General features: G+C 51.8%; 5 protein-coding genes and 1 non-coding gene across 9 annotated transcripts; 5 read left to right on the plus strand and 1 right to left on the minus strand.

The window, feature by feature from the left end:
* The first annotated feature begins 9,916 nt into the window (after positions 1 to 9,916).
* Positions 9,917 to 15,795, plus strand: CDC42EP2 (CDC42 effector protein 2). Its single transcript, XM_016208315.2, has 2 exons — positions 9,917 to 9,998; positions 13,598 to 15,795. The coding sequence occupies exon 2, from the start codon at positions 13,957 to 13,959 to the stop codon at positions 14,599 to 14,601; it is 645 nt and encodes a 214-aa protein (XP_016063801.1). The 5' UTR covers positions 9,917 to 9,998; positions 13,598 to 13,956; the 3' UTR covers positions 14,602 to 15,795.
* Positions 15,796 to 19,295: 3,500 nt separating this feature from the next.
* On the plus strand, positions 19,296 to 32,234 carry DPF2 (double PHD fingers 2). 2 transcript variants are annotated; one of them, XM_016208416.2, is made up of 11 exons: positions 19,296 to 19,463; positions 24,081 to 24,241; positions 24,615 to 24,722; positions 25,029 to 25,192; positions 26,028 to 26,120; positions 26,261 to 26,339; positions 27,909 to 28,046; positions 28,176 to 28,304; positions 28,407 to 28,519; positions 29,389 to 29,470; positions 31,825 to 32,234. In XM_016208416.2, the coding sequence occupies exons 1-11, from the start codon at positions 19,432 to 19,434 to the stop codon at positions 31,899 to 31,901; spliced, it is 1,176 nt and encodes a 391-aa protein (XP_016063902.1). In that variant the 5' UTR covers positions 19,296 to 19,431; the 3' UTR covers positions 31,902 to 32,234. The 2 variants fall into 2 exon arrangements, with proteins under 2 accessions (XP_016063902.1, XP_016063903.1); XM_016208417.2 differs by lacking the exon at positions 19,296 to 19,463 and adding an exon at positions 20,007 to 20,183.
* A 3,209-nt stretch (positions 32,235 to 35,443) lies between these two features.
* Positions 35,444 to 38,486, plus strand: TIGD3 (tigger transposable element derived 3). Its single transcript, XM_016208412.2, has 2 exons — positions 35,444 to 35,524; positions 36,446 to 38,486. Exon 2 carries the CDS (start codon positions 36,462 to 36,464, stop codon positions 37,875 to 37,877), a length of 1,416 nt encoding a protein of 471 aa, XP_016063898.2. The 5' UTR covers positions 35,444 to 35,524; positions 36,446 to 36,461; the 3' UTR covers positions 37,878 to 38,486.
* Positions 38,487 to 46,906: 8,420 nt separating this feature from the next.
* On the minus strand, positions 46,907 to 51,605 carry SLC25A45 (solute carrier family 25 member 45). 3 transcript variants are annotated; one of them, XM_087822415.1, is made up of 6 exons: positions 51,569 to 51,605; positions 50,435 to 50,478; positions 50,163 to 50,234; positions 49,745 to 49,930; positions 47,312 to 47,570; positions 46,907 to 47,175 (listed from the first exon to the last, which is right to left on the minus strand). In XM_087822415.1, the coding sequence occupies exons 1-6, from the start codon at positions 51,603 to 51,605 to the stop codon at positions 46,907 to 46,909; spliced, it is 867 nt and encodes a 288-aa protein (XP_087678541.1). The 3 variants fall into 3 exon arrangements, with proteins under 3 accessions (XP_087678541.1, XP_087678542.1, XP_087678543.1); XM_087822416.1 differs by lacking the exon at positions 50,163 to 50,234; XM_087822417.1 differs by lacking the exon at positions 49,745 to 49,930.
* Positions 51,606 to 56,271: 4,666 nt separating this feature from the next.
* Positions 56,272 to 73,738, plus strand: FRMD8 (FERM domain containing 8). Its single transcript, XM_016208414.2, has 11 exons — positions 56,272 to 56,356; positions 56,650 to 56,734; positions 58,214 to 58,381; positions 61,760 to 61,861; positions 62,203 to 62,261; positions 62,376 to 62,542; positions 63,726 to 63,947; positions 66,031 to 66,154; positions 67,194 to 67,340; positions 72,547 to 72,751; positions 73,620 to 73,738. The coding sequence occupies exons 2-11, from the start codon at positions 56,650 to 56,652 to the stop codon at positions 73,736 to 73,738; spliced, it is 1,398 nt and encodes a 465-aa protein (XP_016063900.2). The 5' UTR covers positions 56,272 to 56,356.
* A 25,574-nt stretch (positions 73,739 to 99,312) lies between these two features.
* On the plus strand, positions 99,313 to 99,453 carry LOC148092107 (U4 spliceosomal RNA). The gene has a single exon (XR_015715370.1). It is a non-coding gene; the product is annotated as a U4 spliceosomal RNA (small nuclear RNA).
* Positions 99,454 to 134,375: the final 34,922 nt, after the last annotated feature.

Here is a 134,375-nt window from a genome sequence, read left to right on the forward strand (position 1 = left end):
GCTTCATTCGTTTTCTAGGCGCCTCCTCTGAAGACAAGAATTGGAGACAAGCCCCAGCTTGGGAAGTTGATTTTCTCTTCTCCCAGAATTCCCCATATGCAAAACACCTGGCGGTGATCCAAAGGGCAACGTAACTTATCAGCCTCTGGACATGGCATTTTGGAGCCCAGGTCCCTCTCCCACAACCTGATACAGTTGCCCCAGTTCAGGAATGTCATTTATATTTCCACCAAGCCCAGTGTCAGCTCAAAACCCACCCCTCCCCTCCTTGGGAAACCCTTGCCTGGGAAGATTAGCCAACAAGCCCTCAGCCATGATAAGCCTTATCACGTGAGCCCATGTGTGGCTCTTGGGAAGCCGACTCTTGGCAGTTACTTTCATGTTGCTTCTGAAGAAGCCCTGGGAATGGCAACATCTTGGTGCCTGCTTGGCAAGGTCCAGAGAGCCCCGTCTCCTTGACAGACTCAGGAGGACCCAGAGGCTGGGCGGGAAGGGGAGGACTGGCAGAGGGGAAGGAAAGAGCTGTATCCTGGGGGAGGCCTAGGCAGGGCTCGCAGGCCCTTGTGCGCAGCCTCCCAGGGAAGAAAGCTGGAGCCCGCCTGGAGCGAATGGGATCGAGAGCCGTTGCCTGGATACAAGTCGTGTGACTTGGAAATGATCCACGAAGGTCAGAGTAGGCATTTAAAACTCAAACAAAAAGAAAGCAGGGTGTGAAGCCAGAGAGCAGACAGGTCTGGGAGAGGCACGCCTCGGCTACCAGAAGGTTCCCTTGTCAGGGAGTCGGTGCCCAGCAGCTGCCAGCTGACTGCTCCTGGGCCCATCTTCAGCTGAGTCACTGGTTTCCTGACACACCATCCCTCTTACTCATGGGGCTCTTGCTCCCACCTGCCCTGGGGCATAGGACCTCTGACTGAAGTTGGGAGGGTTGAAGAAGTGAGGAGCTGGGCTTGGACTCCTGGGACCCACCTGCCTCAGATTCTTGGTAGACTTTCCCTGGTCCTGGTTGTGCCTTGTGTCCTTAAGACACGAGCCCCAAGGTGAAGCTCATGCCAGGTTGCGCCTTCCATGCCTCTAAGCCCCAGCACTGCCCAGCCCTGTCCTCTGCCTCTTCAGTCTGGTGGAGGAAACTGAGGCTGCCCTCCTTCACCCCATGGCTGCCTTTTAAGATTCAGGCTCTCTCTAGAAAGGGTAGGAGTGAGCTGCTGAGGGAAACAACAGCTGCATCTGGGGAACTGAGGTGACGGGGGGACCGGGGCTGAGGGCAGAGGTAGGGCCATGACCGCTCCTCAGGCCCTCCATTCTACAGCCTCTTCGGGCTTGGTGTTTCCTTTCCCTGACCTCGGGTCACCCAGCCCGGCTCAGCCCAGCCCTTCCTCTTCCCCTGGTGCTGGGAGTAGCCATTTGGGCTGGCTTATCATTTCTCTGTTTGCTACACATTTCCTTCCCCTGACTCCTGGGCTCCTGGCTGCGCCACCTCAGAGCCAGTCCTGGACGGAAGCATGTGGCCTCTGTCTCCAGACTTCAAGCCCTCTAACGAGACATGAAAGTCCTTCACCGACTAGGGTGGTCAGATTTTTTTTTTTTAGCATTTTAAAATTTGTTATTGAGATATAATATAAAAAGAACATAAACTTCACCATTTTAATGTGTACAGTTCAGAGGTTTCTAGTATATTCACAATATAGTGCAAACATCACCACTATGTAATTGCAGAATATTTTTATCACCCCAAAAAGAAACCCCAGACCCCTTAGCAGTCACTCGCCATTTCCTCCCACTCCATCCCTTGGGAACCACGAATCCACTTTCTGCCTCTATGCAGTTGCCTGTTCTGGGCACATCATATACACGGAATCATGCGATACTTGGTCTTCTATTCCTGAGTGGCCAGACCTATCTCTGCTCCCTCTGGGACTGTCCTGGAAGTAACAGGGCCCCAGAGGTCAGGGGCTGGCCTGCCCTTGGACCCAACTGGGCCAACAGCCAGCTCCAGATTCTCCCACCCAGACCCACCCTCCTCGGGCTTCAGGCTCCTCCCTGCCCAGAGCCTGCCTGACAGCTGAGAACCCTGCAGCTGCCCCAGCCCAGGGGCCTCTCAGAGGTCGCAGGGACAGCTGCTACCCTGTGACCCTGCTGATCTCTGATCCCTGCACACTGCTCCCTGAGAGCCCACCGGCCTGGCCTGCGGGGCCCAGCCGAGCCTGCCTCCTCTGCCCACTCCCATGTCTTCCAGGGCCCAGTCAGCAGGCCCCCCCGGAGGAGTGGGAAACAGGAGAAGCAGGGCAGCCGAGGTGGGCTCCGGGCCCCGCAGCCCCGCAGCCCCGCAGCCCCGCAGCCCCGCAGAGGCAGTGGCCATCCCATGACAAAGCAGGCAGCATTGGGAGGCGCTCTGGGCCAGAACTAGAAGGCAGGGCCATCCCTGATCCTACAGCTTCTCCGAGGCCTTCTTTCCTGCTGAGGACACAAGTCCCCTTCAAATGCTCTGCCCTTAGAATATTTTCTGTAACGGTTACCTCTGGGGATGGTGTCAAAGGGCTAGGAGTCAGGAGCTTAGAGATTTCTTTGTTATGTCCATTCTCATGTCCTGTTTGAAATCTTTTGCCATGAGCATGGATGACTTTAAAAGAAAGAAAAATAGCCCAGCCGGGCGTGGCTCAGCGGTTGAGCATCGACCTAGGATCTAGGCAATCAGGGTTCGATTTCCGGTGAGGGCACATGCCCGGGTTGTGGGCTACAACTGATCAATGACTCTCTCTCATCACTAGTGTTTCTATCTCTCCCTCTCCCTCTCCTTTCCTCTCTCTGAAATCAATAAAGATATATTTAAAAAATAAAAATAAAAGAAAGAAAAATATATATGTATATATACAACTCCCCCACCCTCCGCTCCTCAGCTCTCCATATCCTGTCATGTTTGTAACGTGCTCCCCGGGAGTCCGACTCATACGAGCTGCCGTTTGTGCGTCACAGCGAGGCCACTAACTCCAGGCTCTTCTACTCCCTGAACCCTTGTCTCCAGAACCCCCTTCTTGCTACCCCCGGCATCCTGCCATTCATTCATTTATTCACTCCTTCACTGGGCACCTGCTATGTGGCGTGCACTCTGGGGAAACAATGGTGACGGTCCAGTGGGGGGCACAGAGAGGACGGGGGTCCAGGATTTCTCCAAGGGTATGACAAGGGGACTTGGCATCGACTGGGGTCTGGAAATTCTTCCTGGAGCAGGAGACAGCACAGCTGAGAACAGGGTGCGCCGGAGGTGGCTGTCTGGGACAGAGGGAGTGGAGAGGTGGCTCGAGGCCTGAGAGGCCAGCAGGAGCACTGCCCGGGTTCATCACACTGAAGCAGTAGCAGGGGCATGTGGGCGTCAGTGGCTGTCGTGCATCCATCACAATGTGTGGTGGGGAACAGGCAGGCAGCACATCATCTTCACCCCCCAAACCCTCTGTCCCCCTTGGTGGCCTCCCCTGCCCACCTTCATCACCCAAGTCATCACCCTGGACTGGCCTGACCCCCCTTCTCCTCCCTCCATGGTTCTGGTCTGTCACCAAATTCTAATATTTCGACCTCATTATCTCCAGCTCCGGCTTTTCCACTGCGGTTCAGAGGCAAGTTCTGTCTCTCTCCTGAAGCAACTGTCCCCAAGGTGTCCCCTGCCTCCAGTCAGGCCTCCCTCCAGGTCGCCCTCTCTGAAGAAACCTTCCCAAGTGCAATTCTGCAGCCAACTCCTGGGAAGGAAATGTGAAGAGCCCTGAAGCCTCTGAGAAGGACCAAACTCACTTATCTTGAGAGAAGCACAAACTAAAACTACGCCGAGGTTCCTTTGGCTCTGTTTAGCGTTTACCTTTCCGACTCTTGAAAATCAAAAAGGCTGAGAACCAGGTGCTGGTGAGGCTGAGGAGACACAGGCTGTGTGGTCCATGCCGGGGGCCTGGCACTTGGCACTTCCCCTGACAAGACAGGCAGGCAGAGCTGACCAAAGGACACCTGCACGTGCCCTTTGACCCCCAAGCCCCCAGGACCTTATTCCACAGCTGTGCTCACACGCGCGTGAAACAGCATTTGTACAAGATGGCTCCCTGTGGTACAGCTCGTCATAGGAAAGGGCTGGGGACAACCTAAACGTCCATCAGCTGAGAACTACTTATGTCAGTTACGGTGCCCTGGAATACTACACAGTCGTCAAAAAGTAAAATTCGGGACACACTCTGTGTACTGATATGGAACAGTCATAAATATAATGTTAACTGAAAAAAGCAAGGTGCAGAACATATGACTAGCAGGGGGCCAATAAAATGTGGTTTTCGTGGCCCCTCAGAGTCACCCCCACCACCCCTCATTATGGGGCCTGCTGTCCCTCCATCCCTACAGGGCCTGCAGTGCTTTGGGGCTCTACTTGTCTAAACATTGCCATTTGCGTAAAACCGCCGGGAGGGGCTTTGCTTGCACACGCAAAGACTTTCTCTAGAAATGTTTACAAGAAATCGATAACGCTGGTCGTCTATGGGGAAGAGAACTGGTGCCTGGAGACAGAGGTAAGAGAAAGACTTTTTGCCTCTTGTGACTTCTGAATTTTGAACCACATTAAAGCATTACCATGTCAAAAAGGTAATTTAAATGGAAAAAAAAAAATACAATTCTTATCATGTTGCACCTTAATTCCCTTCCCACGGCATTGGGTAGTTTTCATGAGCTGTTGCTTACCTTTAATTATTCCTTGAAAGGCAAGATTCTCAGTAGCAAATGACGGAAGCCCAATTCCAACTAGATTAAAAAAAATTGTAATTTATTGGTCCATATAGTGGACTCTGCTTCAGGCATGGCCGGATTTAGAAGCACAGGCGATGCTACTGAGACTCACTCTCTTGGCTCTGCTTTTCTCTGAGCAGGGTTTATTCTCAGACATCGTCTTTCCTCATGGTGGCAGAACTGGTCACTGGCAGTCCTGGGTTTGTTTGCATCTTGACATTTGTAACCCTAAGAGTCCCAGGGAGTCCCCAAGCTGAAACTCAGTGATGTCATATGCCCATCCCTGCACCATCCCTATGACTCAGATTGGCTAGGCCTGAGTCTCAGGCCCACTTGTAGAGGTTGGGGGTGGGCTCAGTCACACTGGAGACTGGAAAATTGAGGGGCAGTCACCACAATAAGAAGGATGGATGGCTGTTGGGCAAGGAAAACAGCGCTCACTCACTACCCTCCTGGACTTCCCCGCTCTTCTCTGCCATGGTCTATTGGACATCTCTTGTTTCCTGATCATGCCATGCATCTATCTGCACTCCTCTTGGCCTTGGCCTCTGCCTCTGCCTGCTCCCCCTGGAATATCCTTCCATTTATCTGCCCAGCAAACTCCTACTCATCCATTAACACCCATTCAAATATCACCTCCTCCTTGAAGGCTTCCTAACTCTCCCATCTGCTTCCCCACTGCTAGCAGAACAAATATTTCCTGCTGCTGTTCTTTTTGGTTTTCATTCAATCCACAGTCATTGGCTGAGCCTCATCAATGCTGGCCTGGGATAGATAGAGGTGACACAGAGCTGGCCTCTGCCCTCAAGGACCCACATTTCTCTACAGAATATGCTGGTTATTTGTTTCACTCAGAGCAATCTGTTCCCTGAGAGCTGGGGCCCAGCCTTGTCCCTCTGTGTCTCCTCTAGTCCAGCACAGGCCTAGGCACAAGGTAGGTGTGAATATGAGTTTTCATAATGAATAATGTCAAGGTGCCTTGCAGGGGCGGGAAGTGCTGAGGAAAACCTCTGCTGACTCCACTCCCCAGGCCAAGGGACAGCAGTGTGGCTTGGGTGCTCCCAGGGGCCTCTGGGAGGAAGTACCTGGGCTGGTCCCTGCTAGAACAGAACTGTCACTACTCTGGAAACCCCCATGGCCTTGGGCCTGGGGCCAAAAATACAAATTCAAAGGAAAATCCCCCAGCAACGTCACCCAATTCCCAAGGAGGGGTCCGAGGCAGAGGCAAAGGTAGCTCCAAGGGGTTGCTCATCTTGAATCCCAGCCTCTGATGGGTCAGAGTTCTTTGAAGGGGGGTGAAGAGCAAGGAAGGCAGGGCTGGAGTTGGCAGGAGCCCAGGGGAGGAAGGAAACAAGAAACAATCAAGGAAAAATTTAACCAAGGCCTGGGGTTGGCTCGGGTCACGGAGCATTGCAGGCTGAGCTCGGGCTGGGATGGAGGAGGTTTCCTGGGGATTGTGGGGCTGGGGGTGGGGAAGGGGGAAGCTGAGGTCCCTCAAGAGATTTCATCTCTCACTGCCCTCCTAGATGCCCCTAAGATGATCACCACCCTTTCCTTGTGACCCTCTGTTCCCAGACTTGCCCCCAGACTTCTGGTGACCATGGCCCCACCTGCCTCCCAGGGCCCTAGGTTCCCAGGTAGGTGGGGCCATAGCGAACTAGCTCCAGCCTGGGGACCCTTCATCAACCGCAGCGAACCCTGGAAGAGGGGCTTTCGACTGACTCCCACGGGCCCTGGGTGGGCTGAGCTTGCTCATGCAGATGATTTCCAGGAAGAAGAGGCTGGGAGGGGAAGGAAGGGCTGAGTCAGTCCCCGGGTGGTGATTACAGGGCCCTGTTCGAGGGGGAGCAGCCGTGGGATTGGGGGAAACTCACTGGGTCTGTCCCAGGGTCAGGGAGGGGCCCCAGGCTGAGGAGAAGGAAGTTGAATACTCCATTCAGGGCGTTTCTCCGTGGCAGTCTTCTGTGCCTCTAACCTCTCTCAAATGTCCTGCAGGGTCCTGCCCCCTCAGCCACCAGGGTGTCCAGGAACCCTTCCAGCAAGAACAGCGCAGGCCCTGGCTGAGACATGAGACCCTGAGCATGGGGTACTGGCTGGGGTAGGGGGCAGTGGGTAGGGTAATTGGCCTGAGTGTCTGTTGGATCAGAAATGCAGCTGTCCCTTGGCTCAGGATCCCAGCCACCCTGCCCACACTCAGGCCCTTACATATAGTCCGAGAGGTTACGTAAAAAAAACAATTTTAGTAAATGAAATTCTGGTTTATAAATGTTCCTTAATTGCAAGGCTCCCTTGGAAGCTGGGTGTGTTCACAAAGGTCCTGTCCAGTCAGCAGATCCAGGAAGAGCTGGCAGCAGGCTCCCCAGGCTTCCCTGGGCCCCAGCCAAGGGATACAACTTCATCTGTGAATGGGGAGCGTGAACCACCCACCTGAGTGCTTGTAAAGCGCAGAACCCACTGCCAGGCACAAATCACGCCTTGGATGTGGACTGTTGGAGGGCTCTTGCTCTGGCCCATGGCAGCAGTACACAGAGCAACAAAGGGACCGAGCACTAAACGGAAACTTGTTTTAAGGTGTGCTTAGAACAGCCCCAGTGGGCTTAAAACAGTCCCTAGAGCATAGATGGCAGGTCCTCTGGCTTTGGGCCCTGGCCAGGAGCCCTGGCCTGGCAGCCAGGCTGGACAGATCACTAGTCCCTGAACAAGAGGAGTAGGGGATTGGGCCAGGCTGGTGTGGCCAAATAGGCTGCTCTCTACCCATCTCCCACTGCTCCCCAATCCCACCCTCAGAACCTCTCCAAAGAGCTCTGGGGGGGGGGGGGGGAGAGCTTTGGAGTTGGTTTTCGGCTTTCTATGGCTGTAGGTAAATGTTTTTGGTGCTCCAAGCTTCCATCCCTGCAATTTTCTGTTTTGTAATCAACTCTGAATGGAGTTTCTGACCCTTCCCAACCGATGAGCAGGGGGGTGGGGGCTGCACCTCAGCCACATTCCTACAGGTTCAGGGGGCTTCATCACTAGAATCATCCCAGGTCAGGTGGCAAGGCCAGGCAAGGAGGTTCCGAAAGGGACTGTCTTTTATTTGTGGCTACAGAACAAGTCAGCACAGAGCCAGTTCGGAACCTGGGCCCATGGCTCAGAGGCAGGGCTCAGGGCTAGTCAGAGCTGCCCCACCCCTGGAGCTGTGTTGTAGGAAGGAGGGGAGGCAGGGGTGACAGAGGCTAGGTGAGCATCCTGAGGGGGGTGGGGAGGAGGTTGAGCCTGCATGTTTTGATATTTTCAGGCCAAGCAGATTACTGCCAGTTCCCTGAGCTTTGGTTTCCATCTCTGTAAAGGGGGATAGAGCTGCTGGCTCTGCCCACCTGGCTGGGCTCTCAGGAACAGAAAGCATTTGATAAGGGGCACAGGCAGGCCTGAGTGGGTGGCTGCCTGGCAGAGCCCGCGTGCAAGTTGGGGAAGAGGTATAACTCTTACCCACTACATCACAGTTTTTCTCTGAACCACCAGGCTAATTCTGGCAGAATCTACTAATTAATGCTTCCTGGGGAGTTGAGGGAGGGGCCCTGAAGGCTCAAGGTTAAAACTCGAAACTTCCCTTTATTAGTTTTCTATTGCTGCCATAACAACCACAAACTTGGAGGCTTAAAACAACACAAATTTGTTAAGGTGCAGCTCTGTAGGCTAGAAACCCAACACGGGTCCCACTGCGCTAAGATGAGGGCATCAGCAGGCCCATGGTCCTCTGAGGCCCCAGGGGAGAGTGTTTACTTGTCTCTTCCAGCTTCTAGAGGCTGCCGACAATGCTTTGTTTGTAGCCCCTTCCTTCATCTTCAAAGGCAGCAACAGAGTGTTTCTCTGGCCATTCATCCATCGTCACAGCTCTTTCCTGGACTCTCCCTTTGTCTCCCTCTTCCCCAGGTGGAATCAACTCTGGTTGCCATGGGGTCCTTGATATTAGTCAGCTGGTTAGCAACTGTAATTTCATCAGCAACCTTAATTATCCTTGGCCATGTAACAGAACATATTCATAGGACATGGACACCTCCGTGGGGAGCATTATTCTGCCTACCACATCTCCCCATCCCTTCCTCCCTCCTGATTGGCTGACCCCACGCCCGCCTCCAGCCTCCTCTCTACTTCAGGATGGTTTGTTTTCCTGATTCTGCCTCCCTAAGCCACATTTACAGTATGGAAGCTTTTACCATCCTGGTCACACTGTACTGTCACGACTGTCACCCTCCAGAAAGCAAGGTCCCCTCACCCCATTACTATCCAGCCTTCCTTTGCCCCACTCTTCTTAGCAGTTGCCCACCGGGAAGGGTATCAGGGTGTACTGGGGACTTGGGTTTCCTCCATCTCCCTTCTTTCGACTGGAGGTCCCCATCAAGAGGGGGCTGAGTCCCCGGCAACAGGAACAGCACATGGGACTTAATAGATGCTCAACGCGTATTTGTCGAATGGTTAAATGGAGCAAGAGCACCATTTCTTTCAGTCTATTTCCAGCACCTTGTGTAGGGCCTGCTCTTCAACAAATGTTTCTAGCGCTGTACGAATGAGTGAGTGAAGGGCCGGCGCTGTAAGGAGCCTAAGTATGGACCCCATCCCTGCGCCGCCCCCTCCGAAGCCACCCAGCCTGACGGCAAATACGCGCCCAGGCCGCCGCGCTGCGCACCCTCAAGGCCCTCTTTTTCTAGGGAGCAGTACACTCCAGAAGGCTCTCGAAAGTTTGTAATATTCTAACGTAGGCGCCTTCAAGGCCTCATTCATTCCCTTAGCAGTCGCTGAACGCACTCGCGCAGGCGCCTCCCTGACCCAGCCCTCCAAGGAAGGGACGCCCAGGGACGCCCTGGGGATGCTGAAGAATTCACTCTTGCGGTGTCGCCCCCTCAGCCCTTCTAGAACCAAACATTTGGGCTCCGACAGGCACAGCCCGGAGTCCACGGAGCCCAGCCCGGGCTTCCGACGCCGCCTGGCTCGCAGCAGCTGGAGCTGGGACTGGACGCCGCAGGGCAGCCGCAGGTCCCAGGTGCTGCGGCCCAACCCGCAGCCGGGACCAGGCCCGCGGCGCCCGCGAGTGGGGCGGGCTGTGGGCGGGGCCTGTCCGGGCGGCCCGGGCATTGGTCCCGCCGGCCGGGGGCGGGGTTTCAAGGGCCGAGGTCCGCACCGTAAGTTCACAGCCGGAATCGGCTCCGGCCGCCGCGGGGTCCAGCTCCGGAGCTTTCGCCGCCCGCGGGTCCGCTGCCTGCGCGCTCCAGGTGAGTTCACGCTGGGATTCTGCGGCTTGTCCGCGGTCCTGAGGGGTCCCCCGAGAGGGCCGTCCCTGTGGCGCTCCGTCACAGCTCGCACCCCGGCTCCCATCTCACCTCCGCGCCGGTCCTTTCCCCGGAGCCTCGGGCTCCACGGTGTTTCCCACCCGCGCCTCGGTCCCAGCGGCCACACCCGAGTCCTCTCCGCCTGCTGGGCGCCGTGCATCCCGAACCCGAACTCCACCCAGTGCCCGAGCCCCACCCCACCCTACCTCACCCTCGGGGCTCAGGAGCGCCTTCTTGCAGCCCTGCGCCGCAGCCCGGGGTAGGGGTCGTATTTTTAGCGGATGGTGAGGTGTCTTCCTATCTTTAGCCACGGCCGCGAGCGTCCTGAAACGGATCCGGGCTGGGCTGGGCTGGGCTGCGCCCCGGCGGAGGGCGGGGAGGGATCGGCGCGGGAACCCGAGCTGCGGCTGAGGAGCCGGACCCGTGGGAGCCAGGGGCGGGGGCCCGCACGCCGGAGCTCTGGCTTTGAGCCGAACGGTCACTCGGACATCGCCCAGGCCGGAAAGCGCGGGGAAGGCTCCTCCCAGAGCTTGGCGACCCGGATGGCCCTTTCCCACCCTGATTGTCTGTTTGTGACACAGAATCCCCCCCACCCCCAAGAGAAGATCCCGCAGACGATCTGCAGCTGGTACGCGAACGTGCTGCTCCTTGGGGGCCGCCTGCCTGGCGCTGGAGGCGCGCTGGAGACCCCGGCGCGCGCGGGGACGCCTCGGGGACTGGCGGGGATAGAGCGAGCGAGGGCGCCACCTGGCGACTCGGGTTCGAGCGCCGCTCCGCCCCGGGACCCCGGGAGACCCGAGGCCTTCGAGGGGGATTCTGCGCAGGCTGTGCTGGGCGGATGGGAGGAGGCGGACGCCTGGGGCCCGAGACCCTTGGTGTTTGGTCTTGTTGGGAGCACTGTGTCCAGGTGCTTGAGGAAAACCCTAAGCTATTTGCCGGATAGGAAGCCGGGCTGACAGTGACATTGGTGACCTCAATTGCAGTATAGCAGTAGGGGAGTCCCAGGAGATGGATTCAAGGTCAGTCTCCCGATTTTAAGGTCAGGCTGCTCTTTGAACACCCCTGGTAGGGAGCGGTCTAGTATTCCTTGTGATGGGAGGTCATTTTCTCTGAAGGATGCCCAGAGTGGCTGGGCACCAGTGCCCACCCTTTCTCAACTAGCTGGGTGACCTCAGCAAAATTATTTAATGTCTCCAAGGTTCAGCTTCTGCCTCTGTAAAAGGCAGTAGTGACACCCACCCGTGCTGTGTCTGGGAGCATTAAAATGGAAGCTGAGCAAGGGCAGCTGGAGCCTGGGGTCTTGTGGTTGCCAAGTTTGAATTCTTGGGGCTTGATGGTTGCAATCCCCAGCTCTCCCCTGGATGGTTGATGCTCGCCCAACCCTCCTCGATAGCCTCAGTTCTCCCCACATCTGGAATTGGGCGGTATATCTGGCAATGAGTGAGACAGCTGTCAGGGACGCCCAATTTGTTGTGGAAACACTCAGGCTGTCTTGGCACCCCTGTGTAATGGGAGGGGGGGAACCTGGCCCAGGCTCTGAGCCATCCCACCAATCAGCCCCGCTCTCCCTGAGTAAAAAGGAAGGAACAGCCACCTCAGGACTTCTTGCCTGCCAAGGGGACAGATAGGATGTGTGTCAGCTTGCCCCGCCCCCCAGGCCTGGCTGGTGAACATCTGTTGGAGGGATGGGTGAGGGGACTCCAAGACCTTGAGGCACCCACCGCCTCGCCCACCCTCCCCCCAGCGCCTTCCAGGCTCAGCTGGAATTCTGCTGCTGGAGAGTCATTCCTTTGTTTCCTGTGAAGCTGCAGGTGCTCTGGGAGGGGCAAGATGTCCGGTCTCTGTGGCTCAGCGTGATTGACCCAGGGTGTCCGGTGCTGGGGTGGGTTTCCTGCGTGAGAGCCTGGGCTGAGGGGTGAAGACAGTTGGGGTTCTGCCGCTCTGCACCCTCCTTCCTGCCCCCTCCTGCCCGCCCCTCTTCCTCCCCTCACCCTGCCCCTGGCCGGGGCTGCCCCTCCCTGGCTGACTTCCCACCAGCTCAGCTCCCGCCAGCCTGCGGACAGGGCAGCGGGAGATGGTGGGCTCATGTGGGCACCCGCTGGGTGACCTTGGACATGTTCCTTTCTTTGCCTTTTGTGCTCTGATTCTACATCTGTACCCACGCGGCAGGGCCGATCCCCCGCCATGGGAACCAGAGTGAGCGCTGGCCAAGCTTCCTTTTTCAGTGAGCCCAGTCTGACGCCCCTTCAGAGCGTGTTTATTTTTTCCACATCAAAAATAGATTTTTTTTTAGTTCATAAATAATATGTGCACATAAATAATATATGCTTATTAAGAACTTGAGATTATAAAAGTATGAACAAGCAGAGTCCCCAGAAATTTTACCACCTCTAGAGAACCACCATCGACATTTTGACCTCCATCTCTTCATATTTACATATTTTATTTTATAGTAACAGGACCAAATATTAGGTAATTTTTATCAAGAACACCTTTCCTCCCACATCACTGACCCTGCATCCCATCCCTGCCCCCACCCCAGTCTAGGTAGCTCCTATGACATCCTAGTGCTGGCCTTCCACCTTAGAACTCTTCTCCGTTCTTACATCAAATATAATCCTGTGCAGACCTGTAAGTGTAGGTCCATATCCAGGGTACACAGGGAGCGGGAGGGGAGCTGGTCGAGGCTTCCAGTAAGTGGAATCTTCTATGCTACAATTTTGCATTTTGTTTCTCTCCCTCTACAATGCCTTGTGGGAATTCCTCCAATGTCTTATAGCGCCATGGGGATGGTAGGAGGGTGGCTGTGATAACTAAATGAGATGTATTTGCAAAGAACTCAGCAAAATGCCAGACACACTACAGAACCCCCCCAAAAAAGATTTGCCCCCTCATCCATCTTCCCCTTAGGTGCTAGGGTAGGAAGGGGGACAGAAACTACATTAGACTCTGCCCCAGCCCATAACGGGGAGGGTCTCTCCTAACCAGGAGGAGAAAAGAGAAACTCCGTGACCTCACTTACAGGTGGGATGTGATTGGCCAAATGGGGGATGGGGGTGTCTCAGTCACATGGCTCTGCAGGCTGAACACCTACTGTGTGTCCAGCCCTGTGCCAGGCCTAGGTGGGTGAGATAGAGGTTACAAGATCTCTGTCCTTTGTCAAGTAGGGAACTGAGACCAGTCTATGATAGCCCTAGGTGATTTGGCACTTTCCATTTCTTGGGGAGCCATTGATGTGCAACAGGGGGTGAGTCCCTGGGCATTGGTTATGAGCAGAGCTAGGGACCCAGGGCAAGAGAACAGAGCCAGGATTTTGTGTGGGACTTCGGGCCTGTCATTCAGGTTCCCAGGCCTCAGTTTCCCCTCTTGTAAGAGAGGAGCTTGGCACTGGTGATCCAGGCCCTAAGGTGCAGTGAGTCTATGACTGAGCATGTGCTTCTTCCAGCAGGGCCCCTGCACTTGGGCTCCCAGTTCTGGCACAGGGGACCCAGAAGTGAAACAGACACCTCTGACTTTTGTCCTTCTGTCCCTTGGTGTTTCAGCTCCTCAGCCCTGGACCAGGGAGACCCTTGCAAGGACAAGACCAGGGAGCACTGTTGCCTACAAGATCTCCACCTTTCTGCTGCCAATTTCAGAAGTTTTCAGCCCTTTTGGGAGAAAGTGTTTTTTGTTATCTCAACCCTCCGACTTCATCAATCATTAATTTTTCTTTTTGTAATTCCTTGGGCCAACTTTGGTCATGCTCCATACCCTACTTTTAGCCCTTTGACAAGGTTTGGTGTCTGACAAGCACCCTCTGGGTGTTTCTGGTTGAGTGGAGAGAGGAGGCAGCCGGAGGCTGTGGTCTCGGCAAGTGGACTGTCTCTAGCCTTGGCAGCCAGGCCTGGGTGGTGAGGTCACCATGTCCACCAAAGCGCCCATCTATCTGAAGCGTGGCAGCCGCAAGGGCAAGAAGGAGAAGCTTCGGGACCTACTGTCCTCGGACATGATCAGCCCACCGCTGGGGGACTTCCGCCATACCATTCATATCGGCAGTGGTGGTGGCAGTGACATGTTCGGTGACATCTCCTTCCTGCAGGGCAAGTTCCACCTCCTTCCAGGGACGGCGGTCGAAGGACCCGAGGAGGATGGCACCTTTAACCTCCCCTTCCAGTTTGCCCGAACCACCACACTAAGTGGGCGGGAGCTCCCGGATGGGCTGTCCCCTCTGCTCAAGAATGCCATCTCCCTCCCAGTCATCGGTGGGCCCCAGGCCCTCACCCTGCCCACAACCCAGGCCCCACCCAAGCCCCCTCGCCTGCACCTGGAGACCCCTCAGCCCTCCCCACAGCCTTCCCCACAGGAGGCAGGGAGTGTGGACATCTGGAGAATTCCAGACACTGGCTCAGCCCAAAATGGGCTGACCCCTGAGTCAGGGGCTGAGGAGCCCTTCCTGTCCCACGCCAGCTCCCTGCTCTCCCTGCACGTGGACCTGGGGCCTTCCATCCTGGACGACGTGCTCCAGATCATGGACCAGGACCTGGGCCACACGCAGATCCCCACATAGGACCCCAGGGGAGCCAGGCTGGAAGTCCAGGCTGGGGTGAATGCTGAGGAGCAGGGGGTAGACATGGCTTTGGCCTAGAAGTCGGGATCCCAAGTCCTGCTTGTGCGGTTACTGGCCAGAGATTTCCCACTTTGAGCCTTTGTTCTCCCTCCCACCCTCTCCCCATGGACAGAGTGTACCTCATTGCTTCCCCCTGAAACCCACGAGGACACGTGCGGAACTCAGCCCAGAGGGCCCCGAGCATGTTGGGCCCCCTGGGCTCCCACTGCCAACTGCTCCTCCTTCCCTCAGACCCCTTGGGTGAAGGCTCTGCTAAAATGGACTCCCCTTCACCTTCCTTCTGCCTCATCCCCCTCAGATGCCCTGATTGTGGGGCAGGAAAGAGTCAGGGCACCACCAGCCAGACCTTCAGTGTCATGTTCTGGACTGGGAGCATGGCATCAATGACTGAATCTCCCTCTACCCCATCCCCTTCCACATGGCCAGGGGTTCTGGTCGCAATAAAATTTGCTGCTGCTCATAGTTGTGCTCCCTCTACTCTTATCCCTGAAGACAGGCCAGTCTCTGCAACCTGGGCTGACCCTGGGGAGACCCTAGCTCCTGGCTTTGTGCAGGGTGGGCCCTGTCCTTTGGAAGATTTTACCTGATTCTGAGGGCCTGGAGCTGGGAGGGATCCAACACTGCTAATCAGCAGACTCATCTCATCAGCGCTGTTTAATGAGCACCTACAGTGTACTTGGCCTGCTCGAGGTGCTGGGGACATAAGACAGACATGATCCCTGCTTTCCTGAAGCTTACGTTCTAGGAGGAGAAAGATATTAAATTTGTAAGCAAGTATGATGATTTCCAATAGCGTTGAACACTGAACAAACAATGTGATTGGAAAAGCCTGGGGCAAGGGTACAAGGTGGTATTGGCACATTAGGGTGATCATGTGATTCTGAGCCAAACCTACGGCACTTATTAATAAGTACTTGTTCCCTGCATATATTTTTATGCTTGTCTTTACCCTCTTTAAACACAGTAAGCAGTGTTATTTTATGGCCATTATCAGATAATTCCAGTAGTATCTTAAATCTTTGTGGGTCAATTTGTTTTCTGTTGTTTGTAACAAGGGTTTCTTGTTTCTTTGTGTGCCTGATTATCTTTGACTATGGACTGAATATCATTCTGAAAAAATGTTTTTAGAAATAATTTGAAGCCTTGCATGACAGTACATTCCTTCAGAAAGGATATTGCTTGGTACCAAATATGCTTGCTTCTGCCAGGTGACTAGGGGCATTATAAGGATGGGTCCAACTTCAATTCAAGTTTAATTCAAGTTCAAGGCTTGAACTTCCCTGGACCACCCAGGTAATATGATTCTGGGCTACATGTCCATAGAAGCAGGGGTCCCACCTTAAAGTGTGTGTGTTGGTGGTGGGGTATCTGACTTCCTACCTTCGGCAGGCTCTGGGTTTTTATTTTTGGCCCTCTCCACCAAAGACTGCCAAACAACAGCTCAGTTTCACAGTTATATCTTCTAGATCAGTAAATGTCTCTAGAACAAAAATTGCTTTGAATTCTGGCCTTACGTCTCTGGATTTGAGTCTCCTAAATGTTGACTCAGTGAGTCTTCACTATATTATTAGCTTTTCAATGCTTTAAAATTTTTTTTTACTTTCTCTGATTTTTCATTTGTCTTCAGTGGGAGCATTGGAATTAAATACCTAACCAGGAGTCTGTCCCCTGGGTTTCATTTATATTTCTATCTCTCCCCACTGGGTAACAGCAATCCTATTACCCCTTATCAATTAGTATCCATCATCCCAGCCAATAGTGGTACCCCCTTTTTACTTGCCCAGTAGATGTAGAATGCAGAATGACCCACTGGCAGTCTCAGCTTGAGAAATCATATTGTGCCCCCTGGTGGAAGCATAACTCCCTTTGGTCCTTAAAGGCTCTAGATCAGCCAGAGCCAGAACCCAGAGTTGCAGGCAGAGGAAACATTTTGCAAGAGTCATTAGTTGAGATGGTAGCAAGTGGCTACACTACCTACTTCCACTTCTTGGTTCCCATCTGTAAGAGAAAACTATAAACTGGTCACTGGTTCTGAGCATTTAGAATATCTACTGTTCAGTGAGGTAGCATTTCTTAAAAGAATCCTAAAAGAACTGAAAGCCATTGATGCTGGGCTCAAAAAATGCCTTTCCAATTATACAGAAGTAGCCTACTTATTAATACTAATAGATTTCATTTTTAAAATTTTATTGAATTATACATATAGGGAAGTTCACAAATCTTGTGTTCAATTAACTTTTAAAAAGTGAACAAATCTATGTAACCACTACCAAAGTGAAGAAAAGAGACATTACTAGCATCTCAGTAGCTACCTCATGCCCCTTCTTGTCACTATCCTGTGAAGGTAACCACTCTCCTGACTTATAGCCCCACAGTGTGTCTGTTTATGTGACCTTATAGAAATGGAGTCATACAAGATGTGCTCTTTTAAAACTGGTTTCTTCTATTCACAATTAAGTTTTTGACATTGATTAATGTTATGTAGCAACAGTTTGTTCTTTTCATTGCTGTTCAATCCATTCTGCTGCTGTGGGCATTTGAGATGTTTCCAGTTTGGGGCTATTACAGTTAATGCTCTTGTGAACATTCTTGTACATGTTTTCTGGTGTACAGGTCCATGATTGGAAATGGTGGATCATAGACTATGAATGTTTAGCTTTAGTGTTAGCAATCTGTGTTAATCAGCTCGGACTACTGTAACAAAATACCATGGACTGGGTGGCTTCAACAACAGATATTTATTTCTCACAGTTCTGGAGGCTGGGAAGTCCAAGATCAAGGTGCCAGCTGATTCCATTCCTGGTGAGAGCCCTCTTCCTGCCTTGCAGACATCTGCCTTCTTGCTGTGTCCTCATATGGCCTTTCCTCATGGAGAGAGATATCTCTGTCTTCTTAAAAGGCCACTAATCCCTATCATGAGGGTCCCACCCTCATGACCTCATCTCAACCTAATTACCTCCCAGAGGCCCCACCTCCAAACACCATCACATTGGGGGTTAGGGCTTCAACATGAATTCGGGGGGGGGGTGGGGGGACAGAAACATTTAGGCCACATCACATACTTTTGACTCCTGCATTGGAGTCAACTCTGATATCCTTTGTCCCCACAATCATTTGGTTCCCAGAGGTAAAAAAACTGCACCTGCACCAGTATTATCTCTGGTTTTTCTTCCAAGCTGCTGACACCTATTCTGCAAGTTTGTACAAGGTAAATAATAATAAATATCTCACAACCCTCATCTGCTAAACACGATTTTTTTTTAATCCTCACTGGAGGATATTTTTTCCATTGCTTTTCAGAGAGACTGGAAGGGGGAGAGAGAGAGAGACTGATATGAGAGACACATTGATTAGTTGACTCCCACACGCTCCAGGAATGGAGACTGCAACCCAGGTACGTGCCCTTGGCTGGAATTGAACCCAGGACCCTTCAGTCTGGTTAGCGGGCCAACGCTCTAACCACTGAGCCAAACCAGCTAGGGCCAAACATGATTTTAAGGCACAGTGATGTTAAGATGTGCCCTGATTCTGAAATATTAAAATGGAAGGAGAGGGCAGAGAATATGTGCACTTTGGACTTGATGAAATGGGTTCATGACAAGGACCAAAGACCAACCCCTGGGGACTCTGATAGTCATAAGTGGGACAGAGGACAGAGTGTCAAGAAGATACACTGATGGAACTGACAGTGTGATAGGACAGCCAGGTGTGTGTCTCAGAAACCTGGAGCAAAGTTTGAAAAAGGGAATGGTCACTGGTGTCATGGGAGTTGACAGGCTGTTGAGGACAGAGAAGAGATCTCTACATCTATTCAAACGGAGGTCGTGGTGACTTTGTTAGGAGCTGTTTCAAGTGAACTGGTGGGAACAAAATCCCCATTAAATTAGGCAGAAAGACTTGGAAATAAGTCAACAGAGATAGGGAGTATAAACAATATTTGCTATGAAAAGGTGGAAAGAAATGGGATGATAATCGAAGGCAGGCATGCGCTTAAGGAAGGGCTTTGCTTTTTAAAAAAGGGTATTAAGCCATGTTTGTACACGAATTTGCCTGATTCCTCAGTGAAGGGGAGATGAATGGTGCAGAAAGGGAGAGTTGCAGGGGAAAGTTCTTCAGAACCTAAGCTGGAGAACAGCTGCAACAGGAAGAGGAAGCCAGGGAGAAGAGGAGGCACCAGTGAAGCTGGGGGCTGAGCTTGGTGGCGGGAAGGGGGGGTAACTTTTGTCAGACCCCAATATGTAGGCCAAAGAACTACCCGGTTCTGGGCGTTAATTTTCCTGTCCCTAAAGCGGCCACGTTTGGCGTCCCAAGGGGGCTGCACTACTCTCATCCTCCGCTACCCACCAACCCCCCGCCTATGGTGAGAACGAAGGGTTAATCGCAAGGTTAAAGGTCGGCGAGGTGGCAGGACGCATGCGCCCCACCTAGCCCGTCTCGGGGCGGGCAGTTTCTCACCAGCCTCGCCTTCCCCCGAGGCCCCGGCCCGCTCTCCGCCCCTCCTCCCGCTCCTCTAAATGGAAGGGCGGGGCTCGAGCGGGGGCTGGGGGCTGGGGGCGCGGGCCCACGTCCGTCGCGCCTGCGCGTCGGGCTCCTCGGCTCCCTGGCCCCAGCGCGCAGGCTGGAAGCTCGTTCTCCGTCGCTCGCTCTCGAGGGTGCGCGCTCGGGCGGCGCCTGCGCAGAGGGACTAGGAAACTGGGTCCCCCGTTAGGTCCCGGCGCCTGCGCGCTGTGGGCTCCGGGCCTCAGGGCCTGAGGGAGAGGAGCAGGGAAGATGGCGGCTGTGGTGGAAAATGTAGTGAAGCTGTGAGTGGCCGTTTCTTTCTGTCCTAGGCCGGGAGGTCTTATAAGGGGCCTGGGAGGAGACGGCGGTGCGGGAAGGGACGAGGCGAAGAGAGGGACGTGCCCGGGAAGGCCATATTGCTACTCCCACTAGGGAGGGCAACAGGAGACTCCAGAGAAGACGTTGCGCTTCTTTGGAAACTTGTGGAGGCCCTGAGGGGGCACACGGAGCCCCTCCCGGGCAGCCTCCCTGGGCTGTGCGGGGCTGTGCGGTCGGAGCCCTCTTTCAGGCTTACGGTTTCCAGAGTGTGGCGCCCTTGTTGCGTACGAGAGACACAGCCCGGGGTCGCTCCCGAGACGTCGCAGTCCGGAGGAGCCTGGCCGAGGGCGGTCCCGGGACCAGCTGTGTCCCCACGGAGCCGGGTCACCGACCTCTGCCCATTGGCCGTCCTCAACCGGCCCTGAAGCGACAAGCTCGGCAGCTCTGCGCGGTCAAGCACCGCGGGACTGTTTTGTTCTAAACAGCTGCGTGACGTGGGGGGTGGGGGTCTTGGGTATCACGTACCCAAAACCAAAAATATTCTCGGGAAGAATCTGTTCAAGAACAGATATAGGAGGGAAAGAACTTCAGGGGAAAGGGCCTTCGCGCCGGCCCATCCCAGCCATGAAAACACGGGAACTGGACGGAAGCTGTCCAGGGCGCCTTTGCAGCCTGGAGAGGCATCTAGGTCGGCTGTCTTCGCGGTAGGCAATCCTTGTGCCGGGCAGATTTCGAGCAAAGTTAAAGTGAATGGTTGTTGGGGAAATGGAGAATGGCCTGAGAGCTACGAGTGAAAAATGCTTTGGGACTTGATTTAACCCAGCCCCCTCCCTGAAGAGGAATCTGAATGAGTTTTGAAATGTGTTCATGCCCCGCGGCGAATAGAGCAGGCTCCTTTTACATTAGGCTTGGTGCCGGGGTGGGAAGGAAAGTTGAGAGGTGTCTAGTTGTCTAGTTAGGGCTTTTGGATTTTGACTGGATGACAAGGTAAAGGTTTGGGAACTGTTCTTAGGGACTCATAGTTTCTACGCTGTCTTTGTGGTGGGCTGAGCCTCACTCTCCCCAAGAGCCTTTTATGAGAGTACACTACTCCCCCACTGCCTGGAGCCTTTTTGAGAATGCTTTCCCACTTCCATTAAGCTAAGTGCCTTCTCCTCCTCTTGTGGCTTTTATTTTTCATTTTTTAACTTGCTTTCAGCTGGATCACCCTGCCTCTTTCAGCCGTCCTTCCTCCGAGCATTATTATCTTTCTCTGTGATCTGCCCACTCCAGTTTCCCCAGCTCTCTTCAGGCTGACATTTCCCCCAATTTAGAAATGGCGCTGTTGATCTACCACTTACATACTTATTCTTCCTGATTCAGATGTTCTTTCTTTGTTTGCTTGCCTTTCTCTTTGTTGACTCCCCCCATCCCATGGTAAGGGGAGGTTTTACACAGGTTTCGTGCTACCTGAAAAAGAAAGCTAGTACCTTGGAAATTTTACTATACCGGGGAAATGTCAGACTTGCCTAGATTTTGAGAGTTATATGTAATGAGATTTTTTTTTTTATGTTGAAAGACTTTCTTTAGGGAAATAGGGTTGCCAACCCTTTTCTGTAGTGTTAGAAGTGAGGGGTTGCCCATTTAAATAGAGCATGACTTGTTTCTCTTTAAAGAACTATAGAGATTGTGAGGTTCACCATCCACTGGTTTCTGAGTACCAGTAATGAGAAACCAACGTTCCCTTCCTTGGTTTTAGCTGCAGAGGGCTGTGGATCACAGTTAATACATTTTTGTACAGAACTTTCCCTTTAAGAAGGGGCTTGCGGGGTCAGCCTGGCTTAGCAGTTGAGCTTGAACCCATGATCCAGGAGATCGTGGTTCGATTCCCCATCAGGGCACATGGCCGGTCGGGTTTTGGACTCCATCCCCAGTAGGAGGCGAGCAGGAGGCAGGCAATCAGTGACTCTCATCATTGATGTTTCTCTCTCCCTTTCCCTTCCTCTCTCTGAAATCATTAAAGATGTATTTGGGGGGGAAAAAAGAAGCAGTAGCTTCCATTCTTCCAGTACCATTCTCACCCTGGAAAAAGATGGGTTCCCTCTGCTTTTTTGATCACGACATGCCTAGTCTTCTAGTAGCTGAGGTTATACACTGAAGTCAGGACTACTAGCTCATCTTTTGTGACTTACATCTTATTTTTAAAAATATGTTTTTATTGATTTTTAGAGAGAGGAAGGGAGAAGGAGAGAGAGAGAAACATCCATGTGAGAAACATCAGTTGGCCACCTCCTGCACACCCCCTACTGGGGATCAAGCCTCAACCCTGTCATATGGAACCTGAGACCCCTCTGTGCATGTGCATCAGATAATGCCCAGCCAGCTAAGCCACACCAGCCGGCTCTGACTTACATCTTGTCCTGGGGGAAGACTTTTCCTATTTGTAAATTCTCTATCCCTCCAAATGTGGTATCATAATTGAAATAGTCTTTAAGGTGTCTTACGAGGGTAAAATAATAGCTGTGGCTGCTGACCAGTTTTGAAACCTGAATTAGGTAATAAGATCTAGAATAAAGTTAGCTTGAAATTCCTTGCAGTAGGAAACTTAAGTTTTTAAGAGCTCTCTCTCGTTCTCTTGCTCTGTCCTCATCAGATCCTCTCTCCCCCCAACTTGTGTTTCATTCCTAGCTCTCTGACTCTCAAGACAGCTTTCGCCATCTTCTTAAATTCCGCTTAACTCACAAGAACTCTGATAAAACGTCTCTCATCCATTCCCCTCAAACTGTTCAGCCTCCTTGCTTTGACTTTGCAGCTCTCAGCCCGTCTAGCCCTTCCTTCCATTTGACTTCCAGTGTCAGTATCAATTCCCATCAGCAGAAACAAAGGAGCTGCCGCACTCAGCCTTGTTTATCCAGTTTTCCTCTGCGTTATGAGTACGTGGCTGCCTCCTAAAGGCGAGCAAATGTGAGCCTGTTCCATTCTCTCTCTCCACTCTCTCTCTCCACTCTCCAACACAAGATTTATGCCTACCTCAAATTACAGTCATTACATCTCGTTGAATCCAGCCAGGCTGTCTTGTGCTGTCACTGCCTTGTGTGTGGTGTGTGTCTTTTTCAGTTTCTGGGAACATGCTGAGCTCTGCCTACATGGTCTGTTGCGGCTGCTCAATGAAAGCCCCCCTCAGATTCCAGAACAGTTTGTTGCTGTAGCTTAAGATATGGACATAAGCAACACAGACTTATGCTGTCCAGCTTCTCATGCTAGAGATCTCCCTCTCTTAGAATATGTTGGAGCTTATCTAGTCCTATCTCCCCAGTCTATAGCAGAGGAACGAGTTTCATGTAGTTTGACTAAACGGTCACGTTTATTTGGTGACTTTTAGCCAAGCCAGGTCTTTTTACTCCCAAATCAAATAAAGCTGCACCAGACACCTTCATGGGTTACTGGAGATACTGTGAGAAAGAAATCACCTCTGCCCTCTGTTTAAGTTGATCCAATATATAAACATGAATAGTTACAGTTCAAGCTCCAGTGCTAATGTGCTTTTTAATCCCTAAGGATGAGAACAGGATTGTTTCTATGTACGTGCTTCTCAGAACCAGATAACCCCTGGCACTGTGCAGTTCCCAGCTGCTTAGAACACTTAAAAGTTTATCTCTGATTAAGATTTCAGATTGAGTCTTTTGAGTCTAAGAAGGTTCTTTCCTAATAATTTGATGGTGAGAAAATGGAGAAGGGCCTAGGATGGGCCTTTGAGCAAACAGGTTTTGTATCAGTATAATGATACTCAGTAAAGAGTAGGCTTTAAGGAAGTTCAGGCATTTTCAGATGTTTTTTGTTGACTGTAAACTTAGTATATAGAAATAATTAGTTGACCAAGTAATACATAGTTCAAAATTCAAAAGATATAAAAGAGCAAATAGGAGAAAGTGCCCTAGTCGCCTGGTTTTTCTCTGGAGGCCCGCAGTTTCTTTTCCTCTTCTTTGTTCCATAAATGGTAGCATCCTATAACACTTCTCAACGCCGAACCTTGCTTTTTCCCCTAGTTATCTTGGAGATTGTTTACTATCAGTACACGAAGAGCTTCCTTTCTTTATGGCTAAAGAGAAGTTCGTTGCATAGATATATTGTAGTTTGCTAACTATGTTTTAGTAAGTCTCCCAGACTTTGTTGAATTCTTTCCCTCTTTTATAAAAAGGAGCTAACCACTGCTTCTGAGAGTCATGAGGATTAAGAGAAATAGCATCTTTCTTTTTCCTTCTTGATCCCCTTTAGAGAAATAGCATCTTGAGTAGCACAGGGATTGGACTGATGAGTGGCACAAAATGAACATTAGTTTCTTTTCTTTGTGGGTTACACTTAAATCTGATTAGACACATGAAGAAATCATGTGTTCCTGATGGTAATTTATTTGTAAAGTACCTTTTCTCATAATGGGTTAGTGACGGGGCTTGGTGTCCCATGAGGCAGAAATGGAGGCAGATAGAACCAAGAGAACAGTCTCCCAGTCCCTTGAGCCTTCTAGAGAAGCAGATGGGAAGGGAGAGGGATATTTCAGCACTCTGTGCCCTGCCCCCACCTCCAACACATACACATACACCTGATTGTTGTCTTTACTGCAGCCTTGGGGAGCAGTACTACAAAGATGCCATGGAGCAATGCCACAATTACAATGCCCGCCTCTGTGCAGAGCGCAGCGTGCGACTGCCTTTCTTGGACTCACAGACCGGAGTAGCCCAGAGCAACTGTTATATCTGGATGGAAAAGCGACACCGTGGTCCAGGTGAGGGTCCAGGCTCAGGAGCACAAGGAGCAAGAAGCTTCCTCATTTTAGGGATGAGCCGGCTTTCCACCAATGGATGAATATGGTCTTCTCATGATTAGAAGCCCAGGAAGGAAGAAGCAGACAGGTTTATACCAGCATCTTGGTTTTCTGCAGGACTAAGGCTGTTATTGGGCTTCTGCAGAGCTATGTGTTAGCCAAGGCCCCTGAGTTTACATCTATTTTTCTTTTCCATAAACTATCCCACCCACCCCCAGCACTGCCCATATTCCTCCCTTGGTCTAGAACTTGTGGGGCCTACTCATTTAGAAAGTGTTCGACATTACTTTCTAGGACTGGGTTAGGGCTTGACTTCTCTCCCTTCCTTCCATAGGATTGGCCTCTGGGCAGCTGTACTCCTACCCTGCCCGGCGCTGGCGGAAAAAGCGGCGAGCCCACCCTCCTGAGGACCCAAGACTTTCTTTTCCATCTATTAAGCCAGGTAAGCACACTCCTTCCTGAGCAGGGACATGGCCTGCTGCACGATAAGAGGCCTGCTAGTCTCCTCTTATATACCAGGCCTAATGCTAGATCCTGAAGATACTAAACTGTGTAAGATGTGATACCTTTCTTTAAAGAGCTCAGTCTAATAGAAGAGACAGGTGAGCAGATAATTTACGGTGCCAAGTGAATTAGGGTGTCTTGGTTCCTGGGTGAACTGGCCTGTGACTGGCCTAGCATTCTGTAGACCCAGAGCGGTCTGTTTCCAGCCCTTCTGAGCCTTGCCTCATCCTGACCTTGCCTGCAGACACAGACCAGACCCTGAAGAAGGAGGGGCTGATCTCTCAGGATGGCAGTAGTTTAGAGGCTCTGTTGCGCACCGACCCCCTGGAGAAGCGAGGCGCCCCAGATCCCCGAGTTGATGATGACAGCCTGGGCGAGTTTCCTGTGACCAACAGTCGAGCACGGAAGGTATAAGATTAACACTCTGGCTAAGGAAGCTTTGATGAAAACCAGCCTCCTCTTCATCAGAAGCCACCCAGTAATCAGAATGGAAGCAAGCTGTGGACCAGGAGACAGGCCCCTGGAGATCTGGTGTTTCATTTCCTAATTAGTGCTGGGTACTGACGGGCTTCACTATTAGTCTTTCCCGCTCCTTTCCCTCTAAGTTCAGACTCTTTCTCATTCATCTGTCACAAAAGTTTTTTGGTGCCTGGGGTTACATAAATGAAATAGATCTGTTCCCTGCCAGTAGGCACATAAAACTATAAGAGCTAAAAATACTCCAGCCCAGTACTAAGTACTTTTCGATCATTTTCTCTAGTCTGTACAACTTTATGAAGTAGCTACTGTGGTCCCCATTTCACATACAGAGACACTGAAACAGTTGACAAAAATTCCCTATAAGACAACACAATTAAGCAGCAAAACTAAATCTAGTAAGTGAGGTGCTGGAAGGGAACCACTGATAAACGTGTTTCCAGGGCAGCAGATCAGAGGTAGGAGAGGGCATAGCTACTTGGGGTATCAGGGAAAGCTGTATAGAAGCATGGCATTTGATTCAGCCACTTAGAGATGGTAGGAAAGGCATTACAGGCTAAGGGAACAACATGAAGAATGGGACGAAGGAGGGAGAGCCCAAAACAGTGAAGGAGGAAGGATGGGATTATAAGGTGTTGAAGGGCAGCAGTGAGAAATGAGGCTGGACCGAAGGGGCCATGTCACAAAGGGGCCTTGCCAGTGCCATCATCGGGGAGCTTTTGGATGTACATTATTTCTGCCCATCCTAATCCTCCTATCTACTCAGCGGATCCTAGAACCGGATGACTTCCTGGATGACCTCGATGATGAGGACTATGAAGAAGATACTCCCAAGCGTCGGGGCAAGGGGAAATCCAAGGTGAGGGGCCAAGGTGCTGCCTACAGCCTGGGGCAGGGGGGCCTGTGGACTCGAGTGAGGTTAGCAGCCACTTCCAGGAGAGTTTAAACTCCTTAGGCCTAGACACCTTAGTAAGAGCATCTTTTTGCTCTTTTTGGCAGAGTAAAGGTGTGAGCAGTGCCCGTAAGAAGCTGGATGCTTCCATCTTGGAGGACCGGGACAAGCCCTATGCCTGTGACAGTGAGTGCCTCCCAAGTGGGTGGGTAGTCCTTGCCTTGGACCCAGCTCCCGCTTAGGATATGAGAGGAGGGAGGGCTGTGTTTTTGCTCAGAGTGGTAAAACAAGCCTGAACTCTTGTCCTGCTGCTGACCGGTACCCTCTGAGACCCTTGGGAGGCCCTGGATTCTGCAATCTGATGGGTGGGACCTGCATGCTCTGGGAGAGACTTCTGCTGTACCCTGGGTGGGGGTGCTCGTGAGGGGGCACACAGCAGGCAGAATCAGCCTCTTGATAGATGGCATCTAGGTCTGCTGGCCCCCCTCAAGCCAGGGCCCCAGAAGTCCAGCACCAAGTTTTTCAATGTCTGTTCTTTCTCCCCCTTTTCTCTGAACCCCACTTCTGTCCCTCCACCCTGGGAGCACCATCGCCGCTGGGGTTTCTCTCTCGTTTGCTCCGCTTTCCTGCTGCTGCTGCTCCTGTCACAAGTATATCAAGGCCTTCTTCTCATGACTTTTCTTTCTGTCTTTCAGATAGTTTCAAACAAAAGCATACCTCGAAAGCGCCCCAGAGAGGTAGCTCTCTCAACTTTTCAGACTTTTGGTTTTCCTATCCCTTTTTCCCTCCTCCCTTGTTCCTCCTGCCTTTCTCATCTCCTGTGATGCTAATTTAAAAATCTCTGGAATGACTTGGGGATAGGAGCAATGGACCTTCTGTTGTGCTCCACTCCTCACAGTCCTGGAAGCTTCCTTTTCCACTGCTTGTCTCCCACAAACTTGCTCCTAGGGCTGCTCAGGCCCACTGCATGGGGTGGCTTCAAAAGCATTGTAAGAAACCCGTTACAAACAGATCCCTTTGCTCCCCTTTCCCTAAAACAGCCTCTTGGTGGTCAGCTGATGTTCCCCACCATGCTGCCATCTCCCATCCTCTTCCCGTTCCTTTCCTGCTGGCTCCCTTGCTCTATTTGGTGTCACTGCTTAAAACTACAGGGTGCCTTGTGGAGATCTGCTTTCCTTGCTGGTTGGTGGGGTTGGGCAGGGCACAGATCGGTTGGGAGTGTTTTTGAATTTATTTGGGGGCCGGCTACCCTGCAGACTCAGTTGCTAGGTTATCCCCAAGAGACCCAGGCCCTATTCCTTTATCCACTTTGGGCAGAAGTGAGCTCTGTGTTACATATGGGGTAGCACAAGCCTACCACACTTACTAAAGGGGGAAAGTCTGGATTATTTTCTTACCTTTCTTCTCCTTTCCTGCCATATTGGAAGACTATAGAAATTCCCTTTACTGACCTGGAGCTCCCCAGTCTATTTCCAGGGCAAGTGTTGCCAGACCAGGGTTCAACCTCATAGACAACCAGTGTGGAAGAGTAGAGGTGGCCATGGGCTGGGGTTTAGTAGGGAGAAGAGCCACAGAAGCTGGAGAGCCCTGGGGCCTGATGCTCCTGGCCAAGGGGAGGCAGCCATCATGAAAGGCCTGGCCCAGAACAGCTGATTGAGATGGGGCGGTTGCCTCTGCCTCACGTGGAGCCCCAGAGCTTAGAGGGAGAGGGATGTGGCACTCTCAGATCCTAACACCTTTCTTCTCCCCACTCAGTCTGTGGGAAACGTTACAAGAACCGACCAGGCCTCAGTTACCACTATGCCCACTCCCACTTGGCGGAGGAGGAGGGCGAGGACAAGGAAGACTCGCAGCCACCCACCCCGGTTTCCCAGAGGTCCGAGGAGCAGAAATGTAAGTTGAAGTGTCAGAAGTGGGGGAAGCAGGATTCGGCCTGGTTATGAAAAACCCTCCTTTCAGGGATGTTGAGAGGCCTCGAGGCCTCCAGTGGGTATCATCAAAGTTCTTTCTTTCTCCCTGTAGCCAAGAAGGGTCCTGATGGATTGGCCCTGCCCAACAACTACTGCGACTTCTGCTTGGGGGACTCAAAGATCAATAAGAAGACAGGGCAACCCGAGGAGCTTGTATCCTGTTCTGACTGTGGACGTTCAGGTACTTCCAGCCCAGGGGCACGGGCTGCCACAGTCAACCAGGTCACCCCTTTTCTCCCCCATTTCCGCTGCCTGTTTCACTTGCTTCCCCCCCCCCCCCCAGGGCATCCGTCTTGCCTGCAGTTCACCCCTGTGATGATGGCAGCAGTGAAGACCTACCGCTGGCAGTGCATCGAGTGCAAATGCTGCAACATCTGTGGCACCTCCGAGAATGACGTGCGTTTCCCTGCCCCTCCCAGGATGATCCTCAGCTCTGTTTTTTCCACAGTTCCCTCTGAAGTGAACTTTCTTTTAAAAGGGATCAACACCCCCTCCCACATGCCCCTCTCCAGCATCCCAGGTGGAACTTTGTTTGGCAGATGTTTATTGAGTATCTATCTACATGGTGTCAGACACTGTTCTAGGCACTAAGGACACCAAGCAAGACAAACAATGTCCCTGTTTCCATGGAATTTACATTCTTGTGGGAATAAGCAATAAGCAAGGAAACGAGTGATTTTTATGATGTACCATGAAGCAAATGAAACAAGTAATGTGGCAGGGAGTAACTAGATGATTTGGATAGTCAGAGATGGCTTTTCTGAGGAGGTGATTTTGGAGTTGAGGTTTCAGATGATACAAAGGAACCAATCGAAGATTTGAGGTGGAGCATTGCCAGGAAAGGAGCAGCGAGTGCAAAGACCTAAGGTAGGCAGGCCAGGTGTATTGAGGCCAGTGTGGCTGGGTGGAGCCTTGCATTGGGAGAGCAGGTAGAAGATGAGATTGAAAGGCAGGACCACTAGGTCTCAGGGTTTAATCAGGGCAGTGATGTGGCATGTCTTATATTTTAGAAAGATAACTTTTGCTGCTCTGTGGAGAATAGATTGTAGGGGACACTGGAGACCATGAGATGAGTTATGCGGCTGTTAGGGTAGGAATGGACAGCAGTGGTTTTCTATCCAGAGATGTCCACATCTGTACTTATCTGCCACCTATCTTGGAAGTAGCAGCAGTGTCTACATAGTTCTCCATCTGCCACCAGTGGCCTAACTGAGGCCCATTAGTCATTCACCTCCTCCTTTCCTCTTCCATCTTGTCTTCTCTAGGACCAGCTGCTTTTCTGTGATGACTGCGATCGTGGCTACCACATGTACTGTCTTACCCCATCCATGTCTGAGCCTCCCGAAGGTAGGTTGCCTGGATTTCTTAGAACTATTATTAGTAACTTGGACCGTCACCTGTATAATAAATGAGTTCTCTTATCAGTGATATATCCTTCCAATTTGGGGAGTAGGCACTTTGCCTTCACTCAGTTTAGAATGCATTCCTAGGATTTCAACTTCAAGGGTATAATGTATGCACATTATCACCAGATAAATTTACAAACACAGAATATCAGCAGCTGGAGAGAAAGCAGACACCGAGCAGAGAACAATTACTGGAAGGAGTGATTTGTTTTCCTCCAGCTAGTCCAGGAAATTCACTTCATAGCTTGTCTGAAGTAATGTTTTGGTATCAGGTCTTTGAACTTGACAAATTTAAGTTCATTTCCACTCAGTCTGGAAGGGACTTGAACCTAGAGCCTGAATGGGTCACTGCAGTCCTTCAGTATGTGCTTAATAATGCTCCACATTTATGGAAGCTCTTTGAAGAAACCAGTGGTGGCACCAAAAAATGGCTACCTCTCCAGTCCTCTTCCAGCCAAATTTCTGTGCTAAACTCCTCCTTTATGGAAATTCATGAGCTTACTCAAGAGGATGTGAATGCCCCAGGAGCTATTACTGTGCACAAAGGATGTGGGCCAGCATTCTAGGCAAGAGAGAATGACTCACTGTGTGATGTAAGCAGGCTTGTAATACAAGTCAAATGGTGTCATCCCCTCTTCCCCCCCAAGAGAAGCGGACCACTAACAAAGTCTGAGTCGTTTAGCAGCTGCAGGGGAGCATTCTGCTCTTATCATCTGTCATGCCGAGTTTAGAAATCTACTTTGGGGAGAAGTAGTGAGTTCTGTGTTTGATTTTTTAACCATAAAATATAAATTTACAGATAAAATTCTACATTAACTGTAGGACTTTCCTCTTGAAGTACTGTTAGACACTAAAGTAGCGGAGAGCTGCAGGCAGCTGATGGGCCCCCCACAAAGCCATCAGATAGTGTAGGCTCTAGGTCAGGGGTTAGCAGACTGTACCCCACAGCCAAATCCAACTGCAGCTAGTTTATATAGCTTTCAAGCTAAGAATGATTTTCACTTTTTTTATTTTGAGAGTATGTTCATTAAAGCTGGAGACAGTGAAACAAAGGAAGGGCTTAGGATAGAAGAAGCAACAGGAGAGAGCCTGGGTGGTGCTCTGCTTTGACTCCCTAGAAATTTTAGAAAAGAAGTGATGACCCATAGCGGGGCTGCATGGACTCACTGAATAGTCAGAGAAAAGGGGACCTTGGAGACAGGTTTGGAGGTTAGCCTGGGATAAGCTGCCACTGCCCTTTGCTATCCTGGTTGTAAGTCTCATGGGGACCCTTAGATTTGGGGAGCGAAAAGATGCACGCCTGAGAGGGAAGAAAAGTGTGGGTTTGCTCCAGAGAGAGCCCACTGATTTTCACGTTTTTAAAGGGAGTTTTAAAAAAAGTAACCAAAACTATATGTGGCTCACACAGCCTGAAATATTTAACACACTGATTATTTACAGAAAAGGTTGACAGCCTTTTCCTGCGTGTTGTCCTTTGGGTTAGAAAGGACCTTCTTATATTTTTGAGAGTCACATATCTCTGAAGAGCTGATAAAAGCTGTGGATTTTTCCCCAGAATAATCTCCAAACACATATAAGTACAATTATGCTTATAATTTCAGGGCTAATTGTGTTTCTCAAAAAAAAAAGCATAAGAGAATCAGCCATAGTAAATATTAATAAACAAGGTATGAGCCAGTTATTTTTCGTGTATAAGGGACATTATTTCCTGTTTTTCTGTGAAACTAGACTTGGCCCTAACAAGTTGGGTCTTCATAGATCACCCCCTTTCCCTGATTGGGGAAAGCACCCAATCAGCCTTTGCTCAAGCACCTAGTGGTGATGGGGAGCCCATCTCATTTTCTGTGGTTTTCACAGAAAGTTGCCTTATGTGGAATCAAAACTGGTTTTTCTAGAGTTTCTATTCATGATTTTTATTCTAACCTTTGGAGCCATGAGAACAAAGTCTGGTTCTTCTGTAATCACAAGGCTAAAGCTGGGATGCTTTAAAAATTGTATCTTCCCAGGCTCTCCTAGAGATTCTGATTTCATAGGGCCAAGAGGATCTGGGAGTCTGTATTCTGAAATAGTTCTCCAAGTGATTATTTCTTTCATCTCCATTGAGAATTATTTTTCATGACATTTGAAGACCTAGCAGTTTCTCCTAGTTCAGGATAACTGTGAAATTTGACATGTAGAATGTCTCCCGTCCTATCTGTAGCTGATCCTGATACCAGAGGTGATTTGTGGGGATTGGAAGGACAGCAGATTAGGATTGTCTGGGACCCATCCTGACCCCATTATGCTTCTCTGTAGGAAGTTGGAGCTGCCACTTGTGTCTGGACCTGCTGAAGGAGAAAGCTTCCATCTACCAGAACCAGAACTCCTCTTGATGTGGCCAATCCCCCTGTTCCCCCCATATATCTAGGGCTGTTTCCTCCTCTCTTGTTTTTCATAACCCATCTTTCCCTTCCTCCTCTCTTTCACAAGTCCAGAGAACGTGGGGGTGGTTGTGCCAACCTTCCTTTGGCAACAGCAAGCTGAGGTGGCACTTCTGACTGCCTCTGGCCCCAGGCCCTCAGGGAGAACGTAGTAGCATACTGCCCCAGGCGTACCTGTGGGCCCAGCTTCTCATGGCTCTCCATGAAGTGCATTCACTTTGCCTGCCTTGGGCCCCGGCCCTGGTGATCACAGGGTTCAAACAGCATCCACTGGGGGGGGGGGGGGGGGGGGGATGACTACGACACAACTCATTTCTCTCAGCTTTGCCTCCACACTGGTCCCCAGGGTTTTCCCTTCCTCCAGAGGGGAGCCAGGCTGGGACCTCTTTACCAGGAGTAGCTGGGAGTGAGCAACTGAGCAAACTGAGGAAGCACTTGTAAGGAGTTTTCCATGCCCTTCCTGCTGCTGAGCCTCACCTCCTCCCTCCAGAGTGGCTCTCTGCGGCCCTCTGTTCCTGCTACCCAGGATCCTTTGCCTGAGCCAGTATGCTCTTGGTCACCCTCTGGGTTCTGCCCTGTCCCATCCCAGGGAGAATAGCAGCATCACCCTCATTCTTCCTTGTGCTCAACTGGCTCACTCTCACAAGCAGTCTCTAGTGGACTGTAGCATTCCCCACCCTTGGGATTTCCTGCCTTCTGCCTCCCTTCCTTATTCCCTTGGTTTTGTGGGGAGAGGGGAAGAAGCATCAGGGGTCCAGGCCAGCCGCTTAGGGGTCACAGGGAGATGTTGGACAATGTGCCTGTTTCTTAACTCAATGAAAAAGCCTACCTCCGAAATCCCCTTTTTGTTCTTCCTGGACCTGGGTGTTCAGCTCCTGCCCTTAACTGAATTGGGAGCCTCTGCCTCCTGCTCTGTGGATCCTGGATCACAGGGAAGCCACATAGACATCCCTTTCTTCCCTTGCACGCTCACTAGCAGCTGGTAAGGTCTTCACACCCTGATAACTCAGTTTTCTGCCTAGTGGCACTTAAGTAGTGGGAGGGACACTCCATGCCAAGACACCCTGGCATGGCCTTCCCCTTGGCTGTGGGCAGGCTCTGATTCACTGTCGCTTTGGAGTTGTCTTTTTTCTTTCTTTAGTTCCTGTATTCTAAACATTAGTACAAATAAACGTTTTTACACAGAGCCCTCTGCAGGATGGTTTATCTCCTGATTCCCTTTCTTGGTTATGAAGGCCACTTCATTCTAAAACTGTCTTAGGACTGTGGGGCGGTTTTTTTGTTGTGTTGGTTTTTTTTAATTGATTTTAGAGAGGGGAGAGAAACATCAGTGTGAGAGAGAAACATCGATTAGTTGCCTTCCATATGCACCCCGACCAAGGATCAAACCCGCAGTGCAGAAATGTGCCCTGACTGGGAATTGAATCTGTGACCCTTCTGTGCACGGGAGGACACTCAGTCAACTGAGCCACACCAGCTAGGACAGGACTGTGGTTTTTAAATGTTTTGAAATATAGCTTTTTCTCCCAAATTACAATTTTTGCTGAAGCCCAATCTGTAAAGCAGATACAGAATTGGGTATTTTAATTTCTTATGTAAAGTTAGGTTATAACAGTTCCTTGTTATGAAGAACAATAAAGTTGTTTAATATAAAATTTGTGGCTCTGGCTGGGTGACTCAAGTTGGGTGGAGCATCATTCTGTACATCAAAAATGTTGCAGGTTTGATTCCCAGTTAGGCAATACCTAAAATTGCAGGTTCAATCCCTGGTCAGGGCATGTAAAGGAGGCAGCCGATTGATGTCTCTCACATCATTTCTTTCCCTCTCTCTAAAATCAATAAAAACATCCTCGAGCAAGGATTTTTTTAAAAATACAAAATTTGTGTTAAAATCAGCTTTAGCATCCTGTTTATTTTTGTATTTTGGTTGATTTGGAGGAAATTCAGCTAAACTCATACAAAAGTGGTGACAGGTTTGTAACAGTTGACCTTGCAATTTGAGATACTTAAAATGGGGTCCAGAAGCTTATTGTGTAAATATGGAATGACGGACACAGGAAAACTAATGGTGTCACGATGGGACACATAAAGGTTTTCATATGGGTTATGAGCATGAGGAGCAGAAACACCTCAGCCATGTTTGCCTGGTGTTCATCCATTTGAGTGCAGTGTGTTTGAACTCAGCCCATAGTGCAGGACTGCAGCCTTCCTCCGCATGGTTATATGCACAAAAGTGAGTTTTCTTTCCCTGCAGCCAGCATTTTGACAGCTGCTATAGTGGATCGTATGCATCTCATTTGAGTATGTGTTTTGAAATTAAAATTGAAGATTTGAATCAATCTGTTATGAACCCTCAATGTATCTTTAGGGTTTTCTGGAACAGTCTGAAAGCCACTGTTACCTAATGGAAGGCAGTGGCCTGGGCCATTGCCTTAAGTAAGCAAGCAGGGTGCTCTGGGTTGGGAATTGTGTTTGGAAAAGAACGCAGCTTCTGTCCGTGCTTTCACCCAGAAGTAGGCCGGGAGTAGGAGGAAAGCAGTGATCCTTGGTGGTTGAGCAGTCTAAGCGGCAGGAAAGGAACGTGGAAAGAAAATGTAAAAAAATGAGAACGTTCTAGCAGGTATAAGGAAATTTGGAGAGGGTTTGCAGGTGGTGGGATTTAGGATTGGACACAGAAGGATGGGGGCAGGACTGAGGTAGGGAGGGAAGCTACGAGATCGGCAGAGGTGGGGATTCAGATCTGTGGCCTGAGCCTACCAGTCAGAGCTGTGAGGGAAGGAAGAGGCTGGAAAGCCGGTGAAGGATCAGGGAACAGGCCCAGACAGAACTGACGGTTACTAAGGAAGGGAGCGATCATTACATCTTGGGTTTAGGAAATTGAATCCTGCCAACAGGTACCAAAACTAGTAAAAATTAGTCCTTACTCGCCCCAGGCAAGTAGTTTCTCCGTAGCCGGGTTGCCACTTAGGCCAGTGCTGTCCGTGGTAACAGCTTTTGTGTAGCGTAACGCTTGCTTCCATTTTTCTGAAAACCACTTCGTGAGGAGATCCAGCCCTGTTTGGCAGATGAGGAAGCTGAGGCGAGGAAGGCCTTGGGACACCAAATCTGCTCTCGGGCCCCCACGCTGCCCCGAGGCTCGTCAGGCCCGGAGCGCAAGGTCCCGAGACGCTGGAGGCGCCGCGCGAAGATTCTCCGGGTCCTGACTCCGCCCCGTCCCCCACAGCGCGGGAAGCCCCGCCCCCCGGGGCTCGACGAACCGCCCCTTCCGCGACGTCCAATGAGACTTAGCCCGGGGGGCGGGACAGGTCGCCGCTGAGGGCCAGTCTGATTGGTCAGGGCCAGGGGGCGGGGGCGAGCCGAGCGGCGGCACAGCTGTCTTCCCAGCCGGGGGAGAGCCGGAGCGGGAGGCGCGCACGAGGTCCTGCTGTGCGCGCGCTCGCCGTCCGCGAAGCCCGTCGGCCAGCTCCGCACTCGGGCCGTGGCGCCCGTCCCACCCCTACTCTCGCGTTGCCGCCCGGACCCGGACTCGGGAACCGGGCCTGGGCAGAGTGGGAGCCGCGGGACGAGCGCCTGAGGTGGGTGCGGAGCGGGAGGCGGGAAGGCCCAGGGGGAGCTCCCGGGTCCGCCCAGGGGACGGACGCCGCGTCGAGGTGGGAAGAGACCGTCCAGGTTGAGGAGCCCGGCTCCCGGCCTGCCTAGGTCTTGGGCGCTCGTGCCGCGTCCTAATACCCCTCCCAGTCCACCACCTTCCCTGTTAGGGACACCCGCCCCTCGAGCTGCCATGGCCTCCTCACCCCTCTTGCTTTTTGTCGTCTGTGCACCGGCCCTCTAGGCCCTGTGCTCTCATTTACTCTCCAGACCGACCCTCAGTCCACCTTACCTCCTCGGGACCCAGCACCAGATTAGATTTGTTTCTTCAGCCCCATCCATCCCTCTTTGTCGTCTGTACACCTGTCACCTCAACTCTGTTCATCACTCCACTGCCAAGATCTTTATCTAAACCCAGCCCAGGTCGTCATCCCCCCTCCACCCTTCCCCGGATTCCTCCCCCAGCCCTGATTATCCCTACAGCTGGGCAGGTTTCCCTGCTCAGCCCCAGCCCCAAGTCCTCCCCATCCAAACTCTTTTGTTGTCTCTGCAGCTGTCCGCTCAGCACTATTCATCTTTTCCCCCCAATTATGCCAAACCCCAGCCCAGACTCCTCTCTCCTGACCGGTGAGCCACCGCTTCCTCAGTTGTGTCCTGGCGGCCCTCAGGATCAGTGTCCAGCTCACTGCTTACTCAGCCTAGTCCTTTCCCTTCCTCTTTCAGCCCAGCCCCCATGCCTCCTACCCAGTGTACCCTCACCCTTTCCCAGATGACCCAATTTTCCCTTGTCTCTCCCACACACTGGCCGATTTCTCTGTCCTCATAGAGTCTCTTTTCCTTACTATGTTCCTCTCCTGTGCTTCCTGCCCTCAGCCGTCTGAACCCCCTCACTGTTTTCTCCCCCACAGGTGCCCTGGAGAAGCCATGGAGCTGAGCAGCAAGAAGAAGCTTCATGCCCTATCCCTGGCTGAGAAGATCCAGGTGCTGGAACTCCTGGATGAGTCCAAGATGTCCCAGTCGGAGGTGGCCCGGCGCTTCCAGGTCTCCCAGCCCCAGATCTCACGCATCTGCAAGAATAAAGAGAAGCTATTGGCAGATTGGTGCAGCGGCACAGCCAACAGGGAGCGCAAGCGCAAGCGGGAGTCCAAGTACAGCGGCATCGATGAGGCTTTGCTCTGCTGGTACCACATTGCCCGGGGCAAGGCCTGGGATGTGACAGGGCCCATGCTGCTCCACAAAGCCAAGGAGCTGGCAGACATCATGGGCCAGGATTTTGTACCCAGCATTGGCTGGCTGGTCCGCTGGAAACGCCGAAACAATGTGGGCTTTGGGGCCCGCCATGCACTCACACCTCCATTTCCCCCTGAGCCACCTCCTCCTAGCCTCACGTCCCAGACCCAGCTGCCTCTTTCCCTTAAAGACTTCTCCCCAGAGGATGTTTTTGGCTGTGCTGAAGTGCCCTTGCTGTATCGGGCAGTGCCTGGCAGAGTGGGTACAGGTGATCAAGTGCAGGTGCTGCTGTGTGCCAACAGCAGGGGCACAGAGAAACGGCGGGTGCTGGTCAGTGGGCCCCAGGCTGCACCAAAGTGCTTCTTTGGGGTCAGCAGTGAGGCCCTGCCTGCCTCCTACCACCCTGACCTGGGCATCCCCTGGTCAGAGTGGTTGGCACAGTTTGACCGGGACATGGGGAGGCAGGGCCGACAGGTTGCTTTGCTGCTGGCTGCCCAAGTGGTGGAGAAGTTGGCAGGCCTGTCTGGACTCTGCCATGTGAGGCTCCTGCCTCTTTCTGCCACTAGCACCACACCTTCCCTACCTAGCTCTGTGATCTGGGCCTTTAAGGCCCATTACCGGCACCGTCTGTTGGGCAAGCTAGCAGCTGTCCAGAGCAAGAGGGCTGGCATGTCGCTGGCTGAGGCTGGAGCAGGCATCACAGTGCTGGACACTCTGCACATGGCCGCTGTGGCCTGGGCCAAGGTGCCTCCCCAGTTCATTGTAAGCAGCTTCATTCAGGAAGGGCTGGCTCCCTGCAAAATGCCCCTGTCCCTGGACAAAGCCTCTGAGATGCTGCCAGTCCCCTGTGGGCTGAGCCTCGAGGAGTTTTCCCGATTTGTGGACCTGGAAGGTGAGGAGCTCATTTCTGGAGTGTGCAAAGAGGAGATGGGTACTGAAGACGAGGAAGGAGCTGGTGAGGACGGCGTTGAGCCCCTGCCCACCAAATCTGATGCTCTCCGGGCCCTGGGCACACTGAGGAGGTGGTTTGAGTGCAATGGCACCTCCCCTGAGCTATTTGAAAAATTTTATGCCTGTGAGGAGGAAGTTGAGCGACTCTGCTGCCTGTGAAGGGCCCCTGTGAAGGGCCCCTGCCACTCTCCAGAGCCCCTTCCTCTCCTGTTTCCCATGGAAACGCCATCTCACAGAAGGCAGATTGGAGGCTGGTCTCTTTCCTGTGGAAATGGAGCTTTTGTGAAAGGTATAGAAGGAAGACAAATTGGGAGACCAAGTCTAAGCTCTGAATAAGTTATCCAAGCCGAGAGAAGAGGGACCCACAGGGGCCGTTAGGGGAGTGAAGATCGGGGAGGTGGTCTCTGAGCCTCTAGGGAGGCTGGGACTTGGGAAGGTAGAATTTGGGGTTTACAGACAGGCTGATGCCTTGAACTCTGTGACGAAAACCGTTCTGCTTCTGAAAATAAAGTTTATAAAGAAAAGAGGCCAGGGTGTAATTTTCAGGGGAGATGGGTAGAAACTTTCAACTCAGATTTTTTTTAACCCTTACCTGAGGATATGTTTATTGATTTTAGAGAGAGAGGAAGGGAGAGAGAGAGAAACATTGAGGTGAGAGAGGAACATTGATCGGTTGCCTTCCATACACCCCCTGATGGGGGATCAAACCCCAAACCTTTGGTGTAAGGGATGGCACTCCAAGCAACTGAGCAACCTGGCTAGGGCTCTACTCAGATTTTCAACTTGATTGCGGAGGGATGCCACCACGCAGCTGCCTGGAGCTGTCTGTGGATGACCACAGGGATCCCCTTCCAGAATTCCAGCAGGAAGAACCTCTGGGTATGGGGACTCCTCATCAGCTACCAGACAGATCCCCAGTATTGCCCCTTCTGTTGCTCTGCTAACTTTGCTGATTGTGGGAGGGGAGGTGATGGCAGGAAGGAGGGAGGCAGGCCAGAGATTTCCTAGAGAAACAGAAAGGAGCCAGAACTTTGAATAGTTGTTGGCTCTTTTTTTTCTGTCATTCATTTGATCATTTCACATCTCTTCAGCAAGGCCTGTGTGACCAGGTTGCAAAGATGATGTCCCTGCTGGGCAGTACCTTGCAGACAATGACAGTGGAGTGTGATTATGTGCAAAGTGCTGTGGCCCTGTAGAGCCTGGGAGACTCCTGGAGGAGGTGAGTGTTGAGTTGCAGCTTGAAGGAGAGACAGGAATGGGAAGGATATTCTAGGCCAAGGGGCAGCTGGTGCGGAGTCAGGCGTTCCCCCCAGAGCCACAAGGAGGCCTGGGAGCAGGCACTGTTAGCCCACCAAGCTTGGTGGTGGGGCACCCAAAGGGCTTCAGTCAGAGAAGGGCAGGTCATTTTGGGGGTTTTAGAAAACTGAGGCATGGAGGGTGGGTCAGAGATGTGAGATCTAGAGGCAGAAAGACTAGTCCAGAGATGGCGAAGGCGGAGCCAGGCTGTGGGAGTGGGATGGAGAGAGGAGGGTTTTACCTGGGAAGGATGTGGGCTTTGCACACAGGCAGACTCTGTCTGGTGAGAAGTCCGGCTCCAGGCCAAAATCCCACGTGTTCAGGCTGACCACAGGCAGTCACAAGCCAGTGTGTGCAGTTCTGTGGGGGGCATTGCAGTCAGGACTCAGGCCACCCAGGGCAGCCTGCTTATACTATACCTGCATTCATAGCCCAGGTGCCTCCTTACAGGGGCTGCGGCCCAAGTACTTCCCAGGGGCCTCTGCTGAGACACTTTCTCCACTTCTTCCACCTTAACGCAATCTTTCATTCCTAGCCCTTCTCTCTCTCTCTTCCCCTGTCCACAGCCCATACAGAGGCAGGAACCTTTTATTCAGGGGGCTCCTGACAGTGAGACAAAACTGCCCCTCCCCTGGCGCTGTTCCACTGGGGAATGGAGCACTGGGGAGGTGGTGACTCCTTCTGCCTCCTACTTGCACTGTCGCAGGAAGTGGATTGAGGCTGAGTGATACTTCCAGGGTGACTTGTCTTAATTGGCCACCTCACTGGCAGCTGGATAATGACTGCTCACTTTTAAACAGTTCTGCTGGCCTTCCTTTTCTAGCCGAAGATCTCAAATCATTGAGCCCTTCCTCACAGATTCTATTTTTCCTACCTTGTTTTTATTTAAATTGTCCTTTTTCTGAAATCATCCAAGTTCTGACATATCTTTCTAAATGTTGAAACCAAAATTATACAATCTCTAAAGGCCCAACCAAACCAACAGAGGGCACAGATTAGCTCTCTGTTCTCAGTGTCGTATTCTTGTTAGTGCAGGACCATGTAACAGCGTTTTATTGCTGACTTCTCCCCAGAAGAAGCCGCAGGTAAGCTCTCCCTTTCTTGAGTTGTTATTACATATCACACTTTGCCTGTCTGTAGGTAACTTTGGTGGCTCATTCAAGCAGTGTTTACTGAGTGCCTTGCTGTGGGACAGGCCCTGTTCCAGGACCCTAAGCTAGTGTTGAACAAGACAGAGAGGACCCCTTACTTTCTGGCGGAGGGAGATAAAGATGCAGGTACACAGGTGAGGGCAGTCATTTTAGAGAGTGATGAGGGTCAGGTGAGAATGAAACAGTGATGCCACAGAGTGACTGTGAGAGGGGAGTCAGGGAAATGACGTCAGGGCCAAGTGGTGAAAGATAAAAAGGAAACACTCATTTTCCTGAAGAAAGAGTCCTCTGGAAAGGGAACGGTAGGTAGAAATATCTAAGGTCAGAAACAGAGGAACAGGTTTAAGAAACAGAAAGACGGCCCTGTGGCTGCAAGTGAGAGAGGGCCAAGCGGAGGAGGGGGTGGAGAGGGGGGCGGGGAGGCGCACAGGGGCAACTGACAGCGTTTATATCTCATTCTCAATGAGACAGGAAGTGTTATTTTGGGGTAAAGGGAGGTTTAGACAAAGGAGGAACATGATATGTTTTATGTTTTTAAAAATCTAGTTCTAGTTGCTGTGTGAAAAACACAGGGAGGTAGCGAGCAAAAGTGGAAACCAGAAAACCAAGTTAGGAAGCTGCCGAGTTGGTGGAGCTTCTTCTGGATAGGGCATAAGGCCTGCAGGGCCGAGAGGGGTCGAAGAGGACGGTTCCCAGCAGAGTTCTTTTTAATCAGGTTCAGGCAGGCCCATGCAATTTTGCAGGTACTGCCACATGCAAAGTAAGGGGCAGCAAAAAAATTATGAACATTATTTCAGTTTCTTCACAAGCCTGTAACAAACACTCTCTGTGTTCAAGGCATACAAGGCTCCAGGGCAGCAAAGGTGAGTAAGACACAGTCCCTGTTCCTAGGTGCTCACAAACCAGGAGATAGAGTGAGGGACCGACAATACGAGCCAGTCCTGAGGATTAAACAAATTGATAGTTATCAAGTGTTTTCTACTTGCCAGGCACTGTTTTAAACACTATGCATATGTTAGACAGCATTGTCACCATCAGTCTTGAGAAGATGACTGACTGGATGCAGAGCCCAAAGGTCCCCTGCCCTGTTATATCTCTGTAGTGCACTCAAATTTCTTCCCAGCTACCTTCCAGTTGTCTTCAGCTGTGACAGTTCTTTGGGTTACCCCCCACCCCAAATATACATTATGCTTTTATACTGTCTCTTTTAATTCTTTTTATGTATGTAAAGATTTTATGCATGGTTATTTTACATTCTGTATCTGATAAACCTAACATCTGAAATGCTTGGGGGGCAAAATCTGTTGTGTGCTTTTCCTACTGATGCTTTAATTCGTGGTGGCCTTTTCCCCTGTGGGTGTGGTGATTTTTGTTGTGGGAATTTTTTTATTGGTTGCACCTAATCTCCGGGAAACGGAAGATCCTAACTTAGGGTGCTCTCCTTTAGAAAAACTGTAGTTACTTCTACCAGGCACGAGGGGGCGCTGGCACCATGTAAGTTAATTTTTGGGAGGCAGGTGTCCCAAACCTAAAGTACCATTAAGGTAAACAGGCATATGGTTGGTTCCTGGTTCACAAGGGAGCCGATCTTATTAACATTTTTTCACCACAGGGAGAGGGGCATATTTCTTTGTAGGTTCCCTTTACTGGTGGGTGGAGGTTTTCTGGTCTACGCTTTCGCTAAAAGTGTAGCCCCCTTCCGGGAACTTGACTTAATTTATGAGACTTGGGTTCAGCTGGGACTCAAGGTCTATGTAGTCCGTTCTGTGTGGTTCTTAAATCTTCAAGGTCATGGTGTTAGCGTTTGCCCCAAGGGCAGCTTTGGAGACAACCTGGTTTACACTCAGTCACTGTTGTGAAGGGGTTTAGGGGAAGTTCCCTCACTGTTTGCAAAGTTAGTAATGGTTCTTAAATTATGTTTGTTGTATTGGATCTGGAGTCTAGTTGCCTGATGATAGAAGGGCTCTACATAAAATCTAGAGCACAGACCTGACAGTCGAGAAAACCAGTTTTCTTTCATTCATTCATTCATTCACTCGTTCAAAACCGTTTATTGAGCAGCTCTGTATGCCAACTAGAGTTTTGATGATAAGCAAAAAGAGTCAAGGTCTCTGCTTCATGGAGCTCACAGTTTAGAGGAGGGACAATTATAATCAAAAAGTCACACAAATAAAGTATATAATTATAGAATGGAAGCGGGGGGGACATGAAAGCACAAGCCCATGGTTCTCAAATTGTGGCCCGCAGCATCTGGGAACTTAGTGAAACTGAAGTTCTCAGACCCTCCCCAAACCTCTTGAGTCAGAAACTCAGGTGGGACTTAGAAATCTGTATTTTGACAAGCCTTCCAGGTGAATCATAAGCCAAAGGAATCTGAGCTAAAGAGAGGAGCTGAGGAAAGTTTTTCTAAGGAAGTGATACTGAACTGAGAGCTGAAGGATGAGTGGGAGGCACACAGGCAGCGAGAACAGCATGTGCAAAGGTCCTGTGGTGGGAGGGAACCTTGTATGCTTAAGGAACCAAGAGAAGGTGAATGCCCAGGACTTTGGAGGCTGTGGAAGGAGCTTGCCCTGATTCTTCAGAGTAATGGAAAGCCATCAAGGGGGGCAAGAGGAGTAGGGTAACTTGATCAGAATTGCATTTTAAAAAGTCAAGTTATTTGTCCAGATTCGGGACAGAACCAGGGCTGTAGTGCAGGCACACCTCACTTTATTGCCCTTCACAGGTGTTGCGCTTTTTACAAATTGAAGGTACAACCCTCCACCAGCAAAGATTATGAACTGCTGAAGGCTTAGATGATGGTTAGCATTTTTTAGCAATAAGGCATTTTTAAATTAAGGTATGTGCATTGGTTTTTTTAGACACAATGCTATTGCACACGATAGACTACAGTTATGCAAACATAACTTTAATATGCACTGGGAAACCCAAACCTCATGTGACTCGCTTTATTGTGATATTCACTGTAGTGCAGTGGTCTGGAACCAAGCCCACAGCATCCCTGAGATATGCCTGGGTTAGGATTGGAAAGGAGGGAGTGAGTCCTAGGAAGCTTCAGGGGCAGGTTAACAGGAATTGGAGACACCTTTAAAGTGGGAGGAGAAGACAGCGAGAGCTTCTTTGAGATGTCTGGCCCAAGGGATTACCTGTGCCATAGAGCCTGGCAGCAGGAGCAGGTGACTTTGGGATGCTCAAGGATCTGTGACCAGAGTTGGCAGCGTGGGCCTGGAGCTCAGGACGGTGGTCAGGCTCGAGACGCCAATTAAGAGTGACTCCTCTTCATGAAACAAAACTAAAACTAAACTCAGCTGTTTAGTGAGTCCAGCAATAGTGATTTACGCCGGAATCATCCCCAGACTATCATTTCCCCCTTTACCTGCACATGTAGCCTTGGTGTCACTATACACGTATTAGTCTCCTGTAATTTCTCCTACTGTGACCACTGCTATAAAAATAAATAGATATGTTTGACAGCATGAGTTCAATGAGACACAATGTAACATGTTTGCCCAAGTTACAAGCCCTTCACATGCAACCCTCAGACTCCACCCCCGTTTTCAACCTCAAAGCAGTTCATTGACTATGTCCTAGTTCCTAGGGACCCCATCTAAATCAGTCTCAAGTATAATGAGGACCTCTAATGATATCTACTGTTCCCAAAGGAATTTATCATGCATATTATGAGATCCTGCTGACGTCAAAACGTCTAGCTTTTAAAAATATCTTCAGCCATTTCCTGCCTGACTGAGTCTGTCTTCCCACCCTCCTTTCCAACACTGTTGTGTCCCCTCCCGGGGCCTCGGAAAGAGTGAGTTGTTTTCTCACTGCTCATGCTTAACCTGCCCCCGCTGCAGCCCCGTTCTGCAGACGGCTCGCAGCTCCTGCCAGGCCAGCGGAAGGGACTGCATGGCGTGCGAGGCCTGCCACCGTCTCTGGTCCTAATGAGCTCAGCGCAGGGAGCCAGCCCCCTCCCGAGATGCCTGTGGAGAGAACCAGAGAGGGAAAACAGAAGAGCGTGCCCAGACAGTGCAAAGGCAGGCCACAAAGGCAGCTTGTGGGTGAAATTAATACCCAAAAGGATTTAATTTTAACAAAACCCAAACAGGATTTTCATATTTTTTCTTTTGCTAACTGGTGGTGTGGTGAGAGATGGCAAACTTCAGAGGACCACTCTGATCTGTCTCTTCTTTTTTTTAAAAAAAATTTTTAATATATTGATCAGTTTTTTAGAGAGAGAGGAAGGAGAGAGAGGGAAACATAGATTTGTTGTTCCACTTATTTATACATTCATTAGTTGACTCTTGTATGTGTCCTGATCAGGTATCGAACCCATGACCTTGGTGCATCAGGAGGATGCTCTAACCTACGGAGCCAGCGGGCCAGGGCCTCCTCTCCCTTCTTGTCTGGGTTATAAGAGCCACTTCCTCTTTCATGTGCACACTCTTGGCTCCCTTCGGGCCACTCACTGCCCTGAGGTGTTCCAATGACTGTCACATCCGGCCCCAAATCTCTGGGACTGTGCCCGTGCTGGACGGCCATTGGGGTGCACAAGCTGACCAGTCGGAAGGGATCTTGGAGGAAACTGAGGCACAGAAAGGACAGTGACTGGCTCAGGCAGACCCTGTTTTCCCATCTCAGGACCAGGCTTCCTGAGTCTGCAGAGTGGAGGCTGCAGCACTAAGAGTTAAGTCACTTAACTCCCAACTTTCTCACTTGAAAAGACAGCACCTTTCTGCTGTTAGGAGCAGCCAGAGCTCCGTTACGTGTGTAAAAGTCACGGGAGAGCGTCGAACAGCACAGACTTCTGGGCTCCAGCCTCAGAGATTCTGATTCAGTCAGGCCCGGGTGGGCCTGGGATTCATTTCTAACAAGCTCCAGAAGATCCCGTGCGTTGCTCCACGGACCACACTGGGACCACCCGACGACCACAGAACTCACAGGCACTTTCCTAAGTGTGAGTTAGCGTGAAGGCTGAACAGCTGCAGCAGAGAGACTCAGGATGCAGCCGTGCCCCTGGTTCCAGGCCAGTGGGGTGCCTCCTGCACCCTCAGCAGTCCTCCAGGGTCACTGGTTCAGCCAACGGTGAGGAACTGCCTTGTAAGCAAGTGATGGGCAATGTGCACGCACCACACGTTTCTCTAGCAAGATCCAGGCCCAGGCGCCATGGAGCTGCAAGGGAAGTTGGGACACAGCCTGGCACAGCGGCCACGTGCCCTGCAAGCACAATATGACGATGAAAGAAGGGAGAGCAACTTGGGGTGCCACCTGCAGTCCGTGGCCCACAATCTAGTGAGGGACAGCTCCGATAAGCATGTCAGGGCTGAGGCTGGCAGGTCTCCCTGGCTGAATTTGAACTGAGCTCTGGAGCTGGGGGCTTAGAGGCTTCCAGGTAAGCTGTGTAGCCTGGGATGAGTTACCTACTGACTGAGCCCAGGTCCCTCTGTCAACAGTGATTAGAAGCTGTGATGGTTTTTCTAGGGAGCACACAGGAAACAGCAGGGATCTAGGCCTTCAGGTCACCAGGAGGTGGGCCCAGGTTGATCTCAAACCAGATCAGGACATCAGTGGGTACAAACTATGCTAGGCTTTTTATTGCCAATCAAGTGAACCCTCAGCCAGTTTTGAATGCCCACTTTGAGATAAGTAAAGAAAACTTGTGCCATGAGTGGAGCAGGCCAGAAAGACACCCCCAACTGCTGGCACCACTCCCCTGGGGCTGAGCCCGGGGTAGGCAAACCTCTGGGGGGGGGGGGGGACAGGGAAGCCAGTGGGTGGTTGGAGTCAGGGGAGAGACCGGAAGTGCAATGCCACTTTATTCAACAGGCACTGACCGGGAAACGATCAGATGTGTGACCACTGACCTCGAGCAGCTGCCAGCTTAATGGAGAAGCTGAGAAATCAACCAACCACCATGACAAAGGTGAGGGCTGTGATTAAGGTGAGCTGGGGATCTGCAGACCCAGAGTCAGTCCGGGGCAGTGGGGAGGGGGCCAAGGAAGGCCCCCGGAGCCAGTGCTCAGCCTGGGTCTGAGAGTGGCCTAGCCAGCGGAATGATGGGATCGCCCCTTGGCGATGCCCAGTGTTGGCCAGGAGGGACCAAGCCTCCAGTCTGGGGGTGCTGAGGGGCATGGCTGCCGAGGCTGTGAAGCTGCGGAGGGGGAGGAAAGCTAGTGCCCGGGGAGCTGCCCCATCAGGAGCGGGTGGAGCTGGGCTTTGCCCTGAGGTGATAGGAGGCACTGAAGGACTCTGGGCGGCCAGGAGATGTAAAGGCTACTCTTGAGTCAGGTGGGGGGAGAGTTGAAAGGAGATGAGGTGAGAGGAAGATGACGCTGTCCTGGAATTCGGGGGGGGGGGGGGGGGCAGTTAGCACCCAGGCAGCAGAGCGGAGGCTAAGGGCTCTTGCAGGGAAAAGTCACAGGACGGGGCCAGGATGTCACCAGCAGCACTGGTAGGTTGGTTTACGAAGGAATCAAGGCAAGTGCTACCAGAGGCTGAGGAAGCCTTGGATCCTGGGCAGAGCCTAGGACCCGGCGGGGGGGCCTGCTCCCCACTGCCGCCTCTGTCTCCCCGTCCCTGTCCCCATCCCTGTCTGAATCTTCCAGGCTGGGAGGTGCCTTGACAAGGGAGGTTGAGCCTCTTGCATTGAAATCTCAACCTCGTGCTTTCAACTTGGCCTCCAGTCTGGGCAGGTGGGTGGCGGTCAGTCCCACGTGGGGAGCTGCTGGCAGTGCCTGGCCAGGCTCATCCCCACGAGTGGAGGAGGTACTCGTAGCTGAGGAAGGTGACGGCATTGACAGGAAAGGCGCGGGCACTGTTGATGGTCAGCCCCCGGAAGAAGACCCCCAGCCCTTCCTGCCGGGCACTGGTCACCATGCAGTCCAGCAGCCCCTGGTATTCCCTCTGCTCCAGCCCAGCCATCTGCATCCGGGACTTGACCACGTCCAAGGGGGTGGCTGTCACCCAGGAGGTGATGCCTGCAAAGCCCCCTGCCACCAGCACTGTGGTTGAACCTGGGGCAGAGGGAGCCCGGGGCAGGGTCAGACCGAGGAACACCCTCCCCTGCCCTTGTCTTCCCACATCCTCCAGGATGAACCAGCTCCCCGCCCCTCTCCTCTCTGCCCCCCACCCTCTCACCACTTCACTTACTGGGGTTCTGGCCATCTGGTGTGACCTGGCGACACAGCCATTCATAAGTGACAAAGTAGATTCCCAGTGTGGGGGTGTCTCTCAGTGTCAGAGCCCAGGCTCCCCGGAACAGCCCCCGGGGCCCCTCCTCCTGGAAGATGGAGGCTGCACAGTGCACAGGCCCCTGGTACCGGGGTCGAGGGCCCCCAGTCCGTGCCCTTGGTTCTGTCTGGTTTTGTAGCCGAACTTTGATGAGGTCAAAAGGGGCCAAGCAGTAGGCCTGTAGGAAAGGAAGTGTGAAGGCCCTGGCGGGGGTGGGGCTCTTTGGGGGGCTTTGAGCAGGGCCAGCTTATGTTAAGAAGAGGAAAGCAGTAGGCAGAGAGGGCAGCATCTCCCTACAGAACCTCACACTGGAAGCTGGAGATGGGCCAGGACCACCTCTTAGCATCAGGCCCCTCTCCTCAGGCAACAGCACCCAACCTACCAGGCACAGGCCTGGAGCTCGGGGACAAGCCTGGGTTGTTTTTCTAGGCCTAGGAAAATCCTCTCCAAACCCGGGACTGAGCAGTGTCTGCAGTGACTGGGTCTGAAGACAGGGGTCAGTCTGTGCCCACGCAACAGCAAAGCACTGGCGCCCCACACCAGAGTTCAGGAGGTCACCTCGTTGGTGTTGGGGGTCTCAGCTTCATAGAGTCTCCCTCCCCCACCTCCTGCAGGACACCTGAGTGGGGCAAGCGCTGGGACAGCTCTTCCTGCCTCTCACAAACCCCCAACTACTGATGTCCCAACAGAATGGCTGGCAGGGTGAGATCTGCAGGTCCCAGAACTCTTATCACCTGGCTGAGGCAAACGGGACACAGATTTGGGGTGGTGTCGGGACCCAGGCTGTGTGCTGGGAGGACATGGAGGGAGGTTGGGGGCAGGAACTAGGGTGGGTAATGGATTCACCTAGGTCAGTATCAGCTGTTCAGGTGAGGTCATAGCAGAGGTTAGCATAGCATTTGGGGGCTTATGTGTTCTGTGTGTGTTTGTTGTTTGTTTTGTGGAAGGTAAAAGAGCTCAGTCCCTCAGTCCTGGAGATGGCTGATGGCAGAGGAGGCTGGTGTTGGCTCTGGCAGTGATCTTTAGAGGGCGGCAGGCCAAGTTTGCTGGCTTCCTCCCCTGCAAGAGGGCCCTCCCTATGAGATGGAGCCCTGATGTTACCCTCTGGAGCCCACTGGCAGTGCCAACCTGAGAGCTTCTCCAGGGGGTGTGCTCCTGATCCCTAGGCTCCTGGGGGCTGAGGAGATGGCTGGACCTAAGGTAGGGTGGCAGGTAGAGGCTGATTTCCCTCCCCTTCCCATCCCATGCACAGGGGCACTGTGTGATGGGATCAGCCTTAGCCAGCCCAAAGCAACTTCTGTGCCCAGCAGAGGCTGTCAGTCCTGCCCTGTGCTAACCAGTCACTGCCTACATCTTCCTGCCGACCTCCACACTGGGCCATGCTTACTGCTCCAAGGCTGAAGCCATGGGCTCAACGGCAAACCCGGGCTCCAGTTGGTCCCTGGATCCAGTCCCATTGTGACCCCACAGTCCCCAGTACTGTCATCTGTCCCACTTTCCAAAGAGCTGGCCTGGCCGGGCCTAAGTCAGGCTACTTGGCCTGGGGCCTGTCCTCTCCCTTGTTTTCGGGGGGGGGGGGGGGGGGCAGGTCCCGGGTTTGGGAAATGTGCAGGCATGCGTCCTGCATCAGAAGGGGCGGAAGAAAAACCAGGCCCTTTTGGGGTCTCATGAATTATTAATTCACTGCAGTGAGCCAGCTGACTCTGTCCTTTGTCCTTGCTCTCTGCCCCTTGAATTCTGTCAAGAGCATCAGGGCAGATGCCAAACAGAGGGTAAGCTGGCAGGGTGTGGGGCAGAAGCAGACACACAGCCCTCTGCCTCTGTGCTCAGACCCCTCTCAGCGGGGACTCCCCTCAGTGCCTGGAGTCCCCCCTTCCCTCCACCCCACCCCTCAAAAGTGCAGGTACTTAGTGATGATAACAAAGACCAAAACCAAATGATCGGAGTTACTTAATGATTAATACGCTGGACCTCTCCCAGCGAGCTCCATGGACTGGGCCCTGTGAGGCACACAGCCACCCGGGCAAAGAGGCTGAGAGGGCAGGCACTGCTTCTCTATGGTGTCCTCTCGGCACCCTCTGCCCCACCACACCCCCACACTAAGCTCTTTGCTTTTTGCCCCCTCTGATCCTGGCCCTCCCTCCAGGCCACAGCTCAGCCAGGCCAGGTGGTTGCCAGCAGCAGGACCTGCCCGTTTCCCACAGCTCCTCACACTTGGATGGGGACAGCCATGGTCTGCAGCTGTGGGTCACCAGATGGGCCTGGGAGGGGAAGGACTGAACTGACCATCACTGCGTCCATGTGTGTGCGCATGCGTGCGTGCCTGTGCACCCCCCCTCATGCCACTCTGACCTGCAGGAACCCCCCGGTGCAGCCAGCTATGAAGACATGTGTGTAGCTGGGGGGCTGGAGGCGCCGTTCATGGTGGGAGGTGGCCGTGAGCGCCAGCAGGGCGTTGCTGTAGACCCCGAACAGGACTGAGTTGACCACGGCTATGCTGGCTATGGGGAAGCTCATCCCCTTGAAGAAGCCCAGGATCTGCAGGGAGAGGACGCCACTAGAGTGGGGGGGGAGCAGTGGGGGGGGAGCTTTGCCCTCCCAGTCCTGGCCAGGCCTCCTCTAGCGGGAAACCAGCCAGAGGTGGAGGTGGCGAGACTGGGACAGCCTCAGTACCACCCTTGAGGCGCTAAGCTCCCACCCAGCCCCTGCGTGGAGAGGAGGAAGCCCAGATGCCTCCCACCCCAAAACCCCACAGAGGCAGGCCACGCACCGACTCATGGCGGTAAGTCTTCACCATGCAGTCGACGATGCCGCGGTATGTGGTCTGGGTCTGCAGCCGCACCTGGACGGGAAGGACAGAGCGGGTGGGCAGGCCGGGCTTGGCCAGCCCAGCGCAGCCCGTGCTCTGCCCCTCTGCGCAGGATTCCTGAGGGGCAGGAGAGGCAGGAAGGAGCCTCTGGCAGCCAGGCCCTGCTCTTGGGGTATCCCAACGTTTGGTTCAGGTGACATCTTTCATTCTTTGAGTGCCTCCCCTAGACTCACCTTTACAGTGTCAAAGGGGTGTCCCAGGACCAAGCCCAGAGCTCCTGTGGTGACAAGAAGGTGCTATGAGTGAGGCCCTTCATGCCAGGCTGAGGAAGCAAATCTGCCGAGAGGAAGGGGACTGAGGCCAGGGGACAGGGCAGGGCCTTCTACCAGCCTCCAAGGAGACTCCAGCTGGCCCCCGTGGGCCCCCATCCACATGAGACACTGGGCTACGAAAGCATGGGGACAAGGGGACAACCAGAGGGAGCCCAACCCTGCCTGGAGGACACAGCTGCATAGTGGAGGAGCCAACCACAGATACAGGGTGTCTTCACTGGGAACCCACACCTAAGGGTCCTGCTGGCTTCTCTAGCCATGGGCTCTGGAAGAGTCTCCATCGCTCCTGCCTCCCTGACAGCTTTTCTCCTTCCTTCCATCAACTCACAACCACTGTCTAGTTGGGGGCCTTGGTCCAGGCCAGGCCCTGCCCTATGGGCACTCTTCCCTCCGGTCAGCCGGCAGTGCAGAGCCCGGGGTCCTTAGGGGAGTCTCGCTGGCACTAGGAAAGGAGGGTCCAGCCCCCAGCCATCTCCCCACCTCCTGGCCTTGCCCTCTGTAGCAAGGACTGGTCCTGGAGCCTTGGGAGAGGTCGCAAGTTCAGAATGTCCCTCTATTTCTCCTAAGGGAAGTGCCACCCAGAAGCTGAGCTGGCCCACAGCACAGCAGGCCTCAGGGTCTGGGCATCGGTTCATTGCTACGTAGCGCAGAGGTTCAAAGGGGAATGCAGGACAGCAGGTGAGGTCAAAGGTGAGCTTTTCTCTGAGCCCCACACGCCAGGCTTTGAGAGTGGGGCTCAGACTTGGAGAACAGGGCTCCAGATGCAGGTGCTGTGGGTGCAGCAGGGAGAGCACTCACCTTGGCTCCCCCTCTCGGCAGGTGTCAGGAAGCACGGCCTTGGGACACAGCAGCACCCTGCCACCTGTGCCACCTGTCCTTTTCCCTCAGACAACTCCCAGCAGGCCCTGGGACCGCTGGCTCTGGGCCCCCTGGGGGAACCATAGAGGGAACTCAGCTCCCTCTATGTCACCCACCCTCCCCAGGAAGTCACCCACCATTGGTGGTGATGAGATAGAAGGAAGAAAAAGTTCTCACCAGAGATCCAGCCAGCCACAAACTCCTCCACAGGCATTGTCCCGCCAGGTGGGAACTGGTGGCTCCACAGAGACTCAGTGAAAGTGTGTGAAAATGTAACCCTACCCTCTCCCTTCCAGACCCAGACTGATAACCTCCCACTAATGTTTAACCCTGGGTGGAGGTGAGCGGTGGCCCAGTGCCCAGACCTTGGACATCAGGAGAGGGGAGTGAGCCAGCTTGGGTGGCCCTGCCTGACTGGAGGACGTGTGCAGTGTGAAATCTCATGGGGCAGGGATGAGGGCCCCGGTGACCTGTCAGTCAGCGATGGCTTTGAAATGTGACCAGGACTGGCAGCCAGGCCAAGGCCCCTGGTTGGGCCCCTCCAGGCTGCTGCAGTCAGCTCGGGGTTAATTAGCCTGCTGGGGGCAAGGCCCTGCCTGCCCAGCCTGGCCCACACTCGGTTAGTCCCCACAGCCCTGCCAGATGGCAGAGGCTGAGGCTGGGAGGTGGAGCATGGCCACCAGGGGGCAGGCACGGCCCCAGCTCTTCCCCAGCCCGGGGAAACCACCCAGCTGACAGGGTGGGAACCACCCCAGGAGTGAGTCACCGGCCTGGAGCCAGGCCTTCTCCCAGAGTTGTTTACTGCTCCCCACTGAGTCATCAACCGCCTCCTATGGCCTCTTCCTGAGCCTCTCTTCCAGGGCAGAGCCGGGGATTTTGTGTGTAAAGGGTGCCGTACCTCTGCTTTGGAGTGATGAGGCTTTGACTGCCCTTTCTCTTTGGACAACTACAGCCCAAGCTGACAGGGCAGGGACCTGAATCCCTCTCCCTGGAGGATGAGGGACAAGAGGGGACAAAGAGGAGAGGGCTCTTCTTTCGAGGGCACAGAGATCGGGTGCTCAGGAACCACTGCCCATAAAAATCTGTCCTGAGTTCCCCTTTTCCCTCCTACTGCATTAATATTACCTTCAAAACAGAGCTGAATCCTCCCCCACAACCCGAGCCGCCTCCACTGCTGTGGCTCCTCCCAAAGCCACCCTCTGGTCCATCTGGACTCCTGCCCGAATGGCCCCCCTGCCTCCACCCTCGCCCCCTTCCAGCATGTTCTCCACTCAGCAGCTGGAGTGATGCAGTTAACATCTCAGTCAGACCATGTCCCTTCTGCTCCACCCCCTGCAGTGGCCCCGTCCTGCTCAGAGTCGGAACCAGAGTTCTTTCCCCAAGCTCTAGGAGCCCCCACAGCACCTCCCCCTCTTCTCTGGTATCATCTCTGGCCACCCCCTTGCCCACTTTGCTCCCCACCCTGGCCTCCTTATCTGCGTCACAAGGGCTGCTGCCTCCAGGCCTTCGCACTGGCTCCTCCCTCTTCCTGTTGGCCTCCTCTAGCTTGGGTTCTGAGGGCACCCACGAAATGAGCCCACCTGCCCCGCCCGCCCAGCATTCCTGGCCCCTCTTGCTGGCTCTACCTCTTCTTTTCTCCATCACACTCATCACTTCCTGTTGCACGCACCATGTAATTAACCTGACTGGCTGGGCCGGGATCTCTGCTGTTTTGTTTACTAGTGTAAGAAACATTGTGTGGCACAGAGTAGACACTCAACAAATATTCATTGAAATAACGAATGAGTGGACAAGTCAGGGGCAGCACCAGTGGACAGCCCAGCACCAGCCCTGGGTCTCCAGTTCTCTTCCCCCATCTCCAAAGGGCCTCTAAGAATGTAAAGGCCCAACAATATGCCTCCTGCCCCTCCAGATCCCATTGCAACTCTTAGTTTCCCATCAGATGTCCACAGACCAGTCCTGCTCGCCCTTCTCTCCCTCTGCCAAAGCAGATCCCACCCACCCCACTACTCGTGGGGGGACAGGTTCTAGGAAGCAGGGTTTCATCTCTGACATCTTTCCCCTGGAGCTGCCCGGGGCTCCCTGGGCTGCCCCCAAGACCTTCCCAAGCACTGGCCTGTCACAAAGGGCTGGGCTGCAATCCTACTTCTGCTGGTTCTCTCTAGGGTGATGTTGGGCAATCCCTTCTGTGGGCCTCAGGGTCCTTAACGCTTGCAAAAACAGTGGACCAGCCCAGTTGATTGCTGAGTCTAAGGCCTTTTGTCTCTAAAGGCCTGTGAGCTGGCCCCTCACTTCAGAATGGGCCCCACAGTCTTGTCTAATTCCACAGTACCACTCCAGTTCATGGGAGACCAGTTATCCCTCCCCAGAGCCTTACAGGACAGCTTCTCTGATTAGCTCTTCTCCCGTCCTCCAGCAACTTCCACCAGATTAACCATCTGCCTGGCAGAACACAGCTCTGACCTCCTCACTCTCCAGCTCACAACCTCCAAAACATCCTCACTGCCTGCCAAACCCACCACATACCCCTCACCCTGGTACTCACCCCACCATGGGGTGCCACCCACCGTCCCAGCTCACCTGCTGTGCTTTGATTGCCCAGGGCTTCCCTGATGTCCTAACCATGCCCCAGCAACTCCAACTCCCCGGAATGTCTTCAGGAATCTGTCCCTCCTCGCTGGACCTGGGTTCCAGCCTCCTCACCACCACCACATATGCACTGGGCCTCAGATTTGTTATTTGACCTTGTTGATCCTGTTTTCTCATCATAAGATGGAGATATATGCTCAGTGTGCTATAAGGATTAAAGCACCTAGAAGGTCTGGCACATTGTACATGCTCCACAGAGGGCAGCTACTATTACTCTTAGTTCCACTCCCAGGGTCCATGAGGGTGACCTGAGAAAACATGGGAAAGGACCTAGCACACAGTAGGTGCTCAGGAATTGAGGGCCCTTCCCTTCCTGCTTGTGGCATTTTATATTTTTTAAGGCAATCTTGTCATATAGTTGTTGTTTGTTTGTTTGAATATATCTTTTTTTATTTCAGAGAGAGGAAAGGAGAGGGTGAGAGAGAGGTAGAAACATCAATGATGAGAGAGTCATTGATCAGCTGCCTCCTGCACGCCTCCGACTGGGGATCAAGCCTGCAACCCGGGCATGTGCCCTCACCGGGAATCGAACTTCAATCTCCCGGATCCTAGGTCAATGCTCAACCGCTGAGCCATGCCTGGCCTGGCCTGTCGTATAGTTTTAAACGTGTTTCTTCTGGGTTTCTCTCTCTCTTCTCTCACTACACTCCCCAATTAAACCATAACATAGCCCTGGCTGGTGTGGCTCAATTGGTTGAGAGTCATCCCATTCACTGAAAGGTTGCCAGTTTGATTCCCAGTCAGGGCACATGCCCAGGTTGTGAGTTTGATACCCAGTTGGGGGTGCAGGGGCAACCAATAGATGTTTCTCTCTCACATCGATCTTTCTCTCTTCTTCTCCCTTCTTCTCTCTCTAAAATCAATAAAAACATTTTTAACATTTTTAAATATAAAAAAATAACATAAGCTTCCATGTCTCACCCAGGTCTCCATCCCCTACCCTAGCCCAGGCCCTGCACCCAGTAAGCACCCAACAACACTGAACTGCGTTCCCCTTCACTCCAGCAGATTTAGGGAGGCCACCAAGCCAATGTGTCCTAGTCTGAGGGTCACAGAGCTGAGAACCAGGAGGGAGATGCCTATTCCCACTGTGTGCTCTTCTCTCCAGCTCACACCTGAGCTTCCCTGAGTCATCAGTTCAGGCTGGTAAGGAGGACATTGTAATGGGCTCAACTGTGGGGCAGTGTGGGTCCTGGAGAGCAGGCTGAGAACTATTTCAGTTACTGAGGAAACTAGGCCTGGACTAGTAACTGAAGTCACCTTCCAATCCCAGGGAATCAGGGCCTGGTTAACCGCCCCCTCTACCTCCCCCCTCCCCCCTCCCTGCAAACCCCTCCTGGTTCTGCTGATCACCGAGTTCACTGTTGTCACTTGGAACAACCTCTTGTTCTTCTAGCTCAGGAAGGCACCCCACGGACCTGTTTTTCTCCGAGATCCACACCTCAGGCACTCACATGCTGGCGTTGCCAGGACATGTTGGTGACGTAACCCTGGGGACAGGTGGTTTCACACCTGCTTGTCCAGGCCCCAGTGCCTTTTCCAGCCAGGGGAATGCCTCAAGGTCTCCGAGGCTGTGTGTCTAAGAAAACAAGGACTCATGTGACTGCTCCCTGGAAAAACAAGTGTGCCCGGCTGGGTTTCTGGCATATAATTTGAAGGTCCTCGGAGGGCATCTCATTTCACAGATGAGAAAACAGACCCGGAGGGGAAGGGGCTCGTCCAGGATGAGTGAGGACAGAGACCCGGTCTCCTGACCACAGCGAAGAGCCCATCGCCCCTCACAGGCCGGGGCGCTGCAGTACAGGCCGCTGCCTGTGCCCCTTTACCCAGGGCCAGCAGTGTGAAGCCCTGACGGTCCGGCGAAGCATCTCCATTTTACAGGCGAGGGGCACAAGGCTGCCAGAGCTCACGCCCAGACCCCCGACTGCTGGAACCCTCCGCACCCTGTTACAGGCCGGCCCTGTGGCGGCCACTCGCCTTGGTCCCTCGGGCTCGTAGTGCAGCCACACCCGGGAGCGACCAGACTCGCCCGGTGTGGCCCGCAGGTCCAGAGCATGCGCAGGACCGCGAGGGGCACCTGAGCCCGCGGGCCCAGGCAGGGCGCGTGCGTGGCGGCCCCGGGCTCCCATTGGCTCCCGCGGGCCGGGAGGCGGGGCCGTGCGGCGCCGCGCGTCCTCTGCCTCTGCTTCCGCGTCGCAGCCCCGGGAGCCGGAGCGGGGAACGGGAGTCCGGGGGCTGGCGGAGCCCGGACCGGAGCCGAGGGGCAGAGCCAGGCAGCAGCCTGGGCTGAGGCGGCTGGCGCTGCGTCCCTGCGAGGTGAGAGCGCGGCCATGCCGCGCGCGGGCCCCGCTACGACGAGATTGCGCGGTGCCCTCCTGGGTTGGCCGGGGAGCCGCCCCGTCGCGACCGTCACGGCCTCACCCCTCCCACCAACCCTGACCTGAAAGTTGGCCGAGGGCCCCCCACCCCGCTAGTCTGCACACCAGTGCCTCCAGCCACCTTTGTTCACTTTCGCACATCAGCCCGGGTCCCCTCAGTGACAGCTTGTGGCACGCCCCAGCCCCCCAGCCCGGACCCCCAGTAACTGCGCTTTCTCTTTCCCTCCGCAGATGGACGGGGCAGAAGGCAGTGCTGGGCAGCCCGGCCCCGCCGAGCGGTCCCATCGAAGCAGCGTGTCTTCCGTGGGAGCCCGAGGTGGGTCCCTGTCCCCATCTCCCTGCTACACCCTCCTTGGGCCCCCAGACTTCGGGAAGTGGCCCTACCTTCTCATCTCTTTCATTAAAAAGAATCATATGTGTTAATTAAAATGAAGTATGTTGAGATGTGGAAAAGTGACCAATCAGAGGTCTTGGGCTCTGTTACTAGGCTATATAAGTTGGGTACTCTTCTTGAGTCTCCCTTTCCTCATTTGTAAAATGCGCTTGTCACACATAGCTGTGAAATTCAAAAGAAATCTTATGAATGAAAAGTGACACATTCACTTTCTTTGTTGGATTTCTTTCACACAAACACCCTTTTGAAAGCAGGGATCATTATCTTCATTTTATGGGAGGGAAATTGGGCCCTGGAGAGGTTGTCACAGGATACTGGAGCCTTCAGTGCCTCGGTTTTCCCTACCTGAAAAGTGGGTCTGAATCGCATCCTCCTGGAGATTATTTTATGATCTCTCATGAAACTAGCTTGGGGGGAAAAAGAAAGTAGCTTGAGAAAGTCTGTTGGGGAACAGGCTGGTTACCCACAAAGCACCCTCACATGTATTAATGATAAACTGTGCCCTTGCCTTTCACAGGCTTCACCCCATTTGGTTCACAGCCATTCTTTGAGGGAGGGGTATTAGCCTTGCTGTACAGGTGAGGCACTCACACTGACTTGCGGGAGCCAGCCAGCTAGCCAGGAGCCAGGCAAGGGTTGGAATCCCAGTATACTGGCCTCCAAGCTCAGTGCTCCCTCATGGTAGCTGTGGTTCCAGGGATGGATTTGAATCTGGCTGCTCTTCCAAGGGTCTCTCTTGGACTCTGGGTTCCAAATAGGAAATCCCAGAGGCTGTCACAAGGGAATGCTCAGGAATGCTCAATTTATACTTCCCCTGGCCTGACTAAGACTATCCTGAAAGGCCATGGTACTGAGTTCTGAGGCTTGAAGAGTCCTAAGGAAGCTGAGCCCTGGATCTTGCTTTGCCCTGGGGTGGCCTTGAATTCTTAGTTCTCGGCTTAGCCAGAGAGAGAGACAGCAACTTGCCCTAGGGTAATAGTGGGTCACCAGCCTGATACGCTAACTGCGGTAATCTCACGATGGATTCAGCCTATCTGCCTCAGTCCCCACCAATGGGATGTTCTCCTTCAGGGAAGAAACACAAAAGAGTCCTGGGGAGTGTTTGGGGGTGCAGTAGCCAGCCCTAATTTGAACCTTTGGGGTTTAGGGTGGGGCTAGGCCAGTCCCTGCGGCAGAGTTGCTGGGTTTCTGAGTGGTTTGAGCCTTTTGAGTAAGTCCTAACAGACAGCACTCTTCATAGGGCCCTTTGAGGATGCTGAGGCTCTGCCTCTGGAGTGTGGCCTTGTTCACCCAAGGGTGTAGAGTGGGGGCTCCAGCCCCAGTTGGGGGTGGAGGATGCCTGATGGCCATGCCTGTGCCTGGGCACTGCATCGAGCTGACCCTGCCTGGCTTCCATTGCAGCAGCTGATGTGCTGGTGTATCTGGCTGATGACACTGTGGTGCCCCTGGCTGTGGAGAACCTGCCATCCCTCAGTGCCCATGAGCTGCACCGCACCATCCGTGAGGTCCTGCAGCTCCCAGACATTGCCCTGGAGACCTTTGCACTCTGGCTAGTCTCCCCTCTGCTGGGTAAGGCTTGTCAGTGAGCCCAGGCGGGAAGATGGGAATGGTGCTGATCAGTGGAGAGGGAGAGGGCAGCTTCCAGAACCTGTGGCCACTGTACATCAGGGGAAGGTGGGACTTGTGTGTGTCCTGAGCTGTCCAGCCTTTCGAGGACCCAGAGCCCTGAGAGGATGCCTGGCTCTTCTGCCCCCACCTCCTTTCTTTCTGCTGGTGGCAGAGGAGGGCCTGAGCCTCAGCAGTCTGGAGCTTGGGGCATCGGGAGGAGCAGGGCTAAAAGACAAGGAGGGAGGTGGTCTGCATCGCTGAGCACGTGGTCTGTTCCGCAACCTGAGCTGGCATTGCGTGAGCAGAATTTTACCCGATCATGCCTCAGCCCTGTCTTGCAGATGACGAAATTGAGGTTTGGAGTGGTGGGACCAGTGAGTGGTAGGACCGAGGTCAGAACGGAAGCCTGGCTGGCCCCCAGCTGACCTCTTTGAACTGCATCTGCTCTTGAGGGCAGGGAGGAGGATGATACTGAGTCCGGAAGCCGCCACCCTTGACGATGAGACTTTTCCTGAGGGTGGGGAAGGCAGGACGAGTGGGAACTCCACTTCTCTGCTAGAAGGTCTCTAGCCCTGCCTGGTTTCTGGCCTGTGACCACCAATGTTTTGCCCTTTCAGGCTGAGGTTCCCAAGGCAGGGATGGAGTGGGAGGGAAGGTGGTGGCTCTCCAGACCCTCAGGCCTGGGAGAGGGTGCTGGGAGTTCCCTGGGCCTCCAGCCTACTGGCTTGGACAGGAAGGGGGTCGGGGAAAGGATGCCCTAACTGGTGCTAGGGCCAGGCATGTTTCCTGAGCTTAAACGTTCTCCTTCCTTGTAGAGAAGTAGGGGCAAAAGGGGGGTGACTGGTCCCTGCGGCCCCTAGTGGTTGGGGTTTGTGCCTCTACCCTGGAGGGGGGATATCAGCTGGCTTGGTGGGAGAGAGAGTGCCTGTCCCCCCCACACCCTGCCCACCCATTGGAGCTTCCTGCCCAGCTGCGCTTTCGCCCACCCTCTTCCTGCTGACTAGTCTCCTCCAGCTGCTCCCACCCAGCTCAGCTGCCCCTCTTTCACCCTCCAGGCTGTTGTTGGTTGGGTCTGTGGGCCCCTTGGTTTGTGGCTTTGAAAAGCTGGGGGTGGCGATTCCTTGTGGCCGGCCCTGCCCCAGGCTCCCTGTTCCTGTAGCTGGACAGCTTGTTTCCTCCTCCCACTTCCTCTACTCCCACTCCCTCCTCATCACATTCCTGCTCCCCCTCAGGGACATGAATGGGTTGCCTGTGTGGCCCTGCTGGCCTGGTCACCCTGGGGTACTGCCTCTTCCAGGAGGAGGGTGGCTAGAGGCCCAGCACTAAGTCAGTGCCCACTTTGTTCCCTCGCTGGGTTCAGGGAGACTGAAAAGCTACTTCAGCTTTGACTCTGCCCCTCAGGACCTTTGCCCCACCCCCACCCCGGAGTGGGTGAAGCACTCGCAGATGCCCCAGGGCTGTGAGGCAGGGAGGGGGCACTGTCTGCCTGAGCCGCCCTTCCTTTGAGCTGGATGTTTGGGTTTGGCCTTCTCAATGCTATTGTCACTATACATGGAACAGGGCTCCAGGGACAGTTGGTCTGTTTGGGTGACAGCTTCCAGGCAGAAAGGCCCCATCTGGAAGTGTGTCAGACCCTGTGGTCAGCGTAGTTCCTTTCTGACAATGGAAGTCCTCTGAGCTGCTGGGCTCCGGGTTAAGGCTGGCCAGGGCTAGGCCATAGGCAGAAGGAAGGTCACCCTTGCCTCAGGTCCACCTCCACAGTGCATCTAGGGGTCATAGCTAGTCAGTTACCTCATTCATCTCACAAGTATGTGTGGAGCCCACACTTCATTCTGTGCAGAGATTTAGATGCTGGGATTACAGTGGGGAGCAGGATCAAAGGTTTCCCTGCCCTCAGGGAACTTGTAGTCTAAAGTGTGGAGCAGGAGGCTCAGTGGGCAGAGCTCTGTTCTGGTTCAGCCACTAACCCTGGTGGCCTTGGGCAGGCACTGTCCTTCTGGGCTTCAGTGAGTCTAGATCGAGAGTGTGCTCAGAGGGTCGGGCAGAGTGGGTGGGGTTGAGGGAGCCCTTTCTGGAGGGGAGAGGGTGCTGCTGCACATGGTATGTTCCCCTCCTGGGGAATGGTGGGGCAGGGGTGGTTACACATGGGTATAGCCAAGGATCTAGGTTGGAAACGAGGGCTGTGGAGCCACTAGGAAATCTGGATCAGAGAAATGATGGGAGAAGAAGGGTGTGAAGAAGCCGAGTGCAGCCCTGGCCGGTGTGGCTCAGTTGGTTAGGCGTCGTCCCGAGCACCCAAAGCTTGTGGGTTTGATTTCTGGTCAGGGCACATGCCCAGGTTTCGGGCTTGATCCCTGGTAAGGGGCATGCAGTAGGCAGCCGATCGATATTTTGCTCTTACATCAATGTTTCCCTCTCCGTTTCTTTCTCTAAAATCAATAGAAAAAAATTAAAGTGGCTTTTACTTAAAGAAGAAGAAGCAGCAGCAGCAGCTGAATGCAGAGGTTGGGTGGAAGGGGCTGTAGGCAGGGAGGGAGGCCACTTTGGAGTCTGTGGCTGCTGTTTTGGGTTATGATGAGGGTCCAGATGGAAGTCCAGAGAACAGAGGCAAGGACCCTTGTCATCAGGTTGGCAGGACAAGGTGCCTGGCCCTTTGGTGGGAAAGGAGAAGAGGGAAGATAAGGCTCAGAAGGCAGGGGTATCTAATTGATAGCGTGGACACTACCTTTGCCCCTTCCTGCTCCCCCTGGCAGCCATCCGCATTCATCACCAGATGATCTTGAAAATGGCCTCAGACTTCTCAAAGGCTATGGACTGCAGTGTACAAGATGAAAATGCTTTGTCATTCCTGGACTGAGCCGTTGAATCCTAGGGCCAGCTGACAGTTCCGGGTTGAGGGACCAACCTGTGGTGAGGGCCCATGGTGACCCAGGGGTACAGCAGTGCTCCTGCCCTGTGGCACTCAGGCTAGTGGGGACATAGGGAGGTGATCAGATAGTGCTAACCTCTGTAAAGTCAACCAAATGGGGTACAGCCTGTGCTGAGCACTGTAGGGAACAGTCAAAGGCTGCCTCTGCTGTGTGACTTTGAACAAGCAACTTAACCTCTCTGAGCCTCTTTTTCTCTATGGATGAAATGGGGAGAGGGGTATTGCAGAGTATACCCCTAAAATGGTTCTGGACACTTAGTACCTGCTCAGCTAACATTGGCTGTGACTGCTGTCACGTTGCTGTTGGTGGGTGGCACTGGTAATTGTGTGTGCCTCAGGGCCACGTGCCTGCTCTTCCTCCCACCTGCACTGGCAGAGGCTGCATGGGCCGCTTCCCTCTCTTCCTGCAGAGGTGCAGCTGAAGCCCAAGCACCAGCCCTACAAGCTGGGCCGCCAGTGGCCAGAGCTGCTGTTGCGCTTCACTGATGCCCCGTTCGATGACGTGGCCACAGGTGAGTGTGTTCCTTTGAGCCCCCATCTCAGGGCCACCTGGGTCTGGAGCACTGACTCCCAGCCCAGCCAGGCCTCCGGTGGCAGATGGAGCTGCCCCTGCTGAGGGGCAGGGCCAGCATCTTCCCCAGGCCCCATTAGCCTCTCCTGGCAGGGAGCCCGGGGTCCCTGAGGGGAGCCTAGGAGAAGGTGGGCTGGGAGGTCAGCGAGCATGTTGAGATAAGCCACACCCCCACTCTCTGGACAACCCTGTGGCTTTCTCTGTCATGGGTGTGTGAGCCTGAGGATTGGGGACTGGCCTGTCAGGAGAGGGCTGGGCAGTGACCCCAGCCTCTCCCCCCAGATGAGCCTTCCCTGCAGTTCCGAAGGAACGTGTTTTTCCCAAAGCGACGGGAGCTCCAGGTGAGGCAGCGAACCCCAGGCAGGTCTGGTGCCCTGTGTTTAGCCTCCCCTTGTCCCTAGACCCCTGGTCACTGGTGCCCTGACTTAGCTGAGCAGCCCCTCCCTGCCTCACAGATCCACGACGAGGAGGTCCTGCGGCTGCTCTATGAGGAGGCCAAGGGCAATGTGCTGGCGGCACGGTACCCATGCGACGTGGAGGACTGCGAGGCCCTGGGCGCCCTGGTGTGCCGCGTGCAGTTCGGGCCTTTCCAGCCTGGCCAGCCTACAGCCTGCACCCTGAGGTGAAGGCCAGCATGACCTGAGGCAGGGTGGGAGAGGTGTCCCAGAATCCTACTTACAATGGTCTTAGGTCTTGCAAGGTCCCAGTCAGGAGGCCTCAGCCCCAGGGCTGGCCCTGACACCGTGTGGCCTAGAGTGAGTCACCCCCCCTCTCTGAGTCTTCTTTTCCTCATCTGCCCTGGGTTGAAGAGGCCGGGCAGGGGAGACTTGGGTGGAGGACATCTGTGAGAGGCGCCCCAGCCCAAGGAGCCCTCGCTTGTGTGTGGATGGAGGTCATCCTTGGGCTGAGGTCAGGAGGGAGCTGGGCGTGTTCATTTGTAGTCAGTCAGGAACTGTGTAGGGCACAAATGATGAAAATGCCACAGCAGCACTGAGAAGGGTGGGCAGTCCCCTGGAGACCCCTCCTGCCGCCCTGCGGTTGGGCCTCCAGGCCAGCACCAGCACCTCAGCCCGCCCTCTGGACCAGCTGCCCTTCCCCCAGCCCTGCTGGGCCCAGGCTGCTTGATCGTCCAGAAGCCCGGCAGGGCCTTTCCCTCGGTGGAAATGACAACTCAGTGATGCTTGTTTAGCATGTGCTAGCGCCCTTCCATGCGAGCAGATGTCAGTGTCCCTAGGTGACACGTGGGGAGCCAAGGCTTGGCGGGGGCGCTTGGTGCTCAAAGGCCAAGGCTCCAGCTGTGGTTTATGCAGAACGGCCAGTGTGTGGCCACATAGTCCCTGGGCTGCCCAGGGTGGGAGGGACATAGTCACGCCCAGATTCTTTCCTCTGTGTGATTGAAAATGTCTTTTCTTTCATGAACCTGAGCCGATGGATTGTAGGTTTTTTTTTTGCATCCCTATTTGGCAGAACAAAACATCAATAGTTCTGGGCCACTTGTACCGTTTTTTGGTTGTGTTCCTAGCTCAGGAATCCAAACCTTCCCTTGCTCGTGACCCAGCTGTCGCTATGAAACGCTCCAGCCGTAGACTGGTTCTGGGGCGGGTTGGGCTCTTCTGTCCGTCTCCCGCCTTCTCCTTCAGGTCCCTTGCCGGTCAGGCATGCTGCGGGGATGACAACAGTAGGGTCCCTTGGCAGCCCATGTCCACCCCCCGCCATGAGCGTGCTCGCGCTAAGGACCTTGGCACCTCTAGCCAGCCCGCAGCCATGGAGCCTCATGCTGAGCATCCGTCTTCCTTCCTCCACAGGGAGCAGCTGGACTCCTTCCTCCCTGCCCACCTGTGTAAGCGGGGCCATGGGCTCTTCGCTGCCCTCCGGGGCCGTGGGGCCAAGGCTGGGCCCAGCGAGCAGGGCCTGCTCAACGCATACCGCAAGGTGAAGGAAGAGGCCAGCGCCAGCGAGCGCGCGGCTTCCCTGAGGACCCACTACCACGCCTACCTCACCAAGTGCCACGAGCTTCCCTACTATGGGTGAGCATTCTCCTGGGCAGCCACAGCGCTGGGGTCTCCTGTCCCACGACATCCCTCACCTTTGCCAGAGTGACCTGCCAGCAAGCCTCTCTCTGCTCCAGCCAAGCTCCATCCTCATGTGAGGTGCACCTCAATGCCAGCACCTCCAGCCCCACGGGTCCAAAGCTGGACACTTGTCCTTCCCTTCCTCGTGTCACAGACCAGGACAGCCTGGACAGGTCCTCTCCTTCCACTTGCACCCGTTACTTGGCCAATAGACCTGCTGACCTTCCCTCAGCCAGTGCTCTCATGCGTGCGGTCACCCTCTAGCTGGGTATTTCTGTCTGCCTGCTGTGCACCGTCAGGTAGGCGCTGGCGACTCCACGGTGAGCAGAGATCATGATCCCTGCTTGGTAGAGCTGCCATTCTAGCGGAGAGAGACAGTAAGCAGTAGAAGTAAAGAAGAGACCGCAGGTGGGCAGGGTCCATAGCCAGGCGACGGGAGGACTGTGTGACACTCCCCTGAAGGGGTGATGTGGCTCAGGCCAGATGGCGATAACACAGGACGTGAGACATGGTCTGAGTCCAGAGGTGTTGAGGGTGGATTTGACAGAATTTGCCCGATGGATGTGCAGTGGAAGAGGTGAAGGAGAGGAGGCAGAGAGGACTCCAGGTTTCTGGCCCAGGCAACTGGAGAATGACGTTGTCATCAGCTGAGATGAGACCGTGCAGTGGAACGGGCCAGGGAAGGTTGGGGGCTTGGCTTTGGACATGTTGGTTTTGAGATGCGCACTAGATACCCAGGTGATTGTTCCGAGTAGGCATTTGGGTTTCTGGGTCTAGAGTTGGGTAGTAACTGGTGAGTCATTAGCGCATGAATGGTGCCTGAAATGGGGGACCCAAAGAGACGGCCAAGGGGGTGAGAGTGGACCAAAAGAGGACCCCAGCCAGCAAGGTGGGAAGGTCTCTACAAGCCAAGCAAAGGGAGGTACCAAGAGGGAGTGACCATCTCATGCTGCTGCTTCAAGGTCAAGTTCGACATGTCCTGTGTGGCTGATAGTTGTCCTTGGCTCCAGCCTCATGGAGGAGGCGGCAGGTGGAGGAGAGTGAGAAGAAGGTTGGAGACAGCGAGTGTAACCAACTCTCTGAAGCATCTGTGCTGTGGAGTGAGCGGTTGTGGGTGCAGGGGGACAGAAGGTTTTTAATTCAGTGACCGGCTAAGTGTGTGCGCTGAGGGATGGCCCAGTAGAGAGTGAAAGCTTCAGATGAGGGTGGGCGAGTGGCCTCCTGGTTGCTTCAGTTTCCCCAGCCCTCAAGTCTGTAGGAGTCTCCCAGGAGCAGGGACAGGCATGGGACAGGCGTGGGGCTGCAGGCAGCGATCGAGGCTGCTGTCGGTAATTGAAGGTGGCGAGCGCTTGTCTTCAGTTCAGTCCCGCTGCCCAGCGCAGGCAGTCACAGAGAGTGGGACGAACTAGGGCTCCGGCTTAACCAAGGGCGAGGGGTGAGGGGCCAGGGCAGCCGCTGGAGTGGGAGAGGATGTGGCCGGGCAGGAGCAAGGCTGGTGGCTCAGTGGGGTGGTGTCCCAAGGCCACTTCACCTCTTCCCTTCTAGTGCCAGGCCCTGCAACTGCTTCCCTGGGCAGCTCCTGCCCCCTCGTGGGCCCCAAGCAGGTGCAGCCTTGACCCCTCTCTGCTGCTGAAGGGGGTCAGTGGGCTCTCGCAGCCCTGATGTGGCCTGGCCACCTCCGGCAGCCGCAGCCTGAGTCCTCAGGCTCCTGATAGTTCCCTGAACATCACCTGCTCTGTCCACACCTGGGTTCACGCTCTTCCCTCTGCCTGTGGTGCCCCCTTCTCTTTGCCACCCAGTTTCATCTCCTGCCTGTTCAAACCCTCCTGTCCTGCATGACCAGCTGAGATGCCACCACCTCCAAGAAGCCTTCCTCTCACCCTCCCCCCCCATTCCTCCCTCCCCTGGAGCGTGTTTCCATTTAACCTTCAGTCACCCGGAAAGGGCCTGGCCAGAGCATTTGCTGGTGGGTGAACCAAAACGCTGAGTCGTCCGTTCTTGGTGCTGGACAAGCTGACACCAGCTCCCCCTCCCCTAGGTGTGCCTTCTTCCACGGCGAGGTTGACAAGCCAGCCCAGGGCTTTTTGCACCGGGGCAGACGGAAGCCAGTGACTATAGCCATCAGTCTGGAGGGTGTACATGTCATCGACAACAGGGAGAAGGTACTTCCACCTCCTCTAGGATGGGACCTGGGCATCTCAGTGGAGGAGAGTGGGGTCCTAACTTAGGCCTTCTGGGTTCCCCTGGCCTTGGGGCAGGGTGGGTAGCCTGTCTGGGAGGACTGAGGGCCCCTCCCTCCATTGGATGTCCCTGGGGCTTCACTGTCATCCTGGGAGCTTTTCTGGGTCAGCCCTGTGTGCTGGGCAAGGGGTGGCCAGGGCAGGGGCTCAGCTAGGGCAAGGAGGCTGCAGCTGGATGTAGCCTCTGGCCGGGGGGAAGCCCGTAGGGGTGGCTGTTCTGCCTTCCAATGGCTGGAGAACAGCTGCTAGTTTTCCCGACGTGCCCACTGCCAGGAGCCCTCCTGGGCTATCTGAGTCCTGCTTCTCATCCTGCGTTGGCTGCCTGTGATGAAGGTGGTGTTGGCAACTGCCCTGGGGGCAACTTCTGGTCATCTCAGAGAGGGATTCCAGCCCCTCCTGGGTGTCTGCGCTGAGGTGCTATCCAGCTGACCTTGTGGAAAACGTTTCCCCTCCCCACTTGTCTCTTCCCCCACATAACTACCCTGGCTGTTGGGCTTGACCCGCTGGTGGGAAGTGCTATGGGTTAGGGTGTCCCAGCCTCCCTGGACCCCGCCCCCTTCCAGGGTCTGATGAAAGCAGGGACTCCTGTCCTTGGGGAAACTCACACAGGAATTTATTTATTTTAAGTGTTTCTTTGTTGATTTCAGAGAGAGGAAGGGAGAGGGAGAGAGAGATACAAACATCAATGATGAGAGTCATCCATCAGCTGCCTCCTGCATGCTCCCCATTGGGGATCAAGCCCGTAACCCGGGCATGTGCCCTGACCGGGAATTGAACCGCAGTCTCCTGGATCATAGGTTGATGCTCAACCGCTGAGCCATGCCAGCTGGGCTCACATAGGAATTTAGACTCAGCCTTGGAGTTAAACATCCAGGAGTCCCCTCCTGGTGGTGCTGGGCCAGGTGAGGTAGGGGAGCAGATGTCTACCTGGGGTCCCAGCTCTGCCTTTCCCCCTGGCCAGCACGTCCTGCTGGGCCTGCGTTTCCAGGAGCTGTCCTGGGACCACACGTGCCCCGAGGAGGAGGAGGAGCCTGTCCTGTGGCTGGAGTTCGATGGGAACAGCGAGGGCATACCAGTCAACAAGCTCCTCAAGATCTACTCCAAGCAGGTTGTGGGTGCTGCCTGCCCTGGGCTGGGGGCTGGGTGGGGGTGGGGGGCAGCTTAAGGATCCCGGCCTATTGAAGGCTCCAGTCTGGCTGGCAAGGAGGTGAGAGGGCTACTGAGGGCCTGGGGACCCGGGGAGCTGACTTCTACTGATCTGGAGCCACCCTGGGGAGTTCGCTGGGTGTGGTCTGGGGCATTCACACACATCAGGTGGCAGCTGTTGGTTGAGGGCTTCCCAGTGCTGTGCGACCACCCCCACCAGCTCCTTCTGTCCTTGAGGCCCCCTGTGAGTTGGCTGCTCTCAGGTGAGGAGCAGGCAAGGAAGGGCTAAGGTCCCTCGGCACCTGTGCCGCTTTCACCTTTATTTATTGTCCAGTTCATTCAGCACCAGGTCTTCCCACCCTGCTCCCAACCTGCCCCTCTCCCCCTCATCATGGAGAGGTGGCCATCTCCCCCCACTCCCCCCACGGCCCAGTCAGGATTGTGTTCTTCTCGCCTGTCCTTTTAGCACCTCTGCAGGTAGACATTGTCCCTGGGACTCCTGTCTCTTAAAACACACATCCCATGTCCCTCCTGCCACTGCCTGGGGTCCCTAGACCCTGCAGAGCCACACAGCTCTCCACACTCTCTGTGCCTCCCTTCTGATCCCTCACCCCTTTGTAGCCAGCCTGCACCCTGCCCTCCCCCTGCTCCCTGCACTCCCCCTGCTCTAAGCCCAGCAGCCTCTGCTTTGCCTGTGCAGTGCACAAGTATCTGCCTGCCTTCTCTGTCTCAGCCTGACTGTGCTCCTGGAGACACCTCTCCTGTCCCCTGACCTCTGGCCTCTTTCCTGTCTTCCTCGCTGGCCCTCCTTTCCTGGGCCTCTCCAGGGACTTCGCTCTCTGCTCATGTACAGGAGTTCTTCCTTCTCACAACTTTGAATACTCCACTTACCCACCTTTACGCTGGGTAATTTCTACTTTACTAGTTTAGAGCTCTTTTTTAAGTAAGTGTTGTATTGAGTTATAATTTACATACAGAAAAGTACCCAAATCCTAAGTGTATAACTCAACAAATATTCCCAAAACAAACCCATGTGACACCTTTCAGATTAGGAAGTAGAACCAGGCCCTCAGGAGACCCCTCAAGCACCCTTCCAGTTCTTTCCCCCACCAAAGGACCCCCTCCATCCTGACTTGATTCACGCCAGAGTCGTCTGGCAGCAGGTTCCCCTGGTGTGTTCCTCCGTCTGGTTTCTGCCACGCAGTGTTGAGCCCCTGAGCTCATCCTTGCTGCACGGAGCAGTGGTTTGATCTTTCATGATGCTCTCTGGTATTCCAGCAGCTGAATTTGCCAGCCTTGACTTTTCTGTCCTATAGCTGATAGACACTGGGTTTCTAGTTTTGGACTGTTGCAAACATTGCTGCTTATTTTGGTTCGCACCCGGGAGCGCAGTAGCGGCATCACAGGGCATGTGCTCAGCTGTAGTGGACACTGCCAGTTTTCCAAAGCAGTCCTACTGTTTGCACTCCGCAGGGGTAGATGAGTGCTCATTGCGTCTCCTCTCCAACACCTAGTATTGTCAGTCTCTTTTTTTTTAAATAGATTTTTAGAGAGAGAGAGGAAGGGGGAGAGAGAGAGTGAAACATCGATTGGCTGCCTCCTGCATGCGCCCCAACCAGGGATCAAACCTGCAACCTGGGCATGTGCCCTGACCTGGAATCGAACTGGGGAACTGGGGACGTTTTGATGCACAGGACAACACCCAGCCAGCTGAGCCACACTGGCCAGGGCTGTCAGTCTCTTTCATTTTAGCCACTCTGATGGGTGAGTAGTGGTATCTCCTTATTATTTTCTTTTGTTTTTAGTCAACTTCATTGAGGTATAGTTTACAATAAAATGCACCCATTTTAAGAGTGAGTTTTGATAACCACCAACCACCACCACAGTCAAGCTATGAAGCAGCTTATTTGCTGTTAGTGCATCTTCCTAGAGGTGAAACGCCTGTTCACATCTTTTTTTTTAAAAGATTTTTATTCTGTTGATTTTAGAGAGAGAGGAACATCAGTGTGAGAGAAAAACACCAATCAATCAGTGCTTCCCACATGCGCCCAGACCAGGGATCAAACCTGCCACTTTTGGGTGTACAGGACAGCGCCCCGACCAGCTGAGCCACACCAGCCAGGGCTGTTCACATCTTTTGCCCATTTTTATTGGCATTATTTCTGTCACCCTCAAATCTCTTTATGGTTTTAATTGGCATTCCCTGTCACCCCCCCAGTGATGGTGCTGAGCACATTCTCTTTCTTTATTTGCCATCTGGAAAGTCCCTTTGTTGAAGTCTTTCACCAATTTTCCTTTGGAGTTGCCTTTTAAAAATTGTTCTGTAGCCCAGCCAGTGTGGCTCAGCAGTTGAGCATCGACCTATGATTCAGGAGATCGAGGTTCCTTTCCCAGTCAGGGCACATGCCTGGGTTGTGGGCTCAATCCCCAGCAGGGGGCGTGCAGGAGGCAGCCAATCAATGACTCTCATCATTGATGTTTCTCTCTCTCTCCCTTTCCCTTCCTCTCTCTGAAATCAATAAATATATATATTTTCTAAAATTGTTTTGTACATTCCTCTTATGATTTCAGACTCATCTCTTCGTCTGCTATTTGATACGTCCCCTTAGCTATCCCAAGAATTTTGCTTTCTCCAGAATGTCATATAAACACGTTTCACAGTGCCTACACATTTACCCAAGAGAAATAAAGATGTATGTCCACACAAAGACTTGTGCTGTAGTGTTCACAGCAGCTTCCTTTGTAATAACCAAAGAATTGGAAACAACACAAATGTCCGTCGGCTGGGAACTGATAGAGAAAGTCGTGGTACAGCCCTGCAGCATGCGCCCTGCATGCAGCTTTGAGACTGGCTGCTTGGGAGCGGCATCCGGGTTGCCTGGTGCGTCGCATTCCTTTTTGCTGTTGAACGGTTGCGTGTGGGTGTACTACAGGTTAGCTCTCCACGGGTTGAAGGATGCTGGGGTGTTTCTAGTTTGGGGATTTTGTGAATAAAGCTGCTGTAAACGTGCACAGGCTTTTGAGGGCCTAGGTCTTCATTTTCCTTGTATAAACGCGTGGGGGGATTGATGGGTTATGTGGTAACATAGGGCCGGCTCACTGCCCTGCACCAGACTTTTCCTAAGTAGCGCTGTTTTGGTTTCCGCCAGCAGCGGCTCAGTTCAGTCGCTCTGCGCTCTGGCCCCACACTTGGCACTGTCGTGTCAGCTTCATTTGTTTGTTTGCCACTCTAATGACTGTATAACAGCGATATGTCATTGTGGCTTTCATTTGCGTTGTCCTGATGACTAATGCTGTTGAGCATCTTTTCATGTGTTTATTTGCTATCCATATGTCTGTTTTGATGGAGTGTCTATTCCAAGTATTAGTCCTTTGTTTATTGAGTTATTTGTTTTTCTTACTGAGTTGTGAGCCTGTTACATAGTCTACATACCAGCCCCTTATCAGATGTGGGTTTTGCAAGTGTGTCCTTTTGGTCTGTCTTGACTTTTTGCTTTCTTAACAGTGTCTTTTGCAGAGTTTTTAAGCCATCGGTTCATTAATTTGTATTTTCTCTATTTATTTGGTCTTTGATTTCTTTCACTAACATTTCATAGTTTTCAGTATATAGATCTTATACATCTTTTATTAGACTTATCCCTAAGTGTTTCTTTTTCTTTTTGGTGCTATGCAGCCTTTTGAGACTGCATAGTACATGGTATGTTTTTAATAACTTCAGTATCCAGTTGTTTATTGTGATATATAAAAATACAGTTAATTTTGTTATCCACACGTCCTTATATCTTACAAGCTTGTTAAACTCACTCACTAGTTCTAGTAGCTTTTTTGTAGATTTTGGGGGATTTTCTCTGTTGACGATGAATTATATCGTCTGTGAATAGGGGCAGGTGTGCCTGACTTTCCAGCCTGCATGCCTCTTCCTTGTCTTGCCTGGTGGCAGTCACTCGGGTCTCCAGGACAGTATTGAGTCAGTGTGAGCAGACATCCTTGACTTGCTCCTGATCTTAGGGAAAAGCATTCAGTCTCGCTCTCAATGTGTGTGCTGTTAGCCGTGGGTTTTTCATAGACGCCCTTCATTAGGTTGAGGCAGTGCCCTTCTGTTCCTGGCTTGCTGAGTTTTATCTTGAATGGCTAGTAAGTTGTGCTGACTGTGGCTAAGTTTCCATGGCAGCCCCCCTGAACCTCAGGAGCATCACTCTGTGTTAGAGGAACTCAGAGGGCGTTCCTCTGTATTTGCAGCTCAGGGCCCTCTGTCCCGCCCGCCGGGCATCCCACTGCCCACTCTCCCTGGGTGGAGAAAAGGAGATGGGTACAGAGAACAGGGCACCGACACTGACACCGATACCTACACTGGCCCGCCCTTCTAGATCATGCAGGGTTTGGGCCTGGGGGAGGGGGGAAGTTGCTTTCAAGAGGCCCCAGGCTGCACTGTGGGTAGGCAGGGGCTGGGTCACAGCTGTCACCAGGGGGCCACCTCCTTGGCCTCTGAACTCACTGCCCTCGGTGGGTTCTCCTCTTGGGAGTCCCTGCTGTCCCTCACTGCAGTAAGGCACAAGGTAGGCACCCTGTGAGCACGCTGCCTGACTGTGGGACACCGCCCACGGCAGCTGTCTGTCTGGATCTGTCAGTCCCCTGACATCCCCGTCTTATTGTGCCCAGTCTGTGGTCACTGACATCTGGTCACTTCTCCTTTTATATTAGCATGTGTTATGTTTCAAATCTGTTGAGAAGGCTTCACTTTTGAAGAATGTGCCAGAGGGAGCCCCCGCCACGGCCTCACTGCTGCCTTCCTCTCCTCGCGCCCCGCAGGTTTCTCCCAGAAAGGCCTGCCTGGGCCCCATTCCTTGTCCTCTCCATACCCCCTGCCCTGCCTGCTCCGGCCCACTGCCTTCCTGCCCTGTCTTCTAACTAGAATGCTTTCTTTCCCACCCGCCTCCCAGACCTGCGACCCCTCACCCACCAGGCCTGGCCTCTAACGTCACCCCACCCACCTGCCCCACCGCTGGCCCACAGAGCACCTGCCCCCACGTCCTTTCTTGTGTGAATGGTATTTGTTCCCTCATATGCCTCCCCACCAGAGAGAGGGCAGGGGACGCCCACCTGGCTCCTCTCGCGCTGCAGGGGATGGGAAGGCTGGGCCTGGGCCCTCACACCCCTCTCCTCCCCAGGCTGAACTGATGAGCAGCCTCATCGAGTACTGTATCGAGCTGAACCAGGCCTCAGAGCCCGCCGTCCCCCAGGACAGTGCCTCCGACCCCGCCTCGGTCCCTGGCTCCTTGCCCCCTCCCACTCAGCGACCCCAGCTGCGGAGACAGGGCAGTGTGGTGTGCAGCCGGATCCAGCACCTCTCCACCATCGACTATGTGGAGGAGGGTGAGTGACCTCTTCATGGTATATACGTCTACATGCACGCATGTGCTTGCACGCGCGCCTGTGCACGTGCTTGCCACGGGAGCTCTGGGCTGAGTTAGCCTCCAGCTGGAGGGACCTGAGAGGAGGGCTGGGTGTGAGCGTCACATCTGAGCTCTGATCAGGAATTGGAAGCCTCTGGGGCCCTGGCGGGAAGAGTCCCAGTCCGTCCCTCCTCACTGCTGCGTCTGCAGATGTGCTCACGCAGGAGCATCCAGATGTGAAAAATAGAGAGAGAGGGAAGGAGGGAGAGGGGCTGAGATAGAACGTCAGCTGCCTCCTGCACTCCCCCTCCTGGTGTCAAGCCCGAAACCCAGGCGTCCCTCCTGCCCTGGCCAGGAATTGAACCAGCGACCTCTTCTTGTATGGGACGACACTCAGTCCAGTGAGCCACACCGGCTGGGCTAGAGTGCCGTTTTTATCACGTCACATCAGAGGTGCGTGATTGACATGACTATGCCTGTTGATGTTGACCTTGATCACCTGGCTTGAAATTTTGAACTTACAAGAGTTCTTTTCGCTGTATTGAGGCTCACCTTCAGCCAGTCATGTATGTTGCAGGTATTTTGTTTCTTTGAAAAGGTTTTAGCAAGAGCTCCTCAGGCACTACCGCTGGCCCAGCATCAAACACAAACCCTGATTTGCCTGTGATTGGGGGGCTGGCAACAATCCCCACCCGCCCATCCTGTCACTAGTGGAAGAGTTGGGGTGCAGGGGGATGAGGCCAGAAAGTTGGCAGGTGTGCAAAGGGGAGCTCAGCCCAAACCAGGCTTCCTGGGCCTGGGCGCCTTCTCCAGGAAGCCCTCTCAGTGTGTTCCCTCCTGCCCCACAGGCGAGCAGATCAAGCCGGTGAAGCCAAAGCGCAGCACGTCCTTCTTCAGCCGGCAGCTCTCCCTGGGCCAGGGGAGCTACACGGCGGTGCAGCCCACCGAGAGCCTAGAGCAGAGCTGAGGAAGCGGTGCCAGCAGGAGAAGGGGGGGGGGTGGGCAGGCTGTGGCCCTCAAGTTGGGGAGGAAGGCTACCTTGCAGCATGGAGCAGTGACTTCTGTGCCTGGGACAGTGCCTGGGCTGTGCAGAGCTGGCTCAGGGATCCCACACAGCCCCTCTCACAGCCTGTCTGCCCTTCCCCTGAACTCTGGGTCCGACTGCCATCTCAGGACCATCTGATCAGGCCCCAGTCTCCTCCTTTCACCCAGTGGTCACCTGTGTGTCCCCTCAAGATGGACAGTGTCCCCTGCACCTAAATCCCCACTGGTCGCTCCCATGGCAGGAGGCCAAGAAGTAGGGCTCGGAACCTGCAGGTCAAGTGTGTGTCTTTGGTCTGTTCCCTGGACTTTGGTGACCACATCCCGGCATTCCTTTGGCCTGCATCCCCACACACACTGCCAGGCAGGGCCAGCACTGTAGGGGTAGGACGGGGCCTCCCAGAGTTGAACCGTGGCAGACCCAGAAGGAGAGGCCCCACTCATGCCCCCCCTGGCTGGGTGGGACTGCAGGGAGCTGGGCAGGACCCCGCTCAGGGGGCCCTGTGCCCCTCACTCAGGCCTCTCTTGCTGGCAGGAGATACTCTGACCAGAAGGAAAGTGCCATTTTGCTAGCTTTTGGTGATGTCACTGTGCTGGAGGTGGCTGTCCTGTAACCAGCACCCACTCCACACTCAAAGAAGTTCACAAACACCCATGGGCTTTGGGTTTTAGTTTTGGTCTTTTCTCATCAGCTTTGGTTCCAAGAAGCCTGTGAACTCTGGGGCAACTAGAGAGAACCCCACCACCTCAGAGCTACTGGCTCCCCTCAGAGGTGGTGCTGTGCTTTCCCTCTGGCCTGACCCTGGGGGCTGGCCCATGCTGGGAAGTCCCACCCCAACAGCAAGTCTCCTCTTTTCTTGGTAACAAATGACATGATAGTGAATGTGGTGCTGGGTGGGGCCAGCCCAGGAGTTCCTTCCCAGCCCTTGGGCTCCTCTGTGGTGGGGCCTGGCTCTGGGTGCTTCTTGGGACTTTCCGCTGGAAAAAGGTGGCCTGCCCAGCACAGGGCTGCCTTTGTCTCCCCTTCTTGGTGGGAACTGTGGGTGAAGAAATGCGAACCGCTTGGCTCCAGATGCCAGAGCCCATCTTCTCCTCTGGTGGCTTTTGAACATACCAGGTGTTGAGGTGGGCTTGCCTTCTGGCAGCAGGGACTTCATTATTTGTCGTAATAAATAGGTGTCTCAGCCTTTTGGAATGTCCCAGCCAGAGTATACCTTGTCTCTTCTGGAGTCACCCTCACTGGCTGCCCAGCCCATCTGGCTCCCAGCCCTCGGGTCCTCCCCTCTCACTCACAGTTTTGATGCCAAGTGAATTCTTATCTGATGGGCCCAGGGGCCTGTGGGTGTGGTGGGTGTGTGAGTACACAAATTACTTGTTTTTACTCTTGTCTTTCCCTTGTTTTCTAAGCCTCCATTGTGCCTTAACCTTTCCTGCCTACCCTTTGGGACAAAGCAGCATTTTACTGAATGTCCTTTGAATATTTTGATTGTTTTGTACCACGTGAATTATTAATAATAAAATCAGTTTCCAGTAAATTTGGGATAGTTTATGGTATGAAATAATGGGAGTGTGTTAATTACAGCCTGGGAGCCGATTACAGGCTTGTAGGGGGCAGCCCTTGGGCTCCCAAGCTGAAGGCCATGGAGCAGCCAGAGTGAAGTTTCCCGACCTTGATGGTTGGTCAGGGTAAGAAGGTCCATGAGGGGCTTGGGGTTCATGGTGGGAACCAAGGTGGGAGCTCTGCGGGGAGGCAGGGAAACAGGGAGCAACAGAGGCTGGCTGGGGCCTTCCTGCCTAGTGAACCTAAGCCACTTATCACTGGGCTCCTCCCCTCACCTGGGGGGTGAGGTCCCAGGCACAGAGAACCCAGGCAGTTTGGGCGATTCTCAAGCCCTCCTTGGCTCCTCATGCCCTGGGCCAGGGCAGGGAGCAGTTTGTTTCCCACAGATGTTGTTGGGCAGGGACAGCACTGGGCCCGCCCTCTGGGGTGCTGTGGGCCCCCTGGGAAGCTGAGCCGCAGTGGTAAACACAGCTTCGCTCCTGTGGGGTGAGCATCACCTGGAGGTGGGGGAAGACCTGCGTCCAGAAAGCTGGGAGGACCGGGTTCACCTGAGAGGCCTGGGCCTGCCGATGGCACAGACACCCCCACTCTGGTGGGTGAGGGAGCACCAACAGCCTGGGGCCTGGCAGGCCTGGGGCCCTTTCTCCACGTAGGCCCCTCTGCCCTTACACCTGTGTTAGTTTCCTGTGGCTGCTGTAACAAGTGACCACAACCTTAGTGCCTTAAAACAGCACCTTCACTATCAGAGACTTCTGGACTCAGAAGTCTGAAATGAGCCTCGCTGGGCTTCGATCAAGGTGTGGGCAGGGCTGCATCCCATGTGGTCGGTCGGCGAGAATCCGTTTGTTTCCAGCTTCTAGAGGCCGCCTGCATCCCCTGGCTCATGGCCCCTTCATCTTCAAGCCAGTGAAGGTGAGGGGCTCCTCAGAGCCCTCAATCTGGCTTTCCCTCCTCCTCCTCGCATCTCTTTCTCTGACTCCTCTGCCTTCCACTCCCATGTTTAAGGACCCCTGTGATTACTGCACTGGCCGGAGGTGGAGAAGCCAGATCATCTCCCTACAGCCAGCTGATTAGCTACCTTAATTTCCCTTCACGGGCTCTGGGGATTAGGACACAGGCTTCTTCTTTTTTTCTTTTCTTTTTTTGTTTAAAATATTACAGATGTCCCTTTTTCTCCCCAATGAGGACACCGGCTTCTTGTGCCTACCACACCACCCCTTTCACTGCGGCCCTCCCTGCTTTGTGCTCTAGGCCGGCGACATTTACCTCCTTTCTGCCCACCTCTGACCAGGCCCCCTTGCACCCCCTGCACTGGTGGCCAGGTGAGCAGGAGTGGCTGCTTGTCTGTGTGCAGGCTCAGGCTGAGTGGGGGACCCCTCCCAACACCATGGAGGATCTTCTGCTCCCGGCGTACCCTTTCTGTGGCTCGCTCTGCCCTGGCTTCCTCCCCAGGACCACAGCCCAGTCTCCACCTCTGCCCAGTTGTTTCTTGGAGCATAAATTCAGAAAGTGTCTCCCCTGCCACACATACATACACCATTTTAGTCTTCAACGGGCTCTCCTCCACAGAGGGCCTCTGTGCTCTCTGTGCCTGCCCAGCACTGCAGGGAAGGAGAGGAGAGGAGAGGACACTGCCCACCCCGACCACCAAACTATATGTGCCGCCCCCCCCCCAGTTCTAGGCTCAGTTCAGCCTTCACTGCTCTGCTTGTGTGCTGGCCACAGCCAGGTGCTCCAGGCTCAGCTGGGGAGAGACGAGCTGACCCCCTAGAAACCACCCATTGTGGCCTGTAGAGGGAGCCAGCAGGTGGGGTGAGGGGCTGGGCGCTGAGGGAGGCCTCTCAGTTTGTTCTCTGCAGGCCTGCAGCCCAGGACCCCAATTCCTGGCACCCTGAGATGGCCAAAGCAGGAGGGAGCCCAACTGGGAACCAGGTCCCTCTGGGGAGCCCTGCTCTTCCTGTCAGGTGGCTGCTGAAAGGTCCCTGGGAGCCGCTTCCTGGTCTCTGGAGCACTCTGCCTGCACTGTGGTACCCAAGGCTGGGCCCTAGTTTACGAATCCCCAAGAGGTAGCACCAGCCCGAATCCAGGCTCCGAGCAGGGGATCAGCATCAGAAACTAGGATCCCACCCCCACCCGTCCCCACTCCTCCTCACACTGAGACTGAGTCACCCGGCATGAAAGGAGGGCAAGCTTCAGGGCCCTCCCCTTTGCAGGAGCCCTTCCAAGGCCCTGGAAGGGCTCAGCAGTGTGTTCAATGGTTTTGTAGAATTTGCAAAAGTAGGATTTAAAAATTGTTTTTCTTGCCCAGCCGGGCTTGGCTCAGCGGTTGAGCACCAACCTAGGATCCAGGGGATCGGGGTTCGATTCCTGGTCAGGGCACATGCCCGGGTTGTGGGTTCAATCAATGACTCTCTCATCATTGATGTTTCTCTCTCTCTCTCCCTCTCCTTTCCTCTCTCTGAAATCAATAAAGATATATTTAAAATAAATAAAAATTGTTTTTCTTAAAGAGGACTCTAAACCCAGAACATTACTGGCTCCACTTGTTTCTAGAACACACCTGCAATCTTTCACCTCTGGGCCTTTACTTGGCACTCACTCCTCAACTCCCTCCCGACCTTGGCTGCCCAGCTACCACCAGCCCACATCCCCTTCACTGTTAGACTGGACTGGCCCTTCTCTGGGAACGGACTGGTCTCCCCCGCCCCCCCCCCAACAGACCTGCTCTCCTGGAGGCCAAGACCCTTTCCTTGTTTAACTCCTCTCGCCTGCTGTGTAGCCTTAGGCAACTTATATCACCTGTCTGGGCTTCCATTTCCTCTTCTTTAAAATGGGGATGGTCCTAATACGTGCAGCTTCAGGTCTGGGGAGGAGTGACGCCTGTCTAATCTCCACACTCCCACGGTGGTGTTTTGCACACACCTATAAGCAATGGCACCTGTTTGCAGAGGCAGGGAGGTGGCTGGCAGGTGCTCCTGACTGTGGAATCAAAAGTCAGCTCTCTGAGCCCGGTTTCTTCATCTGTGAAGTGGGGACAATCGCCTCTGCTTTATGATGTTGCAGGTGACATTGAGTGACAGATATGAAAGCATCTGTGGCCTTCAGTGGCTGCATCTGGGTGTGGTTTCATCAGCTTCATTCAGTCACCCCATACGATGTTCCAGAGGCCTCACTTTCATGCTCCCTTCGTTCCCGCCTGCATCAGTTTCCTGGAGCTGCCTTAACAGAGTACTACAAATGGGGGGAGGGGGGGCTTAAAACAACAAAAATGGATTGTCTCGCAGTTCTGGAGGCCGCAACCAAGGTGTAGGCAGGGCCAAGCTCTCTCTGAGGCTGCAGGGGGCCCTCCTGCCTCTCCCGGCTTCTGGTGTTTCGCCGGCAGTCCATGGCATTCCTTGGCATGCAGCTGCGAAACCCAACCCCTGCCCTCATCGTCACATGGCTCCTCCCTGTGGGTGTCTGTCCGCACATGGCCATCTTCTCACAAGGACCCCGTCATCGTGGATTAGGGCCCCACCTACTCCACTTCATCCTCACTAACTATACCTGCAATGACCCTATTTCCAGCTACAGTCACATTCTGAGGTACTGAGGGTTAGGGCTTCAACATGGCTTTATTGGGGGGACACAATTCAACCCATAATGCCATCCTAATGGTTTGTCATCTTGGTCTTCTTTGAGGCTTTTTAAATGCATCAAAGGTCGCCTTGGCCAGGTGGGCCAGTTGGTTGGAGCGTTCTCCCATGCATCGAAAGGTTGTGGGTTCGATTCCTGGTCAGGGCACATACCTAGTTTGCGGGTTCGATACCCAGTTGGGGTGAGTGTGAGAGACATCAGTGTTTCTCTCTCTCTCTCTAAAAAAAAAAAAAAAGAGAAAAAAAACAAAAAAAAAATCCTCAGGTGAGGGAAAAAAACCATGAAATCTTTAAAAAATAAATTAAAACATAAATGCATCAAAGGGTGTTTTAAAATACCAGCTGCCCTTGGGTTGCATGGAGAAGCAGGAGTGGTCACCCCGCCAGCCTGGCTCGCTGGGCCTGGCTCAGCCAGCACCTGGCTCGGGAGGGCCCCAGCGGAGGAGGTCCTGCCGAGACTGCCGACAGGGGTCAGGGCAGTGGGACAGGGTCTTCATGGCTCCCAGACACCCCTAATACTTCAGGTAGCAGAGGTCACTGACCGGTCAACACGCAGGCCCATTATCGCTGCGGCGGGGCTGGGCTGGGTCACGCACCGCTCAGCACCTGGGAGCCACCTGGGAGCCACCTGGGAGCCACCTGGGAGCCACCTGGCTTTCTCCGTGTCCAGCCCAGCCCCGCAGTTCCGAGGAGGCAGGCAGCGTACCCGGCCTCACCGGGAACAGGCGGCAGCGCAGGCCCGGGTCACGACTTCAGGTTTAAGCAGCGAGTCTGGCGCCCGCGGTTTCCGTGCCCTGACCCGGCCGAGACCGGGAGGGCGGGAGAGTGGGCCGCGGCCTCTGCCGCAAGTTGCCGCTCCCGCGTCGGCCAGCAGGGGGCAGCCAAGCCCGCCCTTTCCCCGCCAGGTCTCCCCCCCCCCCCTCCCCCCCGGCCGCGAGCCCGCACCGCCCGCCCGGCTGCGCCGCGGGAGGAACCCGGGCGGCACGGGGGGCGCTGGGTCGGGCGGGGCGTGTCCGCATCCTCGCTGCGTGCGCCCTGGCTCCTGGCGCCCCACCTTCCTCCTGTCCACGAGGGGCGAGTCCGGCCTCCAAGAGCGCCAGCTACAGGCTTCCCCTAGGTTCCTCATTTGGGGAGGGGACCCACACCAGGATCCATGTTCTGAGAACAGGTTCTGCTTTGGAATTTTTTTTCTTGAGAAATGACAACTGAGTCAAAATATTAAAACTAGAGTTATTTGGGAGAATCCAGGATGTGGGTGAGCACACCCTGGGACTACTCATCTCCCTCCTGCTTCACCCTGAGCCCACAGGAGATCCCCTTCCCGCTGGGCAGGCCCCTCTCTGCACCTCCCTCCTCCACCCACACTGAGCCCTCCAGCTATTTTAAACTACTTGTCACAAATGTAATTTGCAAGAGGAAGGGTAATAATAGTCCCAGCTCTCCCCTAGGACCTCTGTGTCTCTTGCCCATTTGACCTTGGCATTTGGTGGAGAGGGTGGTGGTGACTGTTGACATTCTGGGCCAGTGCCAGCACAGGCCTTCCTCAGTGTCAAGGTCAGCAGCCTCAGGGAAGGAACCTTTCAGAGGGTTCCTGCTCTCCCTGTAGAAGCCCTGGTGCCATGCACACCTCACTCACGAATGCCACTCAGCTAGGCCAAGGGGAATCAGAGCAGAAAATGCTCCTTCAGAGGACAGAGCAGAAGAGGCTTGGGGACAGTCTGAGCAACTAGTGCTCCAAGGGGGGTGAATGTCTGAGGCCAACAAGGCTCAGACCAGAGGATTGACCATAGACAGGAACCCAAGAGAAGTGGGAGGCTCTGGCAGTGGGGGCTGCAGGCGGGGCCTCAAGAAGGAGAGGGTTTCTTGGGGGCTGTGGGAACCTAGGGGTGGAAGATGGTGGGGTGTCAGCACCAGTGCAGCTCCCTGCCCAGAGGAGCTGTCGCTAGGCCAGGATTCCTTGTGTGTAGGGCTTGGGGAGAGGCTGACAAGGTGGGCACAGGCCAAAAGGTGGTCTATGAAAGCTGGGACTTGCTTAGTCCAAAACAAGAGGACCTAGGAGGTCTGGGGGCCACTGTAAGGAGGCAAGGCTTGGGGGACCAGGTCCCTCATTCCACAGGCCTTCCCTCTCCTGGAAGCTGGGGAGCAAGGACACAGGTGCTTGGCATGGTGGAGGGACAGGTGGATCTGCTGAGTACTTAGGAGCAGAGGCTTCAGGACATAGGAAGGTGACCGTGAGCCAATGAAGGACCTGGCAGAAGGGCAGAGCTGGCTCCAGGCAGGAGGCCAGTTTGGGCAGGGTTCAGGGGACTTGAGGGAGGGGGTCAGTAGGGCTGGGGCACTGAAGGCCTGATGCCCAGGAGGTAGGGAGTGTATGTGGCAGGGAGTCCTGGAGATATGGATGCAGGGAACTGACACCATCAAATGTATTTCCTGGGGGCCTGGCCCTAGAAGGGGAGAGGACCCCAATTGGATCTGCCCTGAAAGTGGCCAGGAAAGGGCATGAGGGACCCAGAGTCCACAGGCCCTGCGATCCTCAGGGGAGACATGGGTCAAATATGTGAGAAGTCCTCTCCTAGTTTAGGATGCCCAGCTTCCCCTACCTCTTTTTGGCCCAGGTGGGACAAGAAAATGGAAGCGTGAAATGCTGGTGGGTTGGCCCACCTCCTCTTCTGCTTAATAAACCAGGGTCTGGGGAGTGTCCACCCTCCACACCCTCTCCCTCAAATGCCTTCTGCCAGCTTTGGTTCCCTTCTCCACCCCAGACATTCCCCGTGAGATTCTGGGCCCCCGTCCTCAGGGTGCAGCCAGTCTCCTTGTCTGCTGACCTGGGAGCCCAGGGCTGGACAGGCCCCCAGGTCAGAGCCCATCATGGAGTTTATGGGGCAGATGCTTAGGTCCACAAATAGCACAACTGGTTACTGAGACCTGGTAGTGGACAGAGTGACCTTTACAAAACATAGATCAATTTGGTCAACACATTTCCCAAGGTTCACTTTGTGCCAGGAACACACCAGGGACTGCCAGGCACAGAGATCCAGTGGAAGACAAAACAGATGGACAGCCCTTCCTGCAGGAGCTCAAGTCCTGGTGGGGTAGGGCTCTGAGGTGACCTCTGGGCAGAGGCCTGAAGGAGATGAGGGAGGGCTGGGCCAGGGGCCAGTGCATCCTGCAGGCAAAACAATACTCAGAATTAGGAAGTGGAATGAGGAAGGAAAGCAGGGCTGCAAGGGGTTAGGGGTGTGCTGTGAGGTGGCGGCCAACTGGCTGGAGCCCAGGCTGAGGCCCAGCCCCTGCCAGGGCTGGAGAGGCCGCTGGGGGCTGGGGGCTGGGGGCCCAGGTCCAGGTTGCTGTTCTGCTTGAGCTGCTGTGAGGAGGCAAGCAGACAGGAAGGGCTCCAGGCCAGCAGCCAGCACACGGTGACTGTGCAGTTTCCTGACTCAGGGCAAGACCAGGGAGGGGCCTCAAGGTTCAGAGCGGGCCTCATGGCTCACAGGGGCCTCAGGGTTCAGAGGGGGCCTCATGGCTCACAGGGGCCTCAGGGTTCAGAGGGGGCCTCATGGCTCACAGGGGCCTCAGGGTTCAGAGGGGGCCTCATGGCTCACAGGGGCCTCAGGGTTCAGAGGGGGCCTCATGGCTCACAACACCCAGCTGAGGGTCTCCTGTGAGTCGAGAGCCCAAGGTGACCTAGGCCACAGCTCTGGAAATGGACCCATGGGGGACAGGGTGGAGGTCTGGCGCACTGAGTGGCGGAGCAACACTGTCCTTGCCCTGCTCTTGGTGTGAAGCTGAAGTACCACCCTTTTCCCACCCCTCTTCTCTCCCTTTTCCAGGGGCTCCTGTAGGAAATCTGGGTCCTTTCCTGGGCTGGTGTGTGTTTGGAAACAACAGAGCTGAGGTGACTTCAGAACAAGATGGGGAGGCAGCCATGGCATGAGAAAGGACTTGGAGTCTAGGCCCTAACCCTGAAACCTGGATGTTGCCTGGGGGCCCTTTGCTGCCCCCCCTCCCCCAACCCTGAGCCCCTAAGTGAGAGTGGGCTGCCAGGAACCAGCGGCCTTTGCTCCCACCCAGGTAGGGCGGGCCCATCTCCGCCCAGCCCCACCCAGGAACCCAAGTCCTGTTTACTGCTGTTTCCTGGAACAGCTTGTTTTGATCTAGAGAAATCTGCTGACACACAGAGGCCCTGCTCTCTCCCTCTGCCAGGGTGGAGGGATCTTTAGCCTTATTTGTAGAGAAAAGGGCAGAGCACTGCGAGCCGCCTTGCCTCCCCACCCCCCAACGCAGGACAGAGATGTCCCTGTGTGGTTTTCTACCCTCATTTCATCTCTCTTCAAACACATTCCTTTCCCAAAGAAAACTAGCTGTGCCCAGTTCGGAGGCCAGGAGAGCGTCTCAACAAGGACCCTCTGAAACTGCCAAGTTGTCCTTGGAAATGTGTGACTGAGGCAGCTCCAGACACAGGGCACAAACGCGGGTCCTACTTCCTTTCACAGTGGGGAGCCCTAAGCTTGGTGGAATCCTCGAGCTTTTCGTGTTGCTAATTCCACCTACATCTACTCTTTTGAAAAATAAAATCTAAGCTAGTTAGTTTCTGGGGTGTGGGGGTGATATGTGGAGACAGACCAGAGGTGAGAGCAGCAAGCTGACACATCAGGTTGGGCCGGGGAAGCAGCCACAGCAGTGACTGCCGACTCTCAGGCGCCTTGCAAATCAATAAAGGACTGACTCCCCAGCCTGGGACAGTGACACAGCAGGGAAGGCACTTGCTTGGTATTATAAACATTTACCAGCTTTCTGGAGCATTCTAACAGGCAATTCCCTTCTTCCACGTTGTTCTTTCAAGCCAAGTCTCCCCAGCCCACCCGTGAAAATGTTGCCAGGACAAGACCTCGGAGAAGGGTGAGCTGCCGTAATCTCTCCCTGGCAGAAGAGTGTGGCTAAGTAGCCAGGGAGAACATGCCTGGGCTTGCTGCATACTCAGCCTCAGTGCCCAGTGTCACATGAGAGTCATCAGTTTTCCGAGAAGCAGGGGGAGGGGGAGGGTTCGGCAGCTGGGCCCAGCCCTGCCCGCAGATGCCATCTTGCAGAGACAAGGGGGAAAAATCTGCCCCAGTTTCCCTCTGGTTGCCAAGGAGGCCTGTTGTCAGAGGTGGTTTTGTTTGGGGTGTGGGTGGTTACCCTGGGAGGAAACTACCTGGCAGTTAGCCCGAGGCCATTCTCAGTTCTGGTTACTCTGACCACTGTCCTTTTTCCACCCTATACTTCAGGGGGCCAGAGCTGTGCCACATGGAAGGTCCCAGGCTGTGGTTCCTCCTCACTCATTGGCACAGGAGATGCCAAGGACCCTTTTCAATATCCGCACCAAGCACCCAGCACCTGCCTGGGGGAGGGGACAGGGTTCACTCCTTTGCTTGTGCCTCTGCTTTAGGAGACCCAGGTTGGGGGGCCTGCTTCCTGTGGGCGCCCCACAGGCAGTGCCCCCAGCAGGCGTCAGACGGACTCCCTGAGGTCCAAAACAGGCTGTAAACAGCCCTGGACAAATTAGTTTTTTATATTTTTATTAATTTTTTTAACCCTCCCGAGGGTATTTTTTTTCTATTGCTTTTCAGAGAGAGTGGAAGGGAGGAGAGAGAGAAACACAGACGTGAGAGAGACACATCACGAGTCCCTACGGGGCCAAGCCTGCAACGGAGGTATGTGCCCTTGATCAAAATCGAACCCAGGACCCTTCTGTCTGCCGATGCTCTAACCACTTTGCCAGACTGGCTAGAGCCAAATTAGTGTTTTTTTAAATTTAATTTTCTCCCACGCCCCAATCTAGAAATAAAATGGGTTGAATATACTCTATGGGTCTTGTTGCCCCACAATTACAGATTCTGTTTTGTGCACAAACAAGATCTTTTTGTTACTTTGCAACTGGCTTTTCCCACTTAATAATGAACAATCCCTAAGTATTCTGTCCAGGCCGGAATAGCTTTTCTTATGAAATACTTCAGACTTCCAGGCCCTGGCCACAGAGCGTAAGAGAACCACGGCGCACACCCCTCAGCTACTGTGGCGATTCGGGGCTGAGCTTTTTAACCTCCTGGCTCCCAACCATTTCTAAAATAAGATCACAGCAGGGTTTCTTTCCCGGGACCCCTCTGAGCACAGCTGCGGGCGCGGTTCTCTCGTGGCCGCCGCGGGCAGCTGGCGGGGGCGGGGGCCTTCTCCCCGCGCCGCCGACCTCGGGCCGCCCCGCCCCCACCCGCGCGCCGGGGCGCTGACGTCACCGGCGCTCACAAGGCCGGGCCGCCGCCCGCGGAGTCACGCGCTGCTGCCTCCTCAGTGACGCGTCCTCTGCAGAGATCCCTCCGCCGCCTCCTGGAATTTTCCAGACGCTTTGCCGGCCCTTCTTCCAGACTGCTTGGGGCGGAGTGACCTGAGGCGACCTCCTCAGTCTCCGTCGCCCCAGCGGGAGAGCGGCCGCGCCCCCACCTCGCTCCTCTCTGGGAAGGGTGGGACCCCCACCCCCACCTCCCCTGGAGGACCCCCCCCCCGTGGAGTCCGCCTCCCAAGTGTGTGTGACCTTGACATCGCCTCATCTCACGAAGCACAGCTGGGGGGGGGTCGCCCCGGGTGACCGAGCACCGCCCCACTTGTCTCCTTGGGCGGGGCGGACTTTTTTCCGGTGACAGTGGAGGAATCGTCCCGCTGAGTAATGCCCTGGGTGACGCGGCCGGGGCTATAAAAGCAAAAAAGTTGTGACCTGGCCACAGGAGTTAGCGGCAGGGAGGGCGGCGGGCCCAGCTGCGCGGGAGGAAGCGGGCAGTGCAGGGCCTTAGGGGCAGAGGGGGAGGATGGCCTCGCTCGACGAGGCCGGGGACGCGGGGGGCCGGGAGGGAGGGCTAAGGGGGGGCCTCGATCTGGGGGAAGCTGTCCCGGCCGCAGCCGCGGTGACAGGGCCCGCAGCACCCGAGGGCGGGCGGCAACCCCCCAGCCCAGGCTGGCGCTGCTGCCTGGGGGAGGGGGCGGCCACCTCCGCGAGGGGGGCGGCGACAGGGTCTCGCACCCTTGCTGGAGGCCAGGTGGAGCTGGCCCGCTGACGCCCTGAAGATGGCCAGGGAGGAAGGCAGTGGGTGCGGGCTGGGAGGGCGGGCCTTGACCGTGTCAGTACCAGCAGCCCCCTTTTTTTCCAGACTGAGGGTTGTGAACTCGCCTGGGGAGGAGGCCTGGTCTTGTGGAATTGAACTTAGCTTCGCCGCCGGGCTGTCGGCTCTGGCCCAGGGTGGTATGTAACTCTGGCTGGCCGGGGCCAGGCCCAGTCTGGTGGAACTCAGGCCTGGGTGTGAGGCCAGACCCCTGGTCGGCAGTGAGGGTGGTGTAAGGAGTGACTCAGGAGGTAGGTGCCACCCTGAGAGGTTCCTGGTGTGGCGCCTGCAGTGTCGGCCAGGTGGGGCTGCTGAGGCAGGATGTGTGTCTTTCGGGACAAAATTGACCCACGCTTTATTTTCCAGGTGGCAGTGCTCCCCTTGGACTTTCCTCTAGGTTCGGTGCTAACCTCTCCTGTGAGCTCACTGCCCCCTCCTCCTCCCCTTAACTCTCTCGAGGTTGTCCTTTCACTTAAAACAATGCTTCTGGTAACCTGGTAAGCCTGGGACAGTCGCTGAAAGCCCTGTTGGAGTCGGTATAGTTGGTAATCTTGGAGGAAAGGCTCTCCCTGCCGAGACTCTGGGTGGGGCGGGTTGGTGTTGCTTGCTGGTGGAGAGGGTGGGGACTGAATGTGCACCCTTGGGCGGGCCCGCAGCGATGGTACCAGCTGAAAGTTACAAAGTGCCTCATGGACCGTGGTTTGTTATAGCGTTCATCATGGCGATCAGATGGCACCAGGAGACATGGAGCCCCTGGCCTGTGAGTCGTAGCAGAGCAGGAGGGGAGACCCTGAAGGAGAGAGCTCGCCTAAATTGATGCCTGCAGATTGAATTTCCAGTCTTAGGAGGAGGAAGCTCTCCAGTGTCGTGTTTCCAGGCCTTGCTCAGGAAGCCCTGTATTCAGGAGGCCATCATTTAAAGCTTTCAGATGAGCTTCTGAGGGGGCAATCTTAAAGTCCAAATCAGATGCGTCCGGGCCACCGGCAGATGTGTTTATTTGAATTTTGATCTTGGAGCACCAACCTCCGGGCACATGAATGCCAGCAGGCACCCCTCCTTTTTTGGGTGGAGGTTTTCAGATGCTGCATCTTCTGTATTGAACCTCCTGTCATGCTAGTTCTCTGCTACGAACCTTGCTTCCAGAAGATTTTTAAGCTGTAGAACATTTTAACGTTGATGCCGCAACACAGAGTGATGCCTTGTAGATGGAGCTTGCAGATGGAGCCCAGTGACCCTCTCACCTACCCACCTACCTACCTTCTTGCCTGTGCGGTGGTCGGAGGAATTCTTAGTGTGATGATATAACTGTGGGAAATGTTCAGTTTTGAAGTGCCTTAGGCAAATGCTTGGATGAGGCAAATTGGGGTGGGGGATGATTGTATTGTGCTGCAGTCTGGGGGGGTACAAGTTGGTCACCCCCAAATTCTGTTAGAAATGGCAGGTCTAGTGTGGGCAATTTCGTTGCTGACTGAGAAGGGATTGGTTGGGTACGGGCAGTGATCTTTGATTCATCTTGCTCTGTTTTTTAACTTGAATTTTACTTGTTTAGATTTCAAAATAATCTTGGCATTTAAATGGGAGGACCCTGAGGTGAGGGTTGTAGGAGGGAGAGGGCACAGCTCCACACTGGTATTGGGAGGGGTGGGGGGTGAGGAAAGGGAAGAGGGGTGGTTAGCTATATGGCAGACGGTGGGGGGTTTAGGGAATGGGTGGAAGGGAATTCTCTAGGGGGAAAAAAGGGAGGGCAGGCTTGGTACTGGGAGGGGTGGGGTGAAAAAAAGGGAGAGGGAGGGATGGTTATATTGCAGAGGGTGGGGGTGGCAGGGAATGTGGGTTGAAGGGAATTCTCTAGAGAAAACATCAGTGGGCAGAGCTCTGGAGAATTTAATAGAGCTTGTGGACATAGAAAATGTTAGCTAATATTATTAAATTGTTCATGCTAGTTGAATTGTTGCTTGGAAGCACAGAAGTTCCTTGGGAACTTTCTAAAGCACTCAGAACTCTCGGTGCAGGGGGAAAAGCAAAATTGTTTTGCTTTGCTGAAGGTGGGGAAGGCTGAAAAGATGTAATACAACCTGTCAGTCACTTGAAAGATGGGCGTCAACCTTGCCTTAGCAGGGCATTAGCATCCTTCACTGCTTTGCAAGCTTCTTAAGTGGTTTGTCTGAAGCTGTGGAGTCTTACAAAAGACTTAAAATGCTCAAATTGTGGGCTTTTAAAATATTTAAGTTTGAGATTTTGGTGTACACTAGATTAGATGTACTCTTTTGGGTTACTCCTCTGGGTTTATAACTCATTTTTCGCTGAGATTTTGTGATTGAAAATTCTAAGCAAAGTGAAAAACTGATTTCTAGAGGATTTTGTATGTAACATTGTGCCTTATAAACACATTGCTTGCTTGTCTTTTCTTTGTGGTCAGTATTAATAACAAGTTTTTCCTTACTATTATGTTTTCATAGTCACTGTAACAAGGAAAACCAAATAACCTTTTGTGGTCACTGTAAAATTACTGTAATATTTGGTAGCAAACAATTCATGTACCAAGGTCATAGTTTATAATCCATCATGTCTTTAGTTTGAAAGTTTGTGCTTTTTAAATGATCCAGTACTAGAGGGGTGAACTATCAGCCAAAATCAGTTTGGGGAATAACAAAATGCGGTGGGGGCTTCGCTAAATGTGGTCTGATTGTAAAAATTTAGGGGAGGGTCTGAAAATGCTTTATCACTTGTTTGAGATGCATCTGTTGAATTGGTAAAGTACACCAGTGGCTATTTGTTATGTCTCTCTTCCCCTTAAATTTCACTTTAGAAATTTTAAATCCCTACTACTTTTTGCCCTTGGGATTTTTTTTTTTGTCTTCTGGGTTTTAAAAAAAAAATGTTTTAAAGTTTGTTGGCATGATAGTTCCGTTCTTAACCAGAGACTTGGGCATAACACAGTTGCTGTCCTTGCAACTGAGAAGGATTAGTAATGCATGTATGGGAAATAGGTGGGGTAAGAACAAGTACTGTTGCCTCATGTATGTGACTAATCATTTTTCTTCCTCATTACAGCCTAATAAAAGTTTGAGCTCTAAACTCATTAGAATTGTTGTATTACTATATTTTTTACCTTAATCTTTTCTGTAAATCAAGTTACCTTCATAAATTAATTTGAATGTATCTTCATATTGTAGATTTAAGCCTAAATTCACTTTTCATCGGTGCCAAATAATAGGTCATTCAGTAGAGGGTGGGACCTCAGAACTGGGCCCGATGGGCCTGGGCCTGGGCCTGCTGGGCAGCGCTGGGCTCTGCTCGCTGGGAGTGTGGAATGGAATGGCATTGAAAACTGCCCGCCGCTCAGTAAAGGGGTGTGGGGAGTACTTTGTAATATCCCGGAATTTTACCTGGTTAGATTTCCAAATGGTGTGGTCAAAAAAAGGACCTGTTTTTCTTTCCATTTGCTTAGGGGAAATGGTCTAAGAATAGAATGGACAATGTACTATGTGTTTTCCATATTTGGGTCTTTGGGAGTCTGGAATGTACCTGGCATTTGGATTTAAGCACGTAATTCTCATCTTACTCGAGTTTGGCTTAAACTTTTTCCTTTTGGTGAATGACAAGAGTTTGGGCTTAGTTGCGTGAGAGCTGTACTAAACAGTCTGACTATACAAAGGGTGTGAGTAGAAGCCGATTCTGGGCCCCACATGGGGAAGTGGCAGCATTTCCTCCTGGGAGCTAATCCTTGTATTGTGCTGTGACCCAAACCGGTGGGGAGTTCCAGAGAGCTGCCCTGGGACTGGCTGCTGCCCTCAAGTGTCTTGTTTGCCTGCCTCTTCGGTCCTGTGACCCCTCACGTGTATGCTATTGAGAAACTAGTTAAGCCAGTGTGCCCACCTATCCAGGGCTCATGGCTGTCAAGAGTGTGCCCCACCGTGGGCAGGTACAAGGGTCCTTTTCCTGCTCACCACCCCTTTCCTGTTACCCCAGAACCATCTAGGCCCCCCTTCCTATCTCTCTCCTTTTCCTTGCCTTTTATCCAATCCCCCTCCACCTGCTTCGCCCTCTTTCCAGAATGTGCTTCTCTTCTTGTTTTTTATATGATTAAATCTTGCTTCCAACCTTAAAGGGTAACTGCTATAAACACCTCTGTAAACAGTACTGTTTCTTACAACTGGCAGGCTGACAGTATCTCCACAGGGGTGTGTTTGGCATTGGGAGAGGTTTGACGTGGGGCTTGTTAATACGAGGAGCAGAAAGCAGGCAGCTGAAGGCTGTGCCGACGTCCTGGCCTTCACCCCAGCCGGATGGTTTTGGACTCAGGAGCATCCTACCTGTCTTACCCTCAGTAATCCTTGGCTCAGGTGGGATGGTCACAGGTGTTGAAGATGGTTGACAATTACTGCGTCCTCGTGCAGAGGCCTGATTTCAGCCTTGCCTCTGAACTCCCAGAGGCAGTGGGTGAAATACAGTGGACACTGAAATACAGTGGACTTGTGGCGATTAAGCAGAAGATGGTGACTGGTACAAAGTAAAAGTAATGGGACCTAAGCGTAGCAAAAGTTGAACTTGGAAGTTCTTTTAAAAAGGAAAATAGCCTGAGAGTAAGTATTGGTTGAGGCTCCTCTGTGTGCCCAGGTTGGACACACTAAGAACTGCAGGAATGGCATGTGTTACAGAGAGGAGACTGGATCATAACTGCCCTACCCCACCCCACCCTGTCGGCGCCCTGCCTTGGTCTTACTGACCATGGCATTAGGGACTCCTAGGACTGTTTATGTGGCAGCTAATCTCCATGTGCACCTAAGTCCCTAGAAGAAAGACCTCTGGCTTTGAGCAGGATTTGTCAGTGTGTGGTGCTGACATAAATGAAATGCCAAACAGGCTTATGGGTATTTGTGGTATGTTTTAAATGTTCACATTTAATGCATAAAAATACACTGATGCAGCCTGGAAATGTTAAGAGGAAGGTGGCGTCCCGGGAGGGTGGCCTCGACCTTCCTCCGCTGAGGGCACCTGCTCCACCTCCCACCTTACCGCCTGCTGGGCAGGGCACTGCTGTCTGCTGGGGCCTCCACTCTCCAGGGCCCTCAGCTCTGTACCGCCTTCACTCTCAAGTAACTCTCATGTGTGAAAAGGGTTTATTGTAAGGTTTACAAGTACGAAAATTGAAAAACAAACCTCAGTAACCTTCCGTTAAAGATTGTCATTGGTATATTTGCTTCTAGAGTTTTTCCTATGCGTAGGATGTACTTATTTTTATAAAATGGGGTTATACTGTAAATTATGTTCTGCAACTTTTTCATTTAATATATAGTGGGCATCTTTTGTCGTTTTAAAGCACCTTTTATGGTGACAATGTTCCATTGTATGGCTGTATCACTTTAAACAATCTCCTTTAGAAAACATGGTATCTTCCAGTTTTATTGGTTGTTCAGTAAAAGTAATTACATATTAAGAATATGAATACTCTTTTGTTATATTGATGCAAATATTTTTCCTAGTTTGTAGATTGCCTTTTCATTTTTTTAAATGTGTCTCACACACACACAAATTATAGTTTTTCTGCAGTTAATTTGTCATTCTTTGTGGTTTCTGCACTTGGTGTTATGTCTGGGTTTCCCCCTCCCTAAGAATATATGTTAATCTGTAATTTCTGTGGCACTCGTATGGTTTCATTTTTTTACTTTTAAACGTGATCCAACTGGATGGAGTCTATTGAGAGGTCTGTTTATGTGTTGGGGGCAGCAGGCTTGAGCCTCTGATCTTGCTTCCTCCCTCTGCTGCCTCCCTGTGGCTAGATGTTGGAGCGGCTGAGAGTCTCGTCAGCCAAGAGGCTTGTCAGTGGACAGTTCACTGGAGAACGCCTTCAAGCAGGTGGGTGTTGTCTCCTAGGGGGATCCTGGTGGTTTTTCCACCGTGGCTCCCTGTTCTCCATCCTAACTGACTTGGACCTGTGGCAGTGGGCATGGTAAGGTGTCAAAAGCAGGTGCAGAGAGAACTGGCTCTACTCCCTAACTTGGCCACTGGGCGGCTTTAGACTGGGAGCAAGTTACTGACCTCGCCGAGCCTGTTTTCCTGGTCTGTGAAGAGGGGTCACAAATATGTGTTGGGCACAGCCGCTTTTCACCGAGGCTTACAGGGACTCCCTTTCATTATTGCCCAGCCTCAGATCTAGCCACCTCCTCCTGATCCCTTTCCCCATCCTCCACCGCCTGCCTGCCTTGCTCTGGGCCTTCTGTAGTGGTCGTCAGTGTGTATATTCCAGTCTGTTCATGTTTTTAATTTTGTTTCCATTCACATTTCTCTGTAGCAACATAGTCCTAAACACATTAGAAGTGGCTTTTTCTCTGGGTTGTTAATTCTTACACAAGAATTCATAGATGGCTTGCTAGGGGTCTGAGTACTCTGGAACTGTGTATGTGTACATTTCTCTGTGGGAAGGAGAAGCTCACTGGAGGGGTGCATGACCTCAGAAGAGATCCTGAGTGGCCCTGGCCGGTTTGGCTCAGTGGTTGGAGCATCGGCCCACAGAATGAAGGGTCCTGGGTTCAATTCCTGCCGAGGGCATGTACCTCGGTTGGCCCTGGTGAGGGTACATGCAGGAGGCAACCAATCGATGTGTCTCTCACATCGATGTTTCTCTCTCTCTTTCTTCCACTGCCTCTGAAAAGCAATGGAAAAAATATCCTCCGGGTGAGGATTAAAAAAAGAAATCCTGAGTGGATGACTGCATTACTCCAGCAGCCACTGCTTATCCACAGTGTTTGTCAGTGTTACGTGGTAATCAGGGTTTTGACCATTAGACTGCTGTTCTGAGCATTTCTGTCAACTCAGCGAACATAGATTCCGGATGGTGTTGCCGGTCACTGCGCATGCGTGGCTCTAGAACCGCCGCTGGCGCTCAGGTCTCTATGGCCGGCCTCTGCCTCCGCCATCGGCGCCTCCACAGCTGCTAACAGCAAGTTCTTTGTATTTTATTGCTAGTTCCTAAAAAGCGTGTGGGAAGAGACAACATAAAATTTACCATGTTAACCATTTTAAGTATAAATTCAGTAGCGTCAAGTGCATTTACCCTGTTGTGACTATAACGAAGCTCTGAACTTGTCCTGGTAAAACTGAGACTCAGTAGCCATGAAGCTGCCCATTCCCTTCCCCGCCCCCGCCCGCACCGCCGTTCTACTTTCCTTTCTATGGGTGCGACTGCTCTAGGCACCTCTCAGTAAGTGGAATCGTACGGTATTTTGCGACCGGCCTATGTCGCTTAGCATAATATCCTAGGTGCCCCTACGTTGCAGCACGTGTCAAAAATGTCTTCCTTTGTGAAGAGCTGAGTAACGCTCCCCTGTGCGCGTGCGCCGTTCCTTCGTCACTGGACGCTCGGGCTGCGCCCACCTTTGGTTACTGTTAATGCTGCTGTGAACATGGGCGTGCAGTCCTTCATTGAGACTCTGCTTTCAGTTCTTTGGGGTACATGCCAGAGTGCAGTGCTCGGTTGCATGGTGTTTGTTTCATTTTGTGAGGAACTGCCACACTGTTTTCCATAGTAGCCGCGCCATTTTACACTCCCAAGTGTGCAAGGCTTCCGCTTCTCCTGCTCACTAATACCTGTTATTTCCTGTTGCTTTTTAAAATAGCCATCCTAATGGGCGTGAGGTGACATTTTGTTGTGGTTCTTATTTGCATTTCCCTAATGATTAGTGATGTTGAGAATTTTTTCGTACCTTTGTTGGCCATTTGTGTATCTTTGGAGAAATGTCTTTTCAAGTCCTCTGACCGTGTTTACCTATTTTTACGTTTGTTACCTGTGCTTTTGGTGTCACGTCCAAGAAATCATTGCCAAATTCAATGCTATGAGTATCTGTTGCTACTTTTAAAAGTACTTGAGTAATCATAACCTGTATTTCTGTAATTACTGGCTAGTCTAACGATTTTACCACTTGATTCACAATCTGCATTTTTCCTCTTTGACCACTTACCATATGAAACTTCCATATTGATTTTTATAATAATCATGAATTTTTTGTATAGTTGGGAAGGTAAGTGTTTGCCAGTGAGATTGTCAAACTTATTCTCGTTTATTCTTTTTATTGCTGGAGCAAAAGGTATCTATTATACAAGGACTTTTAAGAAATTAGCCTAATAATAACAATAATAAGTCAGTTGGGTTTGGATTACTTTCTTTAGTAGCTAAACATGTCTGTACTACCACAGTTATGCTAAATGCTCTTCTCCATTTAAGGCGTAGTGTGAGTCTAACCTAGGAGTGGACCTAGATCTAAGTGATTTATACTCGTAAAGTTGAAATGTCAAAGTTTTATTGAGTAAATGCTGTTTTTGCTCATTTTACTCCACGTCTGTCAATATTAGCGTCTTAAAATTATCTGCCTTAATCTGTTTCTGGACTTTTTATTCTCTAGGTTTTGTTGTTTTTAATCAAATACAATGAATTTGAATGACTCTCATTGTTCATTATGTTTTAAAACCTAGTAATTTGAAGCCATGATGCTCTTCTCAAGGCAAGAATGTCCTCTCCTTGTTGGAACTTAATTCACAGAACTGGGTTAATCTTTGGTTCATGACATAACATGCTTCCTTTTATTTACTTTCTTGATGTTTGTGATAATGTGGTAAGAATTTCTGAACCTAATATTCAGTATAAGAACTAGAACTTTAGGCAGATTCCACTGCCTGTTTCCCTGCCCCCCTCTAGGAGGGGCAGTCCTCCTCCTCAGTACTAGGTTTCTTTTACTTGCTTTCTTATCCATGTGACTAAAAAAAACCTCTTATCTAAACGTGTTTCGTAAAGTACATATTTTAATTGTAGTTGTTTTTAACTTTATAAAAAAGGTATTATGTTGTACATAATCTTCTTCTAGACTTTTTCTTATTTAGTAGAAGATTCGTGCCTTGCCCTGTGTGTAGTTCATTCGGTTTGCTGCTGGATAGAATCCATCTTGCGACTATACCACAGTTAATTCATTGACTTTTCCATCGCTTCCCTGATTCCGTTGAGTGCAAATGTACAAGTGGGTGGGTGCTGTATACAGAATTAAAACTTGACCAATAAGATTGGCACTATCCACCCCCCACCGCCAAGAGTGACCAGTGTTACCTGGTGGCTGTTTCCTTCCAGACCTTTTTCTGTTCATTTAGATCTGCATCTAAAAGATACCATAGTGTGTTTCTCTTTCTTCTCTGTATAAGTGGGGAAAATACTGTTGCATACTGTATATAATTATTGACTTGGTTTTTTTCATTTAACAGTAGGGAGACTCACATGATCTGCGTGGTATTTCTTAACATGAATGTACTATGGGTTATTTAGCCACTGTGATATTGTCAGACATTTTCAATCTTTTTGATCTTTCAAACAACACTCTGCAATCACCGTCATCCATGGTGCACAGGCATGAGTGTCTCAGGGTGGATACCAAGTGGAATTGTTGGGTCATAGGACGTGGGTGACAGTCTACCATTCTGCCCTGTTGCCCTCCCGAGGGGTGTACAAATTCCCATACCCGAGTGTGAGAGTGTCTGTTTGTTCATATCCTCTTTGACACCCTGTATAGCAAACTTTGCAGTTTCTGCCAGTTGCCTTCTTTGATTTGTCATGTATTCACAGAGATTCGGAGGCTTTAATGGGACAATGGATTCTTGGCGTCTGTGAGCTTAACATTTGTGGCCTAATGCTGATAGGAGTCACATAGTGATAAGATTCATTATAATTTTCTTGAAGTATAATGTTTTAAATTACTCATGTCGTGAGGCTGCCAAGGACAAACAACCTAAACTCTGTGTCCATGTCACACTGTGGCTTTGTCCTCTGTTTATCTTTGCATTTCAGAGACACTTCTGAAGGCACCAACATTTTGCAGATTTAGATAAGGCCATGGCCAGTGTTACTATATTGTGTACTGTTGTATGGCTGGGGCTGTGGTATGTGGTAGAGTTTATTTTAACCCCTTTATAAGTTACTGGGTTTGTATTTAAATTCAAGCACTGTGGACCCAATGTGGAAGATAAGCGCTCCTCTGTTCTTTCTCTCCAAGGTAACTACTGATGACAGCTGCTGTTCCTTCAGACATCTTTCCTCCGTGGGCGTACTAAAACGGGCCCTATTACTATCTGCTTTAAAATGAGACCGAACAGTGCGTACTGCTCTGCAGCTACTTGGCTGTTTTCCTGGCTCTGTGACGTTTAATCTTGCACATGGTGTGCAGCACTAGGCTTCGTCATTCTCTTAGAGAGCTCTTTCTACTCATTAAAAACAAGTTTGCTGTGAAACAGCATCCATGTCATACCCGCGGCAGCCTCACACTTCATGGATTTACTGCGTCTCTGATTGTATCATGCTCTCTGTGCTTGTAATCTCTTGTTTTATGAACTTAGTGTAGCCTGAGTGTACAGTGTTGATAACATCTACAGTCATGGACAGTGAGGTCCTGGCCTTCACATCCACTCAGACTCACCCAGAGCAACTCCCAATCCTGCAGGCTCCATTCCTGGTAAGTGCCCTGTATCGGTGCACCATTTTTTATCTCTTAAACCATAATTTACTGTGCCTTTTCTGTGTTTAGATATACAAATATCGTTCTATTACAGTTGCCTGCAGGATTCAGTACAGTAACGTGCTGTACAGATTTGCAGCCTAGGAGCAGTAGGGTGGACCGTATAGCCTGTGTGCGGTGGGCCAGACCGCCTAGGTGTGTGAAAGTGTCCTCTGTGATGTTCGCACAAGGAAGTCACCGAAGTTCTCAGAACGCACCCCCCCCATGTCTTTAAGCCCCACATGACTGGAATGCCTAGGGGAGGCCCAGCGGCAGGCATTCACCCCTGCTCCGCCACAGCGCTCTCCCTCCTTCCCTCCTTCCCTCCTTCCCTTGTGCTGCCGGGTCTGGAGCTGAGACTTCTGCTGCCACAGTGGAGTATGCTGGCCTTCTCCTGATGTGCCGTGGAGTTCAGTTGAGACTTCAGTTGTTGAAGCTGCTTGTCCATTCCAGAATTTGGCATAAGCTGGTGTCTGACTTGTTTAGCACAAAACAAGCCTTAGAGTCTACTTTCTGGTGTTCTTTCCTCTAACTATTCTAGGAAAACAGTTGTGACATTTGCAAAAAAGTGACATTTAATTATATCTTGTGTTGATCTGTTGAAATCTTCTCACCTATCTAAGCATTTATAGCCCTGAGTGGCAGAGTGCATGTGCGTGGGGGCACAGTCTGCTCCCCTGGCTGCCGTCTGCTCAGCATGACCCTGGCTGTTTTCTTGCTTTAGTACACTCTCCCTCTCCTCCAAGAGGCCACCAAATGCCGTGAGCACAGCTCTGAACCCTACTGTCTCTTACTCAACTCATAGGGTCATGGGAGCTTACTGTCAGGATCTGCCGCAGAGGTCTTCTCTCCCCTTTCAGCCTCGGTTGGTTGTCAGTGCACTGGTCCCCTTACTCTTCTGTCGATGTGACAACTGTGACCTGTCTGTGTGTCAAAGCAAGGTCCTGCCTCTGCCCCATGATGCACATGTTAAATCCCAACCTGTAGGAGGTACAATGACCTCTTTCTCTAACCCTGGACTCCCTTCCCACAGAGGCAACTGTTGTGGCCACTTGCTGGAGTTTCTTTCGAGAAAGCTGTGTACATGTTTAACCATAGTGGTTGTGGTACGACACATACCCTCTCTTGCACTTCGGATTATTCAGTCAACAGCATGTCTGGGTGCTCGCTGCGTATCTGTATTTATGGTTGACCTTAGCTTTTCAATGGTTGCGCCATAATCCATGTTTGAATTATCCATTCCTCTCCCAGGGGACAATTAGGTTGCTTCCAGCAATTTTTACTGTTTATGAGGCTCTACTGAGTGTCTGTTGCATGTGTTTTTATGTACATGGGCAGCTGTAACTATGGGGGAAAGTTTCCCCTCAGAGGAATTCACCGTCTTGAACGCGCTGTCTATCTGGAACCCAGTGGTTCTTGGGGGGCTGCCGAGGTGGGGCTAGCGTGGCCCCTCACTGACTGCCGTTCTGGGTGGGGGCCTGAGTCGGGGTCAGCCCACCCCTCCGTTTCTGGGCTCCCTGTGTGCTGTAGCCGAGGCGGAACTGCAGGGGCCTGGGAGCAAGACCGCGCAGCCCGCCCTCGGCGGTTTCGCTGTTTCACTGGCGCGGGCCGGAGCCCGCTCTGGGAGTAGCGTGCGTGGGCCCGGCCTTCAGTCAAACACTCTTCTGTTTCCTGATGATAATTTGCCTCTGACTTACTATTGAAATAGGATAGATTGCTTTTTCCTGTTTTCTAAGACATTGTCATGCCGAAATCTGGTGGTTTCCTTAAGGGACTTTCTTCGCAGTGGTACTGCTGGCTCAGAGGGTGTGACCCGCAAGGAGGCTTTGACCAGGCTGCCCGGTGCCCTGGCGGCTCTGCTTGGCTTTCCCGGCCCACCAGCAGCAGCTCCCGCACCCTTGGCCCTCTTTGATTTTATCTTTGCTCGTTGGAAGGCAAGAAACAGTGTTCCGGTGTTTTCATTTGCACATTTCGACTCGTGAGGCCGAATGTTCGCTTCTGGCGTTTGTCAGCTGCTTTGGGCGCTGCTTCAGTTGCCACTCCCCGGAGCTCTTTGGGTTGAGGACAGTCACCCTTATCACAAAGAGGTTTCCAGGTTTGTAGTTCGCCTTTCAAATTTGCATGTTGGGTCTTGCCCGGGGTTTACCTCTTTAACCCACCTAGCAGTTAACTTGCTGTACAGTATGAGGCACAGAGCTAATTCAGTTCTTTCAGAATGGCTAACCGAGTTTCCCAGCACCATTTACTGAATAATTGTTTCTCTGTCGATCCGAAATGCCACTGCTTGATTATGGACTAAATACTTTAATCTAATTACTAGGTTCTGTTTCTGAACTTTCTAGTCTGTACCACTGATCTGTCTTTCCTTGAGCCAACCCAATGTTTTAATTATTTTAGATTTGTAATGAAAGTATTTGAATTTTTATTGGGATTGCATTATGAATATAAACATATTACAGTACCGACTTCCCATTTAGAAACTGGCCTCCCTGTTCATTAAGGATAGGATGATTTTCCTTAAGAAATTTAGATTCAGGAATTTCAGACTGCTCTGACACAGGTTATGCACACTTATGACATTTGTTTTAGAACGGTTTTTCTGTATTGTGGTTGGGTGTGTTTTTCAATTAAAATTTCAGACGAGCTTTGCGCAATGGCAGCATCGTAGCCAATGAGGTTTATCTGAGTTGCGATTATTGCTAATAAAGGGAAAAGAAATTCAGATGATGGTAACACATGGTAAGACGTGTGTGTAGTAAATTATGCTGAACTTCAATATTAGGGCCAGTTGGAGGCAATGCAGTATCTTGCTAAAAGTGTAAACCTTTGAGCCAGATCACCCTGCTTTCACGCTGGACCCGCCTCTTACTGTGACCAGCTTTCTGCCTTAGTTTCCCCATCTTTAAGAAAGTATAATCGTATTATTTACTAAGAAGTGGGATGAGGGTTAAAGTAAGAATTGTGCTTATTTGGCACTGTTCTCTTAGGGTTTCCAAGTAAGTAACAAGTCACCTTTAATAAGTATATTATCCATGTGATTTATTCATTTTTCACACGTCTCTCACCTGTCTTCTTGGCATTGGCTGTAATTACTAATGAGCTGTGAGCATCGTAGTCTTGCTCCCGCCTGACCCGTGGGATTTGTCAGCAAATGAAGGAGGGGGGTCAAGCAGGGCCCTGGAAGGTGCACATAAGCCCCAGCAGCCTGCATCAAGTCGCTGAAGGGGTAATTGCCTTGCTGCTGGTCCTTAGGGATGACCTGCTGATAGTCATTTTAAATTTTAATATTTATGTATTTATTTTAACATGTATTTGAAAAATTACTGGTTTTCCATTTATGGTGATAATATAGTTTTCTTTTGAAATAAAGTTATTTTTCCTGTTTTTCCTTTTTTAGGTTGAAATACTCACATGCCAGAACATGCATGCTTTCGAAGTGCGCAGTTCTGTGGATGTTAACATTTTACTGTTGTGTAACCATCACCAGTGTTCATTTCCAGAACTACTTCATCATCGCAAACAGAAGCTCTACCCATGAAACAATAACTGCCCCTCCCTTCCTCCCCTAGTCCCTGGTCACCTTTATTATATTTCCTGTCTCTACGAATTTGCCTATTCTTGGTATCTCATATAAGTGAAATCATGTATTTGTCCTTTTGTGTCCGTCTTATTTCACTTAGCATAGTGTATTCAAGGTTCGTCCATAGTGTGGCATTTAACAACACTTTGTTTCTTCCTGTGACTGAACGAAGTTCCATTGTACGGATATCCCACGCTTGGTTTATCCATTCATCATCTGGAATCTGGGTGCTTCTCACTTCCTTAGCTATTATGGATAACGCTGCTTTGATCATTTGTGGGCCAATTTTTGTGTGAACGTAAGTTTTAAATTCCCTTTGGTGTCGACCTGGGAGAGGAATTGCTGGGCCATGTAATAACTGTTTAACTTTTTGAGGAACTGCCAAACCTTTCCAATGCAGCTGTACCGTTTTACATCCCTGCAGTACTCTGCGAGGCTTCCAGCTTCTCCATCCTTGCCAGCACTTGTTCTTATCTGACTTGATTACAGCCGTCATAACGGGCATGAGGGGCGATGGCTCACGTGATTTTGATTTGCTTTCCTCTGATAACTGATGCCACACGCCTTTTCATGTGCTGTGAACCATGTGTGTGTCTTCTTTGGAAAAGTGTCTATGCTGATCCTTGACCACTTTAAAACTGGGTGTTTGTCTTTTCATTATTGGGTTATTAAGAGTCTTTATATATTCTGGATACTACGCCTTCATCAGATATATCATTTGCAGATACATTTTCGCATTCAGGCGGGAGTTGGTGATTCCACTTTCACATCTTTAAAATGAATTAATTTAATGGGGGGGGGGGGCTGCTATACTCAAATGTTAGGGGGGGAGTCTCACAGTGGTGTGTGAATGATTAAAGTTTGGAGGGTGTCCCCGATGAGACCACGAGTGTCTGGAGGCAGATAAAGAAATGCGATCCTTAAATGTGAAACAGATGAGAGCGTTGCTCGGGTGCACCCCTTCACGTGTGATGTCAGCTGGCATCAACCACTAGGTATCCTGGAATCTCGGTTGCTCAGAAGTGTTTGCTTTTTAGTCAGTAATAAATGTTGAGTTTATTAAAATGTCTTTCCTGCATCTTTTGAGATGAGCCTCAGGTTTTTCTTTCATTTTCTAATGATTAATTATATTAATGGAGTATTAATTTTTTCATTAATATTAATAGAATAGTATGCTCTCCTATTGTTTCTGAAACATTCCCTGGCCTGGAGCTTTATTTTGTCGACACAGAAATGAATCAGAAGGTCCTTGTTGACTTAGGGGTGTTGTCAGGCAGGTTTTGGTAACAATATCAGGAAAAGCACAGTAGAGCGTTGGCTAAGAGCACAGCTCTGACAACTTGGCCTCTATTCCCTGCTTTGTCACTTAATAGCATGTGACTTTGGCCAAATTTCTTAAATTCTTTTTTTAAAAAATATGTCTTTATTGACTTCAGAGAGAGGAAGGGAGAGGGAGAGAAAGAGATAGGAACATCAACAATGCGAAAATCATTGATTGGCTGCCTCCTGCGTGCCCCCGACTGGGGATCAAGCCGGCAGCCCGGGCATGTGCCCTGACCGGGAATCGAACCACCATCTCCTGGATCCTAGGTCAATGCTCAACCGCTGAGCCATACCGTCTGGGTAAATTTCTTAAATTCTTTAAGGCAGTTTCCTCGGTGATAAAATGAGAACAAAAATGGTGTTAAACCTATTTCTTGGTCTGTGCAAAGCTGAAATGAGGTCACATGGTGTGGACACAGTGGAGTGAGGGGCACAGCTGCTTCCTGTCCCTGTTATGATAGAAATAGAGCCAGAGGCAGGTTCCTGGGGCTGCCGCAACTCCTTTTTGCAGGGTCAATTTCTTCCTGAGCTACTGTGCTAGTGAATATTTCTATTTTATGTTAATTTTAAAGTTATATTTTCTAAGAAAATTCTTTTTCATATATATTAGTATAAAATATCCTTTTACATTTTAATATTCTCTTTCTGAGTAGTTTTCTCACTTCGTTCTTATTCCTAGTTTCCTTTGTGTTGAGTAGAAATGCATTTTATTGACCTTTTCAAAGAAACAGCTTTAGATAAAATAAGCAGTTCTACTGCTTTCATTTTGTTATTTACTTCTTTTATTTCATTCTTCTGCTTTCCTTGGATTTTGTTGTGTTACTGTTTTTCTAGTCTTCATTTATGTTCAGACTCCCATACTTTAACAGTGGGAAGGGAAGGTGCAGCGCAGTGAGGGAGGCTGGCAAGCGGCAGTCCTGCTCCAGCCCCGCCACGCCATCACCCCTGTGACCTCGGACAAGGCCTCAGCTGCTGAGGCGTGGAGTTTCTCTATGGAGGCTGCCGATGCCACCCAAATAGAGGTACTGGCTTCTGTTGGGCCAGAGCCTAGCAGGCACCTGGGGGCATCACAAAGGGAAATAGAGAAGTACTGTTGCTTCATTCCACGGTTCCCATCTCCAGCGGTCCCTCCAACAACATTCTCCATGGCAGAGACTGAGATGGTCTCACAGACACAGGCAAACAAGATGACCAGCCCTGCCTTCATGGCGCCCCCATTAAACAAACTAACAATAAAGAGCAGCCTGAGAGTGAAGACAAAGCCCTCACCCAGAGAAGGGGACCTTTGAGCTCTCACTTTGGGGTAGGAAAACCTGTAAGGAAGAGCATTTCCAGCTGAGAGAAGGGCATGGGCAAAGCCTCTGAGCTGTGAAGGGGCCTGGCTGGGGCCCAGAAGAGTGCAAGTTGGGGCTGGTGGGGGCTGCCGTGAGGATTTAGGGTGTGACTCCAGGGCACCGGAAGGCCTCCCCATCTATATTTGGGGACAGAGTTTGTTGCCCTTATGTCCTATATGCTTTGTGGTTTCACTTCTGTATAATGTGACTAGTTATCTAAAAGCATGCTTTAAAATTTTTAAGTGTTTGGAAAATTTTATTTTTTAAACTATTGTAATCAATTTCTGATTTAACAAATGGTTGGCTACCTGAGTGAGTGACCTGTACAGTTTCGGCTTTTTCCAGCCTGTGGCTCCCTTTCTAAATTGCTCAGGTATGATATTTTTATCGATGTCCCGCGGCAGTCAGGGAAGTATTGTCGGTCATGTTCCACACTCTGGTTCAGTCCCTTCCTCTGGGTGTTTTTCGGTCCGATCCAGATCCACTCTATCCTGTAAATGAGAAGTGGGCCCACACTCCCACCACCTCTGGTTCTCCCCACACCCATGGAGGCAGCTTACAGTTTTGTTCCATGTGTTTTACTGCAGTGTTATTGGAACCTCGAGATTCCCCGCAGCACAAACCGACCTCCTCTGTGGAGGGCTCTCTGCTTGGAATTCACGTTGTCTGCTGTGGACAGGCCAGACCCGCACCTGCACCTGCACCTGCCCCCTGCCCCCTCACCGGGCTTCGTCCTGTTTGCATTTGCATTTGACTGAAGTACCTGTCAGGGGGTTACTTTCAACTGCAGAGTTTTGAAGCTATTTTTACATCTCTTTTCTGCTTTATTTCACACGGTTGTGATTGGTTATTTTGCTTTTCCACTTCAGGTTATGTGGTGGGCACAGGTCCCCATGCTGAAATAATGCCAGGGTGAGCCTGTGAGGGCCACCTGTGAGCCAGGGGGGCTGGTTCCAGCAGTTTGTGATTGTAACTCACCGTCGGAGTCTTTGGGCAAATCTCCCTTTACACCTCAAGGCTACCTTTGGTTAGCAGTCCCAACTGGCAAAAGGGAAGGGGCAGTTGCTCTGTCCTTGCTCACTGCCCCGTGCCCTCCGGATGGTTCTAAGGGGTGAGTTATGTACACTGTTGTTTCCCCCATGGCCCTGCAGACACAATTTCTTTTTACTTCTGCTCATGGACTGAGTGCGGAGTGGTTCCTTGAAGCCATTCTAACTTTCGCCCTTTTAGCCAGCGGCGGGCGTTTCCCTGTAGTGCACTCCCTGGGGTCCCCGCAGTACAAGCCTTGAGGCCTGTCACTAACATGTTACGTTAATTCTTTGCTCATCTTACAGAGTATGTTTTGACTCCCCACATTTCTGAGGCCTGTTAAGGCCAGAGCTTTGTTCCTTCATCGTCAGGTTGGGACTTAGATGGCCGTTCATGGTTCCTCTCTCCTGCTGCAATCAGTAAGTGCTGCCCTTTGTGGTGTGTGGGGGTGAAGCTGAAGGGAGGCTGTGAGGGAAGACGGGCCAGGAGGAGGGACTGGGGGGGTGAGGGAGCCGGGGTGAGAGGTGCGGGGCTAGCCTGCAGGTGTGACTCAGCCCACCTGGTAGTCCACAAGCTGTGTATGTATGACTATGTGGGTATATGACTGTGTGTGACAGTGTATGTATGACTGTGTGTGTGGCTGATCTGTGTATATATGACTGTGACGGTGTATGTATGACTGTATGTATGTGGCTGTATCTGTATGACTGTGTATATGACTGTGTGACCGTTATGTATGACTGTGTGTGTGTGTGTGTGTGTGTGTGTGTGTGTGTGAAGTGGGGCTGGCTCTGCTCACATTCATTCCTTGGAATGAGTAGAAAGGACCCAGTTCTCAGTTCCGTGTGACCCTGAGCAGAATTCATCCCTCTCTGAGCCAAAGCTTCTCCCCTGGACCTTGCTGAGGATGGACTTCTGAACTCCTCAGGGCTGACATGAGGGCCCCTCCCCAAGAGAGGAGGTGATGGGACTCCGGGACAAGGACTGCGGAGCTCGTGGGGGATGCTTCCACTGGACCCGTCGGGGCCCGCAGAGGCAGAGCCTGGGCTGGGAGCAGTGGGTGCTACGGGCAGTGGGCTGGGGCAGGTACTGGCTAAGGGTCCAGGATGGGCTTCATGAACCTTGGGCCCTGGTGACTTAGACCCGTCTTCCCTGGAACTCAGACTCCGGTGAGAGGCCAGTGGGGGCACCATGCTTTTGACTTCATGTTCAAGTAATGGCAGGTCCCAGAAAGGACTCCACAGCGAGGATGGGAGAGATCGGAGGACCACAGGCGAGGCAGGTGGACGCATTTGTGTGACCTGGATAGCCATTGGCATTCGAGCTGGGCCAGAGTGCCCAAACTGTCCCCTAGTTCTTAGGTTTCCTGTTCTGATAGAAAACCTAAGATTTTTTTATCTTTAAATAGAAAAGTAATCTGCATAGAGTGGAAAATTCAAGCCATGGAAAAGATACAAAAGGAAAGTAAAGTCCCTTTCTCTCACCCATCCCAGTCTTACTACACAGAGGTGGCCTCTCAAATTTCTTCAAATCTTTCTGGAAATTTCTGTACACATAAAAAACTTGTCACTTTCCTAGAACAGGCAGGACCATAACTTGTGGTTCAGTTTGCCCGTCTGACCTCATGGGCTCCTGCAGTTCGGACGTGCATCCAGCACAACAGGAAACCTGTGGCCCTGAAGCTGAGGGGACGAGAGTCCCCCAGCTGTACTTGGAAAGGGGTGTCAGGATAGGAAGGAGTGAGCCTGGGAGGGAGGGAGGCGCGGAGCCGCCGTAGGTGTTTCTTTTACTGGACGCAGCTCATGGCCGCGTTCAGGTTTTGCTTTTCACCTTTGAGTCTGTGAGAAAATGAGCAGGAAAAAGCAAAAGGCACTGGTGGTGGCACACCCAGCACTGCTGGGTCAGGGTTCGAGTCCCTGTGGTGTCCTTGCTTCCTTCTAGCTCCCACTCCAGGCCCTTCCTCCCCACACTATCAGGGGCACCATTGTTTCCATGGGCAGAGGTGTCAGGGTGGGGTGCCTCCCAGGAGCCTTCCTGTTCCACTCTCCCTCCTTTGCAAGTCCCTGCTGCTCGCCTTGGCTTGAGTCCCCACAGCAGGGTGTGGGAGAGTGGAACGGAAGTCCTCATCCCTCCAGACCACAGGGAGGACAGTTCAGCCTTGTGGGCTCCAGCTCCCTAGGCCCGAAAAGGCAGAGACCAGAAGTCTGACCCACTCACCCACTTGCCAGATGTCTCCCCTCTTTTCATCTGGAGCTTGGTATAAGTAGTTGGTCCTTGCAGACAAGCTGGAAGATGTTGTGCACCTGAGAGCACCCCATAAAGTAGGGCAGGTAGAAAAGCATTGGGTTCAATTTGGCAGGAGTTCAGACTAGTGGAGTACAAGGCTGGAAAAAGGGTTGGCCTCTGAAATGTCTGCTTCTTCCACATGTGGGTCGCAAGTGAGGAGATGCATTTGAAGGTTTGGATCACAAATTCAAACCCAACATGGTGTTTCTGTTTTATTTATTAACAATAATTTATGTTTTACTTACTCTGCCTGACACTGTTCTAAATGCTTTATAAATACAGGGATGGGAAAAAGTAGGTTTACAGTTGCATTGTGACATTCTTTTGAGTTAATAAAGTTATTATAATAATCATAACCTGCATGTCTTTTTCCATACAAACTGTAAAACTACTTATTCCCACCCTGTACATTAACTTAATTCTCAGGAGTAGTTTATTTCCATTCTGAAATAAGAAAAGTGAGAGGTACAGAGACTGTAAACCATGGAGCTGGAATTTGAACTCAGTCTGGCTCTGGAGTGTAAAGGATTATACCAGGCAAAGGTCTAAAGTTTTCATACTTAAAAGTCTCTTGCCCGGCCGGGCATGGCTCAGCGGTTGAGCATCAACCTAGGATCCAGGAGATCGAGGTTCGATTCACAGTCAGAGCACATGCCCGGGGTTGTGGGCTCGATCCCCAGCTGGGGGCGTGCAGAAGGCAGCCGATCAATGACGACTCTCATCATTGATGTTTCTATGTCTCTCTCTTCCTCTCTCTGCAACCAATAAAGATATATGTATATATATTTTTTAAAAAGTCCCTTTCTGAGACAGGTTTTCCCCAGTTTTGGATTTATACAGACACACCCAACACTGTGCTGAGAGTTATACATATTTCCTGCAATCTTACAAGACAGTAATTACTTTTACCCAACTTCACAGAAGAGAAGAATTGGGGTTGGAAAGGGTAAATTCTGAGTTAGAATTCAGACCAAGTTTTTTTTCAACAATCTATGACATAACTATTCTGCCTTAAGGATCCACTTGGGGTATGTCTTTCCAACACAACAACTTATTGCTGGACTAGGCCTCCGGGTTACAATGCAAGAGGGGCCGCAAGGCGGGGTTTGTTAGCTGTCCAGGTGGCTCACTGTAGTGAGGTCATCTAGTATCCCTCCTGCAGCTCCCGCCTCCTCTGCCCCTGGCCCCCCCTGAAGCCCCTGTGCCCCTTGCACACCCTTCACCAACTCTCTTGCTCTGCACCCTTTCTGTGCTTAAGGAGAGATGTCCACGTCCAGTGAAAAAACAAGGTTCCAGCCCTGGCCAGTGTGGCTGGTTCGATTCCTGCTCAGGGCACATACTCAGGTTACCGGTTAGATTCCCCAGTAGGGGGCGGGCTGGAGGCAGCCGATTGATGTTTCTCTCCCTCTCCCTTCCTCTCTCTCTAAAATCAATAAAAACATATTTTTTAAAAAAGAAAGAAAGAGCCCGGCCGGGCGTGGCTCAGCGGTTGAGCATTGACCTAGGATCCAGAAGATCAGGGTTCGATTCCCGGTCAAGGCACACGCCCGGGTTGCGGGCTAGGCAGCCGATCAAGGACCCTCCCATCATTGATGTTTCCATCTCTCTCCCCCGCTCCTTTCCTCTCTCTGAAGTCAACAAAGATATATTTAAAAAAAAGAAAAGAAAGAAAAACCAAGGTTCTGGCGGAGGGCTCATGGGTCCGAGGTCCGGACAAACAGCTGGGCTTCCGACCGGGCGCTACGCTAAGCGCCTCCCATCACCGGCCGCGCCCCACAGTCCGGCCGGGAGCCCGCTCTCCGGAGCCCCGGCGCGCCCGGGGCGGGGCCGCGCCTGCGCAGATGGCGGCGCGGCGTGGCGAGGGCCGGGGCGCGGCCTGGGGGCGGCCGTCGCGGGGCAGTGACGCAATGCGCCCCTAGCGGCGGGTGTGTTCACGCCCTCGCTCTGTAGCCTGCGGATCCCGTTTCCACGGTTACGGCGGCGCGGGGCAGTGTCACAGGTAAAACAAGGTAGAACTGAAACCTGAAGGGCTGGAGGGCGCAGGCTGCGGGGGACGGGGAAGCGGGGGCCACCCCCCGGGTTCGCAGGGGGACTGGCCCGCCGCGCGTGCCCCTCCTGCGGGCTCTAGTCAGTTATGCCCCACTGCTCCCGTAGGATGTTGCCGGGTCCTTGGGCGCCCTTCAGCCCCACGAACTGTCCTGCGCTCCCGCATCCTCCCCCTGCCTCTGCCAGCTGCTGACCTCGCTCCTCTCCGTCCTCAAGTCGCCGGCATGCAGCTGTTTGTCCGCGCCCGGGAGCTGCACACTCTTGAAGTGACCGGCCTGGAGACAGTTGCCCAGATCAAGGTAAAGATAATAGTGTAATCCTGAGCGTCCCTAACCCATCGCCCTTTGCCTGTCCTGTGGCTTCCTCACAGAGCATTCTCGACTCTCCCTTTCCTTCCTAGGCCCTCGTAGCCTCCCTGGAGGGCTTCACCACAGAGGATAAGGTCGTGCTTCTGGCAGGTTCTCCCCTGCAGGATGAAGCCACCCTGGGCCAGTGTGGGGTGGAGGCCCTGATGACCCTGGAAGTCGTTGGCCGCATGCTAGGAGGTGAGTGGTCTACAGAGGCCCCAAACTGGTGTAATTCATGATCCTTAGACTAATTTTATTTGCCCTTCACAGTGTCTAACATTTTTAAATTTAACTTACAACTTCTGAAAGTCAGCTGATTTTGTGTTAAAATTCAATGTTTGGCTTTGCTTCAAAAATTGGGGTGATCTGGTGACAGTGGGCCTGTGTTCCCACATACCAACAGTCTGCCATAGCTGAGTAGTGGCTGCCCTCTTTGCAAGGCTCTACAGTTTGCTGTGGTTCTCAAAACCATATCAGTTACCTTGTAGCATGAGGCTTGAGCTGTTGTTTCTTACAGTAAATAAAGGTCAACTCTCTTTTTGCACCTATGTCTGTCAAAAGTGGGAAAACGAAAGATGGATCGAGAGCGTCGCATGTTTCAAGAAAAGTGGGAGCGAGCATATTTCTTTGTGGAAGTAAAGAATAACCCTATGTGTTTAATATGTAACCAAATTTTGTCTGTGTCAAAAGAATACAACTTAAGGCGACATTATGAAACAAACCATAGTAAGAATTTTGACTGTTATACAGAAAAGATGCGTGATGAAAAACTTAATGAACTAAAAAAAGGTCTAAGCTGTCTACACCATTTATCATCGAATACAAACAAAATAAACGATGCTGCTGTGAAATGCAGTTATGTAATAAGTGAAAAAATTGCCCGGGCATCAAAACCTTTTACAGATGGTGAGTTTATAAAAGACTGTCTGCTAAGTGCAGTGGAAATCCTGTGTCCTGAACAGAAACAAGCATTTGCAAACATAAGTCTAACTGGAAACTCTGTTGCTCAGCGAGTAAAAGACATGGCTGAAAACTTGCAAGACAAGTTACGAGAAAAAGTGAAGTCCTTCGTGAGGTTTTCTATTGCAGTTGATGAGAGTACATATATAAATAACACAAGCCAGTTGATTATATTTATCCGGGGTGTTGATGAGAATTTTGACATCACTGAAGAACTTTTAGACATGGTACCCATGACAGACTCAACATCTGAAAATGACTTATTTTTGAAGGTTGAGAAAAGTCTCGAAAAGTTTAACGTTGACTGGTCAAAATTGGTAAGTGTGACCACAGATGGTGCTCCTGCAATGGTCTGTGATAACATCGGACTTGTTGCAAAACTTAAATCCAAGGTCAAAATGTTCTGCAGGGATGCAGAGCTTAAATCCATTCACTGTGTTATTCACCAGGAATTGTTTTGTACTAAGAAGTTAAAACTAGAACATGTCATGGATGTAGTGATTAACACAGTGAACTGGATACGCTTCCGGGGCTCCAACCACAGACAGTTCAGTGCCTTGCTTGAGGAATTGGATGCACAATACGGTAACCTCCTTTACTATACGAAGGTAAGGTGGCTTAGTCGTGGCATGGTACTGAAGAGATTTTTTGAATTGAGAAAAGAGATAGATATGTTCATGTCATCCAAGGGCAAATCCCTTCCCCAGCTCACCAGTGAAGATTGGATCAGAGACCTGGCCTTTTTGGTTGACATTACAAATCATCTAAACTCTTTGAATATTTCTCTGCAAACACGTTCACAGGTAGTTACACAAATGTATGATTCCGTTTGCTCTTTCCTAGCAAAATTGAGTCTTTGGGAAACTCATTTGGCAGTAAATAACCTGGCTCACTTTCCTACACTGAAATCAGTTTCCAGAAATGAAAGTGATGGCTTAATCTACATCCCCAGAATTGTAGAGTTGAAGATTGAATTCCAAAAAAGGTTCTCTGATTTCAAACATTATGAAAATGAACTGGCATTGTTTAGCTCACCTTTCTCGGTTAACATTGATAGTGTTAATGAGGAATTACAAATGGAAGTTATTGAGCTGCAGTGTAATACGGTACTGAAAACTAAATACGATGACATTGGAATACCAGAATTCTATAAATACCTCAGCAAGAGCTACCCTAGGTATAGAAACCATTGTGCAAAGATTCTGTCCATGTTTGGAAGCACCTATGTCTGTGAGCAGTTGTTTTCTGTTATGAAATTGAGTAAAACTAACTTTCGTTCCCAGTTAAAGGATACAGGATTGAATTCAATTCTACACATTGCAACTCGAAATATGAGACCAGACATTGACATCTTGGTGCAGAAAAGGTGTCAGGTTTCTGGTTCTAAGTCAAAGGAGTAAGAGATTATGAAAGAAGATTTTAATAATTAAAGATTTCTATTTTTCAATGTATATTTTTAAATTTTATCTTTGAAATATCCAGTATTATAAATTTTGTATGTTTTTTGTTTGCACTGTGGTTCAATAAAAACATTAAGTTTAGATGGTTTTTCCTTGGCATTTGAGTGTTTCGTACACTTGGCCTATTGTCCGTGTCTGTAACCTACTTGGCTACCCACCTAGTTTGCGACTGCTGCCTAATGGACTTAGTTACTATAACTAGTTTTTATGTTTTTCTACTGGTCTCAAGCCAGGGAAAAACTATCACTTACTGCCCTGAGCTGTAGAATGTCTGTGGATGTTTGAGCCAGGTTGTATCATTTATCAATTTCTTGCCTCTCAGCTCCATATTCACCCTTTAATGTCTGCTTTCCAATAATGGATCGGGGCCCTGTAAATATTTTTCCTTTGGCAGCAAGTATGGTATTAGGCTTTGTCAGTAGAGGGCGCTAGAGACATTGCAAAAGAATGGTGTTTTCATTTCTGGCTTGCTCCCTTGGCAGTCTCCTGCAGTGCGGGTGGCTTCTTCAGCAACAGGCTCCTACAGTGCAGAGCAGTCAGCAGTACCAGAACCAGCCACTTCCCCTGCTTCCCCTCTCAGGCAGTAATGTAATGCAGTCCTGCTCAAACATTTCCCCATGAGCAGCCTCCCTCATACCCTAGAGGACAGATTTCCAGCAAATTCTGACAGTGTGCCATTGCAGCAATGTCCCTGCTATTCCTTAGGAGTGGACTGTGCCCTGTCCAACAAGGTCAGGATTTTAGCCCTGCTGTGAGGAGCCTCTTCCTTTGAGCACCTATTTTAGCCCTCGGGGTAGTAGCTGTTCCTTATATCTGCTATTTCTTTAGAATTCTCCTTACTCTTGTTGTAGTTAACAATTCTTTATTTTATTTTTTTAAATATATTTTTAAACTTATTTCAAAGAGAGGGGGAGAGAGAGAGAAACATCAATGATGAGAGTCACTGATCGGCTGCCTTCTACACACCCCCACCAGTGATCAAACCTGCAACCCAGGCATGTGCCCCGACCCAGAATCGAACTGTGACCTCCTGGTTCATGGGTCAACGCTCAACCGCTGAGCCACTCCAGATGGGCAACAATTCTTTATTTTAAATCTTCCCTGTTCAAATTATTGTATGGTTCCTCTCCCCTGATTGGACCTTGACTGATGCAGGCCTTATTTCTTATCTGTCTTTGGGTTCTGGGCAACAAAGAAGACAGATGTCCACATAAACAGGCATCAAAAGGAGACTGTTGGCCAAGATCAATTGACATATAATAAATCTGAAAAGTCATGGGTCCATTTTGAACTACAAAAAGAGAAAACATTAACATAATGTATCCTGAAAGAGGAGATTGAAATGGAATGTATTCTTCTTGAATCTTACCATTAAATCATTAAGTATTATTGATTCATTTATTGTATGGAACTGTAGATGAAATAAATGTAAAATACATTAAATTTCCACTTCCAGCAAAGATGGGGCAACAGGGACAGGATTTACCATGCCACCTCAAACAAATAGAAAACCAGACAAAATATAAGAAACAGCAGTTTTTAAGGTGTTGATCATCAGGCACTGAAGGACTGAACTGTGAGAAGCAGGAAAAAAAAGAAGGTGAGCCCTAGAATTCTCCAAACTTGCTGGAGAAAATTTTCAAGGCACAGGGTACAGTAAGGGGGAACCCAGGCAGAGGGAGCTGGGAGACCAAAGTGGCAAAAGCTCACAGGGCAGAGAACCAGAAAGGAACTTCAAAGATCTACAGAGGGTCTCCCTTGGGTCTTCAGGTGACTCCTGATCAATGCACGAATGTATGAAAACTATCTGAAGCCAGGAAAAAAGCCACCAAAGGGATAAGAAGGAAAAATTCTCAGATCACATAGGACTGGGATCCCACTAGTGAGAGTGGAAAAGCAGCCAAAGAAAAGAGACGTTACATAAAAAGGGTTAAAGATAAGGGCGACAGCAGTGCAAGACAGAGACTGCTTCCGGGATGCAGTTTTGTAGTTTGGAAACAGTTTGTTCCTTTTGGATCTTGCTTTTCAGCTTTCTTTGGCAAGACCAGGGAAGATTTTAATCTAGAGCTAATGCTAATTTTGCCTGCTACCTGGGCAAAACCCTTCTGAGTATTTTACCTGATCCCCTGTGATTCTTAATAGTACTGGTAGAAAGAAAAAAACCTGTCAACCTACTGTTCTGTGTACAGCAAAAATATATTTCAAAAACAAAGGCAAAATACTTTTTCATACATACAAATGCTAAAGAATGTATCTCCAGCAGACCCACACTACAATAATATTAAAGGAAGTCCTTCAGATAGACGGGAAATGACATAAATTGGAAATGAGGATAGACAAACAGGAATAAAGAATACCAGAAATGACAGCTATATGGATAAGTGTAAAAGGCTTTAGAAGATAATTGACTATTTAAGGCAAAACAATGTACAGCAGGTCCTCAAATGACATCATCTTTTTTTTTTTTTAATATATCTTTATTGATTTCAGAGAGAGGAAGGGGGAGGGAGAGAGAGGGATAGAAACATCAATGATGAGAGAGTCATGGATCGGCTGCCTCCTGCACGCCCCCAACCAGGGTTCGAGCCCGTAACCCGGGCATGTGCCCTGACTGGGAATCAAACCGCCATCGCCTGGATCTTAGGTTGATGCTCAACAGCTGAGCCACGCCTGGCTGGATGACATCATCTTGTTATAATGTTAATGAGGGAAAAAAATTGATTCCTGGCCAAGGCCACTGCCCTCCTGTGACCAGGAAGCAGACCCAGTGGAGGAGTCCATGCTCCAGGACCCCACAGGAGGCCATAAAATTACATATGTAGAGTCTCTAATTGAAAACAGCCAACTCCCGGTCACTCCTGGCCATAGGTGACTTTGTCTCCCAATAACATATGGGGCTGGAAGGATCCAGGGACCTGGAAGAGCTCAGCAGAGCTCAGCGGGAAAATGGAAGAGCACTAGAACCAGAGACACCATGCAAACATGAGGCACAGGAGCCAGAGCAAGCTGCAGAAAGAAGGCCTCTGTCAGCCACACACTAGGTCCATGTACTGAGCATGGGAGCCCCCTGTTACTGAGCATGGGAAACGAGTCAGGGTCATACTGTTCTCATCTTTGAGTTGGGGCTAAGTTTGGCCTTCCCTCCTGCTTCAGCCCGTTTCCTGAACTCTCACTAAACTTCAACACCCAGACTCCTGGGGCCTGTCTCTTTCCTTGTCCTCTCTGATCCCTTGACTGTCACATCCCCTTTGCATTTCTTCTGGCCTGGTCTGTTTTGCTTTGACCTTCTTGACACAGGCCTTTCCCTTCCAGTTTCGTGGTGATCTGATGAGCCTAATATTTGGATAACTCTGAAATACCTCCCAGGAACCTCTTGTGAAACCCTGTGGTCCCTCATGGTTGTAGCATTCCACAGCATGAGAAAATCACAGTAAGCTGTCCATTTTTTAATACTTGTTAAACCAGTTTAACATGCATTTCCTATTTATTATGTACACTACAAACCAGTTCATCCAAGGCCTGAGAAGGCAGCCAGAGGGTAGCAGAGCCTCGAGGTGGAGAGTTGTGGCTTACAAGGGGCCACCTTGGCCAGAGGCCTAGACCACCTCTGTGTTTTAACTTACATGATACAATAAACACCTCCTTTTTGGGAAGAGTGGGAGTTTCAGGTGAAATAGGAGGAGGTCTGGTAGACCTAGGCCTTGACCTTGCATGCCATGCTGCCATGTCTGAGCAGGGGACTCTGACAAGTAATGATGGGATTTAGGCCTGTCTCTTGAGGGTAAAAATAAAAAACAAACATAGACCTAACCTGACTCTGCAGAGCAGCAAAACTGAAATCTAGACGGGCTATTTTCACTTCCTCACAGGGGTACCCTGAGCCAGGCCTGGCCCTCTCTGTGCCTCTGTTTCCCAGGGCTATGGAGAGGCTGGGGGGGGGGGGTGAAGGCTTTGCTTCCCTCTGGGGATCAGGTGTTCCCCTGCCCACACTGCCAGGCTGTACCACAGGCACGCGCTCCTTAGGGGGCAGTTTGCTCCTCAGAGAAACTCCCTGGGTGGAAACAAGATCTTGTGACTCAAAGCACATTCATCTGCAGCCCTCAGAGCCCTGAGCTCCACCTCTGGGCAATGCCTGGCCCTGCCTGGGTGGTGGCAGGCATACTTCCCATTCCTGCACCAAGCATGTTCCCAGCTTCTTCGACGTTCTGGAAAGACCCTTTAGGGGTACAGACCTCCTTTTTGCAGTGAAGAGGAGCTCCTTCATGGCCCCCACTCTGAGCAGTGCAGGAGCTTCACAGCCTGGACCCTTCCTGTCTCTTGGGACTGGAACTTGAGCCACTGGTTCGGCTCTCCGTAAGGCTGGAGCCAGGACACTGCTGTGGGGCCTCTGCCTGGCTCAGCCCACGCCTCTCTCTGGGCGCCTCAGTCTCACCCTTGTTAGGAATCTGCTGCGTAAAAATTATCATCCCACCTCCAGACGAAGGCCCCTTCCTGGAATGTCCTGCCAACTTATCCACCAACTCATCCTTCCGGCCTAACTGAAGCCCCACCCGCTCACGGAAGCCTCCCCGTGCTCATGACTGTCTCCCTGACGCAGGTTCCCAGTGCCCGGTGCCTCAGCAACAGCATTTCGCTCAGCCCGAGCTGCGTCACAGCTATTTATCTATTTATAGATGTGTTCAAGTTCCTGACTCACCCCCCAAAAGCCAGTTCCAGAAATATACTTAGAAAGGTAGAGAAGAAGCCTGGGAAAACAGTGTTCTTGCTTTAGTGTATGTGTTTACTTTTTTCTTTGTACATTTCACTGTTGTTTATAAAACATATCAATGTTACAGGTTTAAATATCACAACATTTTGTTTGTAACATTTGTTATAAAATACCAAAATCTTTCATAACTTTATACATAGAGCCTTACACATTTCTTAAATTTATCCCTATGTATTTTATAGTTTGTTAGGTCTCATGTACCAAACTAGATCTCCAATCCTTTTTTTTTTTTTAATTTTTATTATTGATTTAAAAAATATATATATCTTTATTGATTTCAGAGAAAGGAAGGGAGAAGGAGAGAGACATAGAAACATCAATGAGGAGAGTCATTGATGGGCTGCCTCCCGCACACCCTGTGCTGGGGGTCGAGCCTGCAACTCCGGCATGTTTCCTGACCAGGAATTGAACCTCTATCTCCTGGATCATAGGTCGATGCTCAACCACTGAGCTACGCCAGCCGGACTTATTATTGATTTTTATAGAGGGGAAGGGAGAGGGGGAGATAGAAACATCGATCTATTCATTGCCAAGTTGGGACTGGCAATCATCCTTCTGCCTTGTTTTCAAATTGTGAATGATTTTTTCCTAACAAGAGTGTTACGTAACCCCTTCTCTGAATCTCTGCTGATATTGCGCTTCCCAGAGTTACTGGTCTTAGCTGGGCGAGAGTGGACTGACAACACTTGGTGGCAGCACTCTGAGACCTGAGTAGACACTAGGGGCCTGGTGTCACTGGTGCCCTTGTCTTGAGGCCTGAGCTGGGCCCCAGGGACAGGAATGGGTCAGCTGTCTCCCTAAGGTTAGGCAGCCCTGCGACAGAATCTTTACACTCACGTATTCAAGGAGGCTGCAGGGCTGAGGTGATCTCAGGACTGTTGACGCAAGAAACATCCAAACTGTAGAGAATTTTTGTAAGAGAAGAGTTTACTTGAACCAAACTGACACTATAGGCCAGGGAGCAAGGTCTCCAATGCTCTGGAGATGAACAGTTCTGCAGCTTCTTTTATAAATTTGAAATTTATAAAAGGGAGCTTAGGAAGATTAGAGGGAGGTGGGAGAAAGCCAGGCAGGGGCTGGGTTACAGGACAGTTAACAGGAGTGCGTGCTGGTCTCTTGAGGTTAGTTAGGCTTAGTTCAAAGGTGCGTTAACCTAGATGCACAGAAGCAGGGACGGGGCCTGCTTAAGGCAAAGAAATCTTTTACTGAAAAGTTATTTGCCTGGGGCATGACTACCCACCACGACCTTCCCAGTTAGGAATTTATAATCAGATCACTCTGTGAGGTTACTTTCCATAGAACCCCTTTTTTGTCCCCAGGACAAAGGAGTTCACCAGGATTGAGAGAAAGGGGGTGAATGAGGTGAGCCAGAAGTGCCAGGAGGAGCTGGAACAGGGGAGGGGCAGCTGAGTCCTGAAGGGCCTGATGTAGCCATAGAAGCCTAGGTTTATTCACTAAGGCCATGGATGGGACAGGACCAAAGAATGGTTTATTGAAAGCTTCCTGAAGGGAGAAGATGTGGGACTCAGGGGAAGAGGTAGGGGGGACAGGGGAGAGTAAATATGGAGAGGTCTGGGGGAAGGGGGCAGTGCAGGAAGGGGGACGTGGAGAAGGCAGAATTGGCAGAAGTTGGCCAGGTAGCTCGATGAGAGCATCGTCCTGATACCCCAAAGTTTTGAGTTCCATCCCGTCAGGGTACATACAAGAATCAACCAATGAGTGCATAAATAATGGAAGGACAAAGTAATGGAACAACAGCAGCGAATCGATATGCTCTCTCATTGATGTTTCTCTCTCCCCCTTCCTCTCTGAAATAAAAAAAAAGTGAGGATACTGGCCCCACTTGACTCACCCCCTCCATCCCTGGGACCTTCCTGGACCCCCTGAACCAGCTATAGGGCCCTTCCCACCACCCTTGCTGCTCTGCACCTCTGCCCAGATTTCCTTTCCTAGCCTTTGGATCAGGGACCACAATACACACCCCAGCACTATTAAAGAACCAAGATAGGCCAAGTCCGCAGGAAAAAACAGTTCTCAAAAGCGGAGGCCCACAGAGACCCTGGAGTTCCCTCCCACGAGGCTCCTCCTTCCCACCTGGCCTCCTGGAACAGACCGGGGAACCGCCCAAGGCGGGGAGACTTGCGGATGAGAGGCAGCCTGCCCCGCCCCCAGCCCTTTCCGGACTCTGCCCAAGGGGAGAGCAGGCAGGGTTTTCCCCAGGTCCAGGGTCCCAGATACCCAGGCAGGGATGTTTACTAGGACAGTCAGGTGAGGCGCCACCGGCCTGAGTCTCCCTGGATCTGGCAGGGCTTTGGGGTCTGGCGGCCAATCTTCAGACCTTGGCCCCATAGCTCCAAATCGGGGTGGGGTGGAGCGGCACCCATGGTCTCTGCCCTGGCTTTACGGTTGGGAAAACCCAAGGAGTTCCAGGCTGGGGAGGGGAGTCTAGAGGCGGGAAAGGGCTCCAGAAGGAGCAACCCTGGGATCATCAGACCATGCCCCTCATAACTGGGGTATAAGACAGATGCGGGGGTGGAGGGGTGGGGGTGTCAGGACTGACTGGAGGGAGAAGAGTGCCCCAGGGTTGGAGAAAGGATGGAGGGAACATCTTGGGAGGAGCAGGGCGGAGGGGAGGGGACTAGGACCCAGGATCCTGTGCGTGAGAGGTGGAGCAGCAGGACTGCGGTCTTCAGGAAGGTTATCTATAAAGTATCTGTCCCACCCGCTCCAAAACGGCTTTCAAGCCTTTGCTGCGCCTCAGCTGGGGCTGGCATCTCGGGCCTCAGCCTCTGGCTCTCGTGCGTGGCCCGTCTCCCCTCTGGCCCTGCAGTTACAGGGCCAGCGGCCTTCCCTGGCACCCAGCTCCACCGGCCGCCTGGCATCAGGCCCTTCACATCCCAGCCCGTGCCCTCTGAGTGCCCTTCCTTCGCGTCCGCTCTGCGCACGTCCCCCGCCTGTTCCGACAGGGGGCGCGCGTACACACTTCTGTGCTTCTGCGCGCGCCGTCCCCCGCCCCCGCTGCCCGGTTCCCAGCCCCCGCTGCCCTGTTCCCCGCGCCCCCTTCTGTCCCCGGGAACTCCAGCGCCCCTGTAGCCAGCCCCAGAGCAGTCCCTTCTGGAATGTCTTCTCTGGGCGCGTCCACCAGCTCCACTCTCGGCCCCACTTCTTTTCCTGCCTCCCCAAACCAGGAACCAACGCGTGTGTCAGCTCCCCTGGAACAGGGCCTGGCACTTTCCGTGAAAGGGCTTTGAGTCTGGGGAACCGCCCAGGGCTGGGAGCTTAGTGGACAGGTCACTTGTCCTCCAAGGGAATCGGTGTCGGGACGCTGGGCAGGGTGGCAGGGGGAACAATGTCGGAAAGGAGGGGCACCGCGCCCCAGAACTTCTCTCTGTCCCAGCTTGGGGCTGGAGTGGGGTCGGGAAGTGCGACCCAGGCCCACGCCCCTTCTCCCTTTGCCGCGGGGCCGGGCAGCTGCGTCAGCCTGGGCCCCGCTCCACTCCGCACTCCAGCAGCCCGAGCTGCAGGACGGGGCGGCGCAGGCCGGCGGGCCTTCGGGTTCAGCGTTCCTTGGGGGCGGAGTCGCTATCGGCAGCCTCCAGTGCCGGAGGGCGTGGACTAGGCCGGGGCTGGGAGGTGCGGAGGGGTCGGGATCAAAGAGGTTAAACCCGCAGTCTGCGTGTACCTGGATTGGCATCTTTGGGCCCCTCGCGGGCCTCAGGTTATTCTCATTAACCTCACACTGCCTGGGGATGGAAGGCTCTGGCGGACAAGTGGCCATTCAGCTGCTCCTTGGTTTCTCCCACTGATAGGGAGCTCACTACTTACCACTAAATCAACATTCCTTTAGGCCTGGCTTGTTTTATCATTCAACAGATGTTTACTTAGCACCTACTATGTGGCAGAGACTGGTCACTGGTTTAGATAATGAGGATTTTACAGGAACAAAACCAAGTCCCAAGCCTCTTGTTTCATGTTTTAGTATTCTTCTGAGCTTGTGGATCACTTGCCCTGGAAGCCCTCCTAGCTCTGCCCTCTGGGTTAAAGCCCTCTGGGTTAAAGCCCTCTTCTGTGCTCTAACAGTTCCCATGCTTCCTCCACATCAGCCCCCACCACACCTTCACTTCTATAACCTGGAGAAGGAGCCCCTTCTGGTCTAGGCTTGAGCAAGGTGTTTGGTGATGACTGACGCACCAACACCAGTGAAAACAATCCTGAGCGTGAACCCCCCCACCCCCAACATCCACCTCTGCTCTCTGGAGATAGCCGGGATGGGGGGAGTGGCTCCTCTGGGGCTGTGCTTGTCCAGGTAAAACCCAGCTCCTGCCCTGTGGTACAGCCCCTAGAGCAGGAGAACCAAGGACACATGGTGCAGGAAGCCAGGATACCAGTAGCTGCCTGTCTGAGGTTAAGCCCAAGAGTCAGAAGGCTCAGGGCCCCCACGGACAGAGAAGGTTGTAGGCATGTATTTCAACACAGGTATCTGGGGGCAGTAACAACAGCTGCATATTGCACACTCATATGCCAAGGACAGATGGCCTGTTACTAGGAGACTTCTTGCATGAGGTGAGGGGAAGGAACCTCCCTCTCGCCTTGGGGAGCAGCCCTTCCCCGAGACAGATTTCTTTGTGACCCTGACCTCATCTGTCCACCCTGTTTTTCCTTCCATCCAGATTCCCCCATCTCTTCTCAAAGCTGGTTCATGCTCATCCTTCAACTCTGCTCAAATGTCACTGTCCTTGTCCACCCTATCTAAAATTGGCCTCCTCCTCTGGTTCTCTATATCCCACGGCCGAACTGTCTTAAGAACACTTACATGGCTGCTAGTCACTGGAATTGTTTCCTGACTCCTCCACTAGAATGTATGCTCCAGGAAGGCAAAAACCTTATTTTCACTAGCTTTGCCGTGCACGGACGGTGTTTGCTGAATGAATGCAGTTCTGTTCCATGATCATATAAAGACTTGAAGCTAGAAGCCAGGAAGACCAGCCCCTGCTCTGCTACTAATTTTTTAATTTATCTCTTTATATGCACCTTTTACACAAAGGATTGGAGGCAGCTTTTAAACATACAGTGAGTCCTAGCTGGTTTGGCTCAGTGATTAAAGCGTCAGCCAGCAGACCAAAGGGTCCCAGGTTCGATTCTCGCCAAGGGCACGTACCTCTGTTGCAGCCTCAATCCCCAGCCCTGGTCAGTGCAAGAGCAGGAGGCAACCAATCGATGCGCCTCTCTCACATCGATGTTTCTCTCTCTCCCCCCACCCTTCCACTCTCTGAAAAGCAATGGAAAAAATATCCTCCGGTGAGGATAAAAAAAGAATTTTAAACAATTAAAAAACGAACATACAGTGAGCCCAGCTGGAGTGGCTCAGTGGGTTGAGCATCATCCCATGCGCCGAAGGGCTGCCGCCGAAGGGTTGCCGGTTCAGTTCCTGGTCAGGGCACATACCCAGGTTGCAGGTTTGATCACCGGTCGGGGCACATAAAGGAGGCAACCTTTCTCTCTAGAATCAATGAAAAAAACATATCCTTCAGTGAGGATTAAAAAAAATAATAAGGTCAAGGGAAAAGGCCATAGAATTAAAAAAAAGTCATAAAATCCTGTATCACCGCCAAAGTTGTGCCTCATATGGCTTTGAGCTTCCTGGGAACCAAAGAAAAAGGGGACAGAATTTGTTACATGCTTTATCTTGTCCATAAGGAAAAGCATCCCAATTTCTCAGGGAAAGCAAACATTTGGTGGCAGTTTGTAAGAAATTTCTTCACATAGGTCTTCACATAGGGATGTGGCGGCTGTCGACAGCAGCTTTCCTAACTAAAGGCCTTATTCACGGAGCATTGCGACATCTGCAGTGAGTAGGATGCCAGGAACAGCTCAGCAAGTGCAGCTCTGCACGGTTCTGGGGCTCTGGCTAGACCCAAGCATGAGGCCTAGAACCAAATAATTCCTGGTAGAGCAGTATGACTCCCAGCTTTTTGGATTACATGGCTAATAATTTTATTTTTAAACTGGATGTTTTCAACACTATCCAGAAAACATTCTTGTAAAAAAAAGGAACCCAAGTTGGATCAAGCTTCTAGATCTAATCACCTGTTCACAAGAAATGCAGAGGAGCCAGAAGAATTTGTTACATCACACCACAGGGATCTGATTAGCAAAATCCACGTGTTCAAAATTCCAAGGGCAAACAACCCAGAGTCTTCAGCAAATAAATTACAGGGGAAAGAAAGGTGGGGAGAGGAAAACTATAGAACATAATAGAGCTTTAAGAGACATAGGAAAGGAAATGTGTGCACTCTGTTTAGATCCTGACCGCTGAGCCACTCCCGGCTGGGCTCTCTCAAAGACTGTTTAACCAGAAAGGCCCTCAGAGGTCTGGCATAACCTCTTATTTTTACAGATGGAAAAACTGAGGCCAAGAGAGGAAGTTACTTGCTGGAGGTGACAGTGTGACTCAACAGCAGGACCTAGAGTAGAACCTAGGGCTTCTCATTGCTATTCCAGGGTTTGCTGCGCCCGATGTTTTATCTCCTCTGAATCAATGCATATTATTTGTTTTCATTTCAGCTGGTACCTGGAAAGATAGCTGTGTAGACTTGCTGCCAGACCACCAGGCTTCAAATCTTGACCTTGCTAATCCCAGGCCTCAGTTTCCTCATCTGTAAAATGGGTATGTGCTGGAATGATGGTACTCTCCTTCTAAGGTTGCTATGAAGATTGAGCTAATGCGTGTGCAGTGCCTGCTGCATAGAAAGTGCTCAGGTAGGGCAGTTGCCAGTAACTTTACCTCCTGTGGGCATGAGGAGCTCCACAGGTTTATTGTGGAACGGCCTCCTGAGATCTACAGAAATCCTTTTATAGAAAATGTGTTCCTCAGGGCTATGTGAACTGCTGATGGCTCCAGACAGCAGTTGGTGGCAGAAGAGGAAGCAAACTCCAAAGCCCCCCCCTACTGTCCTGGGGGCTCTGGGTTCTGCTCTGGGGGGCCCGGGAGTGGGGGGGTCAACACCACCTCATAGGGTCTTTTTGCCCTAAGCTAATGCCAATGCCAATCAAATAAAGACACATGGTGAGTGCACAGAGCTTTACAGTTTACAATGATCATTTGCAAACTTGGCCTAGTGGGAGCCTTACTCCAGCTTTAGAAGGTAGTGAGTCCTGGAATGAATACATATATCATTTCACAGAAGGAAACCAAGCCCGGGGTGGACTGGCATCCACTGCTGTAAGTGGAGGCTCTGAAATTCCTGGACTACCCTGGTAGGAGGTCAGGTTAGTGTAAAATGGCTGACACCCTCTCTGCCTTTGGAAAAGTCCTTCAACTGCAAAGAAGTTAACTATTAACTCCAAGTAGGGCAGAAAGGAAGGCAGTTGCTATGGCAACATCTTTGGCAGCCTACCAGTCTTCCTCAGTCTCAAAACAAGGGCTTCCAGCAGGTTCCCCGTGGGGGTGGTGAAGGTCTAACTCAGCCCAGCAACTGCGATTGACCAATCTCCTGCTGGATTTCAGTGGCAAGAGGGCGGCGACAGCCAATGAAGAGGCCTGGAGCTTGAGTCATCGGCCTCAAGCCAGGTGGGAATAACCAGGAGGCAGGCACACGTGACCGTTTCCATGGTGACCTCCCTTAGCAACTCAGACTGGTCCTGTTTTATGGGCTCTGGAAAATTCCACCCAGCCGTCTGCCTGATTCCATTACCTTCTCTGCCTCCATCCCGCCTGGGGGTGGGGGATGAAGTCCCTGCCAGTGTTTAACCCCTTCCCTGGATGTGTGCGCCGCCTGGCTCTAGTCAGATCCGCGGGTCTGGGAGAGGGGAGCGTGGCCGTCACTGTGCCTGGTACTGCAGGGGCGAGGAAAGTAGCCCAAGTCGGTAGTGACAGCCACCGACTGTCAAATGCACATCCTTTCAGCCAGGCCCTGTACCAAGCTCCTGATGGCCTCAGACCCCTGAGAAGAGGGTATGACACAGATCGTTTCTATGTCACTAAGGAACAGACTCGATTCAGAGAGGTTATGGAACTTGCCCACGTCGCAGAGTACAGCCAGCAAGTTGAGAACCCAGGCTCGGAGCCTGTGACACTTTCGGGGCTATTCTTTCCATGCAGACTTTCTAATGTTTGCAGTATTATAGGACCAGATTGGGGGGGGGGGGCTGCAGAGGAGGGGCAGCCATGGTTTTCAGGGGAGCTGAAGGAAGGCTTCACCAACCAAGGAGCATGACTTTTAGGCTGAAGGGAAAAATAGGGAGGAAACGCCTGCTGGCTGTGGAGCTGAGGGCTGGGTAAGACCAGACGGGCCCAGGGCAGGCTGAGGCCAGGGCCCAAGCCTAGTCCTTACCTTTCAGCCTGTAGAACTGGCGGTGCTGGAATCCTGGCTGGGGGCAGGGAGAGACAGTCCTGCTGAACTCCTACTGGGAAGTGCTGGCTTGGGCTGCTGGCAGAGCCAAGAACCAGCAGCTGGGGCCTGGGGTGTGGAGAGCCTCCCCGAGTCCCCAGTACAAGCCCAAGGCCACACAGGATCAACATAAGCAGTGCACAGAGCTACTCTGAGCTGAGGCAGGGCTGTAGGAATGTTCTGGCCACCATGGCCAGAAGAATATACCTAAGGAACTAACAGTAAAGGTAGAACAAGATCCCTATTGTACAGGACAAGGCCCAACAAGCTGGCCCAATAATTACCGCCCCCCCACCCCGGGTTCCTATAGAAAAAACAAACCAGTCACGCTCCAGCCAAGCATAACCCCATTACTCATTGTAAAACATTGTGTTTAAATCGTCCATTTTGTGTTACTAAAGGTCCCCCCTTGTTTCCTGTACCAAAAGCTGACAACCTAACAAATTCTTGGAGACCCCTTTACCGCAGTGCCTTTGTGGTTACTGAGTATAAAATGAGGGAAGAACTGAGGGTCAGGGCTGCAGTTGGGCTCTTACATGGGTGAGACGCTGCAATTGTAGCCACCGGCCAGCTAATAAAGGCTCCAAAATTCAAACACAAACTCTGGTGGTCGTCTGTCGTGGGTCACACCAGAACAGGAAGACCCAACTCTGTGTTCAAGGATGTTAAGTGACAAAGATAAATAACAGAAGTCATATGCCATAGCTTAGGATCACAACAGATGAGTCATGAGTGAAGGGTGTGATCACAGGGGTGCTGTTGAGGTCACTGAACCACAAAGGCCACAGGAGTCTGCAGGGAGGACTGACCATTCAGCAGCCTCCTGCAGGAGGGAAGGGCTCTGCCCTGGCTCCTGACGGGTGAGGCTCCCACCTCAGGAAAAACGGGCATGTCCTATGAACTAGGGATCCAAGAGCAAGCAGGGCTAGAGAGAAGGGAAACAAACAACTGGTTGACCTTTATGGCCCTGGTTCAGGGTGGGACAGTAAGTGATAAGGATCTGTGACGGTGAGGAAGGGTGACACTGTGACTTTGATGGTCTCTAGCCCACTGGTGTCTGTCTAGAGCAAAAGCCTCAGCTGAAGTCTTTGCCAAAGCAGAATGGCCATGGAAATTTCCACAAGTTATTTTCCCAGTGCTGTTCTCAGCTCTACTTTCCTCCAGGTCCTGCTGAGTCCAAAGTTCTTTTGCTTGAGTGGCCTGCAGGCTGAGGAGGCCAGGACTGGCCCCAGAGACTCCATGACAGCCACAGAGGCCTGCCTGGTGTGGACCTGTCAGAGCTTTAGGCACACAGGGAACTGTGCCCCCATGGAAACTGGAGCTGCCACCCCGACTGACAGGTCCCAGAGGCCCCAGGACTCCTGCTCCTGGGAAGACAAAGGGAAGGAACAGCAGTTCCCACCACCTGGGAGCCAGGCCAGCTCCCCAGAGCACAGAGGAGCAGGCCTGGAACAAGCCCAGGGCCACCTAAACAGTGGGTGTGCACCACTTCTGCTCTGTTTTCTTGGGGGGAGTATTTTGTATATTTATTTCTAACAGCTCCCAAGTGGAAGACACCAGAGGCTCTCTCCCCACCCCGCCCCTCCTTACCCTGGACTCCCAGCTCTGCCTCATCTCTAGTCAGTCTCTCCCAAAGCAGCAACACTGGGATGAAGGGCAGACGGAGCTCTGGCCTTAGGGCAATAAAGTGGAGTTACCTAACAGAATGAAATGATGTCTCTTTGCTGTCTGCATCCTTTGTCCACAGCTGGGAGGGGACTCTCCCTCAGAGAGGTTGACACAGGCCTGTTTCTCCCACGTCTGGGCATGAGTGAGCCTGACGCTTTTCTCTGTCCCCACTTTCAGGCTCCAGCAGTGGCACCCCACCTCCCACCAACCAGCCTGCAAAACCTGCATTTCCACTGATTTTCAGAGGAGCAGGGGACACGTCAGCACACACGGCAGCATCCAGGAAAATACAGGCTGTGCTGAGACAGCGGGGAAGATAACTTGGGTGGTGATACCAGAGGACTGGATATGCTGTTCAAAAGGGCCCTTATAGAAGAGTGAGTCTCACCTGAAGAGTTGGGGTGTATATGCGAAGCAGGTGTGTTTTCCAGAGTAAAGAACGTGAATCTGGAAAGGGCCAGGGGTGCTGCAGAGACGGACGGGGGAGACCAGTATGGGACGCCCAAAGCGCCTCAGGCAGATTTGCTATACCTGTTCTCTTCCTCTTGTCCCGTGGCCACCACCCACCCCAGTCCAGGCCTCCATGACCTCTGGCCTGGGCTGCAAGAATGGGTTTCAGTGCCCTCCCCTCTGCTACCTCTCCCAGCTCAGCCATCTTGCCAAGAGCAGCCACACAATATTTCCCAAGGCCGGGGCCTCTCCCAGCTCAGGAGCCATCCTTTTGCCCCAAAGCAGAATTCAAACTCCCTCTCCAGGTAATTCAAGCCCTCTCAGGCCTCACTCTAGTCTTCTCTTCCTGCTTCCCCTACTTTCTAGTGGGTTCCCATCACTTACTGAGCTTTAAGGTCCACTCTACCTCAATGACTGGATGACTCTACTATGACCTTAGCCCCAGGAAGGATCCATAATGCTCTGGGCTTCTGTTTTTACCTGGCATGTGTTGAGAAATTCACCACTAGCAAAGTTCCTGGAACTGATGACCTCTGTCCCTTGCCCTATAAGACTTGTTTCTGCGGGATGTGGGCCACAGTTGTACTGAGGAAGGATGAACGAGTGCTGGGAGGTGTGAAGTGTTTAATGAGCTTCATGCTGCGTACACAATGCCTGCGTGATGCTAACACAAACATCAGCTGCCTGGGATCTCAAAGTGAGCGAACATCACAGGTGGGGACACCAGAATGTAAATATGACTCACTGGGAAGCCTCCCGTTCCTTTGGCTATTATGAAGGAAGGTCCACTCAGCAGGCCCGAGGGTGAGTGAGGATAGGCCCAGCATAGGTGAGGGCTGGACTCACTGCCTCCCCACAGTGAGTCACACAGAGGAATGACAGCAAGGCCTGAGCCTTCCCCTCGCTCCCCGCTCCCCCCTCCCCCCTGGAGGGTGAATGTTCATCTAGAGCTCCGTGAGCCCTAAGGTGGCCTTTGGGTTTTCTCCCCTGCCTTTGCGGGTCGCAGTCTGTCTAGAAGTTCTTCAGAGAGGGAAGCAGGTCCCCATTTCTTACAGTCACTCCATCCTGATGGGCAGTTGAATTTATGTCAAATCTAATGTGTGTTGTTCCTATGGAAACACGTCCAGTTGTGTCTAATCACCTCCTCCTTCCTCACTAGCGACACTCAGCACAATACTCCAGTACTTAACACAGCAAACTGCTGAAAACCTCACACTACCACTGAGCCTCCTGTGACAAGTGTCTCCGTAGGATGTCCCAGGAGGGGGAACCCTGGTGCTCTCACAGCCCCTGCCAGGCTGGCTTGTCCCTCACTCAGCCACGCTGCACCTACAGAACATCTACCATGGCGCTCTTTTCACTGTTCTCGGGTTTTTAACCTCAAGACATACTGTTCCAATTCATTCAGTTATCACTCAATAGACACGTTGAGCTTCGATAGCGAGCCAGGGATCGTAGGCCTCAGTCCTCATCTGTCTAAGGGGATAACAGCAGCATCTCCCTCACAGGGTGGTTGTGAGAACTGAAGTGATCATGACAGTGCTCTTTCAATGTGACAGAAAAGCAAGCTGTGTGCTGGATTTACTGTCCTGCAGGCACAGCAGGGACAGTGGAGGGGCCAAGGAAAGCATGGTGACTCTGTTCTTGCTGGGGAGTCGAGTTCAGTGGAAAGTCCCTGCCGAAGACTGGAACAAGAGGCGTGACCACAGGGAGGGTGGGCAGCCTGGGAAGAAAGGTCTAGAAATGCTGGGTGGGGTAAAGCACTGAGAGGCCCCTCAGAGTTCTTAGGCTGGGAGTGATGGGGCTAAAGCAGCTCCTCTGGAGAGCCGTGCTTTGCCCTTTGCTGTCACTCTGTCCTCCCACAGCTTAAGGTGCTCCACTCCACACCCATGCCTTCTGGAAAGATCCACAAAACAGGCTGCAGGGCCCATCGCCAGAGGCATCATGAGGGGAATTAACCAAAGAAGGGAACTAGCAGCAGGGAGCTCTGGGCTGCGGGTGGGGAACCGCTCTTTCAAGAGACCTTCCCCTTTGTCCCCAGCCCAGCAAGTGGACTCTATGATACACAATCCTTCCTCTGAGTCTTAGGGGAGGGTGCATGTAAAAAATGGATGCTCTTCTCAGAAAGAGAAGATGTTTCCCTCATTCTTCTGCCCAGTGTCTGTGCGGGAGAGACCAGGACTACCTCTTCCTGGCCACATTTTGGAGGAAGACCAGGGTGACACAGCCACTTCTAGGTTTCTTTTCTGTTTCATGTGGGGTTCTTTGCTGGAGGATACATTTGATTTTTTTCCTTCTTTCCAGATTCAGCTTTTAGAATGACTGCTTTAACATGTCAATGTTTGTGTTCATGGTTAGAGGTTATTTTATTTTTTTAAAACCAAGAGTAATATATTTTATTTAATTCAAATAGATTAAAAAACAGACTGTAAAAGAATTAGGGTCAGTAATTTACTATTATTTACATTAGCGATTTTTGGTCCTTAGTAGACACTGTGAGGAGATAAAGTAGATAAGTCCAAAGACCCCAGCCCCTCCCCAAGTGCAAGGAAAGAGGCAGACTGAGGGCTTGGATTTCCTCATTCCGTCCTCCCATGTTACTATGGCATACAGGTTATTTTTAAGGGTGGAATTTCTAACACTATACCTTTCAATCAAATTTAGGAATCCTTGACTTTTATCCCCTAGGGTAGAACAAGAAACAATATCAAGAATGATCTCTGGGCTCTTTCCAATCCAACAACAGGCCATAATGTCAGTGTTTCAGCCAGTGAGGCCAGCGAACCATTGACTTCTGGCATTGGTAAGTGAAGTGCAATCTCTTTAACTTATTTGCTATTAAAAGACAAAGCTTTCAGGTCATGGTAGATTATATATTCTAGAGGTCAGGTATTCCTCGGCTGCCAAAAGATAAGCTCTTGCTTTCTACATCACCCCCCAGGCGCCCTCTGTATTGGGGGTTACTTCTCCCTCACTCCCTACTTCCTGCAGAAGATTCCAACCACCCCACCCTCCATCAAGTCTCTCTGTTCTTTCCCATAGCACTTGGTAATCTTCGTGACAGTAACAAAGATTGTATTGCGATTGGTTTACACATCTGTCTCACTCACTAGCCTGTAAATTACTCAGGATTAAGGATGTCTCTCCTTTAGCCACTTCTAGTTCCTGTTGCTCTCTCTTCCGGGTAAGAGAGCTGTGAGCTGAGTCATCTCTGGGGTTTTTCCTACCGCAGGATCTGGCTGCTGTGCAAAGATGAGGGAGCTGACATTCTGAACAGTCATTGTTCCAGAAATCAGCTCCAGGAAGGTGGGTGGCAGGAGGGAGTTGAGAACTCCACAGTCCTAGTCTTTAGAAAACAAAGTTGCTTCTTGGGACTCTGGTTGCCTTTTGTTTGAGACATGCATTTCTGGAACAGTCTCTGGTAATGCAGGATTGGAAGACCCTGGAGTTCTGATTCTAAGTGTTTGCTACTTCAGTCCTTTTCAATGCCCCACTTCCCTGAAGCCACAACCAGGCAGGAAATTTAAAATCTTCTCTCTTTGCTTACAATTAGCATCATCACTTCTGTCATCTAATCTCCTCATTCTACTGAAGAAATTGCCACTGAGAAGTCATTTGGGTTAGTGCCCAAGGTCACATGGGTGTTCCTCAGTGGAGTGATTGCCAGAAACCAAGGATCTCCTATTTTTAGCCCTGGGCTTTTTGAGGGTGGGGGATGGGGATCGGGAGACAACCAGCTAAAATGGATTTGCCCTTTTATTATGGGTATCTTTAGGCTCAAATGAACACTAGGTTTTCAGACTGAGTAGGATACTGAAGTACCAGGGGAGAGAGTGGCAGCCGTCAATTAGACGTTCTGAAGTTAAAAGGAACATGGATTCGGGCTATGGAAAAGTGCCTTGAAAAAATGCAGTTTTATGTTAAAGGGATTCCTAGCTCAGAGTTGAGAGAAGGCACATAATCAAATGTATTTTTAATCTCCTCACCAGAGAACGTGGTGATTTTACCCTGTTGTTTAAGTACATCTGCCAGAAAAGAAGAGGCTCACTATGTAAAGGAGAGGAGGTAGGAATCAGAATATTTTGGAAACTGTTTTGTAAAGCAAAAGCTAGGAGAGATGAAGGAAGTCAATGTTTGGGCCTAAGCAATAAAAACAGGAGTTAGCGTCCATAATCTTCTCTAAAATATTTTTCATTTACCAACCAGGAAAGAAAAATTAGAATTCTCTCTCTAGGCTTGGCAGGCCATCTCCGTAGCACGGTGCTGAGCTGCACTCAAACCCTCTATTTCTTTCCCCAAACCCAGGGAGAATTAACCAAATAATATGCAGCCATTTCCACAGTATAAGAAAAATGCTATAATCTGAAAAGAGAATGGGACTGACTAGTTTAGGGACATTTGACACTTATTTGAAGCACTTCAGGGCTCTTAACATTCATCTCTTGGGCTCCAGAGCAGAAGAAAGATCATAGATTACAGAGGGGGCCCTAGGTCCTCCCGGAGGCCCACAGCAGTACTGGGGTAACGTGGCTGCAGGGGGTGGGGGGCAGGGAGGCCCCATGAAGTGGAAATTCTGGTATTCAAGAACAGGTTCTGGCACTAGTTAAATGTGTCTGGTTTTAGGCAAATCACGAACTCCCCAGGCTCCCAAATCCCCATTTGTAAAATGAGGTGACCCAACTCAGTTTTCCTCCTTCCAGTGCTAAAATTCTATTAAAAAATTTCCAGGCCCAGAACAGACATCGAGACAGCATCTGAAGGGAACCATCTGCATCTCAGTAATATTCCACTCTGCCGGGGAGGGGAGGGGGGAGGAGAGAGAAGAAAGGGAAAGAAAGGTTGGGGAGAGCGGACAGCCTGCCCGGTCCCTTAGGGTGGCTGCCTGACGCCCCGCTTTATGGGTGGGGGTGCAGGGCTTAGCATGACGCAGCACCATAGGCTAGAGCGCCCCGCCAGCTCCCCCTCACTGTCACAACCACTGTCATTTACAGGAGCCAAAGGGGTTTTAAAAACTCCACTTTAGACAAGTCCTTTATTATTTAATTGCCATCCTAAACTATACCGTGTCGCTAAACCCCATCTTCCCTTCTAGGTATTTACCGCTTAAAGACACGCCATTTTATAGATTTTAAATTACTGGATGGCTTTGAGAGAGGAAGGAAAAGTAGGCCTGGGACGAAAGCTGAAGAAGGGGGCCGAGGCCCCAGGAGGGGGCGGCCAGCCCGCGGGAGGGGGCGGCCAGCAGCCCCCGCCCGCAGCCCCGCGCCCCTCCCCCAACGCCCGGTCCTCCGAGGCGCCGGCACTGGGGGCGGGGCGCGCGTGCGCAGTAGCTCCCTGCGTCAACCGCCTCCGCTCCGGGAAGATGCTAGAACCAGCTGGAACCGGTTAGAACCGGTGACGCCCGGCCGGAAGCCAACGCCTCACAAAGGGAGGCGGCGGCTCACGGCCCGCGTATCCCTGCGCCGCGCCCTTCCCCCAGCCTTTGTCCCCCGCCGGGGTCCGGGGACGCGGCCCTCGTGGGCCTGCCCTGTCGGAGCGGCGGCCGGGCACCCGGGGTCCCGGAGACTAAACTGGGCGGGGCGGAGCCGCGGGGACGGCCTCGGCCCGGTTTAGCCTTCTCTGTGCTTGGCCACCTGTCTGGGAAGCGCCCTGTGTTGTCGTTCCCCGCGCCTCAGGCCTCGCTGGGGAGGCAGGGCTCTGCCGCCCGGGAACCAAGTCTGCAAGCTCCCTGTTCTGGTGCCTGACACTCCTTTCCTTTTGAGGGGTAAGATGCAGCCACTCAAACTGCAGGGAGAAAAGGCCTCGTGTTGGAGAAAAGCTGCAGCTTCCCTTCCAGGGCCAAGTCACAAAGCCTTGGGAATGTAGCAAAGCAGAGATGAGAGGGACTCTGAAGGCAGCTAGAAAAAGCCGGCTCCCAGCAGCAATGGACGGCCGCTGCCTGCGCAAGGTCACGGTGTCTTTGCGGGCAAAACCCTCCGGTGTTTGGGATACTTTATAGAGGACGCTTAAGCTCAGTGTTGACAGCTGGTTTGGATCTTGATAATCTTAATGAGAAAAACTTAGAAACGGTCCACTTTTGGGAAGAACAAAGTTAACGCAGGCTTGGTTTTCAATGTCGCAGCAGGCAACCAAAAGCACAGGGCGTCTAGCTGGCAGTAGTGGCAAAAACAGAACATTAAGCATGTAAAATAACCTGTGAGCCCCCAGACGCCTCAGGTTGCAGAAAGCGTCCGAGATGGATGCCGGCCCTGCTGCAGGAGACGACAGTATGTTGTGGCTACTTAAAGACATTTTCTTTTAGTGGATTTCCCCATTTAGTAGAATTTCCCATTTGGTAGAATTCTTAAGCAGGTAACCCAGACTACTTGGACTTCTCAAATAAAAGGGCAATCAAAAGGTAGTACAACCCTGGAACACCTCGCAGGACTTAAGCAGTTTGGGGGGAAAAACCCTCAAGACTGCGGCAGCTAAAATGGCTGCGGTCTATACTAGTCCGGCTGATGCTGTTACAAAAGGAAAATTGAGGCCGTCAGCAAACCCATATTAACCTTCCTTCAAAGAGCACTAAAGGTTACTTGCTGTGCTGCGAAAAATCATGAAAGGTATTTTGAGATCTACTAAAAAGGCCCCAAGCAATGGCTCTTGAGTTTTTGTGAACTATTTGATGGTCTATTTAATTGTGATTTTCATTGTTTTTACCTACATTTTCAGCTCAAATCTATTTGCTAATGGGTCTTTTCTGGACACACGGTTTGTAATCACTTTGCGTAAACAGGAAAAATCTAGAAAGGGGTGCAAACCGATTCTATTTTTAACCTTTCCTAGGGACTATTTTTGCTTCCCCTCACAAAGACGGCGGAGGGTTACTGAATATCAACGGCATGAGTTGCTCGCCCATAAATACGCCTCTCCGGGCTCTGCGGCAGGCATTCAGGCAGCGAGCGCAGAGGTGGCTGTTGAGGCGAGAGGCACTGCTTGAGGAGACCAGATAAGTTTTTCTTTTAAAAAGAATATTCTTTAGGAAACTTAAATAGCGAAAATACTTAGAGCTATTGCTTAGTATTAAAATTTTAATCTTTATAACGAATATCTTATTTAAGGGAAAACATGAAGACGTAAAAAGTAGTTTCAGAAAGGAAGAGAGAAGAAAATATTTCTAGAACATGGAGATAAGAGATGAAACTTAATGAAGTAAAATAATTTTCAAAGAAATGACTAATAGGACTTCCAAGTCCGAATTCAAAAAAGCCTTAAATAAATTGAAAGGCAAACTTTAAAATACCATTAGTATGTAGGTGACATAAATAGAACATAATCGTCATTTTTAAAAAGTAGGAGATTAAAATATTTTAAATGCCGTCTTTTAAAAAGGTTAAGTTGAAGGTGATGTAAGAGAGACCTTCAGATACATGGCGCAGGAAAGATTGCGTCATTTGAGGCCTAATTGCTCTTACGGCATTAAGAAATCGTAGGATTAAATTTTGGAGAAAGATTAGAAATTTGAAGTGGAAAACTTTGAAGACAGAAGTGTACAGGAAGGTGAAGAAAAAGACTTAGAGAAGATAGGAAAATAGAAGATACGACGTGCATTTTAGAAGACAGAAAAACTAAATTCCAAAAGGTAGAAAGCAGAAGAGAGTATTGAGACAAACTAGAAAACCAAAGCAACTAAGGGCACAGATGCACATTTAGTAGAAAACTAGAAGATAGAAAATGAAGATTCAAGTTAATTAGAAAAGGAGAAGATAGGAAACGAGAAGATACAAGTTAGAGAAGTAGAAGATAGAAAAATAGAAGATAGAAAACGAGAAGATAACAAGTTTATTAGAAAAGGAGAAGATAGGAAACGAGAAGATACAGATTAGAAAAATAGAAGATAGGAAACGAGAAGATACAAGTTAATTAGAAAAGTAGAAGATAGAAAAATAGAAGATAGGAAACGAGAAGATAACAAGTTTATTAGAAAAGGAGAAGATAGAAAAGGAGAAGATAGGAAATGAGAAGATACAGATTTATTAGAAAAATAGAAGATAGGAAACGAGAAGATACAAGTTAGAGAAGTAG

The sequence above is a fragment of the Miniopterus natalensis genome, chromosome 11 (genome assembly GCF_054644295.1).
Source record: "Miniopterus natalensis isolate mMinNat1 chromosome 11, mMinNat1.hap1, whole genome shotgun sequence".
NCBI classification, from domain to species: Eukaryota; Metazoa; Chordata; class Mammalia; order Chiroptera; family Miniopteridae; genus Miniopterus; species Miniopterus natalensis.

What these genes read in the sequence shown, in the direction of transcription:
- CDC42EP2 (XM_016208315.2), top strand. Translation starts at nt 13,957, where the DNA reads ATGTCCACCAAAGCGCCCATCTATCTGAAGCGTGGCAGCCGCAAGGGC.
- DPF2 (XM_016208417.2), top strand. Translation starts at nt 20,104, where the DNA reads ATGAAAACACGGGAACTGGACGGAAGCTGTCCAGGGCGCCTTTGCAGC. An exon ending in TTCTGACTGTGGACGTTCAG is followed by an intron (nt 28,305 to 28,406) that starts GTACTTCCAGCC and finishes CCCCCCCCCCAG; the next exon opens with GGCATCCGTCTTGCCTGCAG. An exon ending in GTGGCACCTCCGAGAATGAC is followed by an intron (nt 28,520 to 29,388) that starts GTGCGTTTCCCT and finishes TGTCTTCTCTAG; the next exon opens with GACCAGCTGCTTTTCTGTGA.
- TIGD3 (XM_016208412.2), top strand. Translation starts at nt 36,462, where the DNA reads ATGGAGCTGAGCAGCAAGAAGAAGCTTCATGCCCTATCCCTGGCTGAG.
- SLC25A45 (XM_087822415.1), bottom strand. Translation starts at nt 51,605, where the DNA reads ATGCCTGTGGAGGAGTTTGTGGCTGGCTGGATCTCTG. An exon ending in AGACTTACCGCCATGAGTCG is followed by an intron (nt 49,931 to 50,162) that starts GTGCGTGGCCTG and finishes CTCTCCCTGCAG; the next exon opens with ATCCTGGGCTTCTTCAAGGG. An exon ending in GCACCGGGGGGTTCCTGCAG is followed by an intron (nt 47,571 to 49,744) that starts GTCAGAGTGGCA and finishes CCTTTCCTACAG; the next exon opens with GCCTACTGCTTGGCCCCTTT.
- FRMD8 (XM_016208414.2), top strand. Translation starts at nt 56,650, where the DNA reads ATGGACGGGGCAGAAGGCAGTGCTGGGCAGCCCGGCCCCGCCGAGCGG. An exon ending in GTCTTCCGTGGGAGCCCGAG is followed by an intron (nt 56,735 to 58,213) that starts GTGGGTCCCTGT and finishes CTTCCATTGCAG; the next exon opens with CAGCTGATGTGCTGGTGTAT. An exon ending in CAAAGCGACGGGAGCTCCAG is followed by an intron (nt 62,262 to 62,375) that starts GTGAGGCAGCGA and finishes CCTGCCTCACAG; the next exon opens with ATCCACGACGAGGAGGTCCT.